The 144,179-nt window shown below is 36.8% G+C and overlaps 1 protein-coding gene and 1 pseudogene across 7 annotated transcripts; one reads left to right on the top strand and one right to left on the bottom strand.

Moving 5' to 3' along the window:
* The first annotated feature begins 21,677 nt into the window (after positions 1–21,677).
* Positions 21,678–24,296, top strand: LOC100440093 (large ribosomal subunit protein uL24-like; annotated as a pseudogene).
* An 18,712-nt stretch (positions 24,297–43,008) lies between these two features.
* On the bottom strand, positions 43,009–139,801 carry ETV1 (ETS variant transcription factor 1). Of its 7 annotated transcripts, none has more exons than XM_054558987.2 (14): positions 138,532–139,093; positions 138,237–138,433; positions 137,974–138,105; positions 137,053–137,140; positions 135,608–135,655; positions 126,355–126,408; positions 88,031–88,160; positions 84,629–84,817; positions 80,358–80,605; positions 60,868–60,934; positions 59,267–59,337; positions 56,109–56,278; positions 50,417–50,518; positions 43,009–45,831 (listed from the first exon to the last, which is right to left on the bottom strand). In XM_054558987.2, exons 3-14 carry the CDS (start codon positions 138,016–138,018, stop codon positions 45,610–45,612), a joined length of 1,434 nt encoding a protein of 477 aa, XP_054414962.1. In that variant the 5' UTR covers positions 138,019–138,105; positions 138,237–138,433; positions 138,532–139,093; the 3' UTR covers positions 43,009–45,609.
* Positions 139,802–144,179: the final 4,378 nt, after the last annotated feature.

Raw genomic sequence — 144,179 nt, 5'->3', positions numbered from 1 at the left:
TAGCCAGACACTGTGCTAGGTGTTAGGTATGAAAACATAGAAGAGACCTGGCCCTGGCTTTGAGGGGGCCCACATTCTACAGCCAAGCACAAAAATATAATTATTATAAATAATATAAAAGAAGTGCACTGTTATCACAAAGATGAACATTAGCAATGAGGGCTATGGGATAATAGCCTGGGAAGGCTTGACAGAGGAAGTGATTCTTAAGCTATACCTCAGAGGAAGAATAGAATTTGTCAAGTAGATAAGATCTGAATGAAAGAAAGCCAAGCAGCCACAGAGGCAAGAATAAATAAAAGAGTATGGATTTAGATGCAGGCCATTTGCACACCTGATAATTCACACACTTCTTGCATACACAACTCCAATTTCCATAGCTAGATAGTCCATTTTTGGATTAACTAGGGTTTAAAAAAAAAAAAAGGTTTTTTAAATACATTAACATTTGTATGAATCTCTGAAAGCATCTGCATATTAGAAGTGTCTATTATTCAGAACCATATGAAAACCAATAGTAATTGGTTTGAGCCCACTGCAGAATTGGGACACCCTAATGCTCTATTCCAATATTTAGAAATAGGGAGACCAGCTGAGATAAGAAAGGTAACAATCATAACTATTTCAATAGAGAACAATTTTAGCTATTTTTCCATCAGACAATTTATAGTTACAGATCTAAATTATTGCTGTAGTTTCACTTTTATTCTTTGGGATGCCATTTCTATGATGCCACGTGGGACTATTATTTTAAATTTGAGGTTTACATTAAATCCAAGCTTTATTTTGTTTTGGTCTTTAATTGTCTGTAATTTCCTCTCCCCAGTCACCACCACCAAACCCCTAAATATTAACCTTGTTCACAATGAGTTATAAGTATTTATTTACTTTGGTTTTATATCCCTGCTTTCATTTTTTATGAATATCCTATTAAAATCAGATGTCACCAGAAATCTAGCGAACTCATTTTACAACCAGATTACTTTGTTTGTTTACTTTTTTCTTTCTTTTCTTTGTTTTTGGGTCTCCTCTTCTTCTTTTTCTTACTCAGTGTATTAGCATTCTCTAGAGGGACAGAACAAATGGAATAGATATATACATAAAGGAGAGTTTATTAAATATTAACTCACGCGATCACAAGGTCCCACAATAGGCCGTCTGCAGGCTAAGGAGCAAGGAGAGCCAGTCTGAGTTCGAAAACTGAAGAAATTGGAATCCAATGTTGGAGGGCAGGAAACATCCAGCACACCGAAGAAAGATGTAGGCTAGGAGGGAAGGCCAGTCTCTCTTTCCACATTTTTTTTGCCTGCTTATATCCCAGCCTTGCTGGCAGCTGATTAGATTGGGCCCACTCAGATTAAGGGTGGGTCTGCCTTCCCCAGCCCACTGACTCAAATGTTAATCTCCTTTGGCAACACCCACACAGACACACCCAGGATCAATACTTTGTATGCTTCAATCCAATCAAATTGACACTCAGTATTAACCATCACACTCACAAAGTTGTTTTATGTTTGGAGTCTCTCATTCCTCTTAGGCTATATTACATTTTAGATTCTCTGTTTATAGCATATTATCTTTTTTCTTAGAGTTTCTCTATTTATATGGCTGTACTGTTTTTCTAGGGCTGATGCAGAAAAATGCCAGAAACTGGGTGGATTAAAACAACAGAAATTTATTTTCGCACAATTTTGGAGACTAGAAGTCCAAAATCAAGGTGTTGGCAGGACCATGCTCTTTCTGAAGGGAAGTCCTTCCTTGCCTGTTTTTACCTTCTGGTGGTTTGCTAACAATCTTTGTTATCCCTTGGCCTACAGCTACATAAATCCAATCTCTGCCTGGTTTGTCAAATGGCGTTCTCCCTTTGTGCCTCTCTGTCTTCACATGGCTGTCTTCTTATAGGGACACTAGTCATATTGGATTAAAGGTCCACCCTACTCCACTATTACCTCATCTTAACTAATTACATCTGCAAAGAACCTATTTCCAAATAAGGTCACATATCTGAGGTGCTGGGGATTAGGACTTCAACATGTCATGTTTTGTGAGACACAATTCAACCCGTAACAATTACTGATATTGAGAAACAGTACAGAACTGTGCTCAAGGGCATGGGCTTTGGAATGAAAAAGCCCTGGTTCAAAGCCTTGTTCCATCACGAACTGTGACCCCAGGCCATTTCTGTAATTTTCCTATTTATAAAGTAGAAATTATGACAATACCTCAGAATTTTTAGAGAATTAAATAAGATAATACATCAGTGTGATTAGCACAGTACCTGGCATATAGCAAATGTCCAGTAAATATTAGCAATTGGCATTATCTTAAGGATATAGGGGACTATTTCTAAATATATTCAGGAATCCCTATTTTGAACAGTATAAGAACTAAAACAGTAGGAAGTGGCAAAACTTTCACCACCTTTAGCCTATGCTGTGTCATCTTTCGAAATTCTGATATTTTTGGTACTGCCTGCCAAAATGATAAAGAGTAACTAGGAAGACTCTTTGCATGGAGAACTGAGAATGTGCCACATGAAAACTCATTCCGAGAGAAGAGGGAGCTATCAATGACCAACTTGATTCCATACTACATTTTATTTTCAGAAGGAAAGGGTGATTCTTAGGATAGCCTCCTGTCAGACTGTCCCTGGCCCCACACTATGAATTTCTACCTAGGTCTTAATGGCTGTAGATGACTCTGAGTTAATACCCAAAGAGCAATGTCACTGGAAAGGGGTACAATATACGTTCTTTGGGTGATGAGTACCATAAAAGCCCTGACTTCACCACTATGCAATTTATACATGTAACAAAATTACACTTGTATCCTTTAAATGTATGCAAATTGCAAGATGGCCGAATAGGAACAGCTCCGGTCTACAGCTCCCAGCGTGAGCGACGCAGAAGATGGGTGATTTCTGCATTTCCATCTGAGGTACCGTGTTCATCTCACTAGGGAGTGCCAGACAGTGGGCGCAGGTCAGTGGGTGAGCGCACCGTGCGCCAGCCGAAGCAGGGGCGAGGCATTGCCTCACTCGGGAAGCACAAGGGGTCAGGGAGTTCCCTTTCCAGGGGTGACAGACGGCACCTGGAAAATCGGGCCACTCCCACCCGAATACTGTGCTTTTCCGACGGGCTTAGGAAACGGTGCCCCAGGAGAGTATAGCCCGCACCTGGCTCAGAGGGTCCTATGCCGACGGAGTCTCGCTGATTGCTAGCACAGCAGTCTGAGATCAAACAGCAAGTCGGCAGCGAGGCTGGGGGAGGGGCGCCCGCCATTGCCCAGGCTCGCTTAGGTAAACAAAGCAGCCTGGAAGCTTGAACTGGGTGGAGCCCACCACAGCTCAAGGAGGCCTGCCTGCCTCTGTAGGCTCCACCTCTGGGGGCAGGGCACAGACAAACAAAAAGACAGCAGTAACCTCTGCAGACTTAAATGTCCCTGTCTGACAGCTTTGAGGAGAGCAGTGGTTCTCCCAGCACGCAGCTGGAGATCTGAGAACGGGCTGACTGCCTCCTCATGTGGGTCCCTGACCCCTGACCCCCGAGCAGCCTAACTGGGAGGCACCCCCCAGCAGGGGCAGACTGACACCTCACACGGCCGGCCAGGTACTCCAACAGACCTGCAGCTGAGGGTTCTGTCTGTTAGAAGGAAAACTAACAGAAAGGACATCCACACCAAAAACCCATCTGTACATCACCATCATCAAAGACCAAAAGTAGATAAAACCACAAAGATGGGGAAAACACAGAGCAGAAAAACTGGAAACTCTAAAAAGCAGAGTACCTCTCCTCCTCCAAAGGAACGCAGTTCCTGACCAGCAACGGAACAAAGCTGGACGGAGAATGACTTTGACGAGCTGCGAGAAGAAGGCTTCAGACGATCAAATTACTCCGAGCTACGGGAAGATATTAAAACCAAAGGCAAAGAAGTTGAAAACTTTGAAAAAAATTTAGAAGAATGTATAACTAGAATAACCAATACAGAGAAGTGCTTAAAGGAGCTGATGGAGCTGAAAACCAAGGCTCGAGAACTACGTGAAGAATGCAGAAGCCTCAGGAGCCGATGCGATCAAATGGAAGAAAGGGTATCAGCCCTGGAAGATGAAATGAATGAAATGAAGCGAGAAGGGAAGTTTAGAGAAAAAAGAATAAAAAGAAACGAGCAAAGCCTCCAAGAAATGTGGGACTATGTGAAAAGACCAAATCTACGTCTGATTGGTGTACCTGAAAGTGACGGGGAGAATGGAAACAAGTTGGAAAACACTCTGCACGATATTATCCAGGAGAACTTCCCCAATCTAGCAAGGCAGGCCAACATTCAGATTCAGGAAATACAGAGAACGCCACAAAGATACTCCTCGAGAAGAGCAACTCCAAGACACATAATTGTCAGATTCACCAAAGTTGAAATGAAGGAAAAAATGTTAAGGGCAGCCAGAGAGAAAGGCCGGGTTACCCTCAAAGGGAAGCCCATCAGACTAACAGCGGATCTCTCGGCAGAAACCCTACAAGCCAGAAGAGAGTGGGGGCCAATATTCAACATTCTTAAAGAAAAGAATTTTCAACCCAGAATTTCATATCCTGCCAAACTAAGCTTCATAAGTGAAGGAGAAATAAAATACTTTACAGACAAGCAAATGCTGAGAGATTTTGTCACCACCAGGCCTGCCCTAAAAGAGCTCCTGAAGGAAGCACTAAACATGGAAAGGCACAACTGGTACCAGCCACTGCAAAATCATACCGAAATGTAAAGACCATCGAGACTAGGAAGAGACTGCATCAACTAACGAGCAAAATAACCAGCTAACATCATAATGACAGGATCAGATTCACACATAACAATATTAACTTTAAATGTAAATGGACTAAATGCTCCAATTAAAAGACACAGATTGGCAAATTGGATAAAGACTCAAGACCCATCAGTGTGCTGTATTCAGGAAACCCATCTCACGTGCAGAGACACACATAGGCTCAGAATAAAAGGATGGAGGAAGATCTACCAAGCAAATGGAAAACAAAAAAAGGCAGGGGTTGCAATCCTAGTCTCTGATAAAACAGACTTTAAACCAACAAAGATCAAAAGAGACAAAGAAGGCCATTACATAATGCTAAAGGGATTAATTCAACAAGAAGAGCTAACTATCCTAAATATATATGCACCCAATACAGGAGCACCCAGATTCATAAAGCAAGTCCTGAGTGACCTACAAAGAGACTTAGACTCCCACACATTAATAATGGGAGACTTTAACACCCCACTGTCAACATTAGACAGATCAACAAAACAGAAAGTCAACAAGGATACCCAGGAATTGAACTCAGCTCTGCACCAAGTGGACCTAATAGACATCTACAGAACTCTCCACCCCAAATCAACAGAATATACATTTTTTTCAGCACCACACCACACCTATTCCAAAATTGACCATATACTTGGAAGTAAAGCTCTCCTCAATAAATGTAAAAGAACAGAAATTATAACAAACTATCTCTCAGATCACAGTGCAATCAAGCTAGAACTCAGGATTAAGAATCTCACTCAAAACCGCTCAACTACGTGGAAACTGAACAACCTGCTCCTGAATGACTACTGGGTACATAATGAAATGAAGGCAGAAATAAAGATGTTCTTTGAAACCAACGAGAACCAAGACACAACATACCAGAATCTCTGGGATGCATTCAAAGCAGTGTGTAGAGGGAAATTTATAGCACTAAATGCCCACAAGAGAAAGCAGGAAAGATCCAAAATTGACACCCTAACATCACAATTAAAAGAACTAGAAAAGCAAGAGCAAACACATTCAAAAGCTAGCAGAAGGCAAGAAATAACTAAAATCAGAGCAGAACTGAAGGAAATAGAGACACAAAAAACCCTTCAAAAAATAAACAAATCCAGGAGCTGGTTTTTTGAAAGGATCAACAAAATTGATAGACCACTAGCAAGATTAATAAAGAAAAAAAGAGAGAAGAATCAAATAGATGCAATAAAAAATGATAAAGGGGATATCACCACCGATCCCACAGAAATACAAACTACCATCAGAGAATATTACAAACACCTCTACGCAAATAAACTAGAAAATCTAGAAGAAATGGATAAATTCCTCAACACATACACCCACCCAAGACTAAACCAGGAAGAAGTTGAATCTCTGAATAGACCAATAACAGGAGCTGAAATTGTGGCAACAATCAGTAGCTTACCAACCAAAAAAAGTCCAGGACCAGATGGGTTCACAGCCGAATTCTACCAGAGGTACAAGGAGGAGCTGGTACCATTCCTTCTGAAACTATTCCAATCAATAGAAAAAGAGGGAATCCTCCCTAACTCATTTTATGAGGCCAGCATCATCCTAATACCAAAGCCTGGCAGAGACACAACAAAGAAAGAGAATTTTAGACCAATATCCTTGATGAACATTGATGCAAAAATCCTCAATAAAATACTGGCAAACATAATCCAGCAGCACATCAAAAAGCTTATCCACCATGATCAAGTGGGCTTCATCCCTGGGATGCAAGGCTGGTTCAATATACGCAAATCAATAAATGTAATCCAGCATATAAACAGAACGAAAGACAAAAACCACATGATTATCTCAATAGATGCAGAAAAGGCCTTTGACAAAATTCAACAACCCTTCATGCTAAAAACTCTCAATAAATTAGGTATTGATGGGACGTATCTCAAAATAATAAGAGCTATCTATGACAATCCCACAGCCAATATCATACTGAATGGGCAAAAACTGGAAGCATTCCCTTTGAAAACTGGCACAAGACAGGGATGCCCTCTCTCACCACTCCTATTCAACATAGTGTTGGAAGTTCTGGCCAGGGCAATTAGGCAAGAGAAGGAAATAAAGGGTATTCAATTAGGAAAAGAGGAAGTAAAATTGTCCCTATTTGCAGATGACATGATTGTATATCTAGAAAACCCCATTGTTTCAGCCCAAAATCTCCTTAAGCTGATAAGCAACTTCAGCAAAGTCTCAGGATACAAAATCAATGTACAAAAATCACAAGCATTCTTATACATCAATAACAGACAAACAGAGAGCCAAATCATGAGTGAACTCCCATTCACAATTGCTTCAAAGAGAATAAAATACTTAGGAATCCAACTTACAAGGGATGTGAAAGACCTCTTCAAGGAGAACTACAAACCACTGCTCAAGGAAATAAAAGAGGATACAAACAAATGGAAGAACATTCCATGCTCATGGGTAGGAAGAATCAATATCGTGAAAATGGCCATCCTTCCCAAGGTAATTTACAGATTCAATGCCATCCCCATCAAGTTACCAATGACTTTCTTCACAGAATTGGAAAAAATTACTTTAAAGTTCATATGGAACCAAAAAAGAGCCCGCATCGCCAAGTCAATTCTAAGCCAAAAGAACAAAGCTTGAGGCATCACACTACCTGACTTCAAACTATACTACAAGGCTACAGTAACCAAAACAGCATGGTACTGGTACCAAAACAGAGATATAGATCAGTGGAACAGAACAGAGCCATCAGAAATAATGCCACATATCTACAACTATCTGATCTTTGACAAACCTGAGAAAAACAAGAAATGGGGAAAGGATTCCCTATTTAATAAATGGTGCTGGGAAAACTGGCTAGCCATATGTAGAAAGCTGAAACTGGATCCCTTCCTTACACCTTATACAAAAATCAATTCAAGATGGATTAAAGACTTAAATGTTAGACCTAAAACCATAAAAACCCTAGAAGAAAACCTAGGCATTACCATTCAGGACATAGGCATGAGCAAGGACTTCATGTGTAAAACACCAAAAGCAATGGCAACAAAAGCCAAAATTGACAAATGGGATCTAATTAAACGAAAGAGCTTCTGCACAGCAAAAGAAACTACCATCAGAGTGAACAGGCAACCTACAAAATGGGAGAAAATTTTCGCAACCTACTCATCTGACAAAGGGCTAATATCCAGAATCTACAATGAACTCCAACAAATTTACAAGAAAAAAACAAACAACCCCATCAAAAAGTGGGCAAAGGACATGAACAGACACTTCTCAAAAGAAGACATTTATGCAGCCAAAAAACACATGAAAAAATGCTCACCATCACTGGCCATCAGAGAAATGCAAATCAAAACCACAATGAGATACCATCTCACACCAGTTAGAATGGCAATCATTAAAAAGTCAGGAAACAACAGGTGCTGGAGAGGATGTGGAGAAATAGGAACACTTTTACACTGTTGGTGGGACTGTAAACTAGTTCAACCCTTGTGGAAGTCAGTGTGGCGATTCCTCAGGGATCTAGAACTAGAAATTCCATTTGACCCAGCCATCCCATTACTGGGTATATACCCAAAGGACTATAAATCATGCTGCTATAAAGACACATGCACACTTATGTTTATTGCGGCATTATTCACAATAGCAAAGACTTGGAACCAACCCAAATGTCCAACAATGATAGACTGGATTAAGAAAATGTGGCACATATACACCATGGACTACTATGCAGCCATAAAAAATGATGAGTTCATGTCCTTTGTAGGGACATGGATGAAATTGGAAATCATCATTCTCAGTAAACTATTGCAAGAACAAAAAACCAAACACCGCATATTCTCACTCATAGGTGGGAATTGAACAATGAGAACACATGGACACAGGAAGGGGAACATCACACTTCAGGGACTGTTGTGGGGTGGGGGGAGGGGGGAGGGATAGCATTGGGAGATATACCTAATGCTAGATGACGAGTTGGTGGGTGCAGCGCACCAGCATGGCACATGTATACATATGTAACTTACCTGCACGTTGCGCACATGTACCATAGAGCCTAAAGTATAATAATAATAATAATAATAATAATAATAATAATAAAAAAAAAAAAAAATTTTAAAAAAGTATACAAATTAAAAATAAATAAATAGAAATGAAAATTCGGAGCACAACTTGTAGTGTTTTGGTATGCATCTAACAAATTCTAAAATAATATGATGGTATGAGGCATTCTATTCTAAACTAGTACAAATATCTGGGGAACTTTGGAACTTTGAGGATCCTTGTAATGCCTGGTGGTCACAAAAGTATCTGTGAAGTGTCACCTTGGTTGACGGAAACTGCAGTAGTCCCTGGAAGAAAAAACATGGAAACAAATCAGTGGCGTAAATAGACGTGGACGTCAGCACAGTGGTGCTTAGAATGCTTAGACTCTTTCATTGGTCCTAGCAAGAACTGTATTTGTGAAATACTTTTATTGTATCTGTTTTACACATGAGGAAAACTAAAAGTTGAAGAGTGGTCAATTTCAAGTCCAAGACCACAGAGCTAATAGGTAGAAGAAAAAAGTATTTTAACCCAAGCAGTTAAATTCCAGGAGCTGCAAATTTTCTAAAAGGAATGTTAGAAACCCTCTAGAGCAGTGGTCAGAAATCTTTTCCTGTAAAAGGCCAAATAGTAAATACTTTCAGCTTTTGGAGCTGTATGGCTTCTTTTGCAACTACTTAACCATTTTTGCCATGGTAGTACAAAAGCAGCTGTAGACATATGTATACAAATGGGCACGGCTGTGTTCCAATAAAAGTTTATTTCCAAAAACAGAAGTCAGCCAGATTTGGCCCACAGGCCCTAGTTTGCTAATTCCTGACTCCTTTTAACTGCTGTGGCAAATGATTTGTTCAGTCTTATTAAAGCATCACTTAAGAAAATAGCATTTAAGGCTGCATCACCACTTTCTCTTCTATTACTGTTAACCTCTCTTAAATTGGTAAGGTGTTAGTAATCTGCACTGATGTATTTCACTTAGTGCATCTAGTCTCCTCGGGTAACAGAGACAGAAACAGACCCTTGATGTGACTTTTCCATAATAGATCACTCATTTTTGCACCTCTTGCTGCACCTGTTCATCACCTGCATGCCGCTTGCTTACATTGACCTTCATCGTTTCCTACACCTGTACCTTTTCTTTGTTAGCTACCCTCTATCTATTTTTTTCTGAAAGGTTAGTTGGTTTCTGAATTTTTTACTTTAAAAAAAAATTATGTGACTTGTACTTCATTTGCTGTCTTTCCCTTCTTCTGCTCTAATTTTAACACATTTATGCATGCTTATAGCATCTGGGACTATGGCCACACATAAATTCTAAGAGCACTTCAAATGGTTAGGAATTTCAGATTTAGTGAGAAAACTCTTATGAGTTCAATTTTATTCAAAAGTTTAGTTGCACTAACACAGCATAGAAACACCGAGAGAGAAACAAGATGAAACAACGCACATCTAAAGTGGAAGTAAGCTTACTACATTCCTTAAGACTGTTTATTAGAACTGGAAGGAATGTAACTACCAATACATCCACCATTTTCTTTTATTTTTTTAAAAAAGAACACACACTGGGGCCTATTGGAAGGTGAAGAGAGGGAGGAGGGAGAGTATCAGGAACAATAACTAATGGGTAGAAGGCTTAATAATAACTGGACGATGAAATAATCTATACAACAAATCCCCATGACACAAGTTTACCTATGCAACAAACCTGCACATGTACTCCTGAACTTAAAAGTTTAAAAAGAAAAAGGAAAACTGGAATCAGGAAATTCAGGGTCATTTATTTAACTGGTTATAGAGTTCTTTGGAGAGCTGATTCTAAAATCCAGATCCGCTGATTCACCATCTAAGGGCTCTTTCTAACTTCATGAGACCTGAACATGTGGAACAAGACAGAAGCATTTTCAAAGCGTTTTTTTCTTCTGTTGATCTGACATATTGCATCATTATTCTTGGTTCTGATCCCTCAGGTAAAATGACTGGAACCTGTTTTCTCATCTGTTTTCCCACCCCCTCCAGTGGTTTACAAACATAAAGGCCAGAGTTGATAAGTTCTTTAAAGAAAGTTCAGTTTTAAAAATAATCTCCTCAAATCAAGGATCCTTCCCTTCTTTTTCAGTAACTTGCAGCTACAGAACAGTCTCAAGGTGAGCTAAGTCTGCCTTTGCCGGTCTTCCTACCTGTGATGTGTAACTTCACTAAAGCACAGTTCTGAAAATGCCACTCTGCTGCTTACTCATAAACATTCAGAGGCTCCTTACTGCCTCCTCAGACTACAAACATTTCTTTGTCTTCAAGTTTTCCTTGTTCTTTCCTTCACATAAAAACAAAACAAAACAAAACAAAGCTCTGTATCTCTCTCTCTACCATTATTCTTATCAAAACCCTTTCATTGGTTTGCTAGAGCTGCGGTAAGAGAGGACCACAAACTAGGTGGCTTCAAAACCAGAAATTTATTGCTTCACAGTTCTAGAGATCAGAAGTCTGAAATCAAGGTTAGCAAATTTCCAGAAGTCTATCTGAAAGAGTTGGTTCCTTCTGAGGGTTGTGAAGGAGAATCTGTTCATACCTTTGCCTTAGTTCCTGGTGGTTTGCTGGTGACGTTTGGCATTCACTGGCTTGTGGCAACATATATCCAAGCTTCACATGGTTTTCTCCCTGTGTCTCTCTGTCCAAATTTTCCCTTCTTATGAGAACACTAGTCAGATTAGATTAGAGCCCACCTTAATGACTTCTTAATTTGACTACATCTGCAAAGGCCTTTTCTCCAAATAAAATCAATTTCTGAGGCAAGAGGAGTTATCCTTTCAACATATGACACACATGTGACTTTGCTATGAATTTGTAGAGAGACACCATTCAGCCCATAATAGCCCTCTTTGTATTTCTAGGCCTTATACAGAAGCAATATCTTCCATGAAACATTTCCTACCTCTAGGCGGAGATGTTTTCCCCTGCTGAGCCTCTTAGTAACCATTCCTTCTTTCCACTTCATCACCAATTTCTTGAAATCAGGGATTGTGTATTTCTCAATTTGTTACTTTACCCTAAAGTCTATCATGTTGCCTGGTATTCAACAGACATCAAAAAATGTTTGCTGTAAGATGGGTACTGTGGCTCATACCTGTAATCCCAGCCTTTTGGGAAGCCAAGAAAGACGGATCACTGAGCTCAAGAGTCTGAAACCAGCCTAGCCAACATGGCAAAACCGCGTCTCTACAATAAAAGAAAAAAACAAATACAAAAAGTTATCCGGGCTTGGCAGCGCAAGCCTGTAGTCTCAGCTACTTGAGAGGCAGAGGTGACAGGATGATCTGAGCCCGGGAGGTCGAGGCTGCAACGAGCTGAGATAGCGCCACTGCACTCCAGCCTGGGCAACAGAGACCCTGTCTCACCCCAAAAAAAAAAAAAAAAAAAAAAAAAAGGCAGGGCGCGGTGGCTCACGCCTTAAGCCCAGCACTTTGGGAGGCCGAGGCGGGCGGATTATGAGGTCAGGAGATTGAGACCATTCTGGCTAACACGGTGAAACCCCGTCTCTACTAAAGATACAAAAAATTAGCCAGGCGTGGTGGCAGGCGCCTGTAGTCCCAGCTACTCGGGAGGCTGAGGCAGGAGAATGGCGTGAACCTGAGAGGCGGAGCTTGCAGTGAGCCGAGATCGCTCCACTGCGCTCCAGCCTGGGCGACAGTGAGATTCCATCTCAAAAAAAAAAAAAAAAAAAAAAAAAGGTCTGCTGGGTTGAAGAGAAGGTTTTGTCTTCTTTTGTCTTCTATACTCCAGTTCTATACTCTAGAGATGACAGAGATTTTCATGCAGGTTAAGATCCAAGCAAGGCCTCTACCCTTCTAGGTCATATTTTCACCATAGTGATGAGAAATAATACAGTATTGATTAAGAAAATGGACTTGAGTCCTAATTCTGATTTTGTCACATATGTCCATATTTATATAACCTGATAACATTAGCCTCTCACAAATTTCCCTCAAATTTTCTAATTTATAAAGCATGACGTGTAATCCCTACCCTAAAGGATTTGACTGAAAGTTGATTAAGACAATATATGCAACGTCTTAACCAGTGATAGCTAACAATACTGTTGTCTAGGACACCTAGATAACCTATTGCTATTTATAGTGCTGACAAGCTTTTTAAAGGCTTTCAAGAAGTTTTTAAAGACTTTAACATGTTTATAGATCACAGAGAAGCCTCCATACACACAGAGAAACTATTTGAGCTTGATTCATGAAGAGGAAAAAAAAAATAAGAGACACTTTATATAACCTTAAGGAAACAGTGGTCACTACTGGTCAAGGAGAACAGATAGCAATTGTGCAGAATTAAACTACAGATCCTATCTTTGACTATTTAGTCACGCCTCACAATTAGCCAGAAGAGCCATTTTCAAATATCAAGGGCAACACAAATAGAGTTGTTATCATCATTCATTCTTCAAAGCAATGACCTTTACTTTGGGCTAGTTTCTTTGGCAAGGAAGTTTGGCATGAAGCTGCTAAAGTAACATTAAACGGCAAAAATCTGTTCTTGTGACTATGCTACCTTAATGGCAATTTAACAAAACACCTAATTTCAGGCTCAGAGGTAAAAATGCTTAAGCAACCCACCTGAGACTCCCAAGTGGCATATTTATCAAAACAAGTTAAAGTCACCTTCTGAATAATTGTTGTGGAGGGGTTTTCACACAGCAGAGAGGCACATTTTCTGTGGATTGAACGATTGATCACTAAGTTCTAGTAACAGGTGCATCTTGCTTCTGGGGCCTTGAAACATGACAGGCTGTAGAAAGACTATTAAAATCGCTTTGCTAACAAAGAAAAATCAATTGTTCTCCACAAGGAGGTGCCCTCTGGCGCAATCAATATACAATAGTACAATGCTGGGCTGTAAAGCCTGTGAACAGATTTAAGCTTTTGAGTAGGTAAAAGGTGGAGAGGGGAGCTGTTTTTCATCTCCGATGGACTCAGAAAGATAAAGATATATTTTGCTGTAAGTTGCATTTGGTTTGTCTTCAGTAGATCAACTTGTTAAAAGCACAGCTGGGTTTTTTTGAGTATAGCGCTTTGTAAAGTAGCATCTTACCTATTTTCAGGTCAAGGTATGTGGTAGAGAGCTGGAGTTGGAAAGGGGCATACTTATGAGACTAGTCCAAGAATCAAAATGGAAGGACACATGGGAACAAGAACACTATCAGTTCCATTGTTACGAGTTGAAAAGTATATAATGTCTGTTATTTTTCTGCTACATATAAGAAATATACGAGTTTATATGGCAGTCAGGTACTGGAACTTTTTGTGCATTTTTCTACCAATAAATCAATAATCATCTGTCATTTACAGACATATGTTTCAAGAATAGAAAAATGGCATTTACAACCTCTGTATTTTCATAAAGCTTTGCCTGTGTGCCAACAATATTTGAAGCAGATACAAAACTCAAAATAAAACTCAATTCAGGCTATTCAGACAGGGGAAAAGCACACTCTCAGTAACAAAGAACTTTATGCTGAGAACATGAAGTGCTTTTTCACTCAAAGGAATGTTATAACTGAATAGTGTAGACAAAACCCATTGAACAATTGTCAGTAACTTTTTGTACTTAGAATGTGTATACATGAACATATTTGAAATTCCATCTTTAAAAATGTTAAATGGTCTAGATTTTATAAAATGAGCAACATAATTCAGTATTTTCACCAAAAATTAACTATATGCATTAATGGAGCATACAACAGAAGTAAAGATGTTTTATAATTTGCATGGTGTTGGGGAATTCACATTATTTAGAAGGTAATTTTTGTTCAATATAAATCATCTCAGAAGTATCATTCACTAAAACTTCCAATTTCTTGAGTTGAACCAGATTAATCTTGTCCTCTGAGTTTGTTTCAGCCATAGAGAAGTCAAGTAAATTGCCAGACATAAAGCCATGCAATTTTCAATCCAGGCATCCAAAATAAAGATCTGGGAGTCTGACAGGGAGGCCAACATTCAAAGATAGCAGTGTAGTAGAAAGTCAAGAGCCAGAAGAGATTCGGAAGAGGGTTTGGCTGTGTACTGTTGCCCACTCTTCAACTGGAACAGCTTAGACATAGCTATCGATGATCCCTCATCTGCATCTCCAGAAGAGGGCTGTATTCACTTCTGACCAGACACCCTCAGAGCCCATACATTTTCCTAGTGAAATACTAAAGAAAGTTCTTAGGCAGATGAAACTGATGAAAGAGGGAAGTGTAGAAATGAAGAAAGAATATGTAGAAGAGCAGCAGTAAGGGTAAAGCTGTAGGGAAACCTAAATGAAAGAAATCCAATGTTCAGGCATGTGTGCGTGTGTGTCTTTGTGCGCACACATGCATGTGTGCAGTTTGGAAGTCATTGCATTGTCCGAAAATAGTTAAGTCCTAATTTACATTAGACTTTCATTAGAGAGTATCATAATCTCTAGATGGATATTAATATGTTAAGGAATGTTATAATAGTAAAAATAGTAAAATAATGTGTCACTAATAAGCAAATGAGTATAGAATTTAATAATTAATCAAAAAATGCATAGAACAGATGACAAATAGAAAGCAAATTGGAAGATGCTAGATTTAAACACAGATCATATAAACACTTTCAATGTAAATGAACTAAAATTACAATTAAAAATGAAGATTAAAATAATCTAAAGAAACTAAACTCAATGCTGCTTTTAAGAGACATTTTCAATTTTAATGTTCAAAAACATTAAAAAAGATGATAAAAATTACTGAGCAACACTAAAAGAAGCTTGAAGCTACACTAATAACAGACACTGCAGACTCTAAGCCAAGGCACATTATTAAAGATTGTAGAGATATTTCAGGGCACTAGGAAAATATAATTCTAAATGTGTATACACCTAATAACATAGCCTCAAAAGATGTAATGCAGAATTTTACTGAACTACAAGAAGATATAGTCAGTTTCACAAATACATTGAGAGATTTTAAGACACCCCTCTAAGCAACTGATAGGACAAGCAGATACATCAGTAAGGTTATAGAAGAGTTGAAAAACTTGATTAACTATGTTGACATAATTGACAAATATAGTGTACCCAACCCAACAATTGCAGAACACAGGCTCAAAGTAAAAGGAGTTGATTTGGCTTCGTATAACAAGGAAGTCTGGACTTACATCTTCAGGTTTCAGATATCCTTGGACCCAGGGGTTTAAAAATATAATATGAAATTTAAAATTTTTTTTCCGTCTCATTTCTCCTTAATTTTGCATATTGAATCTTATTATCTCCTACACAAACAAGCTGTCTTTTTAAGACCTGAGAGTATGGTGTCAAGCAACTGTAAGTTGCTCCTCATTTTTGTAGGTTGATTTAGGAACCTGCAGCTTTAGTGAATTTGTATTAGTTCTAACAGTTTAACAATGCTGGACATTTAGGTTGCTCTTTTTATATTCATTTTGATCCTATACTTTCTGTGTGTCTCTGTATACCCTACTAGACTATTGTTCTTGTTGCCTTCTGCTGTTTCCTTCTCTCATTCTTTCTCTGTGTTGCTGCCATCAAATCTAAACACGTAACTGGTGTTTCCACTTTCTCCTGCTATGGCTACACCACTATGTTTATCCTCTTCTCATGCCCACAGTTATGCCTAGGTCTGGATGTACATTGGGATTCTATGATTGTCTGGATATGAGATATTATATTCACTCTAAGAAAAATTATTTTTCCTCCAGGAGTAGAAAGAAAACAATGTTCCCAGGCCTTTTCCAGTGTTTCTTCTAAGCCCAGAGTATATTTACATCTCCCTGTAGCTAGAAATAAGTCAATGACTCTAATATTCAATAAACCTCCCTGAACTCCCATAGTCACTTACTTTAACTAAAAAGATTTCATTGATTTGTTTTTGCATGGTTACCTTTTATTCAGAGATATGGCTTTGCTATTTTTCTCTAAAATGACCTTGACATGATTTGCCTCCTGGTTGATTGAACATCAGCAAAAGTTAAATAATGGCACAGCAGCTTATTCTCTGACCCAGAATATTCTCTTCTAAAAATTTAGCCAAAAAACTATCAGATAAAAATACAAACATAAATATATATTTTATAATGGTGCAAAATAAATGAAAACAACCCAGAAAAAACTAAATACCAAATATTAGAAAACTGGTTAAATAAATTGCAGGACATCTGCTGGGTGCAGTTGCTCAAGCCTGTAATCCCAGCACTTTGGGAGGCCAAGGTGGGTGGATCACAAGGTCGGGAGATTGAGACCATCTTAGCCAACGTGGTGAAACCCCGTCTCTACTAAAATACAAAAAAAAATCTACCTGGTCATGGTGGCGCACACCTGTAGTCTCAGCTACTCGGGAGGCTGAGGTGAGGCAGGGGAATTGCTTGAACCCGGGAGGCAGAGGTTGCAGTGAGCCGAGATCACGCCACCGCACTCCAGCCTGGCGACAGAGTGAGACTCTGTCTCTAAAAAAAAAAAAAAAAAAAAAAAAAAATTGTAGTATATCTATACAATTAGCTTTGATATAATCTTTAAAAGTTATACTGGCCAGGCATGGTGGCTCATGGCTGAATGCCTATAATCCCAATACTTTGGGAGGCCAAGGCAGGAGGATTGCTCTAGCCCCAGCCTAGGCAACATAGCCAGACCCCATCTCTACAGAAAAATAACAAATTAGCTGGGCATGGTGGTGCAAACCTGTAGTCCCAGCTACTTGGGAGGCTGAGGTGGGAGTATCACTTGAGCCTGAAGGTGGAGGCTGCAGTGAGCCATGATTGTGCCACTTCACTCCAGCCTGGGCGACAGAGTGAGACCCTTGTCTAAAAAATAAATAAATTAATTAATTAATAAATAAAATTTATACTGTACAACATTTAAGAACATATAAAACTGTTCAGGTCAATAACAGGTTGTCAGTTGGTTATTCCAGAATTACTTCTAGGTTAGATAGCAAAAGCTGGGACTAGATAGAATTTCTTCCTCCAAAGGCAAAGTGAAAGCAGAAACAAAAGCGAAAACTAGAAATGTTCTTGAGGGAAACTGCAGACGACATACATGGATTTGAAAATACTTTTCTGTTTTTCACCTTTTCAGGGCCAAAATAAGTTTGACACACTGCCTTGTGTATTAATAACTTTCAAATAATAATATACCTTTATAAGAAGAGCCTCCCCATGGCCACTTCCCAGGTTCAGAGCTTCACCATATTCAGCCTCCCTGCTTGTCACACTAAGGATTCGACCAAGGACCTTACCAAGCTCAGGGAGGCGCATCAGACTCTTTCAGCAGTGTATACAGTTTATATTCCTCTTCCGTAACCTATCACTGTTGGTCAACTTTCTTAAGTCATCTAGCTATCCATTCCAAGCAAAGTGATGAACCTCACACAAATCCTCCTTTTATTTCCTCCAGCCCATGGACAAAGTTGGGATATATCTTATGCCAGAGACAAAATGATTGAGTTGTCTCGAAGCTGCATGAAGAGGCTATATTACAGCCTATGCATAAGGGCCTTAATATACCTGTGAAAGGTAAATAAATGCAAGTCAGATCTGAAACACCCAGTCAACACAGCCTGGGATAATTTTGCAATTGGTTTTCATGTCTTTTATCTTCTGCATCTAGATGACAAAGATAGGGGACTCTAACAGACCCTATATTAGTCAGTGTTCTCTAAAAGGACAGAACTAATGGATTAGATGTATATATAAAGGGGAGTTCACTAAGGAATATTGACTCACACAATCACAAGGTGAAATCCTGCTATAGATGGTCTGCAAGCTGAGGAGCAGGGAAGCCGGTCCGAGTCCCAGAACCTCAAAAGTAGGGAAGCTGACAGTGCAGCCTTCAGTCTGTGGCAGAAGGCCAGAGACCCCCTGGAAAACCACTGGTGTAAGTCCAAAGTCCAAAAGCTGAAGAACTGGAGTCGGTGTTCGAGGGCAGGAAGCATCCAGCACGGGAGATAGGTGAAGGCCAGAAGACTCAGCAAGTCAAGTCCTTCCATGTTCTTCTGCCTGCTTTTATCCTAGCTGCACTGGCAGTGGATTAGGTGGTGTCCACCCAGACTGAGGGTGGGTCTGCCTCTTCCCATCCACTGACTCAAATGTTAATCTCCTTTGGCAACACCCTCACAGACACACCCAGGTAGAATATTTTGCATCCTTTGATCCAATCAAGTTGACACTCTTTTTTTTTTTGAAATGGAGTATCGCTTTGTCGCCCAGGCTGGAGTGCAGTCGTGTGATCTCAGCTCACTGCAACCTCCGCCTCCCGAGTTCAAGTGATTCTCCTGCCTCAGCCTCCTGAGTAGCTGGGATTACAGGCACATGCCACCATGGCCAGCTAATTTTTGTGTTTTTAGTAGAGATGGGTTTTCACTATGTTGGGCAGACTGGTCTTGAACTCCTGACCTCGTGATCTGCCCGCCTCCCCATTCCAAAGTGCTGGGATTACAGGTGTGAGCCACCACCTGGCTGACACTCATTATTAACCATCACAGACCCATTAGTACCTTTCCTGGGCCACATGCAAACAAAAAGATTTTCTCTAAACTGCCAATTGATTTACACCTTCTCCTCTTCACATCTATACACACAGAAAATTTAGAATTCCATTGTTCCACTGTCCTCTTGTGTGTTTATCAAACTCATACTGGAACACGATTCTTCAATTTGCTTGATATTTATTTATTTATTTTTATTTTATTTTATTTTTTTGAGATGGAGTCTTGCTCTGTCTCCCAGGCTGGAGTGCAGTGGTGCGATCTCAGCTCACTACAAGCTCTGCCTCCCGGGTTCAAGCCATTCTCCTGCCCCAGCCTCCCGAGTAGCTGGGACCACAGGTGCCCGCCACCACGCTCGGCTAATTTTTTTTGTATTTTTAGTAGAGTTGGGGTTTCACCATGTTAGCCCAGATGGTCTCGATCTCCTGACCTCGTGATCTGCCCATCTCGGCCTCCCAAAGTGCTGGGATTACAGGCGTCATATATTTATTTTATTAAATTATATCTTGTAAAAGGTGAAATTTAAACAACTTATTATTTCAATCAGTTATAAGACACCAATGCAGAATACAGATAAAAGAGGGAGATACAGTTGAGCGTGAATTTCAGAAGACTTTCCAGAGCTGTGTTACATGTTCATTTCTGCCACTGAAGATACCTCCGGATATTTGAAGGATCTCTATCAGATGACACTGGGTACTAAAGCTAACCTGCCTAAGCTGAAGGTCGCAAACAAGTTCAAGAAAAAAGTCACTGTAGGCTTACCTGTATTAACTCTTATGTTCATTTTACTTATATTCTCCAGTTGTGTTTTCAAAGGAGCTAATTTCTGTAAATCTCTTTATTTTCATTCTCAATTCAAATTTCTGGTTGAAAAACACTCCTGGAGTGCATGTTTTATATAATTCTGTGCAATTAAAATTTTATTCTCTAGCAAGAGGTTTTTAGTAGATGAACACAAAATGGTAACTGACAAATTATAATCAACAAATTCACCTTTTACCTCCCTTCTTTGTATCTGGTCATCATAAAGATTATTTAAAAATTTACCTTATATTGTCCATCTTTTCACATCCTATGATTGGGACTCCCGTGAAGCTTTATACAACTAAATAACACAGGCATCTATGATTTTCTCCAACTGGACAGATCAGTTTTAAGATCTATGGGCTTGGGGGTAAAGTAGGTTTGCCGCTCCCTGGTTACCAGCTTCTCTGAGTCCAGTGAATACCCCTCCAACACACACAACAGATTATATGAAAAGAGTTTATTTCTTACAGATAAGCAATAAAGAACAACAGAAACCTAGAATTCCTCATATTTCAGTCCCCCAATGCTCAGAAAAGCTGTCAAAAATGGATGGAGTCTCATCTGCACATACCCTGCCTGAACTGCAGCTGAGGAACTCCAGAAAGCAGCCCACCTCAGGTTTTATAACTCAGGGTGATGTGATGTGCTGGGCTGAAGTGTTGAAGACATCCTGATCTCCTAGGGGACTGAAACAGAGCCTAGGCTGTTCCAGCCAGTCCCTTGCTACCCCAAGATGTTTCATTCACAGCGCATTCTATGATTAATTTTGAGAACCATAAGCAAGAAAGTGGGGAGAGCTGGATCAGTCCAAGATCACTTAGAGAACTATCTTGCAATCACCACTTACAACTGAAGTTTATTTAATTTACTTCTTTGTGAAAGTAGAACCACTTTTTTCATCTTGTTAATTTTACTCTTGATGGTATTTATAAATCATATTACAGACTCCCATGATTCTGAATAACATTAACATTAGTAGTCTATCTGGCAAATTCTATTAGTCACTAAAATTGTGGACTTTCCTGACACTATTCCTATAGACACCACCAATACCTGAATTTTCATGATATTCCTTAGAATGTATTGGTTGTATTTTCCTCCTTTTAAAATTTTACATCTAAGTTAACCAACTTTGCCTAGTCAACCTCATTTACTTTCCTGAATTCTAGAACTTAGCAAATGAGTTCATTTGTATTTGCTTCACATGTCCCTGTTTTTGATCATGCTCTGTTTAACCACCAGTGAGTTTCTATTCATAACTCAGTCACTAGCTCATGTATTATCTTCCTCACTAACTGTCAAAGAAGAATTATTCACTCCATTTATAGTCTTGTACAGTTTTTTTATATGATAAGTTGATTGACGTGCTTCCCCTGTTACATTATAAACTCTGAGAGCAAGGACTTCATCTTATTCTCCTCTGTATTTTGAGCATCTATTACACTGGATGACACAGAGGTGAAGATACGTAACTGTTAGAAATGAATAGATGTGCCTTTTGCAGCCATCATCGAAGCGGGAGCAGCCAAAATGAAGTTCAATCCCTTTGTGACTTCCGACCGAAGCAAGAACCACAAAAGGCATTTCAAAGCACCTTCCCACATTCGCAGGAAGATTATGTCTTCCCCACTTTCCAAAGAGCTGAGACAGAAGTACAACGTGAGATCCATGGCATCCAAAAGAATGATGAAGTTTGGGTTGTACGAGGACACTACAAAGGTCAGCAAATTGGCAAAGCAGTCCTGGTTTACAGGAAGAAATATGTCATCTACATTGAATGGGTGCAGCGGGAAAAGGCTAATGGCTCAGCTGTCCATGGAGGCATTCACCCCAGCAAGGTGGTTATCACTAGGCTAAAACTGGACAAAGGCCGCAAAAAGATTCTTTTAAAAAAGAAAATTATTATACTTTAAGTTCTGGGATACATGTGCAGAACATGCAGGTTTGTTACATAGGCATACACATGCCATGGTGGTTTGCTGCACCCGTCAACCAATCATCTACATTAGGTATTTCTCCTAATGCTATCCCTCCTCTAGCCCCCCACCCACTCACCCACCTACAGGCCCCGGTGTGTGATGTTCCCCTCCCTGTGTCCCACAAAAAGATTCTTGAATGGAAAGCCAAATCTCACCAAGTAGGAAAGGAAACGGGCAAATACAAGGAAGAAACAATTAAGAAGATACAGGAACAAAGTAATCTTATATACAAGCTTTGATTAAAACTTGAAATGAAAAAAAAAAGAAAGAAATGAATAGATGCACTACCCTGAAGCCAGTTAAGAACCAGGTAATTACTGATCTGGAAGAACACCTGATTTGGAGACTTTATGTTACCACCCTACTGAGAGGTAGTGTGAAGGATCAGAACTAAGTTTCCCAGGATTTATTCTGAACTTGATGCATATGCATTTCAGCTTATGCTGATCTACTCTGTTAGACTCCTGTCCTAGTCCTACATTGCAGTGTTTCCTTTTCCCCATGGGAATCAAGGATATAGAGTTGTGGAAGAGAATGTACCAATCAAATACAGAGACTCTAAATTCCAGCCAGGATCTGACACAGAGTGTATTCTGAATAAATATTTGACAATTTAATTATATTCCCATAAGGTTATCAAGCTGTCTAATGGTCCTTGATATATGACAAACAGAAGAGCAAAATAACACAGAGAGACATTTGAATGCTATCTGAGCCATACTTTCTTCCAAACTTGTACTAAATAATCAATTTTTAAAATACCAGTTTTGTAAAAGAAGAACAAGAAAATACTTTTCTTCTGTGACTCAATAATATAAATAGCATTTGTGATTTTCAGTTCCAAACTGAGCTCAGATTCTATTGGCCACTAGTGAAACACTACTCGTAGGTAATAAATTCATTGGCTAAACTTGTAAACCAAGTTAAAGCTAAACAATTATTTGATTACCTTCTACTCATGTTTTACTAGTGGCCAATAGAGTCTGAATTCCATTTAGAATTTAAAAATCACAACTATTTATCCTAAAAGTGTTGCAACTCAAAACCAATACATGTGTCCAGTGCACCAGTCACCTGAAACAGAAGACATTTTAAAGCACATTTATAGCAAAAAAAAAAAAAAAAGAAAAAAAAAAAAACAAGCATGAGGAGAAGAAGAATCCAGAAGAGACATTGCCAAGAACAAAACTTCTTTGTTGTCATTTTGTTTTCTTTTGAAATGTTGCTTTCTTTTAAATTTTATTTTATTTTAAGTTCCAGGATACATGTTCAGGACATTCAGGTTTGTTACACAGGTAAACATGTGCTGTGGTGGTTTGCTGCATCTAACAACCCATCACCTAGGTATTAAGTCCTGCATGCATTAGCTGTTTATCCTGATGCTCTCTCTGCCCCTGCCCCCGACCCACAACATGCCCAAGTTTGTGTTGTTCCCCTTTCTGTGTCCATGTGTTCTCATTGTTCAGCTCCCACTTATAATTGAGAGCATGCAGTATTTGGTTTTCTTTTCCTGCGTAAGTTTGTTGAGGATAATGGCTTCCAGCTCCATCCATGTCCTTGCACAGGACATGATCTCATTCCTTTTTATGACTACATAATATTCCATTATTTATATATACCACATTTTCTTTATCCAGTCTATCATTGATGGGCATTTGGGTTGATTCCATATTTTTGCTATTGCGAATAGTGCTGCAATGAACGTACATGCATGTGTCTTTATAGTAGAATGATTTATATTCCTTTAGGTATATACCAAGTAATGGGGTTGCTGGGTCAAATGGTATTTTTGGGTCTAGGTGCAAAGAACAAAACTTTTAATGGGAGAAAAGATAGAAAGATGAAATTAGCATCTGGAGTTGATCTATTATTGTATATTGTATTAACCTACAAATGAATAAGCTTGTTTTTGATAAACTTGTTATATGTGACTTTTACTAATCCTTCCCCTGAAGCAACAAAACATGCTCTTTCTCTACCAGGTCCAATAAGCAGCTTTCTGAGTTCAGCAGCTGACCTCATTTTAGCATTCACTTAAAATTTATATTCTTCTTTCTTTATTTTGTTCTCCTTAAATTTTACAGACTTCACTGATATGAGCCAGCAGAGATTTCATTCACAGATTTCTTTGTGTGCCAGTGCAGAACGTGGAAGGAACTTGACACGCTAACCAGGAGGTGCGTTGTCCCCCTGGACTGAGTAAAGAAGATATGACACGAACTCAGCAAGCCCATGATTGTGAGACACTTCTACTGCTTCAGGAGGGAGCTCAGAATTCAATTAGAGATGCCAGAAATAGCATTCTGCTACAACTAAAGTACTGAGTGGGAAACTACATGTCTTGGCACACGAGTGATGGTTTTGCTATTCCTTTGTGTCATGGATAGAACAGAAAAAAAGAGAATATGAAGCAACGAAAAGATAAATGTGCAAAAATTTCCTCAAGGAACAATATTTAGTTTTCTATACTTGAAAATGAGTGTCAAAATATATATAAAGCAAAATTAAAAAGACATATAAGGTATTTTCTTAAGAAGAGTTAAGAAGAAAGAGGTTAACTAAACCAAGGAAAACATTGAGTGAGGACAAAAAGTGAAACAGATTTGCTGCTGTCACTGCTACCATATACCACAGACTCTCCAAAAAGAAAAAAAAGATATGGTTCAGTCTTTCATAATACAAACCACAATCCTGGCAAAAAAGCAAGACATAGCAGTGCTGGGAAAACTTCAGTAATTTGCACAACTAAATCAACAGCTATGAACACGTCCGCCAAATTCAGAGTACATAAAACTGTCTTATTTTTTTTTATTCTGAGAAAAGCATGTCTCCAGTAGATAGACCAACAAAATAACAACTCTCTGAATTTGATTAAAACAGTAGTAATAATAACATCAGCAGCTATCATGTGTTTACTTCTGGCTACCTGGGAGGTGCTATGCCAATCCCTTTGTGTATATTTTCTTATTAATCCTCAAATTCCTCTACACATCAGGCAGTGTTAAATATATTTTACAGATGGAAGAAACCAAGCCTCAAAAAAATTGAGTAATTTGGGTAAATTTATACAGAGTGTTAGAAGCAGGCTATGATCCCAGGTCTGCCTGACTTCAAGTTTGTGCTCTTTACCATTATGCTGTACTGCACAGGGAGACAAAGTGTTTAATGCTGTAAAAACAGAAGAAACATTTGAAAGAAAGTGGCAATACTATTCTAGAATTTCTTCTGGCCAAGGAACACAATTATGAGTATGCCCTACTGTATTAGTCTGTTTTGACACTGCTGAGTAAAGACATATCTGAGAGTGGGCGATTTACAAAAGAAAGAGAGGTTTAATTGACTTACAGTTCCACGTGGCTGGAGAGGCCTCACAATCATGGTAGAAGGCAAGGAGGAACAAGTCACATCTTATATGGATGGGAGCAGGCAAAGAGAGAGAGCTTGTGCAGGGAAACTCTCCCTTATAAATCCATCAGATCTCATGAGACTTATTCACTATCATGAGAACAGCATGGGAAAAACCTACCCCAATGATTTAATTACCTCCCACCAGGTATCACCCACAACATGTGGGAATTCAAGATAAGATTTGGGTGGGTACACAGCCAAACCATATCACTGACAATGTAGAAAGGCAAACTTGCTCTTCTTTGGAAGAGGAAGCTGGATGAAGATAGGCAAAACCACCCAATAATCGTGGTTTTAACTTAAAACAGGTATTATCCTATATTCATGTCCTAACTTAAAGGTACAATGCACTGTCTACAGTAGAAATAAACATAGGTTCTAACAGCACAGGCCCATCTCGAGTAAACAGTTATGTATCCACAATCTCAAATTTCATATAACATAATAGATATATATTGTGGGTACCTACGCAACATGCATAAGGCTTACCTCCATTTTTTCCCAAGGCTTTATTGACAATCAATTTGGTTAGAATTAACCATCCCCAGTTCCAAAAATTGGCTATAACTGGAATAAATAAATCAGATAAATTCCATTATCATTGCCTCAGTGATTCACCTATGGCAGAGGATGTGACCCAAGTTGGTCCAGTCAAGGTGTACTAGTCTATTCTCATGCTACTATAATGAAATACCTGAGACTGGGTAATTTGTAAAGAAAAGAGGTTTAACTGGCTCACAGTTTTGCAGGCTGTACAGGTAGCATGTCTGTGGAGGCCTCAGGAAACTTTCAATCATGGTGGAAGGCAAAGAGGAAGCAGTCATGTCTTGTGTTTCAGGAGCAGGAGGAAGAGAGAGAAGGGGGAGATGCTACACACTTTTAAACAACCAGATCTAGTAGGAATTCACTCATGGTCATGAGAACTGCAAAGGGGAAATCTGCCCTCATGATCCAGTCATCTCTCACCAGGCTCCTCCTCCAACACCGAGGATTACAATTCCACATGAGGTTTGGGTGGGGACACAAATTCAAACTATATCACAAGGTAAAGCCAAGGATTTGTGTTTGGAGATTTGAAGGAAGAGAAGAGTTCTTTCATCTTGACAGTCCAGTGAAGGGCGGTGAAATCTTGAACACTAACAGACATTTTGCTACCATGAGGGTTAATATTGTCAACTTGATTGGATTACAAAGTATTGTTCCTGGGTGTGTCTGTGAGGGTGTTGCCAAAGGAGATCAACATTTGAGTCAGTGGACTCAGAAACGCAGAGCCACCCTCAATCTGGGTGGGCACCGTCTAATCAGCTGCCAACATGGCTAGAATAAAACAGGCAGGAGAAGTTAGAAGATCCAGACTTGCTGAGTCTTCCGGCCTTCATCTTTTTCCCATGCTGGATGCTTCCTGCCCTCGAATATCGGATTCCAAGTTGCTCAGCTTTTGGACTCTTGGACTTACACCAGTGGTTTGCCAGGGGATCTGGGACCTTCAGCCACAGACTGAAGGCTGCACTGTTGGCTTTCTTCCTTTTGAGAGTTTTGAGACCCAGACTGGCTTCCTTGCTCCTCAGCTTGCAGACGACCTACTTAGGGACTTCACCTTGTAATCGTGGGATTCATTAGTCCTTAATAAACTCCCTTTCATGTAACATCTATCCTGTTAGTCCTGTCCCTCTAGAGAATCCTGACTAATACACAACCCAAGGACGAAGCTGACACAAAAAGTAGGACAGGAATGGAAGAACTACAGAAATAGTCATCTTGATCAAATCGTGCCTGAATCATGCATTTCCTTTTAACTCTTTTAATTCTCTATACCGGCCAACTGCCTTTGTTTAACTAGTTAAAATATTGTATTGTTTTTGTTAGTCCAGTCCAGTGTAACAATATAAAGTGTTAAGGACTCAAGCTTAGTACCATTTTACATGTTAAGAACTCAAGTTTATATTCCATGATGCTAACTCCTCTTCCTTAGTGTCGATATTCCCACTTTAACTGTTTCACAGGAAATAATAATCAAACGCTTCCCACCACACAAAATGGTGGTTGTATCTACCTATAAATATCGAATATTCTAGACAAGAATGAATTTTACCTCCAGTGGATGTCTGGTAGATATCTCAAACACGTCTGAAACTGAGTGCCTGATCCCTTCTCAACATTTCAGTTGTTGGCAATTACATCTTTCCAGCTGCTCATTTTCTGCTACTTTCCCCAACCCTCATTCTACTTCAGGCATGCAGGCCTCCTTGCTCTTCTTCTTATAGGGCAGATATTCACCATCTTAGCCTCTTTCAACTGGCTGCTTTCTTTCCCTGATATTTACCTGATTAAGTCATTTTCTTGCTTCAAATATTTTCTGAGATGTTACCTTCTCCATGAGGCTTACTCTGTCCACACTAATTACAATTGTATCTGCCTCTCACACACACACCCTTCTCTGTTCTGTTTTTTCTCATATGACCTAACACTGTCTAATATACTGTTTAATTAATCTATTCATTTCATTGCATATTTTCCATATCTTACCATTAGAATGTAAGACTCACGAACATGCATTTTTGTCTCTTGTCTTAACTGATGTATCCCAAATGCTAGAATATGCCTGACATGTGAATAAATCTTTGTTGACTGACTGAGTAAATCACTCTGCCCTCAGCAACCTGGCACAGTTATCCAGTCCTAAGGAGTGTAGGGCACACTAAGCTATGAATTAAAAATCTTTCCACAAAAAATGATTTGTGATGATTTCCTTTGGAAATTGGATCAAATATAAAAAGAATTGAACTTAGAGATTCCAAAATCTCGTAAGCAGACACAATGTGATTTGGATGACTGAATAACCCTCATAGGTTAACCTCTGATGGCATATTCACTCATAAGCCTCTTCCCTGAATCTAGTGTGCTCTTTCCCTTCAATTTGGGTTTGCTGTAGCAAATAATTTAGGGTTTACAACATGGATCTCAGATGTTGTGCTAGTACACAACATATACTGGGTATGCATGGGATCATCCTGGATGTCATTTGTCAGACTGATACGGTTTGGCTCTGTGTCCCCACCCAAATCTCATCTAACAGCTCCCATAATTCTCAAGTGTTGTGGTATGGGACCAGTGGGAGATGATTGAACTATGGGGGTACATCTTTCCCATGCTGTTCTTGTGATAACGAATGGCTCTCATGAGATCTGTTGATTTTAAAAATGGAAGTTGCCCTGCACAGGCTCTCTCTTTGCCTGCTGCCATCCATTTAAGAGGTGAATTGCTCCTTTTTGCCTTCTGCCATGATTGTGGGGCCTCCCCAGCCGTGTGGAAGTATAAGTCCATTAAACCTCTTTTTCTTCCCAGTCTCGGATATGTCTTTATCAACAGTGTGAAAACAGACTGATGCACAGACTACAAAGTGTTTCCAAGCCACGCCCATTGGCTGTGACATTAAATAAATAATCTATTCCTTAATTCACTCAATCTTTCATTTGTTAATTCAAGAATATTTTTTCTGTGCACTGAGAGTGCTAGATTATATGATTGATACAGTACTTAGCTTTATTTAGTATAACAATGTGTTTTAGATTTTGATAAAACTAGCTAATGCATAGTTTCTAAAGATTAGTTGATCTATCCTGGAGATAAGGTCTGAGAGGAAATCTAAGATGTAGTGAAAATGTCTTGTGGGGTGGGGGGAGGGGGGAGGGATAGCACTGGGAGATATACCTAATGCTAGATGACGAGTTGGTGGGTGCAGCGCACCAGCATGGCACATGTATACATATGTAACTTACCTGCACATTGCGCACATGTACCATAAAACCTAAAGTTTAATAATAATAAATAATAATAAAAGAAAAAAAAAAAAAAAAAAGAATGAAAAAAAAAAAAAAAAAAAAAAAAAAAAAAAGATGAGTATGATTTAGAGGATAAAGTATGAAGAATTGCAGACAGAAGGAAGACCATGAACAAAAGCATAGAAACATTAAGGAAACTAGGATGCATTCAGGAAGCCACAACCTGTTCTGTAATACTGGAGTGAAGGAGTGTGTGTGTGTGTGTGTATAAAATAAAGTGGATGCATCTAGAAAGATAGTATAGGTCCGATAATGAAGCCTTCAAATAATATCCTAAGGAATCTGATTTAACTTTTGAGAATTATAGCCAATGAAAAGTTAAAACAGTGGACCTACAGGATTATATGCTGATTTTAGAAAAAGTCTCTGAATGCATTTCTGAAGAACAGATGAGAGAAGAACAAAACTTCAGGCAAGGAGAATAGCTGGGAAGATGTTGTCAGAGAAACCAACAAGATGATATGACAAGAGATGATCTAAAATGCTCCCCAGATTTCTGTATCTGAGAAGGGCAGGTTGCCTATAAGAAGAGGAGGAAACATAGGGTGAGATAAGGGACCAACACAGTAGAACAAAGAGTGTGTTTAAAGATGATTGTTGGATTCTGTTTTGGACACACTAAATGTGAGAGACTTGTGGATATTGTGGAATATCTAGTTTGAGATTTCAAACTTACTAGAAGTTTGAATTAGAATTTGGAGGTATGTGGTAGGATTTAGGTTTTTACAACATGTCAGAATAAGTGGTGGAATGCATGAAATGAGACTAGGAGAAAGCTAAGGATGGGCACCAGAGAAAAAATGACTCACACAGGGACCTGAAGGCAGTGACTCAAAAGGCAAGACAAAGCAAAACCTGGAAGCCTCCTAAAGGTGGAGAAAGGAGCCAAGTGTTACAAAAAGGCTTTGTCCCTAGATCCCAAACAAGTCATCCTAGAATTGAAATTTCTGTAAGTGCTAGACGCATTTTTATCATAGCATGCCTTCTCCACACAGAGGAGAAATTGCCTCTTACTTTCTGAAGTATCTGGTGCATGGCAAGAAGGTTCCTTCCATTTTTCCTTGGTGTAACCTGCCTGCCTGTGTTGACACTGGCTGTAGTCAGTCTTTAGGCCCTGTTGTGATCCTTCCTGTTCCACTGGTTTCTATTCACCCACTGATGAGCCTTGGCCAGCTACACTTTTGCTTTGACTGTTCCACACTTTGTCCAGACTCTATTCACTCTTGTTTATCATGGAATGCCAACAGACGAGTCTATCACTTACATATTTCTATTGAATTGCTTCTGTGGTTCACTTTTTAGGTGCCAGATTGCTTATTTTATCCTAGATTTCTATTTTCACAGTTGTCACAAGTGATTTTTTGATCAAGCAGTTTTGGGAAATATTGGCCCAAATAAGTGATTCTTAAACTATGTTGTTCTTAAAAACTACCTGAGGGCTATTATTAATGTATCCCAACTCGAAGGAGTCTAATTAAGCGGATAGTCCTTGAGAAATAGGCTATAATCCCTGCTCTTTACCTTGCCGTCAAAAGACTTTTAAACTTTAGTCTCAGCTTTCATTAGTCTCCTCCCCTGGCATACTTCCCTTAATCACCCACTCACAATCAGTGAGGTCAATGAATCACCTACAGTAGAATTATGTGAGATAGATTCCTGAACTTCACCCAAGGGCTACATCTGAAACTCAGGAATTTCTATTTTAAAATAAAATCCCAAGTAATTTGAATGTTAAAGAGACCAGCCCAGAACTCCAGTTCAAAACATGGCGTGGTGGTGGCGTTCATACAGGTTAAAGATGAATTAAAGTCATCTTGTAAGTTTGATCAGAATGAGTTTACTTCCAGATTTCTGTTGTCTTTGGAGTTGGGGATTGGGGTACATAATTTAAGAAAGTTTTCCAGAAGAATCTGAAAATCCTAGATTTTCTCCGTTTCTCTCTCTTTCTTCTTTCTGCCTGTCCGGCCCCATTATCCACCTGAAATTGTCCATCAAATTTATATCTTCAGGTCATATATCAACTCATCTATAAAAATGTCTACATATTCACATTTAAGCAAGATTAACTGCTCTCATAACTGTACTCAAGTACTTATTAGACATTTATAATACAAAATTTCCTACATTGAATTATAATCGATGGCCTCTGTGTCTTTCTTCTCTACTTAACTGAATTCAAGAGAAGGTGCCATCTTCTTTACCTTTGTTATGTCCAGAGCATGCTCGATAAATTACATTAAAGTAATTAAGAATTGCATGTTTTATAAACACAATAAAACAATTCCCTCCGTAAAAGTAATAGACAAGTAAGGCAAGTTCCAGTTTTGCAATGTTGACACCCTTGTCCTCAGCAAACTGTGTGGCTAGATGCAAAGCAGTTCTATCCATGTGTTCTTAAATTTCTCACTATGAATATTGGTGTAGTCATCATCATCTCCTTTAAAGGTGTCATCTCCACTATGGGAAACTTTATGATGAATTCCAATTTTATTTTCCTTTAAACTCAAAGGGCATTATTAAAGGCTAATGACAGATTGTTTTCACATATTAAATGCCCATTCCTGCAAAAAGATTGTACATCCCCACTCACTTCAACTCAAACATAGCCAAGTGTCATTCTATGGCCAATCACTATGAATGAAAGTGCTGATCGTTAACTTCAGAGCAGAAGCTCCAACAGCCAGCAGATGATTACCAAGTTGCTTATTTTTTCCCCTATGCAGCAAATATCATCAATGTTCTGGGTTGATACTGTACCATCAGAGGGAAAACTAAAACAGGACTGCAGTTGAGTCATGTGGATATGTAAAGAAAGAACAAAATACACTATGCTTTTTCAAACCACTTAGCACAGTTTGGCATATGCTGCCTGAGGAAATGCTCTTGTGACATTGAACTCCTGAATAATCATAAGCATCTTAGAGTTTCCCAAGCAGATATGACAATTAGCCTGAACATGGAAACCTCAGCTACTGAGTTTGCTATGGTGTATTCAACAGTGTTTTGAGCTTTTTTGTGGGGAGAGAGTGAACACGGGGGGGACATTTAGAACTCTCTGGTGTGTGTATGTGTGTATGTGTGTAGGGGCTTGGCCGTTATAGTTACAGGGGACCTACTGTCATGTAGTACATGATATACAGATGCTGTATATCCTGCAATCCAAGAGAGAGCTCTGCTTAAGAATTGTCAAGCCCAAATGACCATTGCTTTGGTGGAGAGACACTGGACCACGCAAACCAGTGACAAATGTGCAGATTCATTAGTTATTTTCATAGTGGATTTATCAAGAGTGTACTAGAATTTAACCTTCATTTAAATAGATTACTGAATCTACTAGTTTTTCAAGAATATTCACATGTATTCTTCAAAATCCTTGTTCAGAAAGTCATTGCATTTCTAATTTTATGGTACATTCTTGAGCCAATTCATTAACCAAAGGGTGATGTATGAAGACTTTTTTCCTGGCATAACCTGTTCCCTCTCCCACCAAGATTTTTTAATTGTTACTAATGTAGGTATAAATGTATTTATTCCCAGTTTGACCAGTTGTATGTTTTCCTGCCCTTTAGAAAATATTATCTTTTGCTGCTATCCTTAACAGATGTTATATATCTGCAGACTGACTTTATAGCTCCTTTCCCCTTTGTTTAACAATACCATACATATTTTGATTTTTCATCATAGGCTGATCCTGCCACTTCATCATCATTCCTGTTGCTATGCTCTGATTTTCCTCTGTACCTTTTTGTTATTCTAGAAAGAAATGATTCTAAAGAGAATAAATTCTGCCTTCCAGAAGAAAATTTAATATTATATTCAGAAACTGATGAATCTTGTTCGTCTTCTTCTAATAGATCAAACATTGTGTTATATCTCTTGGGTGATACCTGACACTGTAAACTCATATGCAAGTTGCTGTTTCCTGTCAGCTCATTGCATCCTTAGCATTACTGCTGCATGTTTCTCTCCCTTCCAAGTTACTCTTGTGCATTGCATTTAATATATGTATTTCTTACTTGTGCCGGGGCATTGGTGTAATTTTACTGGCCTCACTGCTTCTAGTAGCACCTTGTGTCAGCTGTGAATTTGGTTAGAATACTTCTACTCCCTTCTCTTTATTTAATTAAGTATCATATTTAACTTTCACCTTGAGGGCAGTATCTTACATAAAGTATCCACAGACTCTGGTGGAATCCAAGTGTGCTGATCACTAAAAAGTCAAGAAACCAAGAGTGCTTCTGGTCATCTTTTCCATGGATCCTTAGTATTAGACTAGGAAGATTGGATGACTGAAAAAATTGGCTTGTCCTAAGACACAAGAAAAGACGAATAAAGGCATCCATGACCGAATTTTAGGGCATGAAGTGAATAAATGAGTTAGTAATATAAGTAACTTTCAAAAGCAGCAAAAATCTTTGAGGCAAAATCTATTTTCTTCTTTCTCTAAATCTGGATTGGTTGTATATATTGTCTGTAGTCATGGGGTGCATTCTAAGTCCTTTATTCCGTTTCTTTTTATCAAGCCCAAGAAAGCAGTGTGAATGTTAATAGGTACTGAATAAACCCTATGATCACTGTAGTACCTTATAATGATGTGTTCCCAAGCTGCCATATCACGGTTGATTATTACTTCTTTTTCTTTGCAATCCTTCATTTAATTTCCATTCCTTACCTTGCTGTTAATATTCCTGACTATTTGAATTCGTTTTAGAGTGCATGAGATGCTGTATCAAATGTTTTTGCTAAAATCCAAATGTATTGCATCTCTCACATTGCATTCATCCACTAATCTTGTAATTCAATAAAAAAAAAAGCAATCAGATTTGTTTGGCATGATTTGTTCTGTGTAAATCCATGCTGCTTATTGCTCAATGGTGCTTAAATGATAAGTAGTGCTCAACGCAAATTTCCTCATCTAACTTCTCATTTTAGCTCAGGAAAGTCTATACTGTTTTTGTTCATAGATTTCTTCCTGGCACATAGCTAGTTTCTAGGTCCTAAAAACCAGAGAACAGAAAGACTACACTAGCTTTATTACAGTACCTTTTTTTTTTTTTGCTTTTATATTATTCCTTTCCCAATTTATTATTCCTACATTTTCTCATTAGATTTTCATTAAATTTACAATGTAATTTCTTTATTCTTATTTTCATACAATATCTGTTTAAGAAAAGTGTTAGTGAAGGTACAAGAAGACTATGAGAATACCACTTATTTCAAGCATCTCCATTGAGAATAGTGGACGATGACTCGGTTATATTTATACAATTTCTTTCTCCATATTAGTCATATAATATAAGAAAGATAGATTAGCAATTCATCTCTTAATCTCAAATATACTCGTGGTAATCATTTTATTTTTATGGATCACTTTCATTTGGCCATAATTTAAGAACTTGTTATGGGTTGTATTGTGTCTCTCAAAGAAGACATGTTGGAATCCTAAACCCAGTACCTCAGAATGTGACCTTATTTGGAGATAGGGTCTTTATAGGTGTAAGTTGAAATGAGGTCATTTGGGTAGGTCTGAATTCCAGTATGATTGGTGTCCTTCAAAAAGGGGGAAACTTAGTCAGAAACAGAAATGCGTATGGAGAAGATGAGAGAGACAGAGAGGGGATGCCATCTACAAGTCAAGTAAAGAGACCTGAAACAGATCCAGCCCTCAGAAGGTACCGTCCCTGCTCACGCCTTGATTTTGGAATTCTAGCCTCTAGAATTACAAGGTAATAATTTTCTGTTGTTTAAACCACCGTCTGTGCTACTTTGCTACAGCAGCCCTGGCCATCCAATGTAGTACCTATCGTACATGTACATTATTTTGTTATCATCATTATTCTGTTTAGATTACACTCTTCTGCAATGTGACAAATATTTCTGGTTCTTACTAATTACTGCTTTTATGTGCATGTACCACCACAGCAAGCTTTAAGATACTTTAGGCATCAAAATATTCTTGAAAAGATGGAAGAAAAAAAGGATATTATATATCCAGCACTTTTCCACTTCTAAAGATGGATGATATTATTTTTAGTGACTTTGAGAAAGACTTGACACCCAGGAGTTAATTCTACTTCTTTTTAAGTTTTCAATTACCTCTTATCCATCGGGCAAGGGCTTAATGAGATGGTAAGATAAGACCCCATGTCTTTTTATAGGCACGGGGTAGGGACACAAATCAAGGGAAAATTTTTGGTTTCTCTCGTTTGGGTTCTGAATCTTGTGAGAAGTAATACAAGAATGGAAAGATAGTTGGTGATCATTGATTTCAGCAACAGTGACCTAAATAGACCTATGATTGTCTCCTGCTGGAAGAATCAATAGGAATAATCAATAAATAAGAGTTTTTAAAGCAAAGTTCTCTGTTATTCCAACAGTTTTGCCATCTATTCACATCCTTCCGCTATGCTGTTTGTCTACTTAAAGCAGGCATGGCCATGCTACATTAATTTTCATGAAGATGTATCTAAAATTTATAAACCTTAAAATCTACCCAGTTCAGCCTCACACAAACTCAGATGCATATGTCCTTAAATCCTATAAATTTCCACAATTGGTTGACTGATAAAATAGAAGATGAAAGCTATTATGGGTCACCATAGATAAATAAGGGGAAAAAAGGTTAATTTTACCAGATACAGAAAAGTTTTCCTGTTTGGGATATTTGTTCTGGAAGGACGTTGTGATAATTCAATCATAAAATTTCTCCTGCAAGGCAACCAATGAAGTGCATTTCAACCAGGTTGTCTGATCTAGGGTGAAAGTAAAGAGTCAATTTATTTTCTAAACTTTGAGAGTAAAAGTGGGCGCTGTTAGCAATACGCTGAGAAAATAGATGTAAACAGGAACTGTCCTGAGACAAACTGTTGTACATAGGCAGTACCAAGTTAGGAGCTTCCTTTTACAAAATAGTCACTGCAATGGACAGGTAGATCAAGGACTGGAATCCCTCAGTGTTGGAAAGATCCTGTGACTCACTTCTAGTGCCCTTTCTGAGCACCCATGGTGGTGGGGTCGGGGCAGGGGGCCAGTTGTTAGGTGTGTTCCACAGCATCCACAAAATGGGGCCTCTTGGCTTTGAAAACCTCCTAACCAGTTGGTAATTGTTGCTTGAAACCAGCAAACACTCACTAACACAATGAACCTTTTAGAACACAGTGAGGATTCCTAGTATGTACGTGTGCACAGCAAGTGGGCAGTTGATAAATGCTTTTAATCAAGATGGTCATGATCAAGGCAGTCCACAAGTTAATGAGTCAGTGATCTGCCCTGCCTTGATTTTAACTTAAATTTTCAACATCCTACTGCATTTTATGCCATGTAGACCTACTTTAGTGATTAATTACTTTATTTGATAGCAACAGATATGATTGAAATTAAACACTCATAAATCTGAATAAAAGTATCCAGGCTTTTCACTGCCATCAGCAATCTTAAAGCTAGTTACTTACTGTACTCCTTTTATATAGGGTCTAAACCACATCGTTGAGCACTAAATGAGATACGACATCATATATCATCCAAGTGTATATTAGATCTACGTGGGTTACTCTTAGTTTGAGGACAGGGATCACTTTTTATAACTCTATTATATCTTCCATAGACTCTACCTATGAATTTGGATCCAGAAAACACCCAGTCTACTTATGCTATAGCGGTGTTTAAAACTGATTAGGAAGATATTCATATTTGGGGATTCTGAGGGATTGAGTAAATGGATTTCCTAACATAGAACAAAGTGAAATGAATAATCCAGTGTGTGTTCTAATATGAGTGAATTAATACCCACTCAATGAATGAATCAGTGTACAGTTTTTCTCCTTTAGGATGTAAATTATCCAAATATTTATTTTCATATTTCTCCTTGTTTTGGTTTTAGAAATACTGCCTCAAGCTTTCTACAGAATCACAAATTCTTGTGAAAATAAGTGAACAGTAAATGCAGGGGAAGAGGTCTTTTTTCACTTGATTCTGTTTCATAATTTTCTTGATACTGGATTTCAGAGGTAAGCATGTGACATAATTTGAGTGGCAATTTTATGAGTTATATTTGTAATATTTGTTATTTATACCTGCAAAACAAGCTCTTTATAAAGCCAAGTCAGAAACAATGAACACACTTGGAATGCATCTCACTAAGGGTTGGTACCACAGGTGTCCCATGGTATATGCTAGAGATTGGTTCCAGGACCTCCATATGTACTCAAATCTGGGCACTCACATCTGAAAAGTCACAGAAAAATATTCAGTTTCTGTTTTAATGTAGGAAGTTCTTAATGTTTAAACCAATAATACGGTAAGAGGATAGTGGAGAGAGGGCCAACTTATCTCATTAGCCTAATTTTACTTTAATTAAATACTGTTGTTAGATCTAGCATGTTTGTTTTGGAATTTTTTCTCCTAAAAAATGTTATCTGAAATTATTACAGTCCTAAAAAGTTTAATAATAATCTATGCAATATGTTTGTGTCTTTATGATATGTTAATCAAATGTATTAATTCAAACTAAAGAAACATGAGTTCAAAAGATCAGTTTGTTGTTTGATGTGGTTTAAGGGGCTGTTTGTAAATATAAATATAAAATGCTGAGTGATTTCAAAATATTCAATAAGCTAGTTAAACTTTTTTTCTTGCAACGGCTATTGGAACTATGTAAAATAGTGTTTTACACAACACTGTTTATATACAATGTTCATTTTTTTCCTTAGTAAAGCTATTAGGCCAGGCACAGTGGCTGACACCTGTAATCCCAGCACTTTGGGAGGCCGAGGTGGGTGGATCATGAGGTCAGGAGTTCAAGACCAGCCTGGCCAAGATGGTGAAACGCTGTCTCTTCTAAAAATACAAAAATTAGTGGGGCATGGTGGGGGGGCGCCTGTAATCCCAGCTACTCAGGAGGCTGAGGCAGAGAGTTGCTTGAATCCAGGAGGCAGACGTTGCAGTGATCAGAGATCTCGCCATGGCACTCCAGCCTGGGTGACACAGCGAGACTCCATCTCAAAAAATAAATAAATAAATAATAAATAAAGCTATTAAACTACAGTATAAAATCAAGAACAACCTATTAGTAAGTAAACTACAATTAATTTAAATTATTAGAAAGCATAAATTTGCATGTTTAAATTACTAATTGTAATATATGAAAAAGCATTTCTTTGACCATTTTTATTTTTATTTATTTTTACTTAAAATTTTTTTCTTTTTTTCTTTTTTTTGAGATGGAGTTTCACTCTTGTTGCTCAGGCTGGAGTGCAGTGGTGCCATCTCGGCTCTCGGCAATCTCCATCTCTCAGGTTCAAGTGATTCTCCTGCCTCAGCCTCCTGAGTAGCTGAGATTACAGGTGCCTGCCACCATGCCCAGCTAATTTTTTGTATTTTTAGTAGAGTCGGGATTTCACCATGTTGGCCAGGCTGGTCTCTAACTCCTGACCTCAGGCGATCCACCCGCCCCAGCCTCCCAAAGTGCTGGGATTACAGGCATGAGCCACCATGCTCGGCCCTAGAAAACAATTTTTTAAAGACGGAGTCTTGCTGTCACTCAGGCTGGAGTACAGTGGTGCAATCTCAGCTAACTGCAACCTCCGCCTCCTGGGTTCATGTGATTCTCCTGCCTCAGCCTCCTGAGTAGCTAAGATTACAGGTGCATATTACCATGCCAGGCTGATTTTTGTATTTTTAGTAGAGACAGGGTTTTGCCGTTTTGGACAAGTTGATCTCTAATTCCTGACATCAGGCGATTCACCTGACTCAGCCTCCCAAATTGCTGGGATTAAAGCGTAGGCCACTGCACCTGGTCTCCTTGACCATTTTTGATAATACTTTATGAATAAAAATATCTAAACACTTTGGAAATAATGGTGATGGTTGCACAACACTGTGAATGTAATTAATGCCACTGAATTGTACACTTAAAACTGGTTAAAATGATGAGTAGTATTTCATACACATTTTACCACAGTTTTTTTAAGTATAAAAATATTTGTTTAAAGAATGTAATGTTTGCAAATATTTTTAAGAATAAAGAAAAATAGTTCTGTGGTCATTGAAAGTAGAATAGTATTTTGCAGTTTAAAAAGTAATGTCCAGGCATGGTGGCTCGCACCTGTAATCCCAGTGCTTTGGGAGGCCAAGTCAGGAGGATTAATTGAGTCCAGGAGTTCAAGACCAGCCTGGGCAACATAAGAACATGGGGATACCCCATCTCTACAAAAAAAAAAAAACAAAAAAAAATCAAAAAAATTGTGAGACCTCACCTCTATAAAAAAATAGAGACATTAGCTGGGAATAGTGGCGCACACCTGTGGTCCCAGCTACATGGGAGGCTGAGGTGGGAGGATCGCTTGAGCCTGGGAGGAGGTAAATGCTGCAGTGAGCCATGTTCGCATGAAACTGCAGCCTGGGACAGAGTCTCACCCTGTCGCCCAGGCTGGAGAGCAGTGGCACCATCTCGGCTCACTGCAAGCTCCACCTCCTGGGTTCACGCCATTCTCCTGCCTCAGCCTCCTGAGTAGCAGGACTACAGGTGCCCGCCACCACGTCCAGCTAATTTTTTGTATTTTTAGTAGAGACGGGGTTTCACCATGTTAGCCAAGATGGTCTCGATCACCTGACCTCGTGATATGCCTGCCTCGGCCTCCCAAAGTGCTGGGATTACAGGCTTGAGCCACAGCGCCCAGCCTCTAGTCTTACTTTCTATTTTAAAAACCATTTTTTGGCTTTTTCTGAATCATTTGACTTGAATCTTCCATGCTTTAAAAGTTTCCTGAAAATTCCATTACTTTCAGAAGTCCTGTCTAATAATGTAAATTATGGGGACAGTGTATATAACTTTCTGAAGAGTTTGATTAGTATTTCTGTTTCTTCGTTAAGCTGTACCCATCTCCAATAGAAAGAAACAAAGAGGTACTTCAATCAGTTTCATTTCTAAATGCTTAAAGACACTTAAAAAACAACTCAGTTTATTGTTGCTGTTGTTTAAATAGTGCTTGATTTCTTTTTAGATTTTTCTACAAGGAATATTCAAAAACGAAAAAAAATTAAATAACACCATGTTTCAGCAGAATGTGTTATTATTATAGATATTTTTGTCATTAGAAATTAAATCAGAAAAGTAGCTAGGTCCAAGTTCCACAAAAAGGTAGGGTTCATGATTTGCCTATGACCACGACATCTTGACACCAAGACATACTGGTTTTGCCGTTAGCGTCAGTTTCTCATCAGATAAAACCAAGCAATTTGGAGGCAGTAACATAATTCACATATCTGCGCTGTCTGGCATGTGGGAGTCACTGAAATAATTTAGTTAGTTCCCTTCCCCAAATTTCTCCATGATATATTTATTGAAGGATTTATGTGAAACAAGGTATTTACAGAGATTAGAACACAGAACTCAAAAAAGATTTATCAGGTGTCCTGGTATCTAAATTATCTTTAAAAAAAAGAATAATATATGGAAAAGTAGTGCAAAGACATTACTTGAGTGCCGTGGTCATAAACTATTAAAAATGACAAGATTATTAGGAGGCAGTCAAAAATTTAGATGACATTTATCAGTTTTAGATGTGCTACCTTTCAGAGTGATCACGACAGTCCAATATTTTCAGTTTCTGGGCTTTTATTTTAGATTTAAATTTTGAGCATATTTAATTTGCTATAATCACGATTTTCATAGCATGTTTTCTCAAACCATAATTTTAATACAACCAAGTGAATTAAAAATTTTCTTCCCCATAGAAGCATAAATATAATTTTAGAATGAAAGTAAATAATATTGGAGTCTATATGCAAAAAAGACCCTACCTTACATATGAATCCATAAACAATAGCTACGGTATATACACTTTTAATTGAAAATTCTGAAATCATTAATATTTCTATAAAGATATCCACTTAGTCTAATCAAATTCTCCTCTTAAACTATACTTTCCATAAACTGTTTTTTTTTTTAAGTATGTCAAAGTGAGTCTCACGTATATAAAAAAAGAAGTCCTAAAAGTACTAGTTGAGCTCTGAAAAAACTGGGTGAAATTTTCTACTATCATGTCCAACTATTACCATCTTTTTGAAACTTGGTTTTTGCAATTCTTAGTAGAATTGCTTAATATGTACATTTGCCTTCTTTATATTTTTTCCACCATCACTTTTACCCAATTTGTATTTTTTTTACAATTCTATTTCCTCTCTTCTCCATACTGAATTGCAACTGGAAAATAGCTTACTCACCTCTTATTTTTAAATTTTAGTTTTTGTTTTCTAGGATTCCAAGTAATAAACATCCAAATGACCTTCTCCTCTGTAATGTTTTCTCATTATAAGCTCTGAAAAGGCTGCATGATAGACAAAGTGGCTCATTTTAGAAACCCCTATCATCTGGCAAAATTCTGTAGCTTCTGGCAATATATTTATTTCCTGGTTATATAAAGATAAGTTGACTCATTTTTACAATTGTTCTTTTGAGTAATAGACATATTTTACACATTGTTCTTACCTAATAAGTAATAATCACTAGCAAATGATAAGATCACATAGTAACCCATATTAACACCAAAAGAAATGTATTAAAAAATAAAATCTGGATTAGACCACTGATTTAACTGTTATTACTATTATTATCATACCTTCTGTTTTTCTGTCTCATGACTTAGTGTTTTCCTGGGGGCTGGGGAAGGATTTGAATAATCTAAAGGCTTGATGTGATTACCAGACATTTTAGTGGAATAGATGAACTTTAATATAGCAAGTTTTCAAAATCATTTTATGCAGAATAAGGGGAAAATATCTCAGTGGTAAATAAAAACAAACTCTAGTACTTTCAAATCCTAGATCCCTCAGCAGAACTCCATTGTTCCTGAGTAAATCAATTAGAGTCTTTGCTACACAGTCTTCCTCCTCCGTGTGGTGTTTTGAATAACAGCCCTGCCCTCACCCCTTATATCCATGTCCTAATCCCTGGGACCTATGAATAATTATCTAGCCAAAAGGACTTGGCACACGTCCTTAAGTTAAGGATCTTGAGATGGAGAGATTGTCCTGGATTATCTGAGCATCCCCTAAATGTAATCACAAGCATCCTTATAAGAGGCAGGAAGGAAATTTGACTATAGTAGAAGAGTATGTGACCATGGAAGCAGAGATTGAAGTGATGTAGCCAGGAGTCAAGGAATGTCAGCAGACTCTAGAAGTGAAAGCTGGAAGAATCTCCCCTGGAGCCTCCAGAAGGAACCAGACCTAAGGACATCTTGGTTTTAGTCTCTGAAGGCTTCTTTTGAACTTCTGCCTCCAGAACTATAAGATAAATTTGTGTAAATTACTGAAGCTGTGGTAATTGGTTACAGCATCTATGGGAAACTAGACCTCCAAGATCCACCTATGATTTGAGAAAAATGTTCTGCACTGTCAGCCTTGTGGATTTTTATTTTGAAGCACTTTTCATGGACATAACAAGAAAAATTATTTTTACTTAGTTATTTGAGTATAAGTGTTTGTTGCAATTAATCTATTGGGTATTAACCTGTCATCATCAAGAGACAGCAAACAGCAGTGAAGATAAAAGCTGAGAGAAGACATTACATCATTAATGAATGATTTCTATGTTTGAGTAGCCAATTCAATGAGAAATTCAAAACACAAGAATCTTGCAGAAATCAGCTGCCAGATTTATTAATCTACCTGAAAATAAAAACGTAAAAACTCAACCAAAAAGTGGAATAAAAACAGAACTTAAAAAATTTTAGATACATTTTTCAAAAGAGTTTATAATGTAATATTTTCAACCCTTCTGTATTGGAAACACACTTAATGTTGGTCAATTATGTATTTAGTTCAGTGAGTCACTACGTTAAAACAGCAAAACATATAGTTTGTCCTTAAATATTATATAATTAATACCATTTCTGCCATTGTTCTCTTGTGATAACGTTAGCATGGCCCAATTCTTCCTCGCTGACTGACTAAAACGAGACTATTAAAAAGAAGAAAAAGGAGAAAAGAGAAAAAGAAAAAAAAGGAACAAAAATGAATCCTCAATACAGTTTTCATTCAGAATATATTTTAAAGACTCACTTAAATTTTCTCCTTCAGTTTCACCAAATCTCAATTATATATCTCAATTCTTTTTCCAATAAAACTTTCACTGAATATTTTAACATCTGTTTTTATTCTAAGTGCTGTAGATGGCCACATAAGCATAGTGGGGGAAAAATGTTCTGATTTTTAAGGCATAGTTTTCTTTTTTAGGCCCATAATGGGCCAAAATAATACATGATGTATATGAACAACAATCATTGAAATCACATGTTACATACATATTTTGAAATTGGAGTATTTTTTGTAGGATTAAATGTGAAGAGTAGCAATTTTGGTGTTTGGGTTTCTCGATAACTGCTCCACTTAGAGAAATGAGCTGTGATCTGTGTAGTTTTGGAAAATGGGTAGCTGGGTGGATCATCTTTAAACAATCTTTCTCATGCTCATCACAAAATGCTTTTACAATAGGTTTATTTTGACTTTGTGTTTAGAATTTTTTTTTTTTTTTTTTTTTTGCTTTTTGCTATAGACTCGTTAAAAAAGTTGTTCTTCTGGATATTATTGATAGATGGAACAAAATTCATGTCCCTTGCTTCAATCTTTTAGCAAGCTATTCAGAGATTCTATATCCCCATTTACTCATGTTTTTTTCAAGGTGAATGAAACAGCATACCCTGCTTTCAATATTTTCTCCAAATGCAAAACAAAAACTAAACAAAAAACTTTGAAACTTTAAATCTTCCTTCAAACAATCCAATCACATTTACAGAAGTGTCCAAAAAGAGATGATGGATATCAGTGCCAGCACTATGTCATACAGCAACTTCCTCATATTCTTTGACAGTTTGTAAATAATTTTCCATATCACCAAAAGTTACAAAAGGTTCCACAGTTTCCTTTAGCAAGCTGAAGCTTACTCTTCATTTGTCAATGTGCATAAAAGCTGCTTATAGCATAGCATGGCGTAAGCTATTTTTTAAGCAATAAATGGTTTGAGTCATCTATTTTGTCCTGAAATGCTATCTGTAGTTAACTGCACTGCTTATAAATGGTCATAGTAAATTCAGCATGAAAGAGAATATTACAGAAAAGACAGCAGCAGAAGCATTAGCATTATCTAATATTTATATATGTTATCAACATAACACAGCAGTAAAAGGTTTAAATGCATATCAATGGGTACCATGTCTAAAAATTACTATAGTACCTATTTAGTGTATTGGATATTTTTCTTAAAGAGTGTTTGCTGTAACTAGAACAGCATAATACATGATTTAGTACAGTTAATTCTTATTGATTAAATAATGTATTTATGTACTGAAGAAAGTGAAAAGGAGACAGATATTTTTTGCTTCATTTTGATCCCAGATTTAACGTTTAAATGAAGATTCCAAAGGACCATGACATGTCATTATTTAACTGAAATGGGCTTCAAAATATTTAAAAGACAGTATGATTTGTATCTAAACAGCAAGGTGGCACCAGATACACGTAATGCTACTGGCCTATGACTCAGTTTGGAGCCAGAGTCCAAAATTGTGCCCCTCATTTACAGTCATGGTGATTATTCAACTTCAGAGAGAATTACCCATTTTATGGTTATCCTCTGCAAGTCATATATAAAGCAAAACAAAACAACAAACAGCAAATGCAATCGCTAAATACCTTTTTACAAGAGGTGCAAAAACAGTCATTTCTAACAATTAAACTGCCATTTACAGTAGATTGGGGTTTTTTTGTACATCTGCAGAGACTCATAAATGACAGGGGAAAATGCCCAAGGCAAATAGTCTCCAAGTGGATATTTACACAACGTGAAATTAACTGTACCATAGATACCCAGATAAAATAAACATTATCTTATGTTGTTATGAAATCAAATAGACATGATATAGTTTCATCATACTCAAAACTTATAGGACCCCATCCCAAGCCTAAGTAAAAAGTAATCCCCAAATCCCTCTGCCCATTCACCCATTAGCTTCCTGTTACACAGAATAAATGTTTAGATTACTCCCACCCACCCTCAAATAAAGTGCACAGTCCATGGCAGACCATAGAATAATGCAACAGGAAAAGCCCCTTTTTGTGTATTATTATTTAAAAATAAAATACAAACAACAGAAATAAAACAAAGATTCAGCGATTCTCTGTATCTTGCAGAAAAAAGGAAAAGCGCAAAAACGCCCTGCTTGACTGTCACTTGTGTTAATACACGTAGCCTTCGTTGTAGGGGTGGGGGTTGCAGCAGCCCCCTTCCGGCATGTAGGCCATGCTCTCATCAAAGTGAGATAGAGGCACTGTGTCCTCCTCGTTGATGTGACGTTCCATGTCTGTCTTCAGCAGTGGGCGCTGATTATCTGGAAAGGCCATGGAGAAAAGCGCTTCTGGATCACACACAAATTTGTAGACATATCTCTCTCCAGCCACCTGATGATAACATGGAAGAGAAAAACCCATTCTCACCATCGCCAGATGGGGAAGGACAGGGAAGGAAAAAAACAAAAACGTGGTTTAATATACCGGAAAGGATGGGTAACTCTGGCCCAACAAAAAGCAAACAACTAATAGCAGATACACATTAAAAAAAAAAAGTCTTTACTTTGTGAAATAAACATAGTTCAGTCAAGGGAGATGCAAAATGTTGACCTTGAATAATAATTAATTAATTCCAGATATAGCTAGGAAGCACAGGAATTTGCTTGTTTTAATACAGAGGTAAACTTACATTGTTGTTTTGAAAAAAAAAGTCAATTATTTAATGCAGGCATTTCATATTGAAAGCTTTTTTCTGCATTTTGAAAGGTAGTATCTACAAATCTGTACTTTTAAGGTATACTGTCCCTCTTAATATTACACATCTGAAATGGTAGAAAAACTAAATTCAAAATTTAAAGGAAAAATGTGCTTTATTCCCAGTAAGACTAGACTAGTAATTCACTGATTCACAGAGTAAATGGATTCTGTACTTTTTTTCTTTTTTGGCACTGTGTGTTGATAGAAAGAAAGAAAGAAAAGAGAGAGAAAGAAAGAAAGAAAAGATAGAGAAAGAAAGAAAGAAGAGAGAAAGAAAGAAAAAAAGAAAGAAAGAAAGGATACATAGCCTCATTTAAATGAAAGATGGATCAAAAGGACAGTATCCTGGGTACATCACTTTTAAAAATGAAGGCAAGATGCATTAGACAGAGTTAAGGATGTGTGTAAAGTGTCAAATTGAAGTAAGAGGTGTAAAAAAGTGAAAGGAATTTAAAATACACAATGCATAGGGAGGAAATGAGAAAAAGAAATGTGACAACTGCCTGCAATAAAGAAGTAGCACAATTTATAGGGTATGACATACCCCAAACTTAAATTCTGAAGAGTAATGCTTCCCTAGAAAATTATAAACAACTGAGTGAGATGAATACGCCTCTTGTTAATAGACAATGCTGAGATGCTCTCAAAACCCAGGGCGGGGGTGGGTGGATGAATACAGTTCTTTCTATTAACTTTGATAGTCACTTTGTATGGGTGTGTAGAGGTATGAGATTTTAGAAAGCTGAAGGTGACACGACACACCTCCATGTTCCTGTATATCAACAAGGCATTTGCTAGTTGATTTTTGATGTGGGGCAACAGTGTGTTCCTGGGTTATAAAGTATCGCTATATCTTTGAGGGAAAAGGAACAATTGCCAATGAACACTGCTGCTCTGAATTCAAATTTAGAACTTTTTTTTGTTCTTTTGCCCTGAATTTAAGTAAGAGGAACCACTTTAGAGAATTCAAATAATCTGAATGTACCTAGGTTTGAAAGCATGAACATTTAGTAGTTTTTATGAATTTGGACCTGTTTCTTAGACTACCTCTCAGTGGCCTTTGCTGTGAAATGGAGACAGGAATGGTGCCTCAGAAAGCCCGTTGCGAGGTTGGGATGGAAGTCTCCAGCACAGAGCACTGTGCCATAAACAGAGGAGTCTGGCATATATTTATTTACTTTAGTCCTTCATACAAAGAAAATTAAGATCTTAAAGGTGAAATGATGAAATGACCATAAACATAAAAATAGGCACTATCAGGAACAAAGCTGAGATAGTAAATCCTAGTTTTCCTTTATTTTTTTCTTTGTTCGAAGTATTTGGAGAAAAAATAAAACAAAATAAATGGCCTGCATACCTCTGAGTGTTTTACAATGGGCTTTGTTTTGTTTGGGGCTGTGGAGGAAGAGACATTTGCTTTAAGTACTGGGCTTCCTTTGACGGGTTGCTATTGGCTATACTTAGAAATTATGTAATAAATGAATTAAAATGTGTAACATGCAATCAAGCTTATACAATCTCTTAAGGACTCTGCCTTTCCTCACTGCTTCCTTCTGTATTGCTTTTGGATAAACATTTTTAGGGCTACTACTTCATTTGCTGGACTATGTTAAATGCTACTGAGTTTAGAACAAGGGATGATAACCGAACAAGGGATGATAACCAACCAAGGGGAATGATGTCTTCCATTATGAGTAATAGAAGTACTAACGTGAAAAGTGCTGTATATTAAGTATAGCCAAAATGCAACATTGAGACAGACAGAAAAAACAGGAATTTTTCCAGGGAGATAAATCAAAAGTAAACAAGGAGATAGCTTTAGAGCTGTGCTTTCAATGGCTGGATATTTAAATTATGTTTTATCTCTTAAAATTTCAGAAGTAATATGGGGATACTGAAGGATAAATTAGAAATTATCAATTAAGTTAAAACAAAGGGTCTATAATTATATCATCCAGAATATAATCACCGTTAACATAGTGGTATATATTGTTCTAGGCATTTCCTAATTTTGAAATAGAAGTACACATAGGCATTGTCTGTAAGGAAAACATACACTGTTCCATTGTTTCTTACTTCTTCCATATTACTAAAATTAATTACCAGTTTTCAATTTTTTTAACAAGTTCAGATGTAAGTTATTTTTATTTTTCTCTAATCTTCTAATTTTCTATATTACATACACTACATATGCCCTCAAAGTTTTAAGTTAATGAACAAATATAGCCATATAAATATTTTCTCCTACATGTTAAGATATATAATTCAACATCATAGTTTTTGCTATTTAAAAAAGGACAGCATAGTTTTCCTCTGAATGACTATACTAGAATTTACTTGAACATCAGAATGGTACACATCTGAGAATGTGATTAGCTGGGTGCAGTGATGCAAACCTGTAGTTCCAGCTACTCAGGAGGCTGAGGCAGGAGGATTGTTACAATGTAAAGTATCTCAAGTACATTATTTCATTTAATAATCACAGCAACTTTAATGAGGTAAGAATATCACCATTTACTAGGAAAATAATCTGTTCAAGAATGTAATCTGGTGAGAGGCTAGCATTCAAACGTAATGCCTGACTGCCTTATCTGTTACTACTGTGCAATACCGCCCAGGGACACTGCTGAGCACCATCTGTGACAGCCCAGGTGATGTGGCCCTGCATTAGGAAGATGGTGGTGAAAAGAAAGGAATGGAATGTATTTGAAGGATCTGACTACAAAAAGGTAGTGAGAGAAAGGGAGGAATTAGAAATGACCCCAGGGTTGAGATGAAAAAGACAGGAGGAGCAGGTAGTAAACAGTTATACATCTTGAAGGCATGATTCAGAAAACAGGAAGCAACTGAAAATCGAACTTAGCCTTTTCTTTTAAGGATCATGGAAGTTCTAACGTCTGAGCCAGCAAATTCTAGAGCACTGAGATAATATGCCTCTTGTTAATAGACAATGTTCTAGGAAAGTCAACAGTGCTATTTTTCGCTGCTGTAATAAGCTTCATGTAGCAACTGGTCTAGTTTTTCTCGGTAAAACTATGGTGACATAAAAATGTGCCACAATCTATAACATGTAACTATGTTTACAAACCCTAAAATAAACAAATGATACAAAATAAAACCGTAACATTCACGATAGGTAAATCATAAACTTGGTTCACAGTCAAAGCAATTAGATTTCTGTACACTTGCAAAGCTAAAGGGTGTAATAAAAACAAATATCCACGTTTTATCTTCATTCATTTTATTCCTTTCTTCAAAAATTTTATATTTTATTTTAAGTGTAATTCACTTGTTTTATCTCTACTCTTTTTTAAAAAGCTACTTTTGGCCGGGTGCGTTGGCTCATGCTTGTAATCCTAGCCCCTTGGAGGCCAAGGCAGGCAGATCACCTGAGGTCAGGAGTTCAAGACCAGCCTGGCCAATATGGCGAAACGCCGTCTCTTCTAAAAACACAAAAATCAGCTGGGCGTGGTGGTGCGCACCTGTAGTCCCAGCAATTTAGGAGGCTGAGGCAGGAGAACTGCTTGAACCTGGGGCACGGAGGTTGCAGTGAACCAAGATCACTGCACTCTACCCTAGGCGACAGAGCTAGAATCTGTCTCAAAACAAACAAACAAACAAACCAACAGAAAGCTACTTTCAAATATTATGGGAAGCTCATTTGAAATAAAATATATTGAACTTCCACCAACCAAATGAGATCAAATGTTCATTTTTAATGAATGGTTTAGGATGTCAAACTATCAGATGATAAAACTAGGCAAGACTGGAGGCAAGGAAAAAAATGTTTTTACAAATGAGAAAAAGAAATGTCTGTTTTAAGAATCAAAACAAGAAAAAAGGACAAATTTATTGTAAAGATTCTTTATTGCTATAAACAAAAGCATTTCAAAATTATATAATTGTAGACAACATGCAATAAAAATTTCTGAAGATAGATGTGATATTAATACTGAAACAATCTTTTTTAACCATGTGCAGCAAAGTAGGACCTTCTAGAAAGCCTACTATTCTGTATACAATATCACTACACATTTGTCTACAATGTCTATGCATTTATACATAGAAAGGCTTGTAATACCAAAACCAAGAGCTAAGCATTTGTTAAAATGAGTGAAAACCTTGCTTCAGCAATGCAATGATATGTGGCGTTTAAAGTATGACGTTCAGATTAATGTGCAACATTTCAATGAATTTTAATGCTGTATTAGCTGCTCACCTTTTGCATAATTCCTTTCTCATAGTAATAGCGGAGTGAACGGCTAAGTTTGTCATAGTTCATAGCTGGCCTGTTTTTCTGAATGCCCCAACGTCGGGCCACCTGCCACAAAACAGAATTACATTGTAGTGTTAACTATTAACTTATCAGCATATTTCATTAAAATTATTTAATTAATTAATTACTTCCAAACCCACAAAAATGTCCAACTCAAGGATATAAGTAAAGTAGCAAGAGCTATCGTTATCTGGATTGCCTGTGTCCTGGTTTGCTTTTTTTTTTTTTTTTTTTTTTGAGACACAGTCTTGCTCTGTCACCCAGGCTGGGAGTGCAGTGGTACCATCTTGGCTCACTGCAACCTCTGCCTCCCGTGTTCAAGCAGTTCTCCTGCCTCAGCCTTCTGAGTAGCTGGGATTACAGGTGGGCCCCACCACGCCCAGCTAATTTTTGTATTTTTAGTAGAGGTGGGGTTTCACCATGTTGGCCAGGCTGGTCTCGAACTCCTGACCTCAGGTGGTCCACCCACTTTGGCCTCCCAAAGTGTTGGGATTACAGGCGTGAGCCACTGCGCCTGGCCTGGTTTGCATTTTAAACCAGGTGTGCAGTGATCCTTCTGAAACACCACAATAGAATTATTTGTCACTATTGTTTTGGATACAAAATTAAATGGAAATAAGGAAATGTTTTTACAACAGGAATAAACAGGCTACAGTTCACCAAAAAGAGGTATGTTTTTCATTCTGAGATATACTGTCTGTTTTATCCTTCTTGGTTTCTCAGACAAAAACTATGGATAAAGAGCAGCTTAGTGATCTCCTTGTAAAGGTGTTTTACTGAGGTTATGATAAGCCAAAGGAAAAAAGATACCCTGCTCAATACTATATGAAAGAGTGAACAAGTGACAACGTGTGTAGCAGAGGAAACAGTATACAAATTAATAAACTGAACTGCAAATACTTTTTATTGCCTAAAGCAGCAGCAGAATAAAACTGTGAGCAATACTAAACTGATGAATTAAGCATTCATTTAGAGAACAGTAATTGGATGCTAAAAATAAGAAGGAAGTGGAAAAGGTCACCATGTATGTGAGTCCACAAACAAAAATCTCTAAAGCAGAATGTCTACTCTGTTGTTTAATAAAAAAACTCAGAGCTTTTTATTATGTGGCTTTGGAGGAGCAATGTATCTAAGAGTTTTTCAATAGAGCTTTAAAAAAAATCCTCTCTCCTCAATGTATATATATCCCTACCTCATCACCACCCCAGGCTAGCCAAAGCAGTATACAGAATAGTGTAGCTTGCTTTTCCGACCCCAGCTAAAGTCACTCTCTCATTAATTTCCACTTTTTATTAGTCTGAGAAGAAACTGCAGCTGCCATGCAAACCTAGGCAACCCCAAGAGGACATTATCTAATAGGGCTAGGGAGTGCCTTCATTTCCATAAAATTCCAAGTTGTTGCTATGTCATATATACTAAAATAGAATGCTTTTCAAAGACATCATTCTGTCTCTCTTTGCTTTATTAGTAATAACCTTTCTCCAGGGTTTTTTTTTCTTTTAGAAATACCGATCCTAGCTCTTTTCTCTCTCAGTAATTTTTATTCTCTGAATGAAGACATAAAGTACTTGAATGACATGCATCAGTATGCTTTTTTAAGAGTAGAGAGATGTGATGTAACAGGGACAACATCACATATCCCAGCAGACAATCACAGTGGCAGGTACATCTTAATTTTCCAAAGATAAACTTCATTTTAATGTAAATCTTCTGAGCAATAGTGAATTGAAGCAGGGGTGGGGGGGCTAGGGAGGAGGCAATAAGAAATGAAAGCATTTTCTAAAGAATATTTCATTCAGAAACCTAACTATGGACATCAGTGAACCTTTAATAGGCATAGCAGCTGAACTACATGCAAACCTGGACGGGATGTGAAAATAAAGTATTAGTATCTCCTTAAACAATAATTTCTGAATCCTTATTCATTTATAAATGATTATTTTCTAGAAACTCACCAGGATGCACCTAGAAAATAAAATACTCACATACTCACAACAACTTTAAGACAATGTTGTGGAGGTCTCTGGAGAGAGAAATATGATTTTTAAAAATACCACAGAGTTTGATACTTATCTTGCCCGTTCATTCTCAGCATCATGGGTATTAGCGGACATTTAAAAACAATAAAATGTATTCTTAGAGTTGTTTTAGTGTGATATTCCTCATAAAGTTGAGGTAAATGGGAGAGAGCAATACGTTTAAGAGATGCAGACAAGACAAAAGTTTTAAATTAACAGCATAAATAATTCCAGGCCAGGTAGACCAACTAAGAAAGTTCATTCAGCCTTCACATACGACCGACCAATCGCCACCGTATCCAACACCACTCAAAGTCAAGGCATAGTTTCCAATATGGAGTGGGAAAAATGGTGGGAAAACTTCCAGTGACTTCCTTATAATACGCCTTCAAATGAAAACTTAAGTTGTTAGCGAAGAGAGTAAAAAGATGATAGCACTATGGCATTCACCTTTATTGTCAAATAAATTAAATAAGACAATGTAATAGTTCAAGCATTATTCAACTTACTTGAAAATATCATGCTTGAATATGTAACACTGAACCTGAAAACAACAATCAGGGCCTGGCTATCAGACTTCCTGGTAACTCTTCCAGCTCAACAAGCTTCAATTTCATCAAAAGACTTTTATACTGAGTCTTATAGACGAATTTCTATGTTAATAATTGTTTCCTGGCCGGGCACAGTGGCTCACACCTGTAATCTTAGCACTCTGGAAGGCTGAGGTGGGTAGATCACCTGAGGTCAGGAGTTCAAGACCACCCTGGCCAACACAGTGAAACCCCATCCCTACTAAAAATACAAAAATTAGCTGGGTGTGGGGGTGCACACCTGAAGTCCCAGCTACTGGGGAGGCTGAGGCAGGACAATCACTTGAACCCGGGAGGCAGAGGTTGCAGTGAGCCAAGATCACACCACTGCACTCCAGCCTGGGTGACAGAGTGAGATTCCATCTCAAAAAAAAAAAAAAAATTGTTTCCTGGAACAATTCCCTAGGAGTCATGACTAATTCAAAAATAATATTTCATTATCTCAAATATCTCAGAAAAAGAGATGTTAAAGATTATGTGTTTTCTAAAGTTACCCTAAACACACTGAGCAGATAATCTGTGCAGGTCTGGAGTCTCACTCAATATCATTTTAAACTACAAGATGAAATACAAAGAAATGGAACCCATCAGTAATTCCAATAAGATGGCTTCAGAGACATCTTTCACGGACTGTGCTGACACAGGCACCCAGTGAGCTGCTAGGCAGTAGAGGGAACAGGGTGACCACAGGTCACAAAGACAAGAAATTTCACAAACCCTTTCCAAAGAAGAAATTTAAACAAGACCCTACAGTCATTGCCTGATGGAAGTAATTGCAACAGTCAGCAATGCAGCAATCAGATATGGGATGTTTCATTTTGAACAAAAGCCTTAGGAGACATTCAGTGCTTATTGCACAATTCCCATTGAGTTAGTTATTATTTGGAAATGCTCTACTGACTCTGAATTATCCAGCCTCTTTTTAACTTTATGAGGCTGCTACAGAAGAGTTGTCTAAATGTCAGTCTGTTGTATGGAACAGATGTAATTCTACTTCTTCCCTCCATTTAAAAATCACAGTAACTCAGAATTTGATGAAACTTAATGGTCATCTGGTCAAATCTCCTACTTATTCAAATCTGAACATCATAAAAGTCAACAGTTGCTATATAAAAAGCTTAATCATTTGCAAAAGAATTTTTCTTCTGAGTGGATCAAGAAATACTGGCATAATTCAGTAATGTTTCCTATCTTGACAAATATATGGCAGGAACAACAACAACAAAAACCTCTGCTCAGTTTATTTTAATCACAGGTGAAGGGAAATAGCTGTTTAACTGATACAAATCCCTGTTGAATGTGCTCAGTTCCAGCATGAACCAACTCTTTCAAGTGATTATTAACATCTTCCATGAGGGGAAGAGCACACACTCCCATCATGCGAAAGGGCTTTCAAATTACTTTGTTAAATGCTTCTAGTCTCAATTTGTTAGTGCTTAACATTTTTGTGGTTCTTTCACTTACATCATTTACGAGTATCCATGAAAAAACTAATCTTCTTTGACAGCTAAGTTAATTTTAAACACACTACAGCATTCAAACACCCAAACATCATCCTAGATAATGAGAATTTTCAAATACTGACATTGAGTCTTTTGTGAGTGCGTGATTGATGTGTGGCAAGGGAGATACTGCAAAACTAACCCTCTAGTGTTACTGAAGTATTGATATAAACTAAAGACTTCACTGTTCTAACCAGTGCCTTTTATTTCATACTTTCAGTACATTCTTGAGTCAGATAATCTCTTAAATTTCAAGAAGTTATGTAAACTTATCTTCTGGACATCAAATTAGGGCATATTATCTGATTATAATTGAATACGTGGTTTATTAATAAAGACAGAAAATTCAAGATGATGGACCCAGTAGTCAAAGGTGTGGATGTTCAGTGTATATGAAAATCACTTTGGGTTCAAACATTTTTTAAACTTGCTGAATTTTTCAATATTACTGAGGTGTTTAGATTCAATACCTAATATAATCAGTTAGAGGTATGCTAGCTAAAAATCTTCCATTGCTTTTTTGGCTGATATAAACTAAAGTCAATTTTAATAGTAGCAGAGAAAGTATCTTTAGTAATGAAGATACAACAATTTGATATTAACTTCACCTTTCCATCAGCAGTCCAAAATGCTATTGATGAGTTATGCTACAGGAACAATAGTAGCCTTAAGCCTAAAGCTAGTTCTGGGAAGAATAAAAACTGAACTGAGAAATTCTTCATGGAAATACTCCATTTGTATGTGGGAAGTGGGAAGGAGGGGACAACTGAAGTTACTTGAAGGTGTCCTCCATTTCTCTGTACAGTATTATCTCTGTCCAGACTCTTCTTATTTTAGTAATATTTTATGTGCTATGGGAACATTTTAAACTTCATCCCAACCTTCCAATGGAGTATGCCAGTCCAGCTGACTTGGAACAAGTGTCACGGACAAAGGAAAATGTTTCTACCAGGACTGTGTCTTGTAAGAGACACTTAAGGGCTGAGAATTTTCCACTGTTGCCCTTGCATCCCTTTATCCGCCACAGCTGTTTTTCCCCAATCTTCTTTTGAACATAACTTTGGCCTCTAAATGCTCCCCTCCAACCCTCATGACAAAATCCAAGTTGTCCAAATAATGATTGCTAATTTGAAAGAATAATTCGCCCATCTCCCAATCAGTTGACTTTTGCAGATATCGTTCCTCTCCTAAGGACCACAAAACCTCCCTCCTGCCTCTTTTCTCTAATTCAGATGCTCCTTTAGAAACCCTGAAGCCAGACATTCTTAAATAAAGGTGCAAAGCATGCTCTGGTTAATTTTCTCCAACATCAATTTTGTAGGATTGTATACAACAGGAAGGAACATGCAATACATTGGTGATTTTAAAGGTAGACATGTTTTATCTTTGCATGCTTTTTAATTCAGAAAGTTTCCCTAAAGTCTTGAAATGATTAAGAATACATTTTTGGTATATTAATCAAATATGTCAGTTTCTTTATGTTACAACATGTCTGAGTGTCCTAATTAAAATCTATTAAACTAACCTCTTCAGGCTCAATCAGTTTAAATTCCATGCCTCGACCAGTCCAGGCAATAAAATGAGAATTTGAAGGGTCATCCAGAAGAGCTACCAAAAACTGCCAGAGCTGAAGTGATCCTCGCCGTTGGTATGTGGGTCCTTCCCGATACATTCCTGGCTCTTGTTTGATGTCTCCTAAATTAAAACATTTTTAAGTTTCTGTTATTAGTAATACTATGCTATCTTACATAAAATGTACATTAAATCAATCACTAACATGGTTAAACCACAATCAACCACTTTATGGGTGTTTATGAAATATATTATTACCATTAAAGAGGAATTTAGTTAAATGGTGGAATATAAACGAGCAAGCTGTACAAACTTACAGATAACTATATATAACACAGGTGCAGAATAAATCCTGTGTCAATATGAATGACACACATCATTTACTTACAAAAATATTGTGGAACTATCTTTTTTTAAAATTGATTTCTTTAAAAACCATCGTATCTAATCAGACTTCTTTGCTTTTATTGTTAATGCTATTACCCACTGCTCTAGGCAACACTGAAGAGGGAATAATCAATCTTAAGCTCTGGGCATTTGATTCATACAAATTAAATTCTGCAAACTATAATTTATAAATATCTTATTGACCCGCTCATGACAAACTATTGAAAATTTTAATGCAAATATTTCAAAGCAAATTTAATAATATCCTAAACTGAGTTAAATAATCTTCACTTTATATAAATAAGGAAAATCTTGTGGGTAATTCAGGGCATACTGCATTATCATAGTACTACCCTTCCTTCACCACATCATATACCTTCCTACTAAAGCTACTACTTTTTCAACTGGTAACAAAAATTCTCTCTCATTTTTCTTAATCTCTTGTTTGTACTTCACTCACTTGAATTTAACTTGCAATTGTTTTTTCTAAAAGCCCAATTTAAAAATGCATGCACGAGAGATTTCTGTAAGTATGTATTTTTAAGCACAAAAAGTAGGTGTTACATTTATTTGATATTCATATCTAGTGTAAAAATCTGTTAAATAGAGCACAGCAATAAAGGTGTTCATGTTGCAATGCTTCTGGTATAAATCTGGTCAGTTATATTAATTTTACAAAAAAAAATACAAAGTTTTATGACTTCTGATTATTTACTTCCATCTCCAGCCACATGTCTCAAAAATATGTGGAACTGCTCACATTGGGGATTGAGTGTCTAGGGCCCTACAGGTATATCATTGTTAATGCATAAATTGCTCTTCTCCACTAAAGAAACAATTCAGACAAAATGTATCTAAGCCTATGTAGTCATACTAAGTGTGAATTATAAAATAGACCAAATTGCACACTTTCTAAAACTTACCTATGGTCAGCAGAGAGACATATACCTCTTAAAATAATTATAGAAAGGGCAACATTTGAAAAACCTAAACCAAAATATAAAATGTGTGAGTCAATAGCTGCTAAAATCATTATGTTGTTTTGGTCTTAACATGATAATATAGAAGTGTATCTTCATATTGATTTCAATGACAATTTTATTTATCTCAGTTTTTCCTTCTGAGATTTACAATTTTTTTTTTATGGGAGTAACTGAGTAATTATGCAGATAGAGTGAAACACTTAAATTTTATAGTCTCTATATTGCTTCTGCCTATAAATGTGACTGATCACACTGACCATGTACAGCAAAAAAATAACCGCCTCATTTTTCTTTCTTCTTGTTCTACATTACTCGTAAAATACAAGACAAATACTATCTTCCAAAAAATGTTTTATTAGTGTAAAATTTAAGAGTATTTAAAAGTCGAAGGGAATAAATAATCACCTGTCAGATTATATTGTAATTCTGTCCATAATTTTGAGATACTTTTCTTTCTTATATGCCCTTACTAATTTTCAAGATCTCTGAAAATATGAAGCTCACCAAACACGAAAGAAGCTAATGAAGGTCATTCCAAGAATAAGAGGCTTTATATACTTTGTCTAAGAGAAAATGCTATATTTTAAGAATGCTGATGCTCTGCTAATGTTGCTAAATAGTACGGTTCACCCCTCTGAAATGCAAAGCTTAAAGCTAACAGCTATTGTAGAATAAAACCAAAAATGTGATTCCTATAGTTTTTTTTTTTTTTTTGACCTTGAATGAATTTAGAAATCTAAAGGAGGATAAAGAAGCAGATCTTCCCTAGACTTACCAGCCCTTCTGAGAAGGGTAAGGGTAGCAGAAAGCTCGGGAACACGGGATAGTCTTCAAGCAACTAATTAGAAATTGAAAAGCAATCTGAGCATGTACATTGCTGTTTAAATAATGACAATTTAAAACTTCAGAGCGCACCCAAGTCGTTATAGCCATGATCCCCAAAGTTTGTGCAATCAGTGAATCAGAGGGCCCCTGCTCGTTTCCTGTCAAACGATCAAAGCAGGAGATATGAAAACCACTCTGAAGAACCACTAAATCAACTAACTGTTTACTTTTTACCCAAGCTTCCTCAAGATGCCAACTTTTGTCACCTTTGTCAAAAAAAAAATTCAATTTAACTTGACACCCTTTTCTAACATCTGAGACCTTTGCATTGCAATAGCAAGTGATATTAAAAAGGTAATGCTTTCCTAACTCCCTTTTAAGCAATTACAAAGTCATGCTACATTAGTAACATACATCTTCCCCAGTAAAAAAAAAAAAGAGACTAACAATCACTAACTAAATGGGCAGTTATGTTGTTCCTGTATTCCATAATGCATCTTTTCATGAACAATGAAAGAAGAGAGGCCGCGTTAGTCATCGGTCCATCCACAGCAGCACGTTTTCTGCTCTGCTTTGTTAATTACAGGATCAGCTTTCAATACATCTCGAATAACAAGCTGCATGTGCTCAGCAGGGCAATGGAAAGCCCCCTCTTACGCTACACAAAGCTCAGCAAGAATGATGCTCTTTGGCTATTTCTCCAAAAATGAACTCCCCCCTAACACAAAAGAAAAGGTTTCTTACTGGGGCAAGGAAGAGATAAATTGTAATAGGTCAATGTTAGCTAAAATTAAGTGCATGATGAATTATGTGCATAAGAATCTTTAAGTAGGGATGTCCACTGTTTTCAGAAGAAGCAAAGGTAATCAGTCCATCTTTAAAAAAATCAAAACTTGAGGCAAAGTGTAAAACCTACCATCGAATTTTTCTGGGACAACACAGGTGTCATCATAAAACTGCCTGGGGCCCTTTTCAAACATACAGCCTGTGGATGAAAAAGGAATACATTTATTCATGATAGAAATGAAGCTCACAAACACTTAAAATATAACCATTTAACATAAAAATTGTGATAGAAAATGACTCTGCCACCACCTTTCAGTTCCTTGACCCCTGGACACATTATTTAACCTCTGTGCCTCAGTTTCCTCATCTATTAAATGGGATGACACTAACACCACTTATCATGTTATAGGGTTGCTGTAGTTTAGAGTGATGCCTAGTACACAGTGAAATATAAAAGTTAGTTATTTATATTGTTAACTCAAGCCAGAGCTCACCTAAACATTGGCAAGGATTTATAATGTATCGTCTCCTTTTTCAGATTCATCTAAATTTTATTGTTCAATGAAAAAGTGAGAAAGCAAAGTGAATTATTGGTATTCACATTATATTATTAGTCTGATGCTCTGAGACAGATTTATTTTATCCCCTTACTTTCTTGTAAAAATATTTAGGTGGGTTAACCTTCCTGTACTCAATTAGCAAGATAAGAGAAAAAAAAAAGTTTCCCTTTTTTTTCTTTTTGCTGTAAGGTAAGTCCACAGAAAAAAATGCAAAATAAATCAACAGCTTTTCATAATAATTTCCTCTCTCAAATATCCTTCACTGTGAACTTTCATTGTTGCTATCTGTAATTACCAGGAATAAATTTCATAGAGTTTACTTTTATTTCTCAAATGTATTGGTCTTTATGGTGGGTATATAATACTAACAACAGAAGCAACGATAATTACATTGCATTTGTGCAAAACTTTTAATTTCAAATATTTTACATTTACCATCTCATACTACCCTTTAAAATTCTACTAATATCATTTATACAAAATAACCAATATTAGACCTAGCCTAAAAGAATGCATCCAAGTCAATCCTATTAAAGAGATGTAGAGTGTTTAGGTTAGGAACCATGCACATATTTCAGAAATACTTTACTGAGGATTATATCCAGACAAAATCATTTTTACCATTACTTTTTAGGTATCAAAGTCCTTTAGAGGCAAAGCTTTCCTACCACGGTTACCACAAGCCTGTCTACGAGAAAACTCTTTCTCTAGGCCTCCTATGTGAAATCTCATTCATATAAATTATTTGTCCAAAAATATAAAATCCAGAACATTTAAAGGTGAAAGCCTTTAAATCGATGGTATTTTACTCCAAAACTATGACTGGGTCTGTAAAAGCAAAACCAAGTATTCCTCGAAGATACATTTCAGTAGTAGCAAAGTGGGCTAATCTATAAAGCATATGTTCTATTTTAAAAGGATGTGGTTGTTGGCAAAAAAAGAACACAGAAATCCACTTTTCAGTTGTTTCTATGCATATGACTCATGTTAACAACAAGATAGCACTACTTGAAACGTCTTCTTTTTACTCTGGAGATAGTCTTAAAACAATTGCTTAGGGAACATAAATGATTTTTCCCAAATAATATAATGATTAAATGATGTTATATTTGGGATGTCTGATTATTCTGAACAGTATTTACACGGAATTTCAATGGTGGACAACTTAACTTCTGTTCTGCTGGGATGAGCCAGGAAGCCTTCTTGCCTCATATAAATGGAGTGGCAGCTAGGCACTTCTGAAAGAGGAAACAATATTGGTCAAAAAGAGTCTGGAGCTGAAACGCTGCGGTTATCAATGGACAGGGTGCAGACAGAGAAGATACAGAAACGGACACAGGTTCCCATGTGGGGAACATGTCAACATATAATCAACATTTCAGGCAGGGCCCACACATGAAATGAAAGAATGAAGAGTATATATCTTGGTGAATGCTGATTCTCTTGAATAGGAAGGTGAATTCAAAGTTTTACCCAAATAAACCTTGCTAAAGTTCAGCTCAAACAGCAACCCACATGAATGTGATGGTGTCCTTGAAACAGGGTCACAAGTTTTAAATATGCACCAGGATATTTAGCAAATAAATTTGTATAATCCCATAGCATTCTATGACTATAGCAACATTTGAAATATTTAGAAGCTTTCAAGTTGAAAATACTGTAAAATGTATTATCAAAAGTTTTATTATGCTATTATACTATACCTTCTTCATATGAAGTATTACGAAGTATATAATTCTGACCACATAAAAGACAGAGTTAACACTGTTTCCTGATATCTGCATTTATAATACGGTTGTAGTATAGTTAATCTTTCGGGTTACCAAATAGTTAGCAATCCATTTTAGCCCAACTTCTTAACCAATCGTACTTCAAATTATTTTGTAATGCTATTTTGATTTATTCCCAGACATAAGGTCCCTTAAAGCAGCTGGGGCTGGAAGGGACAGTGTTAATAACTCTGCCATCAGCTCAGCAGCTGTTTTGAGGCAAGCATTTTGTTGAACTAATGTTGACACCCTGCCACAAAATACTTTTATTGACTGCTGCACACCTGGATTGCGGCTATAAAAACAGCTGGCTGACTCTGGAGGCAGCCAGAGGAAAACAGATAGGCTAAACTCTATTACATATAAGTGTGACTAAATGCAGTCTTTCCTTCCCAGAGTGGGAGAAAAGGAGGGAGAAAGGAAGTGCAAACATTTCTGAGAAATTCACTATTTAATGTCAAAGAACACCTTATAAAAGTGTTTTAACATATTACAAAATTACCATAATCCTGGAAAACTAGATATTTGACATCAAATTTGAGATCTGATGGATAATTTCACTAATACATACCATCTCTATTCAAATGGCTGATTTGTTTATTGCTATATTTACTTTATAACATTCTTAATAAATTCTAATGTATGATATTTAAGATATACTGATTTAAAATTCATAATAAATTAATAACATATAATAAGGCTAATGCCAGAATCTCCATTACACTTTCAAAGGCCCAACTTGTGAACTCAAAAAAGCAATGGATGGCAATTTAGAAATATATGGAATACGACTGTGTTTTTGCCAATTCCTGTTACTATTTATACTGTAGTGTAAATAAAATTAACATCTAGCTTTTAAAATGGATACACTTGGCTAGCATTGTTTAAATCTGGTCTATACTTAAAATTGGTGTCCTTTATACAGTCCAGAGAAGCCTGAAAAAATATGGCTAAGGGGAGATTATCCCCATAAAGTAAGTAAAGTCATGTTATCCTTAAGTGATATCAGTTAATTTATGACTATCAGAGTGGGTCAGACTCTAATCAAATTGTAGAAACATTTCCAAAGTGATTATTCAATCAAATGACTAACATGGTTAATTAGGAGCCATAAACATTGCTCTGAAGTTCATCAAAGTAATGACTTGCCCAGAAAAATTACTGCTAATTAAATTGCCTGCTGCTTTCATTTCTACCTTATCTAATAAAAAATCCAACCAACGAAGTTTGGCATTACATTTTAACTTTTGTTAAATGCTTGACTATGATCCAAACTAGCTAAGCGGCGACTTCAAAGGCAAATGTTTTGTGGCAGAGGAAGGAGGCATTGCATATGCATTCACTTCTGTTTCTTCACGAATAAAATGTACAAAGTTCAACAACCATAACAAGCTGTAGTTTAACTCATGCAAAAATATGAAGATGACAGCATATTCACTGTCCTATTATGCATCCACAGATTATAGTTTAAGGATCATTAGTACAAGTACAGCACAATGGTTATAAACAGGCACCTTGTCATCTGATAGAACTGATTTTGAATCTCAGTTCTGACACTGAATGGGAGCATGACATTTTGTTGTTATTTAACATCTCTAACTCCCAACTTCCTCATCTGTAAAATGAGAATAATAATAATAATGACATCTTTAAAAGGGTTGTTGGGAGGACCATATGGAGTAAGTTATGTGCAACATTTTGCACAGTATCTGCATACTGTAAGAATTCACTATATGGGACTTATTATTAATAACACTCTATTTTTAAGTGATCCTCACAAGTATTTAAACTGAGTACTTTAACCACAGTACTTAAAACTAGAAATAATTATATATCTAAATAAGTTACATTTGTTATCTTACTCTGCTGTTCTTAAATTATATGCGATGACTGATTTGTTGATTATTAGTGTACCTATTCTGGAATATTTTTCACAAATCTATCTATTAATCTATGATATCTAAAATACAATAAAATTCATTATAAACTTATAAGGTTTAAGCCAGACTCTCCAGTAGATGCTTTAACTATTTGGGGGTACCTCTTTTTTTTTTTTTGAGACAGAGTCTCGCTCTGTCGCCCAGGCTGGAGTGCAGTGGCGCGATCTCAGCTCACTGCAAGCTCCGCCTCCTGGCTCAGACCATTCTCCTGCCTCAACCTTCCTGAGTAGCTGGGACTACAGGCGCCCGCCAGCACGCCCAGCTAATTTTTTGTATTTTTAGTAGAGACAGGGTTTCACCATGTTGACCAGGCTGGTCTCGAACTCCTGACCTCAAGTGATCCACCTGCCTCGGCCTCCCAAAGTGCTGGGATTACAGGCATGAGTCACCATGCCCGGCCAGGGGTACCTCTTTTGAGCTTCTTTTTACAGTATTACCCCCTCATGTTAGCTCCTAAAGGGCTCTGGCTTTAAAAGTTTTAAATTAAATCTAAAAATTAAATTATGTAAATTTAATTTAGGACAAAGAATTGTATTTGTTTCAAAACTTGTGGATCAAAGAGCTCTATGACATATTAGTACTGGCCAAATCAGCTTACAGAAATTAAACTGCCTATAATTTGTTACAGATGAGTTCATGGTGATGAAAGCTGATCTAATATGCTGTAAAAATTCAAAGCAACAAAGCGCTGTTGTCATTTTAATGCACTAATCAATGTAGCGGAAGTTAAGAAGAATAATAAACTAACACCCCAAACTATCTAATTTGATTAGTCTTCACGTTTAGTAACATCAGTAAAGTTCTCTTCAAATAAAAATACGCAGACAAGAAACTAAAGAAAAAAAACAAAAAACAAAAAGTTACCTTCTTCTCTGTCTCTTGATTTGCATTTTCAAGCTATGCTGGGAAACATAATATTGATTTGGGAAGCTTTACCAAAGGTTTGACCACAAAGTGCAGTTTTGAATTTGCACATTTAAAATTGCTAGGCACTCTCTGATTTGCATATTTGCTGCCTCTGTGGCAGAATGGAGGCTCTCCTTTAGGGCAGAGTTTGCTTAAAATTTCAAGGAGCTACATCGAGCCACGGCAAAGAGAAAAGATTTGCCACAATTGTCTGAAATATCTGTACAGAGGTGGCTGAAATTGCTCTGCTATCAAATAGTGTGTAAATCTGGAATTATAACATATTATAACCTCTAAATAAGGGAGAAAAACAAGTCTTTTTCATTTGATGCTTTTGGTTAAATTCCTCTAGCAATAACAAGTGTATAACTTAATTAAGCATTTGAATCTCTTAGAGTAAATGAGAAATCTCAGTAAAATATAAATATGTTTGATGTTGTATTTTAATGTGGTTTTGCTTTCTTATAAGTATATAGTGCAAAGCTGGATTGATTATACACTTGACTAACTCCTTGTGGAGGTGATATGACAAAATCAAGTGCACATAAACTTGTCTATTGTATATTGATGATTTCTAAAACTTGGCACATACAATATCCAGAGCCAAAATGTGTATGTAAACACATATCTGAAATTATCATATACTCAGTAAAAAATGTGTGTATCAATGCATACCTAGGAGTTTCAACTAGTTTTTCAAAAACATTTGTCTATTATGTAAAAAATACTGAGTTGTATTAAGAATTAATATCACCAATCTCATTCAAGAAAGATGAGCATAGTGACAGATCTTGCCAATATTTTATCTCTTTTAAACTTGGTACTTCACTAGATTTTTTGTTTCCTTACTTCTTCTCATTTGCTGGTAAGCTCATAGTTTATGTTTAAAATCCAAAGGTTTACAAGGGTGCATAAATAACCTGAGTTTTATGCAGATGTGTTTAAATGCAAAGGCATCACATATATGTCATACTTTTAGCCTGCTTTTCCAATTGTCACATGTCAAATTGAGTGTAGTCAATTGAGAAAACTTATTTCATAAAGTTTCCTAGAATGAATGATAATGGAAATAAATCTTTTTACAACTTTTACCATATGACCACTCTATTGTAGAACAAGTCTAAAAGTAATTATCTTCCAAAATAAGGACATATATATCTGAATTCATGTGAGAATGATAGCAAAAAAGTCAAGTTTTATAAGACCTATTTGCTGTTCATTAGGAAGCTCAATGTGAATATAACATCTTAGTTACTAAACTTGATGTGAATGTAACATCTTAGTTACTGAACTGGATATGAATATAACATCTTAGTTACTGAACTTCACATGAATGTAACGTCTTAGTTACTGAACCTCATGTGAAGAAGGCAGTAAAGCTGGAGAAATCCTGACAAGGGAGTGACGAATTTAATATTACCTCACTCACACTTAGATGGGATCTTTCTCTTTAGAGTTTTAAGTAAACCGTGAATACAAATAATGTAAAATCTGCAGAGATACTTTCTTCACAATAGCTCAGATGTACTGAATCTACTATTGATTGAGTATAGGGGGAGAACCGTTAATTTCTAGACGGTTTTAATATGCTTGTAATAGCATTTGCAAAATCTTAAAAAAAAGAGAGAAAAGTAGGGGTCAGACGTGGTGGCTCACGTCTGTAATCCTAGCACTTTGGGAGGCCAAGGTGGGTGGATCGCCTGAGGTCAGGGGTTCGAGACCACCCTAGCCAACATGGTGAAAACCTGTCTCTACTAAAAATACAAAATTTAGCCGGGCATGGTGGCGTGTGCCTGTCATCCCAGCTACTCGGGAGGCTGAGGCAGGAGAATGGCTTGAACCCAGGAGCTGGAGGTTTCAGTAAGCCGAGATCGCGCCACTGCACTCCAGCCATGACAGAGTGAGACTCCATCTCAAAAAAAGAGTAGGCTGGGCACAGTAGCTCATGCCTGTAATCTTGGCACTTTGGGAGGCCGAGGTGGGAGGAATGATTAAGCCCAGGAGTTCAAGACCAGCCTGGGCAATATGGTGAAATCCCATCTCTACCAAAAATACTTAAAAAGTTAGATGGATGTGGTGGCACACACCTGTAGTCCCAGTTACTCAAGAGGCTAAGATGGGAGGATGGTTTGAGCGTAGGAGGCAGAGGTTGGAGTGAGCCCAGATCATACTACCGCACTCCAACCTAGGCAACAGAGCCAGACCTTGTCCAAAAAAAAAAAAAAAAGTAAAAGTAAAGTAAAGAAAGAAAAAGTAAAAGTAAAATAAGTAAATAATGCAGTTATTGCAGTTATCGGAATTTAGGTGCTTTTGAAAATTTAAGGCTACATGGCAAAAAATAACAGTATAGAATTTTATCTATACAATTATAAACTTCTCTCGTTAGCACCTGGGGTTTTCTTTTGGACAGTACCCCACACAAATAATGACCAGATCCAAACAACATTAGATTATATGATCTACTAGGCTCACACTATTACAAGTTTTACAAGCCTGTGATAGTCTTACTAAGCTGAAATTTTAAAATAAAGTTGAAGTGATAGAAAACATAGGCACAACTGTAACTTTGAGTATTTATTTATTTATTTATTTTGAGATGGAGTTTCGCTCTTGTTGCCCAGGATGGAGTGTAATGGTGCGATCTCAGCTCACTGCAACCTCTGCCTCCCAGGTTCAAGTGATTCTCCTGCCTCAGCCTCCCTAGTAGCTGGGATTACAGGCATGCACCACCATGCCCTGCTAATTTTGTACTTTTAGTAGAAACAGGGTTTCACTATCTTAAGTCAGGCTGGTTTTGAACTCCTGACTTCAGGTGATCTGCCGCCTTGGCCTCCCAAAGTACTGGGGTTACAGGTGTGAGCCACCGCGCCTGACCAACTTTGAGTATTTATTTCATACTACCATACTCTTGACAATTAACAGAGGTTTAAAAGAAAATATGAGGCCGGGCGCGGTGGCTCACGCCTGTAATCCCAGCACTTTGGGAGGCCGAGGCAGGCAGATCATGAGGTCAGGAGGTCGAGACCATCCTGGCTAACACAGTGAAACCCCGCCTCTACTGAAAACACAAAAAGTTAGCCAGGCGTGGTGGCGGGCGCCAGTAGTCCCAGCTACTCGGGAGGCTGAGGCAGGAGAATGGTGTGAACCCGGGAGGCGGAGCTTGCAGTGAGCCAAGATCGTGCCACTGCACTCCAGCCTGGGAGGCAGAGTGAGACTCCATCTCAAAAAAAAAAAAAAAAAAAAGAAAATGATACAGGATGCCATTAGCTGCCAAAATGGGCCACACAACATTCTGAAGAGATAGTGGTTTTAATGTGGAATTTCAATGCTAAATTTCTCTCTTGCTGGAATCTACATGATTTGAAAAAAAACATACCATGAACAGCTTTGTCCTCTTGTTTTCATCTCTCCTTGGATCACCACAACATTCAGATAACTTTTTCTATTTGCTTTGAATATGAATAATACTAGTAAGAAGTTCAGCAAGACTGTTTCTCTTGCTGGACTAGCACAATATGATTGTTTTAAGAGTATTGTCTCTCTTATTTTATCTTATCCTCTAGCCCCAAATATTGTACTTTTAATTATTAGAAATAATAATGGCGTCTTAATAAAGGACTAGCAGTCTTTGAAGAAGTATCTAGTCAAAATAAAATCATGTCAACGGAAATCCTTTATTATTGCCTGCACCTCTATTATGTGCTAGAAACTGTATCAGTAACTTTATAAACATAACCATATTTAACCGTTACAGAAACACTAAAAGATGAGTTATTTGCCCTTTATAAATGAGGAAACTGGAGGCATAAGGGGTTACAAAACATGCTCAATATGACACAAATCGTAAATGGATGTCAGGCCCAGGATTTAGTATAATATTTCCAGTGTCATACTAAGTGAGTGGTCTTATTTTTTAATACTAAGAAAAACAGATGGAGCAGTGAAATGTACAGACCCACATACTAGAAAAAAAAATTAACAGAACGGAGAGTTGAAAAATACTTTTAAAGAGAATAGTTAAATGAATCACAATAACACATGCTTGTTGTTCTTTTGGTTTTTTTTTTTTTGATACTTTTCATATTTATCTTTGAATTACTCTCCTGTAAAATTTTCCAGATTGTTAGAAACAACTAAATAGAAACCATACACACACACACACACACACACACACACACACAATAAGAACAATAACCATCCATTTAATCTGATAAAAATCCCTTGAAAATTTTTTCAAGTTGTTCATATCCTAGTTGAAAATGTTTTATGAAATAAAATGTCTCTTTTCCTCAAACCTATTAGTTAACTCATTTAAGTATAGAAATCATTTAAGTGTAAAAATTCTAAAACTATATTCGAAACCTAAAAACATAGTTAGGTAAGCACTTTAAAAAATGTTATATGTTCCCTTCTTTTGTTCACATTCATGAAACAGACAAAAACACACAAAGACACACACACACACACACACACAGAGAGAGAGAGAAGAGAGATCCAAACATGTATCTTTAAAATGTCTCATTTAATTTCAAACCTCAGTTCCACTAATAAAAACAGTTGTATGTTCACTTTACGGACTTCACATAAGCAGTTCTGGGCCTAAATATCCTGGTTGTTTTATGAAAAAAGAAACTAAAAGTCCCACATTATAAAAGCACACTCCACCCCCTTCTAATTGCCTTTTTCCAAGCTAGTACAACTCACAAGCAGATTATCCATCCCTTCCCCCTTTCCTGCCTGTAAAATCCAAGTTAGACAAACACTGTGGGGCTGAAATGACATATTTGAATGGAATTCAGACCCACCAGTTCCTGTTTATGTTTCTGATTTGAGAATGTTGTCTTCTCATTCACTATACATTAGGAACACTGCAAGGCCATAAATAGTGTCAGGTTACTTGCAAGCAGGACCAATGAGCATTAATCATTACTTCCAGTCAACTGGCAAAAGCAGCAGCTGATGGAACACTACACCCTTCAGCTCTGTATAAATGGACATTCCAGAGAGAGTGAGTGTGTGTGTGTGTGTGTGTGTGTGTGTGTGTGTCCTTTCAGTCTCCATTTTATGAATGAAACTCCAGGCTCTATAGCGTCCATTCATGTAAGAGAAATGCTTACAGGGCTCTGCCCCTAGGGATCAATCAGTCATGGGTAAAACTGGTATGATTGGTTTAAGACAGCCTTCAGCCTTCCATTACTGCCTTAAAATGCAGTCCCTGTCCATTTGGCCTGTGTTAATGCATAAAGAGTAAATCCAGACTGTAGTCTCAATTCTCAAATCAAATCACTAGAGCCAATGTCACTTACTGTAACTGTAGATTTAGAGCATATTTAAGTATTTCTTAGAAAAACTGATATAGTGGGCCAGAGTACTGCTTTGGGAGATTTGCAATTTTAACTCCAAAAGGAATGAGGAAAACTCATATGAGACATGCTAAGCAATAAAAGGCAAAGTCAAATTGTGAGGCCAGTCTATGACCTCTATTACAATATGAAAATCAATTAGGAAGACATCACTGTCACTTTTCACGATTGAAGCACCTAAAAATCAGAGATTAAGTGATCTACTAGTCCACAAATCACTGGCTGAGTAAAAGAAAATTATCTTTGGATATTGAGAAAGAGCTAAGATGTTAACATTTTCTGAAAGTTCAATAGCTCATTCTTTAAAGTTCCCAAGTGATCCTACACTTGAATGTCTTCAAGCAATAGTTTTAGAGTTAGGAGGGAAAAAATGAGCTGCCATGTTTCAGGAGAAAATGTAGCCATAAGCAAATGATGTTTTGTAATGGAATAAGGCCACGGTTTGGCCTTTGGAAGTGTTACATATCAAGCACAAAAGGCCAAAGTTCATGGAATCATAATCATTGCTGCACTGGAAATTACTAAAGATGGCAATATTTAAAAATATCCAGAGTTTTTAGGGAGAGGAAGCAATATATGAGCAATTATGGAAATACTTTTTGAAGAGTCAATCCTATCCTGAATAGTGTTAAATATGGAATGGGTTTTACCCACCATTTGTAATTTGGTCCTTGACTCCAAAGGGGAAAAAAACACTTTTTTCTTTCAGTGACCTGAAGCCATGTGAGAAAAAAGTTGCAGTAAACAGTCCCTGTGTATATCTCTAAACCACTGATCAACAGATCCTTACCATGCCTACAGAAAAGGAAGAGGATAAACAGAAAAATTGCCCAGTCTTTGGTTTTAAACCTGGGAAGGATTATTTATTATGGCATTATGACAAATATTTAACCTCCAATTTCTAATATCTGATTAATAAAGTCATACAGAATAAATAAATTTATGGCCATATGTTAGAGCTCAAAACTAAAATACTTAACATAGGCAGGTGGGAGATGAACCCACCATTCAGAAAAAATATGGGACAGAGGAAAATCACTAAAGAGTGAACGTATACCGAATTATTAATTTTTTGCTAACTTTTTTTCCAGGGCTTTAAAAATATTCAGTATTTTCTAAGGAATTACTCTTTAAGGTGGTTCAAAAATATGTAAATAAAAATGACAAACTGAAGATGAATATCTTCAAATGTAATATTTCATATTTAAAATAACTGTAATATGTTTTCTAACTTCCATTATTCAATGTATTTAAAGTCTGATCAATGTAATACATGAATTACAACTTTATAATTATTAGGGGCTGGATATAAAATTCATAATAGATTGATTTGAGAAGTATATGCATTATCTATATTGAAATAATTTGTTTAGGTGTTCAGAGTTTTAGATATTGTGGTTTTTATAATTCCAGGCCTTCTCCTATAGCTATATAAGAGGGAGGCGGGCCTTGAGATAGACTGTTGTAGTTGCTGAGAAGAGAAGAAGGCATACATTCGTAACAACTTGGTGACTATTCCATACTTTCAAAGGGAATATGAATAGAAAAATACTATCCTACTTCCTTTCCTCCTTAGCTGCCTAATTAGAATCCCAGCAATAACACAATTTTTTAAAAATAACTAAGATAAAATAATTTCTTCAATGTGAAAACACTGAATAGTAAGTGACATCAGACAGTGGTGGTATGCACCTGTAATCCCAACCACGGTGAGGCTGAGGAGGGAGAATTGCTTGAGGCCAAGAGTTAGCAACTTACCTGGGCAAGACAGCAAGACCCTATCTCTTTAAAACACATCAGCCAAAACAAAACAAGACACACACACGTAGCATGTTCAAGAGGGAGAAATTATTGATCATGGGCTTTCCATTTTGGAAATAATGAAGTCTGCTAGTTTATAGTAAGCCTTGAATATTCAAAATAAATATCAGTTACCTTTATTTCTACTCCCTGTGTTCCATCTGACTTTAATTAGTGTCTTTCAACAGCTTTCCTTTTTGTAATCACTGCATACTTTCTGTTTCCTGGATAATATTTTTGGTTGTTTATGTGTGCCCCAATTGTTCAGAAAGGATGAAAGAAAAGTGTATTGGGAAATATGTATGAGATTAGTTTCCCTAGAATACGTATCTTATCTTGTAAGTAAATAGTAATAAATTGTTTTTTAAGGTAAAATATCCTGATGACACAATTTCTGAGATATTGCTAGATGAGTAGTAGTAATAAATGCAATAGTAATAGTTTAGAAATAAATGACTGGGATATTTTAGCCCTCTGAATGTTGTTATTTTTTTCTTAAGTTTTGTGCAAGTTTAGTCAGTTGATTGAGGCCCTGACACGTCATCTCCAAACCTATAAAACACTACACATTTATATTTTTATATGGATGCAGAAAATAACCATGTTGTTCTTGCTCCATTAACCAATTATTTAATCCTACAACTTTCACTTTCAAACCATATTATAAACTCTGCAAGGGGAAGCCCAAGCAATGCTTACTACTACAGGAGGCATTAGGAATTACTTCACTACTTTTCCTACTATTTGATTAGGATGAGTATCCACCAACACAGCAAAACATAGAATAACATTTACAATATAAAAACATTCCTCTCTTGCCATTTCAGAAACCCAAGAGTATTTACATTTCTTGATTAAAGTGCCAGCTTGGGCCTATGTGAACAGCAGATAGATTTGTGAGCTCTGACAGATGAAAGTTAAACATATTCCAGTTTTAACATATTTAACATAAGGTAAATATTTTTTCAGTATTTATTTCATCATTTTTCTGCCTACACATAATTTTTCGATATGCTAAGGACAGATAACCGTTCTCTAAACTTAGAGGCTTTTCTACTGGCTTTCGTCAAAGCCCTGATAGGGTAATAAAGAAGTATATGAGGAGCTTGGGAGGGGTTGTTGGGGTGAATAATGGATGGATTTTAAATGAAGAGAATGGGCTGGGCACGGTGGCTCATGCCTGTTATCCCAGCATTTTGGGAGGCTGAGGCGGGCGGATCACCTAAGGTCAGAAGTTTGAGACCAGCATGACCAACATGGAGAAACCCCGTCTCTACTAAAAATACAAAATTAGCCGGGCATGGTGGTGGCGCACGCCTGTGATCCCAGCTACTCAGAAGGCTGAGGCAGGAGAATCATTTGAATCAGGGACGCGGAGGTTGTGGTGAGCTGAGATCGTGCCATTGTACTCCAGCCGGGGCAACAAGAGTGAAACTCCGTCTCAAAAAAAAAAATAAATAAATAAATAAATAAAATGAAGAATGGAAAAAGCACCCTATTCCTCAAAAACAGCTTTCTTTACATCTGTTTGAGATCCTGTAGTCCCTCATAAGCTTACATGTGAAACATGGATTCAGCTGACACTGAGCCACCATCAAGGGCATTAAGAAAGAAAGAGTGAGGTCCAATGAGAAGACTCAAACTCTAAGTTCATGCAATCAAGGATTTAGAGCTTGGAAGGGCCATTAATTAGCTACTTTTTCTTCTCATTGTTTTTCAGCCTTCTTCAAAAGAGCTATTACAAAAGATCACTTCTTTGATAATCTCAGTTCTTAAGAATGCTCGTGGTATATTTTTTAAAAGAAAGCAGAATACACCTTCATCATTTATATCGTTGAATTGCTCTATTTTTCTACCTCACTTCAGTGAACACCTAACATTTAGAGTAAAATGTGGGCACTATTTAAAGTGAAATGTGCTCCTCCCAAATTAGTGAAAGCACACCTCACATCTTCAAGCAGATGCCCTGGATCATGAAGAGCCTTCAAAAACCATACAAAAACACTCAGTATTTCCCTTTAATCTGAACAATTATGTAGAAAGACAAATCACGAACTCTCCACTAAACTAAGAATTAGAAAATCCTAATTTTAGTTTTGGCTGCTTCACAATATATCTGTAACTGATGGTAAGTTACTTCATTTGGATGAACCTCAGATATTTATCTGTAAAATTTGGGTGTGGAGAAGAAGTTTGAAGTAGGTGAACTTCAAGAGCTTTCATGATAAAAGGATTTAGAATTCTATGAAACATTTATTTGTGTCAACTTCCCAATTTAAAATCGCACGAACAACATTTGCCGCCAAAGAGTTAAGTGCCTCCAAATTGAAAAAAGGCCTCATCAGTAGCGGCAGGAGTGGCCTTAAGAAACACAATTTAAAAATGCAAAAACACTTTCTTTGGCAAACATATGATGTTGAGTTCTCACCCTTACCCTCTGCTTTTATTTCCTACTCTCTCTAAGCTCAAAGTACGCAGCATTGTCCTTTATTTTCTTATTTTAGCTATCTTCCTCTTGCCTTTGAAAGTTCTTCTTTCCCTCTCTTCATTCCCTACTCTGATTAAGTTGCTCCACCACATGGCCGAGAAGCATTGTTTAATTAGGATAACAGAATAGGTCTTAAGGGCTAAAAACACCTTATTAATGTACATTACTCCTCCAACCAACTACTAGGTTAAGATTTTTAACACACTACAATGTGCAAAGGAATAAAATCCTAACGGTAGAATTGCAAGCACTGTGCAAGGTGAACATGAATCCCACTAAGTAGGGCATTATTTTCCCTCCCTCCTCTAAGGCAGTCCTAGACACAAACCAATAGAAAGTCATTTACGCTTACAACATATAAGACTATAACATCCTTTACTTGTTTTCACTTATAGGACTGACGTGATGAGTTTGGACACTTCTCTTCTTCAACTACAAATTGATTTTTTTGAGAGGGAGTCTGGCTCTGTTGCCCAGGCTGGAGTGCAGTGGCGCAGTCTTGGCTCACTGCAAGCTTCACCTCCCAGGTTCACACCATTCTCCCGCCTCAGCCTCCCGAGTAGCTGGGACTACAGGCGCCCGCCACTGCGCCCGGCTAATTTTTTGTATTTTTTTAATAGAGACGGGGTTTCACCATGGTCTTGATCTCCTGACCTCGTGATCCGCCCACCCCGCCCTCCCAAAGTGCTGGGATTACAGGCGTGAGCCACCGCGCCTGGCCGGATTGATTTTTTTTTTTTAAATACTCATTCTGTTTGATTAGGAAAGCAGCACATAAGCATTGTTGAAATATAAAATATTAATACTTCACAGATACAAAATATCACCTATAATATCACCACCTATATATAGCCAAGGTATTTCTATACTGGCTCTTAATTTGCATGAGTTACGCTTTGCATACTTTCAAAAACTCAGTAGTCTCATTTCATTAAATATTTTTCAAAAATCTGACTTCTAATGGCTGCATAATATTTCTTTTACAGGTACCCATAACTTACTTTACCATTCACCTATTATATATTTTTAATATTTTGCTTTCTCTCTGTCTCTCTCAAACATTGACTATGCATCTTTCACTATTTCTTAGAATAAATTCCTGAGAGTGAAATTACCCCCATCAAAACATGTGAACATTGTGTGCTGATATTTTCTGAAGTCAAAGTTTAGTTTCACGTGCCCACTACCCCTCTAAAAAAATCTACTGTAAGATATCAAAAAGTAAAATCAAATGAAACAAAAAAAGCAAAATATCAACCAACCAACTAACAAATTCAGCTCTAATAAAATATATTGCTATAAACATCTAAAATATTTGCCTCACTGGACATTCTGAATTTGCAAAACCTCATATGTGGTCATGAAAACGGGCAAACAGTCTTGACTCTAAGAAAATAGGATACTTTGTATGGGAATCTCCATGAGGCACTCCAGATGAAGCACTCAATGTGTATTTAACACTTCTTATGTGGGCATTTGACCATAAGGGCATGAAAAAAAATATCATGTTGGATTTAGAAAAAAGCAACCAACCAACAACAACAAAAAATGTGTACTGCTTTATGCAGCATAATAGGCTAGAGAAGAGAAGGGACAATAATAGATGGATTGGATTGGATCTTTTAGAACCTAGTATCATGATACAATCATGATCATACTGTACTGGTTCATCAAATTGGCCCTAAATATCTTTTTCTTGTTTCCTCACTGTCTTCTGATCAAAGTTTTTTTCTTTTCTCCTGAATAAAAATGTATACTCTACTAACATAGTATTTTGCATTTTTTATCTTAAATATTAGGCAGTTGAAATTGCATTCCTGTAATTATAATTATAACTAATAGACCTTCCATTTCCCATGTCATAATTAATGTCAGGCTTTATTACAGCACAATCATAAGCTACCTTTTCCCCTTACGAGGCTTCTTTTATTTTCACAACATTTATAGTGTATAGAATTAAGCAATAAAGAGTTCTAAAGGTCCTCCGTAAGAATAGCCTTTGGATCATAGATGCTGAGTTAACTGACTTAGAAAATGCTTTTTACGGCAGGGCACAGTGGCTCATGCCTGTAATCCCAGCACTTTGGGAGGCTGAGGCTGGCGGATCACTTGAGGTCAGGTGTTTGAGACCAGCCTAGCCAACATGATGAACCCCTATCTCTAATTAAAAACACAGAAAAATCAGCTGGGCGTGGTGGCACACGCCTGTAGTCCCAGCTACTCGGGAGGCTGAGGCAGGAGAACTGCTTGAACGTGGGATGCGGAGGTTGCAGTGAGCTGAAATCACACCACTGTACTCCAGCCTGGGCGACAGAATGAAACTCCATCTCAAAATACAAATACAAATAAAGAAAATGCTTTTTACATTGTTTTTAAACCACATATAAATCTATGTGCTTCCTAATGTGCTATTTGTTCAACACCAATAGGTGAAAAAAGAAATCACTGATTCAGTGATAAATGCATTAGATTTCCTCAAAGGTTATTAAGCGTACTTTCAGCAAGGATGAAAAAATTAATGACAACCAAACAAAATATCTACGGATCATATTTGTTGATTGCAATGTATGACATATACATATGTGTCAACGTAACTGCAGCAATATCGTGGCGAATCAAATACATTTTGATACCCACAGATTAACTTTTCATAGGCCCTGGTTATGGGGTTACTATATTTATTTTAAATCCGGTCGGAAAGATATAATTTTACCATTTAACTATTCAAGCAAAACACAACTGTATCCTACTGGCAATATTGAAATTAGAGCTCAAAGGTGGTATACAACTTTGGTAATTTTAAATATAATTTAAAGAGGAGAATGCAATATAAAATTAATAGCTTTTTAGGTAAGAATTTTACAAGTAATCTGCAAGACATGGCATACTTACAAAAGAGATGCCATACATACCTTCGACAAACGATGCTGGACTATGTTTTGAAGATTATATATGACTCAGTCTGTGCTTTTGAGGGTCAAATAGTGACTGGCTCTGAAGTCCATATTATGTATGAATGTAATTCTTACAGCACAAGATGCTATATTTCACCCTTATTAGAATTTTAAAATCTCTTTTCCATTAGGTTCACATCTTCTTAAGAAAAGTTGTACATTCTCAATACCACACTACATATAACTGTATATACAATATAAATATGGGGAGAAGATATACATGGAGCAATCACAGAATCAAGAAAACAGTTTCAGGCTGGGCATAGTGGCCCACGCCTGTAATCCCAGCACTTTGGCAGGCCGAGGCGGGCAGATCAGTAGGTCAAGAGATTGAGACCAGCCTGACCAACATGGAGAAACCCTGTCTCTACTAAAAATACAAAATTAGCTGGGCATGGTGGTGCATGCCTGTAATCTCAGCTACTCCAGAGGCTGAGGCAAGAGAATCGCTTGAACCTGGGAGGCGGAGGTTGCGGTGAGCCGAGATCATGCCACTGCACTCCAGCCTGGCAACAGAGCGAGACTCCATCTCAAAAAAAAAAAAAAAAAAAGAAGAGTTTCAATGTTGCTCTTTTTGGTATCATACATATAAAAACATTTCTAGGCAGGTCATGGTGGCTCACACCAGTAATCCCAGCACTTTGGGAGGCCAAGGCGGCCAGATCACCTGAGGTCAGGAGTTTGAGACCAGCCTGGCCAACATGGTGAAACCCCGTCTCTACTAAAACCACAAAAATCAGCTGGGCGTGGTGGTGGGCGCCTGTAATCCCAGTTACTCGGGAGGCTGAGGCAGGAGAATTGCTTGGACCTGGGAGGCGGAGGTTGCAGTGAGCTGAGAACGTACCACTGCACTCAAGCCTGGGCGACAGAGCGGGACTCCGTCTCAAAAAAAATTCATTTCTAGAGCACAAAAAGAAATATTTTAAGTGCTATGCTATACATGTTCTTTGGAATGATTATTTGAGATAATTTATATGATTTCCACATAAAGTTTCTTGAAATCATGATGAATTTTAAAAACTACAACAAATTAAAATGTGTTTTGGGGGATAAGGATAATATCAATTAACAGGATTTGAAATTTACAGAGATAAATGTGTACTATTTATAATAAAGCCCACTGTATTGCAGCGTTCTTAATTAGAGACACCAGTGGACGATACAAAAGGTTCTAAACTGAAACCACAATGGGAATTTCAAGATACTCCCCAAATTACAGTCCCTGGGGCAAAAATTCAAATAAAGACTCTTATACAATCTGTTAAAATTTCTTAAATTATAAATCAGCCAAGCAAACTGATAAATAAGGTGTCTTCTCATCTTTGCAACTGTATACCATAACAACCTCACAGCCATGTCAAGTTTAGTAGTTGAGGAAATCTCTAAAATGAGCCTGGAAGAGTATGGTATGGAGAGAGCTAGTACCCAGTCTTCAGATCCTGACACACCCCACTTTTTATCTCTCTCCCTATCCTTGAGCTCAATATTGGGCCACACTGTGAGAGTTTCACACATCAAGATCCATCCTCATGCCTTCACGAACAACTGCCCTTTAGCCACCCTTGAACCTAGACTATATATAGGAGCAATGTGCTCTGCTTTCAGAAAACAGGGCCTGGGATGAACTTGCTCAGGCTCTGGAAGTAGACTCAAGGCCACTTGGGCAGAGAATTCACAGGTTTTGGAGAGCTTGCATGCTTTCTAGAAGTTGAGGCATGCCTCAAGGGGGCCAATTCCCTTCATCCTTTGAACTTATTGGCCAGTATAGAAGGATGACCAGAGGGAGACTTCTAAGTCACAGGGCTCTCTTTTGCAGAGCCTTAAGGGCAGTTCATTATCAAGCAGGTAATCTTATATGCAAACTGGTAACTCAAGACCTGGAGATAGTTTTCTTTACTCAAGTAGACTGATGATAGAAAAACTCAGCAGAGGAAGCAATACTCCCTTCATAAAGAATGCCCAAACTTTATATCCAGACAAAAGGAAACTGTTCTCAAATATTTCCACATCCACAACCATCTATTGACCACAGATACAATAATGTTAACAATATTTTACAGGTACATGGTAACCTTATAAACATTAGCTTTTATTTCATAGATTATTTTTCAAAATACCTGAGATGTGTTAAAAACAGATGTCCTGATTTGGCAGATTATAGAAGGAAAAACTCAGCAGAGTTAAGTAATTCTTTTAAAGCCTCAAGGTTCAAATATTGGCAAAGTTGGTGACACTATTTGGAAAAGAAATTTTTTTTTTTGAGACGGAGTCTTACTCTGTCACCCAGGCTGGAGTGCAGTGGCACAATCTCGGCTCACTGCAACCTCCACCTCCTGGGTTCAAGCAACTTTCCTGCCTCAGCCTACCAAGCAGCTGGGACTACAGGCACCTGCCACCGTGCCCAGTTAATTTTTTGTATTTTTAGTAGAGACAGGGTTTCACCGTGTTAGCCAGGATGGTCTCAATCTGCTGACCTCGTAATCCGCCCACCTCGGCCTCCCAAAGTGCTGGGATTACAGGCATGAACCACCAGACTGGAAAAGATTTTAAACCCTCCCTCCTTTCAGGAAACTCCTCTCCCCCACTTGACACGCTGCTTTGTACTACTTTCTAGCTCACAGAGACAAAGCTAAATTCTATGAATAATCTGTTATTCCCCTCTTAATATGTAAGAATTCTTACTTACGAACACTTAGAATCTTTGCCACCAATAATTTTTTTTTTTTTTTTTTTTAAGATTTTTGAGACGGAGTCTCTCTCTGTCACCCAGGCTGGAGTATAGTGGTGCGATCTCGGCTCACTGCAACCTCTGCCTCCCGGGTTCAAGCGATTCTCTTGCCTCAGCCTCCTGAGTAGCTGGGACTACAGGCACATGCCACCATGCCTGGCTAATTTTTTGTACTTTTAGTAGAGACGGGGTTTCTCCATGTTAGCCAGGGTGGCCTTAATCTCCTTACCTCGTGATCCACCGGTCTCAGCCTCCCAAAGTGCTGGGATTACAGGCGTGAGCCACCGCACCAGGACCCCAGTAATTTTTTTTTAAATGTTATAAGCAATATGTGACCTAGTTCAGAAGAATATTACTTTCTGTAAACATTTTTATTAAATAGCACTGTAGTAGCAAAATAAGAAGAAAAAAAGTGCAGAATTAAGAAAAAAAATTGCAATGTCCCTCTCGAGCTGAGACTGCATAATTCTGTAAAGCGTATTTTTCTTTAAACTGGTTTTGTTTCCAGACACTATTTCAACCATCACCTCATGTCAAAATGACCTGATAGTCCAAACCTTTACACGTAGATGAAGTTTCAATGAAGGGACAAAATCTGAAAGATCTTATTAAAAAATGGTCAGGAGCAACCTAGTCTGATACCAACACTAACCAATGTGACAAGGGAGGTGAAAAAGTGCCCTGAATGTAATTTGCGCAGAGCACAGGCCTACCTGAGTCATATGCAAAATCTCTGGGTTCCTGTTTAATCATCAGAGGAGGGGGAAAGCTTTGGCTGGCCGCACTGCCAACCATGGTGTTGTGTTCATACACTGGGTCGTGGTACTCCTGCTTAAAGCCTTGTGGTGGGAAGGGGATGTTTGGCTCAGACATCTGGCGTTGGTACATAGGACGTCCTTCCCTTGGCATTGTCGGCAAAGGAGGAAAGGAGTTACAGGGTTCAGAAAGCTGGCGGCGAAATCTAGGGAATAAGAGAGTGTGTTTCAGATGAAATGGTAACATGGAACATTCTTTAAAATACGGATACGGTTTTTCATTTCTTAGTGAATGAACATGATACCAGCTGACCTGAAGTGTAAATCTTTAACAAGCATTACATTTTTCTTTCCTGGATTAGTAGCTCTACGTTTTTTAATCATATGACTTATATTCCTTTTCTAATCAGTCTCTTGCAGCACTGTTGCAGTATATGAATTAAAGATGTACTTTGAGTAAGGATTGGAGAGCAATGAACAACTTTGAGGATTTTACACACACACACACACACACACACACACACACAATGATTAATGGCTAAAATGCCTAGTTCTAAATCAATTGGATCACTGATAATTTCCACACAGAAGAGTGTTAAATGATTATATACCAGAAAAAAAAGGGGGGGAGGGAAATAGAGTCTGATCTCAAACTGCATCCTCTATCTTTTAATTCTGTTACCAAACTGATCAATAAACAAAAAACCAACCAAGCAAAAACCTACTTATTGGTTTTCCTTCCATTACCATCCATTGCTGAGGAAGCAAGAGAGGAATGACTCTTTTCTCAAATCAGCAGGACTTTCAATTCCTAAACAACGTCCTAATTAACATTGCATTCTAGTAAGAAACAAAACTGGGTATTATAAGGACTCAAACCCAAGCTAGTTTTAAAAAGACTACCTCTTTACTGTCAAACAGCAATGCAGACCATATTGGCTTCCAATAGATTCAAATACAGTATCAAGTTGATAAAAATAAGCATAAATGCACAGCTGATCTCCAAAGGTGAAAATAACATATAATGTTGTATAGGTTTGGGGCAAGTCCCGCTGTTAGGACATGAGGAAGTTCTGAGGCCTCAGCAGAAGGCTAGAAATGAGTCCTCCGCGTCTTTGTTCTTGGTTATACTTTATAACGATTGGCTAATCACATAATCGTTCTGTTCTGTGTTTCTCATCCATAATATCATTGACCCACCACAAAGATGTGGATTAATTAAAGATTTAAAAGTGCTCTAAAAATGCCCCAGGAGTGCTTAAAAATAACCTATAAAACATTTCTATGAGCAAATATAAGCCTATTAACCCCCCCCCCCCCCCCACTAAAAGCATTCCTGAGACTTTAATTTGGAAAGTTAGCATTTAATTTTGGTAATGTTAAATGAAAATAAGGTAAAAGCTAAAGAATGGCAAAGCGATTGCTTTAGCATTTCTAAGAACACTCCATCCTGTGATTTAACTCTAGGCTCACTGGTGGTCATGGAAAGCACTGAAATTCCACCTACACCTGCAGAAAATAAACTTAGAAACTCGGATATTGCAGAGCAGTTAGGCTGACTGGCACTGCATTCATTTCCCTTCTCTTGCTTATTTCATTAGCCAAAAAAAGAAACAGAAATTATCATTAAGAACTGTCAAGGAGTGAATCAGAAAATTGTAACTTGAAGTTAAAATAAGAAACTGGCTCACTTGTGAAGCCTTAAAAGGAAGTTAATAATACTTGTAACTGAAAGCTTTGTAAGGAATCAAGCCATTTGTTTTTACGAGTCGACCTGATTCCAGTTGGAAGTTGCTGGGGAACATGTATATATCAAACACGCATGCTTCTCAGGAAGTTGCAAGGTTTTGGTGCAATTCTTAGGAGCCATTGACCAATGGTAAAGAGAAAGTGATTCAAGAAGCTTCTGGTAAGGAGTTAACAGATAAGGAGAACATGCTGATGAACTCCCAGATAAAGAAAAACAGGGTGTAAGTGGTGGAAACACTGAGAAAGAGAGACAGGGCTCCTGCACAGTGGGTTCAGGAAAAAGTGCCAAAGGGCTCGCCCGAGGAGCAGAGTGAGGCTGAGGAAAGGAAGCAGGGTGCAGGCCAGTTGGCCGTAAAGCGTTCCCAGAGTGAAGTGGGGTGCCTGGCTGGAGGGGGTGTTTTGGGGAAAGGATCTGTTCCCAGAGCAAATTTGCCATTTATAACTGAGGGACTGTCATTTGTTGGCCAGAGCCCTCTAAGAAATCCTCCTCAGAAACATACGGCTTTAGAGATTTTCCTGGGACTGGCCAGCTGGTACTGTCCTCAAAACTCAGTCAGGGGTCAGTGGGAAAAGACCCTGAGCTTCCCTCTTGGAGTTCCGGGCCGGCTGTTCTCAGTCTCAAATATTTGACTTCAAGTAGAGAAACTAAAATGGATTTGGCTAAAACATTTCAAGTTAGGTCACCTAAAACCAGGCACACTGCTTATTCAGCAGTCACCTTCCCTAAGAAATAACTAGTTTGCACAAAAAGCAAATTATAAAATCTATAATTCTGGCACTGATCAGAAGAGTGAGATTCAGTTATCAAGAACTCCGAGAAGTCACCAGTAGTGGAGAAAATAAAACTTTGTTTGTTCATACTTTTTTGTTCCCTTTTAGCTCTGCACAATGTGCATCTGTTTAATGGCCCACCCTGCAATAAGAATTCTTTCATCTGTATTTACAAAACTGTTTACACAGATGCACATACCATTGCACTCTGACAAAGTCTCAAGGCTACGGGGTGAGAAGAAAAAGATAATAGGAAGCATTTAATAACTACCCCACAAGAGGACTTAGTGATGGAAACAAGGGTGGAAAAAGACAAGGCTTTGTATCACATTGTAAAGAACGCTTTCATCTTATGCCCTTTACAGCAAAATGAGTTTCTGAATTTGAGATTGAGTCCCATGAAAAAACCTATAAAAAGCAGATTTGAGTGCTCCCTTATTTTCAGAAATTTGCCAGTGGCACGTCATCTGCTTTCCTCTGCTGATCTAGAAGATTCCTTTTGCTGAGTTAACTTTTACAATGGTGTCTCAGAGCCAGTTTGCACTGACTTATTGTCAAACTTGCAGGAATTTTTTGAGCCAGTTCTTAAACACAGCCACTATTAAGAGTTAAATTATATAACTTCACAATCAAAAAATATGTTAAAAACAAAAGATAAAAATGCAAAACTCACCACTTTCTAAGTATAATCTACCAATTATACACCTGAGGTTACTTATGTCTCCCGTATCCGTATGCTAGAAATACTACGTTACGCTGTGCTATTGCATCTTTGCAACTCGGCATTCAGGGTTGTCACAGTGATGGCTCATAGTGGGCCATGAAAGCAATATGTACATCACAGACCCAGCAAAAGCTACTGATGAGGGCGTTTCGTTTTTCTCTCATGCAGGCTGTTGCTAAACATTTACCAGCACACCACTGCATATAGAAGCACAAGGCAGAAGAGATAAAGAAGGAGAGATGCTGTATATAAGCAACCTGGATTTTAAGCTGTATATTAAAGTAGTACATCTCAGAACCTCTACAGGTTTTATTTAATGTTTTATTTAAATATGAATTTCTTAATCTCAAGGAGTCAAGAATTACCTAACGCAGTATTCTCCTTAGATCTACGCTATGTTTCTTGCCTTGCTCCTTTCTAAGTAATACTAATTGAGTCTCTATCTCTTTAATTGTATATTCTCAGTGTCCAGAGTCATGCGTCTACTGATATGAAATATTCATCACCTGGAAAAGATGGTCAACAGTTTTAATCAAATAAGTTATATTCTGCAAAACTATGTACAGCTGAACCATTCAATATAAGGTAAAAAACCTAATTCCATAAGCTACCTACTAAAATTAGTCTCCTAACTTTACAGAACAAGTACACACATATGCTCATAAAAATGGGATGATCTGATTTAAAGTTTAAGTGAAGCAATTTAATTCAAGCAAAGCGAAAGGGAAATGCTCAAATGTCAGTAGATAGATTAATTTTCCATTTTAGCAACCAATTTAAATGTTTATAAAAGGAATGTTTATAAATGACTTTCTCCACAAATTATAAGTATAGACAGAGTGAGCTCTTTCTAAAAATATTTTGCACAGATGTGCAAAAATAATAGGCTCACCTTAAATCTACTCTAGGCCTTCAGAATTGTTAATAGAAATTTTTTCCAAGAATGCAAAAAACAGTTTCTAGAAAACTGGTATCTGCAGGTTACCTGTGGTCCATGGGGTAGCTGCTATCTGGTATGGACTGCGATGGAGGGAGGTGAGCTGGGAAGGCCCGGTCAGGTTTCGGTGTATGAGTTGAGTTTGGAGATGCATGATGCAGTGGGGACACTGGCGTGCTGGATGGTGTGGGGGGGTTGGAGGGCCTCATTCCCACTTGTGGCTTCTGATCATAGGCACTACCCAGGGGACAAAAGAAAAGAGAACATTTCTTTCTTTGGAGCAATTTTTTTAAAAAGTTTCTAATCCAAAGGAAGAAAAGATATTTTAGACTTAAGTCAAATGGAAATGAAAACTTTGTTGTTGCTGTTGTTGTTGAAATCCAGAACAGATAAACTTCAAAATCACAACACCCTTAAACAGAAAATAGGATAATTAATGCAAAACATTGTAACAGAACAAATATTAAATGTGTATTTTTAATGCATATACAAACAACTTAGTATAGGGAAATTACGTCCAAAAAAGCAGTGGTATTTTTTCCATCTATTCTTGATATATCTATTTGAGAAAGTTTGATAGATCTTTCCTAAATCATTAAATACTTCTGATATTATATTCTTCTTTTATATTATGTAAGATTTTAAAACAAGAACTAACATCAGCTTAATAAGGTAGAGACTATACCTGGCTTGCTTTTGTTTGTGGTGGGATTTTAAGAAGGCAATGCTTTTACTTTATTTTCCTTTTATTATATTAAATAAATGATGCTTGGCATTAACTTCCTCACATGGGATAATGAAGATTAATGAGGTAAATTAAAATGTCAGATATATTTAAACTTTCTTAGAGAATAAGTACAAAATAATGTTATTAGGAATAAAATCCTATTATAGTCTAACTTCTAAACACTCACAGTTACAAAAGAATAAAATGGGTAAGTTTGATTTTATATTATGATTTTAAATTGCTTTCCTATGTGTAACTTTCAGGAATGTGATTTAACTAATTTTTGTCATCTATAAAATATTTTACTAAAACTAAATTTTCTTAAATTTTTTTTAACAACAGGACATTTCTAAGTTAGAATGCTGTATTTCATTTTGCTGGGCGCAGTGGCTCATGCCGGTGATCCTAGCACTTTGGGAGGCTGAGGTGGGAGGATCGCTTAAGCACAGGAGTTTAAGACCAGCCTGAGCAACATGGTGAAACCCTGTCTCTACTAAAAATACAAAAAATTAGCTAGGCATGGTGATGCATGTCTGTAGGCTCAGATATTCATGAGACTGAGGTGAGAGGATCGCTTGAACTCGGGAGGCAGAGGATGCAGTGAGCCCAGATTGCGCCACTGCACTCCAGCCTGGCTGACCGAGTGAGACCCTGTCTCAAAAAAAGTAAGTAAAATAAAATAAAAAGCAATCATCAGTACACTTTTTTTCTTTAGAAAGAAATAATTCTTTTTGAATTAAATTATGTAATGACTTATTCTGTTGCTCCAGCAATGCAACGGAATTATATCCAGCTGCAAAAATCTTTTACAAGCAGTAAAGGAATATATGCTGCACAAGGCTGCTCTTGCTTTAAAGCAAAGTCAACAGCGTTCATATAATGAATTGCATGTTTGGTTCCACCTATGTTCTTTACCAGTATTTCTGAAGAAAAACCCACTTCTTTTGTGAAATGGTTCACCTAACTCATTCTCATGAATGAAGAAAAAAATGATACTATTCCCCCATGAAATGCTGTACTCAATAATATTTTCTGTATAGAGATGGAAGTACCAGAATTTATCGCATATACCATATATCGCTGTGGGGATTTTTCATCCCCCAAAAGAAACACAAAATATTCAGGCAATTCCTTTATTATTGATTTGTGGATGTCAGATATGGCATATAAAACAGTGATGATTTCACAGTCACAATTCTGATTAATGCTGAAAGGCAATGACAATTCTATATCTAACTGGCATTGACTAGAAATTCCTCAATATGTTAAATAATTATGCTGTGGATACACAGTACTTGTAAGGAGAAAATGCAAAAACAAAACTAAACTATAAAATAAAACTCAGATCGATCAATACTGCCTTATCTGAACTCAGTATGCTTTAATAGTTAGCTTCTACAAGAGACCTTTTTTATAAAACTTTGCAGTTTCAACTGAGCTAGCTCATAATTTCAGGCTCTGGTGAACCTCTTAGAAAAGCAAATATAAAAGACAAGTTTGCAAGAACAAATGGTAATAAAATATCTGAGCATTGGTCAGCTGCCATAATGACACAAGTCTATGTTTCTCTTTTATTTTTGAGACAGAATCTTGCTCTTGTTGCCCAGGCTGGAGTGCAATGGTGTGATCTCGGCTCACAGCAACCTCCACCTCCCAGGTTCAAGCGATTCTCCTGTCTCAGCCTCCAGAGTAGCTGGGATTACAGGCATGCACCACCATGCCCGGCTAATTTTGTATTTTTAGTTTCTCCATATTGGTCAGGCTGGTCTTGAACTCCCGACCTCAGGTGATCCGACCCGCTCTGCCTCCCAAAGTGCTGGGATTAAAGGCATGAGCCACCGCATCTGGCCTATGTTTCTAGAATCTTACATATCTTGGACATAAACAGTGTATGCAATAAATATCTGAGGAAATATTTAATAGAAGACCCCTTTGGGTCATAATGTACGATGAATCTGAATTGATATAAATTATAAAACAGTACGAATATTTGGAATAATTTGTGTAAGTTTCCAAACTAACTTCTTTTAAGAACTAAGTTTCTACTGTAATTGAGAGTGATAATACTCGGTAGAGACAGCCAACTTTTTCTTTATGCAATTAAAGGCCAATATGAAAAGTAGCATCATGCAATTTACTTTGAAGGGTTTTTAATGAACATATATGTGATCAAATTTTCTAATAAATGAACAATGTACTTTTACTGCACCACCCTTTATTATCATCAGAAGAACAACCAGCTTTTTAATAGATAATAGCCTCTGCTAAGCCTTATGAAATTCCAGTTTTATTGCAATTGTCCATGAACTCATCTTATAGATCATCTGCAAAGCCTGACATATAACTAATGTACTGCTTAGACCTGCCAAATGTTTCTTTTTTTTTCTACAAACTCTCTATCTAAAGTGTATAATGCATTCATTCTAATGGGAACTTTCAAAAGCTGCTTGTGCCAAGTAAAACCCCTTTTTCAAACCCAAGATGCATCACTACAGTAGAAAAGCAACTAATGATCTCGATAAAAATTACTGCTTTAAAATGAATCCAAAGTGTCTGATTGGATGGTAAATGGTTCTTTAGAGTTCTGCTAAATGCATTACCTAATTAGCTTGTTACATAATAAAGTTGTAACTCATAAAATATGACTTGAGATTTCATATTGTTCTGGACCTTTTGATTTGATAAGAACCACTATACTGCATACATACAACTGGTGGCTTTACCTGACATTGTACAGGCACTTTTCTCCATAGCTGAATTTAAAGGGCTGTTCTTGACTGCAGGCAGAGCCGATTTCTGAACATGGACTATGGGGTTCTTTCTTGATTTTCAGTGGTAGGCCATGAAAAGCCACTAGAAAAAAGAACAAAAATATCCACAAAAATTAAATGCTGTTAGGAATTATGGAGATTAATGTGTTCTACTTCTCTTGTTAAAAATGTCATTCATATTTCATATTAACTTATATATGTAAGAAAAATCACGTTTGATGAATTTCAGTAGCAGAAGATTTCAGAGAATCTTCATATACTCCTTTTCTGCCTTTATTGTGTAACAAAATGCATGCTTGAATTTTCTCTCATTACTTAAGTGAATCACTTGTAATTTGCTTAACTGATATTAACAATGCTAGAAGCTCAGTTTCAAGAAAGTACATTTTGAAAACGTATCAGAAAGGTTTCCAATGACTAAAGCAGAAAAATTACAACTGATTAGCCAAGAATTAACTAAAGACCAAAATATAGTTTTAAGCATTATTGAAAAGAAAATATATCAACTGCATCAATAATAATAGTTTAATGAAATGACAACTGGACTGGGACAAAGAAAATCCAGGCGCAGGTCCAGAGTGACTGATATTACTTTGGGCAAAAACTCAACATCTTTGAGGCCAGTTCTCATCTACAAAATACAGATTAAGTATCTGCCTATCTAATTACCAGAACTGTGAAGATGAAATCTGAGAAATATGTAAATGTTGTTTGTCACGTGTAATCTACCATGAAACAATTATTCTATTTGAAATGATGTTTTTGCCTTTTTACTGTGACTTAATGCATAGTAATGCTTATATGTATTTATGTTTAATAACGTACAAGGCTACATCACAAAATATGAAAACTAGAAAAATACGTATATGGGGAGGGAATCATAGCTGTAAATCCAATAATTAAAAAGCATGCTATAGGCTGGGCCCTGTGGCTCACGCCGGTAATCCCAACACTTTGGGAGGCCGAGGCAAGTGAGTCATCTGAGGTCAGGAGTTCAAGACCAGCCTGAGCAACATGGTGAAACCCTGTCTCTATAAAAATACAAAAATTAGCCAGGTATGATGGCAGGTGTTTGTAATCCCAGCTACTAGGGAGGCTGAGGCGGGAGAATTGCTTGAACCCAGAAGGTAGAGGTTGCAGTGAGCCGAGATCATGCCATTGCACTCCAGCCTGGGCAACACAGCGAGACTCTGCCTCAAAAAAAAAAAAAAAAGAAAAAAAAGCTATATATTTTTTATTCTTCGATATGAAACTGAAGAAATGCCTATTAGAAATCTTATCAGAATAATTAAATTTTTGGTATAAATGAGAAATTGGTTTAAAAAAGGAAAAAATAGTCATAAGAATAGATTTTATAATTTTCATTTAATATCTACAGGTATGAATATTCAAGGGATAAACACATAACAGAGACACACGTTCTGGAGATTTATTCTAACTCTTATACAAACTGAAATTAAAACACAGTATGTTAAGTCCGCTTTCCAAAAAGGAAGATTATGACAAGAGGAATTTTGTGGTTTATGATGTTGTCATTGCATCTTAATTATGCCATTACAGAATTATAAACTTGCATTAGCTTGAATGTTATATATAATTTTTAATATAAAAATTTGATATCACAAACTACCAAGCTTCAGGAAAACAAATATTATTTGTTTTATATACATATAATTTTGATACAAGTGTTCAATGGCAATCAAGAGTCATCTGAAATATTCCAGAAAACAAATTTGCCAAATAGGCACATTTTACTTAAGTGATCTAAGAGAAACTTAACACATAATAATAAAATAATTACCTTGGGTATACTATTTCAAAGCATTTTTTAATGTAGTGTGTGTGTGTACATACATGTTTAGTACGCCTATTCAAAGTAAAGAGAAAAGAAAAAAAGAGAAATTTTGTCCATCTCCATATATCAAGAATACTCATGTGCATTAACTTTACCAAGTCAGAAAGCTCTAATTCTTCTGATAGAAAAGGCTTAAGAGCCTCAAGAATCAATTATGAGGACTTGAATTCTGATTTGAACAAACCAACTATAAAAAGACAACTCTGCAATAAATAAGACATTTTAGTATAGACTAGTTATTAGATAATTTAATAAATCATTGTTAATTTTGTTGGATGTGACAATAGTTGTATTTAAAAAGTTTTAATGTTAGAGGTTCATAAAATATTTACAGATAAAACATCCAGAATTTTCTTTAAAATACTCTAGAAAAAATAATTGTGTATGAGGAAACTGATGAATAAGACTAGAAAAATGTTGATAAATGGTAAAAGCCAATTGAAGGGCAGGAGGGAGTTAACATTGTTCTCTTAACATTTCTCTATTTGTCCTAAATTTCCTGGGTAAACATTTTTTAAATGTGAAAAGAAAACCCATGAAGAATTTAAAGTAGTGCTTTAGGCCCAGTACGGTGGCTCACACCTGTAATCCCAGCTCTTTGGGAGGTCAATGTGGGGAGATCACTGGAATCCAAGAGTTGGAGACCAGCCTGGTCAACATGGTGAAACCCCATCTCCACTAAAAATACAAAAATCAGCCAGGCATGGTGATGTCCACCTATAATTCCAGCTACTCGGGAGGCTGGGGCAGGAGAATCACTTGAACCCGTGAGGCAGAGTTTGCCGAGATCGCGCCAGTGCACTCCAGCCTAGGTGACAGAGTAAGATTCTGCCTCGAATAAAGAAAGAAAGAAAGAAAGAAAATTTGTCTCCCAGTGTATATCTGCGTGTTGTGTGTGTGTACGTGAGATCTTAGAATAACAAATACTAAATGACACAGCTTTGTAATACATTAACCATGCATTTCTTTTTTTTTTTTTTTTTTTTTTTTGAGACTGAGTTTCACTCTGTCGCCCAGGCCGGACTGCAGTGGCGCCATCTCGGCTCACTGCAAGCTCCGCCTCCCGGGTTCACGCCATTCTCCTGCCTCAGCCTCCCGAGTAGCTGGGACTACAGGCGCCTGGCACCACGTCCAGCTAATTTTTTGTATTTTTAGTAGAGACAGGGTTTCACCGTGTTAGCCAGGATGGTCTCCATCTCCTGACCTCGTGATCCGCCTGCCTCGGCCTCCCAAAATGCTGGGATTACAGGCGTGAGCCACCGTGCCTGGCCTCTTTTTTTTTCTCTTTAAACAAGTGGTTTTCAATTATTTATTACGTCTTTGAACATATTTAGCAAAATGTGTATTTCCAAGTTTTGTTTTGTTTTTTAACTTTCATTTTAGGTTCAGGGGTACATGTGCAGATTTATTATATAGGTAAGGTCGTGTCATGGGGGTTTGTTGTACAGATTATTTCATCACCCAGATACTAAGCCTAGTACCCAGTAGTTATTTTCTCTGATCCTCTTCGTCTTTCCACCCTCCATCCTCAAGTAGCCCCCAGTATCTGTTCTTCCCCTTTGTGTCCTTGTGTTCTCATCATCCAGCTCCTACTTATATTATAAGTGAGAACATGCATATATCCAAGTTTTAGCACTTCAGATTAAGTATTGGGTTTTACATTTTCATAAGAAAAAGCAGTAGCAACATATAAGGAATTCAAGTAACAAATCATATTATATCTGAGAGATTAGATCAGGTTTACATGACTAAAAATTGATGACCTCTATAGCTAATAAATATGCATGCAGTATGATGTAAAGTTTATCATATTTATGAAAATGTCAGCCATATTGGAGACTATAATGTTTAATATTACTATATTTTAAGTCTTGAGTACCAGGAAGTAGGAAAATATTTATAAACAGGACACAAAAAGCACTAACCATAAAAGAAAAAATATCAGCAAATTAGGCTTCAATGAAATTAAGAACACTTTTTCAAAAGACACTATTAAAAAAAGGAAAGTAAGTCACAAGCTATAAGATGTTTTAAGTAGAAAGATCTGACTAAGAACTCATATATTTAACAAAATAAGAATTGCAACATATCAGTAAGACAAGACAAATTCCCCATTTAAAAAATGGGCAAAAAGTCTTGAAACAGGCAGGTAGTTCACAAAAGAGGATATCCAGATGGCAAAACAAATCGGAACGACAACAAAATATATGCAAAGGTATTTAAAATCTTTATTCTTCAGAAAACTGCAAAATAATCCACATAACATTATCACTATATAGCTGTATCAGATAGATATAGATATCACTAGAATGACTAACCTGCAAAAGATAGACATTACGAAGTTTTGGTGAAGACATGAAGCAATGGGAACTTTTATACAAGCTGCTGAGAGTATGGATTAGTATAATAAGCACTTTGGAAAACTTTCTGGCAATATCTACTAGGGCAACAGAAATCTACTCTATGATCCATTATACACCCTTAGGATATATCCAAGAAAAAGGAGTGCATATGTTCACCAAAAGACATGTGTAAGAATGTTCAAAGAAGCTTTATTCATGATAGCAAAAACTGGAAAAACTCAAATATTCATCAATGGGCAAATGGATAAATAAATCACGGCATATGCATACAATGGAATGAATACTACACAGGAATAAAAAGGGACAAATTACATGCAAAAACACAGATGATCTCACAGGTACAAAGTTATGGAAATATATCTTGCTGGAAACATTTTATATCTTGCTCTGGGTGGTGGTTATACGGATATATACACATGTAAAATTCATCAAACTATACACTTCAGATTTTTGCATTATAATGAATGTGTATCAATGTAAAGTTTAAAAAACTCTGAGGGACATTAATCAAAGCTACACTAATTGAGTTACTTGAAAATGTCTGGCCTTCTGACCCCACTGAGACATCTGAAAATGTGCTTCAACTTCACAGGAGAAATTATTCCAGATGGGTAGGGAATGGAGGGTTGAGAGGAATGGCATGTTTGGGGCACCATAAGGAATGGCTGCTAGCATAACAACAGCCTTCTATCAAAATGTCCATTAGCATGGACCTAGAAGCAAAAGGCATGATCCATGCTAGTGGAAATGCTATTTGGTGCTCTACTGCTTTCAGATTGGCCCAGTGAGTTTCCTGAAGTAACCTTAGAAGAAAGGGCATGTCTTAGTCTGTTTAGGCTGCTGTAACAAAAATACCATAGACTGTATGGTTTATAAACAACAGGTATTTATTGCTCACAGTTCTGGAAGCTGGGAAATCCAGCATCAAGTCACCAGCAGATTAAGTGTTTGGTAAAAGCTCACTTCCTGGTTCACAGATAGCATCTTCTTGTTGCAACTTCACATAGCAGAAATCACAAGTGAGCTCCCTGGGATCTCTTTAGTAAGGGAATAGGGGCACTAATCCCATTGGCTCCATCTTCATGACCTAATCACTTCCCAAAGTCCTCACCTCCAAATACCATCACACTGGGGAGTAAGTTGCAATATCCGAATTTGCTGGGGCAGGGGCAGTGAGACGGGGACACAAACATTCAGTCTACTGCAGGGCATAAGGATTCTCAAAGGGTTATCAGAGGCAAGCTGATCCCTGAACACAGGATACCCAAATCTGGCACATCATCAAATTATCTAGGGAGCTGCTAGAGAAACACAGATTCTCAGACCTCGTTTGTTATTGGTTGGATTGTGTCCCATCAAAATTTACATGTTGAAATTTCAACACCAGAATCTCTTATTTGGAAGATTAAATTAATATAAGGTCATTAAGGTGAGCACTAATCCAATATGACTAGTATCCTTATAAAAGGGGGAATCTGGATAAAGAGACATGCACACAGGGAGACTGCTACGTGAAAATAAGGGCATAGGTAAGAGTGAGGCCTCTACCAGCCAAGGAATGCCAAAGGTTCCCAGGAAACTACCAGAAGCTAGGGAAGAGGCAGGGAATAGATTCTCTCTCACAGCCCTCCGATCCCTGCTGACATCCTTCATCTTGGATTTCCAGCCTCCAGAAATGTGAAACAACAAATTTCACAAAGCAACCCAGTTTGTGATACTTTGTTACAGCAGCTCGAGAAAACTAATACACCACTCCCAGAAATTCCATTCATTAGAGCTGGGTTGTATCAGGATTCTGAATCTTATAAAACTTTCTAGGTGACGCTCATAATTGGGCAAATTTGAATCCACTGTGATCTGATGTATGCCACATTCAAATAGGTCCAGTAGCTGAAAAGAGTTTTTTTAAAAAATCCAGCAACATCTTCCTTTTCCTTAGATGCCAACACTCAAGGATTCTTACAAGTTCTCCCGCTCCAGTAGTTTTGGGATCCCCAACTCTCTCCATAACAGGTTCAACCTATGTGGGCCTCAGTCACTATAGGCCCTTGAAACTGATTTTTTTTTTCTAATCATAAGCCAAGTAAGTAATCCAATGAATCTGAGTTGGCAAAAAAAAATTTTTTTTTTGAATTGCTGCATGTGAGGAAAAAAGAGAAAGCCAACCTAAAAATCTTCGACTTATAGCACAAAAGCCGTAGGCTACATTATTTTCCTCATTTTAACTTTCCTGCTTCCTGGAGATTCTATGTCACAAAAATGACTTCTCTTACTTATTCTTAAATAAGAGTAGTGTAGACACTCCCATCAGAGAGGGCTGAGTTGAAAACGTGTTGGGTATTTCATCACAGGGCTGAGAATCTGAGTCTGCTAACAGGCGGTTTTCCAGTTCATTGGCACAGGCACAAGCGAAAGCAGCACATTCATTTTGTGCAATTTGCTCTACCTTCCCACATGGAGTTGATGCATGTAAAAGGCTGTTAAGTACTAAATTATTCCTTATCAAATCACCATCATCTGCAGTCATGATCAACACTAATTAAATTACTTTCGTTGAACACGGCTCCAGCCTGCTGCCGAGGCTGCTAGGTACTTTTCATTTCTCTTACAGTACCGTCCTTGCTGGGTCTGGAACAGACTTACAGACATCTGCATTGTTTGTAGTTTTAATTAAAGTGAATCTTTCCTTCTTCAAGTGTACCAAATCAAGTGAGTTAACTCCTTCATTTCATTTGCAAAGTGGTGGTTCAAAATGATATTATATATTTTTTATCCCTGACTTCAGACAGGTCAGATAATTTATCTAGAAAATCTGCAGTCTTCCTCTGGCATTCTTCAAACACATTTTCCATGGAAACTTTTATGATCCACAACTCCTCCGGACAATCAAATTTTTGGGAGGAAAGGCAGAAAGAACACTCAAGAGATGTGTCTTGCATTTTTTCTTTGATGGAAGCTTGACCTTTAAAACCACATCTTAAGGCTGACTAATGATCACTTGAGTTTTTCTAATGGTTAAATTTAAGAGCTCCAAAATACCAAGACTTTAAAAAATGCACTTCCAAAATAAACTTAACCACTTCTTAATTCAGAAGTTTACTTGGGGTTATGGTATTCCTCATGGAGTGTTTGCTTAACTAGTAACTGTTTTCATTTTAGAACTATGAACTATGACACATAATTGCTTTCAATTTTTTCTACCTATATTTTAGAAAGAGGGCACAATCTTGTCATTATTATTCTACCAGAGGATAGAAATGCCCTTAGCTTTCTAAAAGTAACAATGCTGGTATACAACTACAACTTTGGTTGAAGGTAGATACATAATGTAAAATCACATTTGAACACTTGAAATATAAGTGGAGAATATGAATTTATTTATTTACTTATTTTATTTATTTATTCATTCATTTATTTATTTTGAGACAGAGTCTCACTCTGTCTCCCAGGCTGGAGTGCAGTGGCACGATCTCAGCTCACCGCAACCTCTGCCTTGCGGGTTCAAGCGATTCTCCTGCCTCAGCCTCCCAAGTAGCTGGCATTACAGGTGTGTGCCACCATGCTCAGATAATTTTTTTGTATTTTTAGTAAAGACAGGGTTTCACCATGTTGGCCAGGCTGGCCTCAAACTCCTGACCGCCTCGGCCTCCCAAAGTACTGGGATTATAGGCGTGAGCCACCACACCTGGCTGAGAATATGAATTTAAAATCTGTTCATAGGAGAATAATTTCCCAAACAATCATAACATTGGGGCATTATTTGTATCCTTACATTGAAAACAGATAATGTTTCTTACAACTGACTGGTTAATGAAAATCCAGAGAATGAACAATGAAATCTATGAATCATGTATGTTTTTGTTTATATTTTTACAGTGAAGATGATGATGTCTTGTAAATTTAACAAAGATAATATGTTTAAGTGTTGACAACAAACTCTGGTTGAGTTTGGAATCCTAATAGAAAACACTAATTGTAATCCTAATAGAAAACACTAACTATACAAAAAAAAAAAAAAAACTCATACATAATATTTAACCATTTTCAAAGAATTGTCCCATACTCTATTTGATTTTCATCAGTTAAGACAAGAACATATATAATCATTCCCATTTAACAGATCTTTTAAAAAGGCACAAAGAAGCTAAACACCATGTCTGACTAAAGATCTAACACTAAATCATAACACATTAAGAATTAGAGCCCTGGGCTCAATCTTAAGATTGTAACTGTTGAACTCTTGAGTATATAATTCAAATTGATTTATACACACACACTTGTTATTTCCTTCATGCATGAGCACCACTATCACATTATACGAGATTTTTATTCATTCATTTCTTCAGCAATTAATTCATTAATTCATTTATTAATTCATCTACCATGCCCCAGACACTATGGCAGGTCCTGAGAGGATGAAGGAATATGGAGCTATGCAATGAAGATAAATAGTAAGACACAGTCCTTATTATCAAGAGCTCATAGAAGTCCAATTAGAGCTTTATTTGGTGTTTTAAAAATTCCCTAATAAAGACATTAGGCAGTATTCTTTAAGTTTGACTAATTCACGTGTGTCTAATACATGTATCTGTATGTATGACCTCAGTACTATATTCTTGGCACGTTTATCTAAATAAAAACACTTCTCAGAGTATTCATGTTTGCTTTTAGGCAATCTGCCTTCTTTCAATTTATTACTGTGACCAAAGGCATTTAAAAGTTCACACCACTCATATTCCACTGAAGGAAGAATGTTGCTATTCAACATTTGAAGCTTCCCCTATACTATGATAACCAAAATGTCACAATGATGGAAAGGTCTCCTTCTATATGTGGACAGCGAAAGTAAATACAGTGATAAGTTGTCTTGGCTCTGACCTTTCACTCTGCTTTCCTCCCAACTCTTGTCATAAGAGTGAAATAGGGTATCAGTTTCTGTGAGTAGCAAACAATTACCCTTGGAAGAGAAACACATCACATTTTTAATTCTTCTCTAAACAGAAATAAAATCTATAGTTTTGGAGGAAGAGCCTTGAAGACAGTCTCTTTATTTTGAGGTTGCGTTTTCTGGTCTGTTCAAAAATTATGTTTTAGAATAGTTTTCTGTATGCTGTTCTAGAACAGAGGTTGGCAAATTACAGCCCATGGGCCAAATCCGGCCTTCCACCTGTTTTGGTAAATGAAGCGTTAGTAGAACACTCTCCCACCCATTCATTTCGGTCTAGTCTAGGGCTACTTTGAGCTACAATGGCCAAATGGAGTAGTTGTAACAGAAACCATATGACCCACAAAGCCTGAAATATTTACTATCTGACTCTTTACAGAGAAAAGTTTGCTGATTCCTGTTCCAGAATATAGTCTATAATAAAAAAAGGAAAAGGAAAACACGAAAGTGGCTGGATGGAAAGTGACACCTGCTAGTGGCAGAGACAGCTCAACTAGTCAACAAAGGACGTTTAATTTTAATCTCCTAACTCTTGGTTTACTCTGACTCTCAAAACCAAAAATGTGCAGCTTTGTGTAGCCAATATTACAGCGATATACACAAACTAGCTGATTAAAAAAATGACACAAAATTGAGACTAAAACTCTGCAAATTTATGTGCTTTGAGAAATTTCAAGGCATTTACTTAGATCAGGGTGATGATGTATAACATGGAGAATTTTTTGCACCTGTCTAAAAAATATAACTGAAAAAGTCAAAACAAATCATAGTGTGGATACTAAAGTGCTTGTAAAAAAAATTTTCACTTGGCTATAGCAGTGATTTAAAAAAAAAATCTCTGTAAAAGGGAGGGGGGAAGTAAATGGTATGCATAAATTAGATTATTTAAGACCAGATACAAGCATGGCATGTAAAATGCACACAGCCTTTTATACAAATATATGTAGTTAGGAATACACTCAGGAGATGAAAAGCATTCACTTTAAGTTAATATCACTTCAATTTCAGGTAATAAATGGATCGCAATGACCTCAATTAGTGCTCAGTTAAATTCTAGAAGCAAAGGGGAAGGCTTGAGTATAAATAAAGACAATGGTGTCACATGCTTTGTGAATCCATCTTCCAAGACACACAGAAGCAGAAGGCACTTTCAGCTGCATCTGAGGCTCTCAAAGATTCTTTCTAGTACATTTACCTCTTCCAAGCCCTCCCCACCCCCACTGTGTACATACACCACTCACACATACACACACCAATATCCATTACTAAAGGGCCTAATCTCAGCCATCAGCAGAGTGCCTTTATGGGGCCATTAAACCATTTCTCTTGTTTACAGTGCCTGAAGAAAGATGTGAATTATGTCTGTGACAAAACAAGCGATAACATTTCTAAACTGCTATCAAAATGCAAACTGAAACACATTTAAGAACAGGGACCCTGATTCGAGTTTTCATGATTTTCTGTTATTTGCAGCATCTGGAAATACATTCACCTATAATATTTCCGAGACAGGAATTTAGACCATAGCACAGCAAGGTGATATGTATTTTTTTCCTAAATAATATTCTTTAAGGAGAGCAGCCATTAAAAAAAAAATGCCACCAAGTTTTAAAGGAGTATTGTCAGTCTGCAGAGATCAGATACCCAGTTTGCCCCTGGTAGTTATTTTGGCAACACAGGGGAAAAGTAATGTGAACTTTCATCCCTTTTTAGGAAAATCAGGGTTTTTAAATTGAAGCAGACATTAGATATGATTAAGTTTTCAGGATTGAGCCAGTGTTTGTTTTAGCTTCGGAGACCTTTGTACTAAAGGAATCACAATTGGGAGCCCAATGTGCAAAACAGGTAAGAGTGGAGCTACCTTTATGAGGGAAGGCAAGCAGTCATCAATATGCCCCCACCTTGCTTCCTGAAGTAGATCCTTAGCACATGCAAGGATCTTCCTGGGCCGTTCAAAAATCAGTGCCGAGTCTCAGAACTCATTTCACAGAACGGAGCATCAAACTTTTGTGAGTGTGTGTATGTGTGTGTGTGTGTGTGTGTGTGAGAGAGAGAGAGAGATCCCAAACTCCTACCAGTAAAAGTAACTTCACACTCTCTTGCAGGGATCCCTGAGTAGTCTTGACAGGGTATACCTAAATGAAGGAGATACAGTTTGAAAAAGCCCCGGAAGTGATCAGGTGTCTACAGACTTGGAAACTAGTGCTGAGGACAGACTGGCGGCCTTCGGATGAATGCTGCAGACTCATAAGGCAGCTGTTTCTCAAAAGCAGACTTAAAAATTCAACTATCTCTACACTGGGGAATACCATAACATCTTAATAGAAGAGAATGGGTAAGTATTCCGGATTGGGGTCCATCTTTCATCTTTTCAAAAAGTAGTGGGGATACCAAGATGTGGCCAACTCTCACTTTCAGAAGGTCACTTTCCCCAGCCCTGACGATCTAAATCAGTGGTTGCCAACATTTCTTTGTTTTAGAGTGGTTGCAAATAACTTCAATTAACTGTGATCATTTAAAAATCAGCTTCAAAATCTTATGGTTTAAAAATCCAAACTGCTGGCTTCTCTAGGAACACACATACACACACACACACACACGCAATATTGAGCAATACTGGGTCCAATTTCCTGCTTTAAAAACAGGTCAGGAGTTGGCTGAACCACTCTCAGCTGCCCCTTTGGCCAGGACCTATGCTTTCCTATATGCCACAGTCCCCACAGTCCCCACAGTCCCCACCACTCCATTCCCCATACTACTTGGGCTAAGTTCACTTCACTCACTTATCAGCCTGCCTACCCCCTATTTAACACATAGATAGGAAATCATCATGTTTACAAGTAAATGTGCATGTGCATGTTATCTCTCTCACACACACATACACATCATCTCTAATTAGCAAAAATAAATATTATAAAACTTATGTTACACTCATGAGTTAAATATTCAAGTACCTACTCACGGGCAATAAGACATAGAGGCAAAGCTAGCAGGCACTTAAATCTGCCTAGTTCCAAATCTTGCCACTGCCACTTATTAACTATAAGACTGGGCAATCCACTTAACCTCTCTGTACTTCAGTTTTCTCATCTATAAAATGGGATAATAACAGCACCTGCCTCATAGAGTTTCTGATAGGACTAAGGGAGCCACTACGTATAAAGTGTATATTGAGTCCTTAATGATGTTAGTTGTTGGTGTTATTATTCAAACCCAGAATTATCAAGTGTTACAGCCAAAAGAGAACATGTAGATGACCCAGCCACATAAAAGCTGACTGGTTACGAACATGGAGACTAAATCTTGGCTTTGCTACTTACTTACTAACTGAAGGACTTCTGGTGAGCTAGGTAACCTTTGTGTTACTCAGTTTCCCCTTTTGTAATATCAAATATTGTAATACCAAAATCATTATAATTTCAAATATTGTAATGTCACAAATCCCACAGAACTTCCTCATGGGATCTGTGTAAGAATTTAATGAGGTAACACATATGAGAACTTAATAGTACCTGACATGTGGCAAGTACACAGTAAATGTTTGTTACTACTAGTATTAGTCCAACCACTTCCTTATACAGAAGACAAACAGACTCAAGGATGTATACTGACTTGTAGAAACAGAGCTTCAAGCCATCAGATGTTACTTTACTACTTTTTCTATTTAATCTTGTTTCCAATTTCTCTATCAGTCAACTACACACTAAGAGCAAAATAAATAAATAAATAAATAAATAAATAAACATGGAAAAAGTCAATTAGGACAAGGTATCCTGACAGAAGGAAAAAGCAAAAGGTGTGGCCTGGTAGAAAGAACACTGGATTAGGAGTCGAGTAATCTCTACCCAGTTCCTACCCCAGCTAGCTGCATAATCATGGACTAACTGTGCAACCTCCCTGGGCTTCTATTCCTAATCTGCAAACTGAAGCCATTAGGCCAAGTCATTTTTTTATAGCTCTAAAATGTAATGCGTGTGTGTAAGTGCCTGCTTACTTACTGATGTACGAGAGAAGAGGAAAATGGCAAAGGTCTGATACAAGAATTCCAAGGGCATAACATTCTAAAGCCATTTACTAATAAGGGCACAGAGCTCTACAAGCCTCAATAATAATTGAGGGCATTTGCTGCATTTTAGCAAAGGGTGGCAACCAACGTTCATAATGGCAACCCTTAATCACCACAAAAAAGCAAAATTGGGTATAAGTACTATATTTAAGAAGGGAGGGAGGGTACATAATGCACGTTAGAAAGAGGTACATGCAATACGGTTATTTTAAAACACTTGATGATTTAAAATTTGACTACAGGGACCTCCCACTTTTCAGTAGGAAATGTGGGAAAGTAAGATGTTATTATATTAATAAAGAAAAGGCAGAATTCGAAGACAAAGTTAGATTCCTAATTTTAAAAGGATCACAAGCATCATTAATTGCAAAATAAAGAGACCAAATGCAGAATATGTTGATTCATTCCTCCAAATTTTAAAGCCCAAACTTAATATAATGGTACTTCAGCAGTAGTGGTACTAAATGATCCTCATCTTCACAGTCTAATTGCCAGGAGAAAGTGCCCTGGGAGGAAACTGGTTCTTCCATCTGGAAAAAGGATAAGAACAGGGAAAGGAAGGCCTAATGTATGAACAATCCAAATCTAATCAGTTTTGCATTTTGCATTGGCTTCAAATCAGATCTTCCTACCCCTACTGGTCCAGTAGATGGAAAGCAGCACGACACTATTTTTTTGGAAACAAATTCTGTACAGGGAGCCCAAACATACAGTACTTCATATCCAACTGGCAGGAATAAAACCTGAACAAGCTGCAGCTATTTGAGAAACAGATCTAATAAATTGAAATGAAGTGCCTGAATCAAGATACCCATCCAAATCCACACCTCTCAAAATTTGCTATACTTAATAAATTACCTAATTATGACCTTTATGAATATTGAAAACACCTCTCCTACAGAAATTGTCCCACTTTGCTGTAATAGGGACACTCTTTAAGCCCTGCAAAGTTCCAAAAATAAAAATCTCTTCTCTGCCTAGTAATTCTGTAATTTTTTTCAAATAATGGACAATACCTATTTAGAAGAGACTGGGAAGTATTTGTTATTATTTGTAGCTGAGTAGGGGCTGGAAGATCCCAGCACTTCCGGGTGTTTCTCAGGCCAGGATGAAGTACTGAGGAATGCTACGGCAGATGGGCCTGCAGGATGTGCAGACACCAGAGGTGCTTTGTCCTGGCTACTGAGTGACTATGAAGACAGGTTCTTCCCATAAGAACATGTAAAAAAAAAAAAAAAAGATAAAAAAAAAGGTGGGCTTCCTTCTACCGTGCATCCCCCACACCTCCACCAGGATGCCAGAACAAATTCCACAGTGCTATCCTCTGTAGGCAATCTGTATAGATGTCTAACAATAGTTTAGAACAAAGTGGTAAATATATTCCTTGAAATCCAGTGCTACAAAAAAGAAAGCAGATCATAAACAACAGACGATAGTGGATGAAGATGTAGCATCTAAAGATAACCTATTCAGAAGTAAATGATAAATATGATCTTTAATTTTCCTTTTTTATTAAATCACAAACACAGGAGCTCCACCTTAAGATTTTACGTTAGTTTTTTTATCAATGCACCATAGTAACATACAAAACAAAATTAATATTGCATTGCCATAGAAGACTACCAAATACTAATATGCCTGTCATCACTTTGAAATAATAATTACTAAAAAGGCATTTCTAAGATTTGTAAGTGTTACTCACTAAGAACAAGTAGTCAAATAAATATGTTAACACGAAATAAAAAAAAATCATTTTCTCCAGCAGTATTTTAAAGGCAATAAAATAAGTAATCAGTGATGCAGATACTTGCTTAAATGAATTTATTACTGTGGTCTTCAGAACCAGAGCAGTATAATTCTAAATTTAGAATTCATCTCACATGGATTAGCATGATCTAAACAATTCTTCAAATAAGCCCAGAGGTAAGAGCAATGGTACATGGCTTACAAAGTGGAGAAGGCCAACAACAAGACAACTAAAACTCCACATCTATACACCACACTCATGAATCTAGGGAAATACTATTATTGTTCCATTCTTCAAATGTGCATTACCTGTTTAATATTTAGCTCCTGGAAAGGATTTTCAATCTCAGTTTGGTGATCCTATATTGCTTGAAAAATTTTATTCTCTTTTGAGTTATCGAATCCTCACTTTTGATATATCATTTCACATACTTTTCTTCCAGTCTGTATGTAAAAAGGGTCTGTAGTTTGAATGGTCTTAAATTGACTATTTTAGCACCAAAATGACATGCTGGATAAGTAGGAAACAACCCTCAATGGTTGAAGTACACCTGCAGCATTCTTATGTCACCCTACTGAAGACATGATTGAGATCAATTCAGACATCACTAGTCACTTGGCTCCTTGTTCAAAACAACCCCATTGGTAGACAATCAAAGCTGAAAATATGTTCTGAATACCAGAGCTAGGAAAGTTTGCCCAAAAAAAGAAAGCCAGCTGGCTAGGGCCAAAAAAAGTACCTTTCAGTAAATGCCAATAAAACTTTACAGGCTGCCAAAATAACAAAGATAGAGTAATTACAAAGGAAACTTCACAATTTTCCTGACAATAAACACCTTCTTAAAATGAAATTTTCTGTCACCTGGTCTCAATTGTTACAGCTGTTAATACTGGCTGGGGTAAATCTTGCAAAAACATTTTATTTGAACCAACTACTAATTTGGCACAACATTTTTATAATTTTTACCCCAAAATAAATTTGAAAAATGTTCTTTAAAAATCTCTTCTGATATTTAATTCAATGTATATTGAAGGAGTTTCCATGAGGAACTGCCACTCTTACAGAAAAGCTTCTACCCAAAGTATTTCACCCAACTTGAAAATTTTTCATTTAACTGTATAAGATTAAGAATTCCCCCTCAAAAAAAAGGGAGATGTATGACATACAAAAGTAAAGACTGTGATTGGGCAGGACCACTTTTTTTTAAAGCAGTCAAGTCCTTTTTTAATTTCTTAACAATAAAATAAATATTAACTTAAAAACATTTACAGCACAAGAGCTACATGAGAATAATGAACTCTAAGAGTCTCTGCTGACGCAAACCCAGCCATTGCCAATAAAACAAGAAGCAAACAAGCCAAACGCTGACAAGGAAAGCCAAGCAAGAAAGCCTTGGATAGACTTAACCGTGGCCATGAAATACACAGAGAGGAGACACTGTGTAAGACACCTATGTAAGAAACTAATTTGAATACCTCTTTAAATACTTTGCAAGTATTGTAGGAACTAAATGTATTGGATCAGTGAATGCACAGATCACATTTCCATACCTAGAGGATATACTCCCAAGAAAATTATTATTGGAATGAAGAATTTTTGAATTATATTAGCATATTCTGAGTAATTTCTGTGATTTCTTAACACACTCATTTTTTTCTACAAGAACACATCTCTAATTTTTCATCAGGATCCATTTGGGAGTTCTGAATCACAAATGAACCAAGCCAAATTACAGTATTTCATAAGGAGTTTAAGAGATTACTCTTGTCCACCTGCACAGTCTTTAAAATGAACAGTTACTGAGAAGTGCTGTAATCATAGATATGCAGCTTGTTAAATCTGATTTCAATACCAATACCCCGCATGTAGTTTATATTAAGTCATATTTATACAAAGTTACAATTACATTTGACTTAGTTGATATGATCTACTGATAAAGAAATATTACAATAGCTGAAAATATAAAATCAAGTATTATACAACTATTCATTAATTACATACACTTGTAACCTAAGAAATGTTCTTAATTTTCACCCTATTTATAATAATCCAGAAGGGCTTCTTAAATGTTCGTTAAATTCTTGTTACACTTTATAGAGTTGTTGATATAACCTCCCAGCTGCTAGTTCAAAGGATTTTTGTTTCTTTTTTATCGGCTCTAGAGTCTCCCTATTACACTATTCCAGGAGTGTACCCTTAAGGCTATATTACAGGAGAGAACTCCATATAATAAGATCATTTCCATCCTTCAGGAACCAAGCCTTGTCTGATGGGAACCAAGATAGTTCACCTGTTACTAAATTTGCCTCCATAGCAATAGTGTCATGGCAACATTCCAATGTATATTTTTTACTTTGACTTGCTAACTGCAAATAAGGGGAAATTAGATTACTACATTAAGCATAAAATGTAGCGCATAACTAGGTAGCGGTGGTGTACAGGTGTTATTGGAAATAGAAAATCTCAGCATGGAAGCAATAATACTTGAACATTACAAATCTTTTTACTTCTATCTTGGGCAGAGCATTTTGTAGTAACATCAAAATACATATCAAATCATACTAATCCTTGCACAATGCAAGTCTTTATGTTATACGTAATATACAGTATACAGAGGCACTACATAGGAAATAAACTCTGCATTTGATTTTATTGTCACATAAATTTCATTTAAGTAAATATCAGTTACTAATTTCTGTGGATTAATAAAATTTTTAAAAGACTCCAAGGAAAATTGCAAAATGTCAAAAAAATTAAGATGTGATTATTAAGGTGGATCTCTATTATTAAATGAGGAGGTATATCCAAATACTCAAGTGTTCTAATGTTTAACTGCGTTTTTTAAAAACATCAAACTATATTTACTGCTACGTAAACTTAACGCACCTATTTATTTATTTATTTTATTTTTATTTTTATTTTTTTTGAGACGGAGTCTCGCTCTGTCGCCCAGGCTGGAGTGCAGTGGCGCGATCTCTGCTCACTGCAAGCTCCGCCTCCCAGGTTCACGCCATTCTCCTGCCTCAGCTTCCCCAGTAGCTGGGACTACAGGCGGCCGCCACCATGCCCGGCTAATTTTTTGTATTTTTTAGTAGAGACGGGGTTTCACCGTATTAGCCAGGATGGTCTCAATCTCCTGACCTCATGATTTGCCCACCTCGGCCTCCCAAAGTGCTGGGATTACAGGCTTGAGCCACTGCGCCCGGCCTAAGGCACCTATTTAAATGTAACCTTCTGAGATGCTTAGATGGTGGCATCAAGCCCATTTGAATGAACAGGTATTACAATGTTTGCTCTAGATCACAGATCAACTATAGGGATAATCATTTTTCTACAACTTGGTGATCAAAGAGGACGGTAAACAATGACAACAAACAGCATTTGTTGTCTACCAACACAATACAATGGTGGAAACTTGCATATGGAATGAATTTTTTAATATTTCTGTCTTATTTTATTTTCTGCATTATAATCTGGTTCTTTAGAACAATGAGCTCTGCCAAAGCGTCTGCTGTAACTCCAGGTGTTAAAGTGCATCAAATACTGTAGCCAGCTGATATATTCAGCAGCTTATATTAGCACTTAAACACACAAAGAAGATTTATACAGCACTCCTTTGTAATTGATAGTTCCAAAAAACTAGAAAAGTATGAAGATGAAAGAGCGCTCTGCTCTCCTTCCAAGTGTGCAAATAGAAAAGATGAACTTTGGAGAAACACATGGATACCACCTGCAAAACAATCCTGTGATCACAACCATGATAGGCCTGGTTTGCATTCTCTTCCTCACCCCTTTGAAGTAAATAGAAGCTTTGTAAATTGAGGGTGTGCATAGGGATAAAAGTTAAGTCAGATAAAGCCTGATTCTCCTCTTACCATACAAGGCATACATAAATTCTTAGCCAGTGACTATTTCTTTGAATTACTACGTTTGATTTCACTGACATAAAATTTCTGGTATATATGCATTATTTAGCATGTATTTGTTTTAAATATGGTTAACTAGAAGTGTGCCTATATGCTAAAATCCATTTACAAAAATACATTATACCCTTTGCTTTTTTCTTTCCACTTTCTCCTCCCAATAACACAACATTTTCATCCTCAGAAATTTCCAGGTTGGCCCATTTGTTGTTGTTCAGATAAACCTTGAATACATCTGACTTTTGCTAACCCACAAAATGACCTATCAAACTTCATTCCCATTACTATCCAGTGTGTATGTCTATATTCAAACACTGCTACCATTCTCTCTGATAGACACAGCAATTAATACCTGGTCTTGTCCCAACTTAATAGGCCCTGCCCTCATCACTGGGTAAATCATACAAATCTTGAGAAGCCCAGTTGATATGTGGTAAGCACAGATATATTAAAAATTAGGTGCCAAGGAAGATCATTTCATTTCTGTCACTACTTGGGTACTGTTTGTTACTTTGGGCAAACTGTTTTGCTCCCGACAATCTTAGTTTTGGCACACAGCTCTCTCTACGAGACAGTGCAGCATCATGGTTAAGACTATAAACTTTGGAGCCAGATCTACAACTTGGCTGCTGTGTGACACAGGACAATCCACCTAACTACTCTGTGCCTCGATTTTCTCACCAAAAGAAGGAGATAATAATAGTTTCTACTAAATATGGATGTTACGAAGATTGGCTGCATTAAGATATTTATAAAGTGTTTAGAAGAGGAACTAGCACATAGTGAGCATTACACAAGTATTAGCTATTATTATCAAACAAATACAGAGATATTGGGTGAATAATCTCTAGGTTCCTGTCATTTCTAGTATTTCATTGAGTAGATTTCTCATTCTATTGTAGGTCAGGCTTCATTTTCTTCATGAGGTCTTTCTCAAGTACTCCAATCTGTGTTGATCTTACTTAAAAAAAAAAAACAACAAAAAAAAAACTATAGAATTTAGTGTCTGTAAGGACTACTCATTTAATTTGTAGTCAGGTAGTATTTTTTAATTGTTAATACAATAATAGTAATAATATTAATAATTATGAATGCTCTATTTTATCCTCCTTACACATCTATAGTATCCTCACTCTTCAAAGCCCCTTTGAAAGATGAGGAAATGGAAGTACTAAGAGATTAATTGACATACCAAGGTTACCTGGCTATCAATAGGAACTGGTAGATGGGGCACTGAGCCTAACTAGTAGGACTCCAAAGCCTGCACTCTTAGGTGCTATTTTAACTTCCCACTCTACTGTACCTTAACTAGTCCCAGCATATGCTTCCCCTTCTTCCACACTTCACAGTATGCTTTTAGAAGGCAGGAATCATGTTTTTTTAAATATTTTTATGCATAAGAATTATATCCCATATAAATAGATACTTAAGTACCTATCTATCTTTATCCTGGCATTATAACTATGCAAGTAATTCATATAATGTCTAAAATGGAATGAGTCTCAAAATGATTGCTTAAAAATGGTTTGTTCTGGCCAGGCACAGTGGCTCACACCTGTAATCCCAGCACTTTGCAAGGCCGAGGCAGGTGGATCATTTGAGGTCAGGAGTTCAAGACCAGCCTGGCCTACATGGTGAAACCCCGTCTCTACTAAAAATACAGAAAGTAGCCAGAGTGGTGGCACATGCCTGTAATCCCACCTACTCGGGAGGCTGAGGCAGGAGAATGGCTGGAACCTGGGAGGCAGAGGTTGCAGTGAGCCAAGATAACACCACTGCCCTCCAGCCTGGGCAACAGAGTGAGACTCTGTCTCAAAAAAAAAAAAAAAGATTTATTCTCTGGAAACTTTTTTTTTTTTTAATTGCGAGCCATACATAGATTATTTATCTTTCTTAAGTTAAATACTTAGAGTACTGCACATAGACAACCTACCACATAAAATAAAGAGGAGGCTCTTTCACAGATCTGTAATGTATTTGCTGCTACATCTAAAGTATTTCTTCTTTTTGAGTTGTTAGTGGAGGACAATGGAAAGGAAGATGGTGTTCACCTCTTAGAGAAAAATCTATAATGAATAATTACATCTGTCTAGGGGAGATATGCTACCAGTATGTGGCAGCAGTAATGACATCACAAACCAACTCTTTCATGGCTAAATTAATCAAATGCAATCATCTTAAATTCTTTTAACTAGATTATCAACATTGCTATTCTGAATCTTCATTACTGTTACTGTAGCTTATAAAGTCCTCTGCCCTCAAAACAGTACATAAATTAAGTACATATTGATACTGCCTGACTTCTACAGAGTTACTGAGTTATTCAATACTCATCTATGTGCCAAATTCTTCAGACAAGATACCTCATTTAATCATTACATTCACCCATTTATTTTCCCCTTTTACTTACAAAGCTTAAAGAAGTTAATTAGTTCAAAATCACAAAAATGGCAAATTATAAAACTTAGATTTAAACCTAGATTTAAACCTACTCCAATCTATAAATCTATAAAATTTATAAATCTATAAATTTATAAATCTATAAAATTTATAAATTTATAAAATCTATAAAATTTATAAATTCATAAAATTTATAAATCTATAAAACTTAGATTTAAACCTACTCCAAAGCTCACATGTTGCCATGTGAGCTTATAGCTACTTTAAGATTTTACCACAGTGCCAAATTCTCTGATGCTAGTAATTCTTTTTGGAGAGAGAAAAACTAGAACCTATTTTTCTTATATTTAGCATGCAGAATCCAATTGATGAAACTCAAATTCTAATTTGTTTTGTTGTTGTTATTGATTTTCCTTGGGAGCTGAAAATATAAGAATCTGTTATCATATGCTGGGAGTGGTGGCTAATGCCTACAATGCCAACACTTTGTGAGGAAGGATCACTTGGTTCCACAAGTTCAAGACCGCTGGGCAACACAGCAATACCTCCTTTCTACAAATAATAATAATAATTAAAAAATAGCTGGGCATGGTAGCGCACACTGGTAGTCCCAGCTACTCAAGAGGCTGAGTTGGGAGGATCGCTTGAGTGTGGGTGGTTGAGGCTGCAGTGAGCCATGATTGCCCTACTGCACTCCAGCCTGGAAAACAGAGCAAGACCTCATCTCAAAAAAAAAAAAAAAAAGAAAAAGAAAAAGGATCTGTTACTATATAAGAATGATTGCACTAATATTTGTGAAATACTTTGGGTCAAACACATCTGGTCCTGTAGAAGCCCAGCCATAGCCTAATAATTGATTGATTGGAAAAGTAGCTATTTTATAAGGTGATCTTTGGTCATTTACAATTTAAGCAGCCCATTAATTTTAAATGGGCTTCAAGAGGACCATTTTAAAGCTGAATATCACTTCATTGCAAATAGTGTTACAGCAAGGGTCCTGTGGATTCATTTTTATTATTTAAATAGCAATGATCATAAAATTAGCACCCTTCTAATGTAGTTCTCATCTTGATTATTGCTATTTAACTAGTGAAATTTTTTCTTCAGGCTGAGTGAACACTATAATTATTACTGCTTTACATTGTAAAGGTTGCATCTTAATTGAAAAATCAACACTTTTTTTTCCTTTTCAATGAGTACATCAACTTTGAAAAAAAAAAAAAACATTGAGGATAGAAGCAATTTTGTTAGACCCACAAATTAGGGTGTCCTTGATTGACTAGAATTCATAACCCATAATCTTACACATAAGATGCTAACTGATCCTATAGTAGGGTCTGTATTACAAGTATCAGAATGTTTCCAGTGCAACACTTTTTGTTTTTGAATTCCTATGGTCAAAGTAGATTTGAACAAACAACACTTCTGAGTTTCTTCTGACAATATCATTACAGATATGCACTGAACTACTTAGTGTGATCAACAGCAAAAGGTCAAGTTGTTACAACTATTTACAGTATGTGTAGATATAGTAGATAAAGTCCACATGTTGGTAGGTGTAGACATTATTTATGAGTATGCAGAAAAACACTAAAAGGTAAGTTGATCAGAAATGAATGCACGTGTGATATATTATGAATGTTATGTTTTGTGTATTTCATATATCTATAGATTTTTGTATATACAGAATAAAAGCTTATATAGTATGTTCCATGTGCCAAATATATTACTTAGATATTTCACATAAACATATACAATGTTACACACATGTGTGTGTGCGTGTGTGTGTGTTTGTGTGTGTATATATATATGTATATATATATATACTCATTTAGTCACCCTAGGGAAGATAATATTTATCTCATTTTTATGCAAGAGGGAACTGAGGCACAATAATCTTAAGTTGCTTGTACAAGGTCACACACCTAGTAAATAGAGATTTGAACTCAAGAGTCCTAGGTCCAATGTCCTACTCTTATACAGTACAATGTACTCAGTCCCATAGATAAATCTCATCACGTTTATATAATATGGCTTTAGTGTCTTCAACATCAACACTATCAGTAGCATGAAATAATATAAAAAAGTAGTATCAGACAAAATGCAGAATGTGATATTCAATTAATTTCAGCACATTAGCAAATGTTCCTGGCCTAATTATGTGTTGCCAAACAGAGTCCAAATCAAAATTTTAAAATTGTCTTTTGAGAGCATCATTATTTTGTTAAGCAAACATTCAGGATTCCTGAAGCTGAAGACCTATGTATACATAGAACTTAACCACATTTCTACAATCCAAAGCACAAGCATAAAGATTTTCATAGACAAACAGGGAACTTCAGGGATTGTCTACTCCACCCTTGCTTTCCATATATGTATTAGTTTGTGCATTATGTTATAAATTAGAATAATTCCATGAAGAATAAAAATCATTTTTGATAAATTTTCCATTTTTCTTTTATTGTATTACACAAGCATACAAATATATGTATGTATACACGGATGTGGCAAAAACACTTATTTTACGTCTTTAATTCACTTGTATAGTCATGGCAAATCAATGAATAACAACTTTGTACATTTTACTGGAATGCATACACGGGAAAATGTTACAAGGTGAGTTTTGGTTCTGCCATTCAACACCTATGAATGTAGTTCCTTATATAGGAACCACATTAAACCTGTATGAGCTTTGTCTACTCTGTCTATATCCCAAGGACATTGTGAGAATCAAATGAGATACAGGATGTGAAAATGGCCTATGAAATCTAAAATGCTGAACAAACATAAATGATTAGTATTATTGCTAGTATTGTATTCATCTTTCAGTTCACAGCACCTAGCACAAGCCTGGCACTATGAATATTTGTGAACATAACTTATTTTTCATTATGAAAAAAGCTATGGTAAGAATTTAACCAACCGGACAAGCTGCGTGTTACCAAAATAAAGATGCCAAATCTAAAGAGTCTAAAACTGCTATTCCCTTAACTATTATAAATAATATGAAAATAAGAGCATATTTTCCAATTTTGTAATCACAAAATTCATGTGTGTTTTACTATATTCACAACTATTGAAATTTTGCATTAAGGTTTTTGAAAACATTTTAATACCAATCTTGGCAAAAAAAAAAAAATGGAATGCACACACACACCTATACGTATATATAGAGAGAGAAGTTTACTGATGACTTCTCATTTTCTTAGAATTTAACAAAAATTCTAAGAAAAGAATGTTATATTTTACATAAAATTCAGATGTTTGTATATATTAGCCTGCTTATATGCACATCACGCACACATAAATTCATATGACCATCTCTACATAAGACCTATAAATAAAAGGATAGGTCTATATATTCCATAAGCACATTATCCGAACTTCAGAAATTGCTGTGTAAAAGCCAAAAGCCTAAATTTCCACTTTGATCAATGGGACAGCTTTATCACAGAATGGGATGACTGACGTTTATTGATTAGCTGATAACTTTCTAATGCGAAAGCTTTTAATCTGCAATAAAACTATGAATGAAAATAGAGCTTTCACAAAGGAAAACAGGGACTGATTTTCCTGAAAGAATACAAGAACATGGAGATTTCAGATGGCAAAAACATCCAGAGAAACATAGCAATGACATCCAGCTATTTGGCTTTCCCTGCAGACCCGTGAGTTGAGACAACTGCATCACCTGACATTCTGGCCCCAGTGCCAAGGACTAGGGAATCAAATCAAATCAACATAATAAGGCTGTTGTGTTCATGAGGATGGAGAAAAACAACCCCAAACAGCAGTAAAAGTTCACTTCACAGCAGGACCACCATTTCAAAGGAAAAGCTAACACTACTGAGAGGTTTGCTTCAATACTACCCATACATCTTGATAGGGATGAGCCATTTTTAACCACGTTGGGTGGCCTTAATAGTATTTGACAGAACTTTTGCTGGTAACTCTGCAGGTGGAAATAATTCTAAGAAAAACATCTTACGGTTTAGGACTAAATTCAGTGTTGAAAAGTTCTGGGGGATAAATGGAGAAAGGGGGGCATATATTTCTAATCAAAATTTATCCAGAATTTTGTATTGGTTTATAGATCATGATCATACTTAATGTGAAAAATCGACATAATATGAAGCTAAGAATTATGCATAGATACATTAACATTGATAAAGGAGACAAAACCTGGCATAAAAATATTGAATTGAATTCATTCCTTCATCCAACAAATATACATTTGTGCTAGTGATGTAGCAGAATTTAAAAATACCCTTTTGAATAACAAAATGGGTGAGAAAAGTATCTTATTCCAGTGTCACAAATAGTGAATCTGATAAAGAAAAAAATCACTAATGAGTGAAAGTATCCAGGTTCATATTTTTTCTTATTTGCTATTTTCCCAAGACACAGCTAAGGGTGTACAATCTTTCTTTTAAAATCATAAAGAGCCTGATAATCCTTTTGGATTTCAGTTTTTCATCTTTAAATTAAAGGTGTTGATACCATTAATCTTTATCGTCTCAAGCTGCAGCTTTGAAATTTCTATGAATATTTACTACTATAATGGGAATTCCATGAACACTAGTGATACTCCTATGACTACTACTAAAACCACCGCCACTGCTGCTGCTACTACCACTGCCTCCATTCCCATCGGCTGTTCTCCTCCAGTGAGAAAAACACGCCATGTCTGAAACATTCTGGGGCCAAAACCTGTGCATAAACAACACATAAATACAGTGTTATCATAAACATCCCTCGATTTCTGGTAAATAAGAGAAAATCTTTGAGACAGAGAAGCGCACACACTGCAGCCTAGACAAGGACTGGAATAGTTCCCGAACACCATGTCCTCCCATCTATTTTTCTCACAGCTATTCGCTCAGATGAGTTCACAGAACACCTTTCTTGAGACAAACCTCTATTGGAAGATGCTCTTGGTCTCTCTTCATCTATCATACCTTGATGAGAATAATTTTCAAAAACTATTAGTGAAACACATTCTTTGTTAGCCATGCAGATTTTTTTTTTTTCAGAATAGAAACAGTTTTGAAGCTTGTACGTGTAGTCTGAGTATTGGCTGTCAGGGAGGGAAGATCTGCACAGACTAACCAACCATGAGTTGGGATTCTCAGCTGTGTAATTTCAGTCATCACATGCCTTAGTTATTTGATTATTTTATGCCCTGGGTTTCTCTTCATGTAAAACAGGAACAATATCAAGTTATTTCAGAGTATTTGTCCTAATAGAGATTATTGAGAAATGTGTGGTGAGATAGGAGTATTTAATAATATTTAGTAGAGTGCCCTAATCTGATAACTGAGATTTAGCTCTAATGTTACATAAATGCAAACAGCTTTCCATTAGCCCTCAAAGAAAAATAAAACAGAGGGAAATAAAAGCAGATATTGGCATTCGTTTTCAAACAATTCAAGCCACCTGTGCATGAATACGTTTTTTAAAAAATAAGATTCTAAATACCCAAGAAACTATTCATTCAATTCAGTATTCAATGAATAACTCAAACATGTGAATCATACACATAAACAGGGCATGAACCATCCCCTACAAGCCAATGAAAATAGGATTAAAATTAGGATCTATGTAAAGTGTGTATTGGCACATAGAATTTGTTAATTCTAAGATAATCAAGGGAAAAATAACATCTGATCTGAATCTTAAAGGGCAAATATGATCTCAATGAATAGGACAATACTCTGTAAGTAGTAATAACTAACAGTAGAGTACACCATTTTTTAAAAGTCCAAAGATATTCTTGTTAGTCCCCTATAACATGAATTTTAGCATAGGTCAACAAGGTGTTAACACAGACACTGAGAGCCATCATCCACTAGGGAATCCAGTGGCCTTGCCTTTGGACAGAGTACATTTTGTTAAAATAAGTGTAAAATTAAGTCTGGGTGTGGTGGCTCACACCTGTAATCCCAGCACAGTAGGGGGCCAAGGCGGGAGGATTGCTTGGTCTTAGGAGTTCAAGATCAGCATGGGCAACATGGCAAAACCCCATCTCTACAAAAAAATACAAAAATTAGCTGGGGATGGTGGTGCATGCCTAGGGTCTCAGGCTGAGATGGGAGAGTCATTTGAGCCCAGGAAATCGAGGTCACTTGAGCCCAGGAGATTGAGGCTGCAGTGAGCTGAGATCATGCCTCTGCACTCCAGACTGGGCGACAGAGTGAGACCCTGTCTCAAAAACAGAAACAAAAACAAACAAACAAAAAAACCTAAAATTACATGAAACCTAAGCACATTTTCTTCAATATGTAATAGATCAGAGTCTGAATACACAGTGATTATGCATAGATTTCACATCACTCATATAATTTCACATTACTCAATATGTGATAAATACAACTTCATTTATCAATTATATGCAGTAAGAACATAAGCTCCATGATAGCAGATATTTTTCTGACTTTTTTCACCACTGTATCGCCAGTGACTGGGACAAAGCCTGGCATATAATAGGGACTCAAAACACATTTGTTGAATGAGTAAACATCTAGAGTCTTATCAAAATATGTAACACCTGTACAGACTACAACTGTGTAGCATATGTACCCAATAAATAAATTAATTAAACTAAAATATCACAGGTAAAATAAGAATTGTTGCACTGTTAAGATTTATTATTCATATTTAAAAATCATAAAAATAACGGTAATGGATACGGATCTCATTTGCAAAATATAATCATTCCAATTTTGCAAACATATATGTCAATACAAGATTCTGCTACAATAAAAGATAATTAAAGGGTCCATCACAATTCAAACCTCTACAACAGGACCTAAAAACTAGTCAAAACAGGACAATATAGGCAATAACTTGGAGTAACTATGAAACAAATCTCTGAATAGTTTAATAATGTCACACCTACAGCAAAACAAACCAAAAAAACTTCTTTGCTAAACTCTAGATTTACAAAAGATTCAAAAGGTTACATACAAAACCATTGCACAAAGGTACTTTTCTGATCTTAAAGCTTAATCAGACATTGTATAAACAGTATTTTCAATCTAGCCATTCCTGATATATTGCCAATAATGGAGTTCTAGAGTTAATATTACCCTTAGCTACTGTCAAATGCAAATAGTGCTTTAGATTTAAAAAAAAATAGCATCTAACCAAAATTTTTACCTAGTAAGACACAGCACCAACTCTCATTAGGAAAAAGTTCAATAACAGACAGAAGCAAATATGCATTGTGCATCTTAAATAGACGTTTATCATGATTTAAAAAAAAGAGGAAAAATGATACCAATAAAAACCCATAACAAACACTAAACATACAATTACGATATGAAGGTCCACATGTACTAGTTTAGCTCAGGTTATTTCTTCTTTATATCTTATTTCATGAAACTTACATATTCTATGAGGTGGTAGCCCCCAAATATATTTATTTTCATGACTGCTTTTATTTTAGTTTCAAATACTAATAATTGTTGTGTTTACTTTTTTACATATCAGAATATATAGATGTATGTGTATTTATTAAAAATATGGGGACAAAAAGTATAATATTTGGTTCTGCAAATAATTTTCCACTGACATCCTTTACCTAGATTTTTTCAATAAATATTGTTTGGCTTATATTCCTATCAAGTCCATTCATTGTATAACAAAATAATTATTTAATATGAGGTCAAGTTCAACCAAAGAAGGTATAGATCACTTTCTTCAAAATAACTTGTGACTAATTATAGGAAGGGTAAGTAAAAAATATTTGCTGACATAACTTCCTTTGAGCACATTTCAAAAGTCAATTTCTACAATATATTGTTATATTAAGGACAAAATTAAAGAAGAAAAATAGGAAAGAAAAAGCTAAAGACTTGGGTTAATATGTATATTTTTAGCTTTCAGCTTTGGAAGAGCAATCACCAGTTTTGTGGAGTTTTGAATTTTAGTTTTTGGTTTTCATCTGGGCAGTAAGTCTGCCCTATCTACCTTAACAAGAATAAACTGGTAAAACCAAAAATAGTGAAAAGTATCTACTAGAGCATACTTTACTAAAATCAAGACTAATGTAATTTTCTCACTGTAAGTATACAGAATGTAAGTATTGGCTGCACCTGTCCATTACTTATATTCCGTATACTTACAGTGAGAAAATTATAAGTATAGCAATAAAGGAAAGTACACCTACTTCCTATAAAGGAAAGTGGTCCTTCATAGCAAATTCTACATACATTATTCCACCATGAATTACGTTTTTTTCTAAAACCCACTTTTCAATTCAAGCATGCATTCACCATATTTAGATAGTATCCTTTCTCTTTTCCTTCTGGCACAAAATCATAAAAATCATAATGTGGCTCTGGGCCTGAAAGATTTGTTTCCCTGTCAACTTACAGATAAGTAAATAAAGGTTAAGAGACATACCCAAGGTCTATGATTTAGATTTTATTTCTTTTACTGGACTTGATGGATTCCTGGGAGGGTATCTAAAATAAAAATTCTTGCAAGAGAGCCTACTTGCAAGATGGAGAGTACTTTTCATTGGATTTTCATTTTGATTTAAAAAATGTATTCCTTGTAAAACAATCAAGCACCAAACTAAAATTTTTGCTTTACTGGAAAGGGGGCTGCTGGGCTTTAATTGTGACAGACATAGAACGCATCTGCACCAATGGAAGAGTAGAACATCTAATGACAAGAATTCCTACTAGACACACCTAGAACAGGGTGGGTCATCAATGCCTTGGCTCTCTCTAATCAGCATTGGGAAGTTCCTTCTAAACTAGAATTGGTTCCAGTATAACAGAAATCTACAATCAGCAATGACTTTCTCACAGCTAAAATAGAGAATAATCTTTGGAAGTGGAAAATATATATAATTCTAGCAAAGATGACAAATAAGAATATATTTAAAATATTATTTTTATATAGCCTTCATTTTTTGATTCCCTAGTATATTTTAAAAATAAGATGACAATATATTACTTAAATAATATTTTCCAGAAACTGATTGCCTCTATCACATAACAAATTGTATATGGGTATGAATGGCAAGGTTCATCTTACAACTTAATTGCAAAAGACTGATACTGCTGTCTTTATTTTACAATTAAGTACATGAGAAAATATCTAACCTTGTATTCCACGAAAGGCCTGCATCAGAATCACCTAACAGCTCCTTAGAGATACAGAAGCCTAGTTCTAGGCCTCTAATGTCAAGCTCTCACGGGACAGGAAACAGGAAGCTGCATTTGCACAAGCTTCCCAAATGATTTTTATTCATGCCCAGGTCTGAATAAGATCAATGGACTGAAGTAGAATCAGACAGCTGATTACTGGCATTAAAGTAATTAAAACCTATCCAAAATGTTTTTCTATCTTTGTAGGACAACAGGTAAAATCTAAAACTGATAAAACAAGAAGTTGCAGTACAAGCATATTATTTAGTATGTAGGACAACTAAAAGGCAGTTGCTTCTAGAGAGGACAGTGAGTTGTGGGTTGCAGGAATAGGGAATAATTTTATTTGCACTTTTTCCTACTCTGTAAATACACTGCTTTGACAAAATATTTAAACTGGGCCAGGCGCAGTGGCTCACGCCTGTAATCCCAGCACTTTGGGAGGCCGAGGCAGGAGAATCACGAGGTCAGGAGATGGAGACCATCCTGGCTAATACAGTGAAACCCCGTCTCTACTAAAAATACAAAAAAAAATTAGCCAGGCATGGTGGCGGGCGCCTGTGGTCCCAGCTAGTCGGGAGGCTGAGGCAGAAGAATGGCGTGAATCTGGGAGGCAGATCTTGCAGTGAGCCGAGGTCACGCCACTCCATTCCAGCCTGGGCGACAGAGCGAGACTCCGTCTCAAAACAAACAAACAAACAAACAAAAAAACACAAAGCAACAACTACAAAATGCATACCCAAAAGAAACTCAGAACCATCAAGAGGTAGCTATCGTATAGCTCTCAGGAATACTAACTTGGGCGAGAAGGTATGCAACTAGTCATGCTTGAAATGGATAGTTTGAGTCTATTTGGTAACATGTTTAAATATGCCTCAAAAAAAGTTTTAAATTTTTTTGAAACTGAAAACAAACCAAAAAACTCATGTTCTTAAATCCAAAAAATGCCATTTCTCTTTCAGTGTGTGCTCTCATTTTGGTAAAAGCAGTCAGAAAAACGAAAGAAGACTAAGGTTTTCCTGACCAATCATATCAAAAAAACTTAATCAGGCAAGAAAGTTTTCAAAATTAGTAATGAAAAAATCAACTTTATAAAGTACTCACTGTATGTGATGTAGTAAGGTAACTTAGTAAAGGTAACTTAGTAAAAAGGCAGGAAATTATGAAAACAAACCATAAATGGAATTTTTCTGATCCTGGACAAGTACGTGTTAACATAAACTATTCAGTCAGGCTCTACATAGACCTGACTGACTTCAGTTTTCTAAGGAGCAGATTTGTAACAGTAATCTAAGTACTTCTTTTTTCCACTTCATTGCAAAAAAAAAAAAAAAAAGTCAAATGCTATTCTTTATTTTCTTTATTTTATTTAATTTATTTATTTTTTGAGACAGAATCTTACTGTCACCCAGGCCAGAGCGCAATGGCATGATCTCGATCTCGGCTCACTGCAACCTCTACCTCCCAGGTTCAAGCAATTCTCCTGCCTCAGCCTCCTGAGTAGCTGGGACTACAGGCATGTGACACCATGCCCAGCTAATTTTGTAGTTTTAGTAGAGACGGGGTTTCGCCATGTTAGCCAGGCTAGTCTTGAACTCCTGACCTTAGGTGATCCGCCTGCCTCGGCCTCCCAAAGTGCTGGGACTACAGGCGTGAGCCACTGTGCCCGACCCAGATGCTATTCTTAAAACCAGAAATTCTTAAAGAAACAAAGTGTAGTTATGATTTTCATTTACTTAAAGTGTCATCCATGTAATAATAATAGTGGTTTTAAACAGCTGAGTCCCCACACAAGGGTTTGTCTGGATGATTTTTGTATGGTCCACTAGTATTGTATTACAGATATCTGATAAAGTATAGAAGTTTGCAAAAGATTTACTTTTGTAAATAGTGAAGAGTCAGGGTTATTATTATTTCTTTAATAACATTTTTTCCAACTGACTTGCATTCCAGTGTATTTTACTGAGTGTAAGATAAAGCAGTAGAGTTACAAGGATCTATCCTGTTGGGAATTTTGCATAACCCTGGGACTTATGCACACTCCTGGAAATGCTCTGGAAGAAAATAAAATGTAAATGTGAAAGTCATTATCATGTGAATCACTACAGAGAAAAGATTGAAATGAACTAATGTAACCAAATGGAAACAAACTAGTTATAAAAATAACACATAACTTTGTTACGAAGAACAAAATGAAAGGTGGTAGATTTTTAAAGATGAATGATATAACGGCCAGGCACGGTGGCTCACGCCTGTAATCCCAGCACTTTGGGAAGCTAAGGCGGGTGGATCACTTGAAGTCAGGAGTTTGAGACTAGCCTGGACAACAACAGTGAAACTCCGTCTCTACTAAAAATACAAAAATTATCCGGGCATGGTAGCGCATGCCTGTAATCCCAGCTACCTGGGAGGCTGAGGCAAGAGACACTTGAACCCGGGAGGCAGGAGTTGCAGTGAGCCAAGATCGTGCCACTGCACTCCAGCCTAGATGATACAGCGAGACTCTGTCTCAAAAAGAAAAAAAAAAAAAAAGATATAACTAAATTTAAAATATATGATTTGAGGCTGGGTATGATGGCTCATGCCTGCAATCCTAGCACTTCAGGAGGCCAACTTGAGCAGATCACTTAAGCCCAGGAGTTCAAGTCCAGCCTGGGCAAAATCCCATGTCTCTATAAAATACAAAAATTGGCCGGGCATGGTGGTGCGTGCCTGTAGTCCCAGCTACTTGGGAGGCTGAAGTAGGGTAGACTGCTGAACTAAGGAGGCAGAGTTTGCAGTGAGCCAAAATCATGCCACTGCACTCTAGCCAGGGCAACCAAGTGAGACCCTGTCTCAGAATAAAATAAGATTGAAAACATAACATTATTGAAGTAATTAAATTTAAAGTAAACAATTTAGGAAAATTCTGTTTAAATACAAATGTATATCCACTTCAGAAACATAAGGTTCACCTATGTTTGAAATACTCCTTAATTTGTCCTTTTTGAGAAGATACACTTCTATTTCTTCTGGATTAAAGCACATCCTAACATAATTCTATTTTTTCCAACAGAGTGTCTGAGTTATGAAAAGATTTATTGCTAAGGAATAAACAATTTGTTAAAAGCATGTTATTGTTTCTCTCAGCCTTAATCGATTTCCTGGCATGCACTTGTAGGAACTTGTTTTCACTTGGTTTTTATTTTTATTTTCTGATAGATATAGGGTCTCATTATGTTGCCCAGGCTGGTCTCCAACTCCCAAGCTCAAGCAATTCTCCACTTCAACCTTCCAAAGTGCCGGGATTATAGGCATGAGCCACAATGCCCAGGCTCTGTTTTCACTTATTTTTAATGCCTATACTTGCTTCAAAGTTAGCATCCTTCAAAGGTTAGCAATCTACAGTATACCATCACTGGATTCCACATTTCCAATTAAAACATTTTGTAAACAGCAACAAACAATGCTTAGGGAAATTTTTAGAAAGTTCTCAAGTGTTACGATTTAATTTCATTTTCACAATTTTTGGATGCTCTGATCTCTATTATTCTACATGCATTTAAACATGTTACAGTCAAATGCATATTCTATAATCCAGTATTGAGCAAAATTTTGTTCTTCATTCTCTTAACCTTAATTTACCAAAGGACTAAAGCAGTAAAAGCTAAGGCAGAAGCACCTTATTTTATTGAGGCATGCAAGGAAACCTGATTACTCACATTTTAAAAAATATCCCCATAGAATTTACAGACAGGCCATACAGAGGGGATGGAGTTTCTTTCTCTTTCTAGAGATAGGATCCCTCTGTCCCCACTAAGCATACCCAGACGGACGAGAATCAAACATCTGTTTAAAGGCATTTTGGAGACCATCTAACCTCTCAATTCCAATATTTGATAAACTTCTGCATCCAGAAATCCTCTTTAGTATCTAATACAAATGCCCTATTCTTCTTTTTAAATCATTTCCCTCTTGTCCTTTCTTCGGTGAAGAATAAAATTAGCTGGTTATTATAATCTGAACAATAGTCCTTCATGTCTGTGAAAACCTGAAATAACATATTCCTCCACTTTTTTTCTAAATTAGGCTATTTCAGACTTATTTTTGCCTCTGTTTATAGGTTTTTTAAAATTATTATGTGTCTTATTTACATGTCCCAAAGCCATATTTGTTAAACTGTAAATATTCTCTAATTGAAGTAAAATAAACCTTCACAATTCTGAAAACATTTGGTTAAACTTTCATAGTTTCGGCAAGTTTTCCCAGAATGAGACTATACGTGCAGTTTTAAGGCATATCATATGTTTCTACCTTAAGAAAGGAATTAAGACTCTGAAGATGCTTAGGAGGAAATAAGCACTAAGAAGGTGATCATGAATACAATGATAATTTTACTTATTGTTCTTCTATAACATGTAAGCCATGCTGAATGTGACGTGCTTCTTGTACCCTCAAGAAGTTCACAATCTTATCAAAGACACAAATGTATCTAAAATACTATAATACAATAAATATAATATACAAGATGCTGTGGAGTCCAGCTAACTCTGTGGGGTCAGAGTGGCAAGAAAAGGCTGAGAAAGACTTCAGTAAGGTGAAATCTAAGCTGAGTCTGAAATAGGAGGTTCACCAGATTGTAAAGCAAAAATGAAAAGTTTTAAAGCAAAATGAACATATGCAAGGGCAAAGAGATTTACAACAACTCAATCTGCCCAGAGAACTGAAAAATTAGACGGGCTAAAGTACAGAGGAAAGGAAAAGACAGGGTACTGGAGTAGCAAGAGTTTAAACCAAAAGGATAGTCAAGGCCTGGGTTATAGAAGAATTTTCCGTACAGCTAAAGAAATAGGACTTTGTCCTGCAGACAGTTTAAGAAGAAAAGTAACAAGGCCAAATAGCTGTGTGTTAATGCTACTGCACAGAGTGGCTTGCAAAGAGGGAAAATCAAAAGACAAGAAAACCAACCAAAAGGCTGACTCAGAAGTTCAGTCAAGGCAGAATGTAGGTGTGTGAACTAAAGCAATGAAATAGGGATGAAGGAGAGGCCATGGGCCATGAAATTAAGATATTTTTGAAAGCTAAGATCAACAAGTTGGTTAGCAATTTGAGGTTTATTGTAAAGAACTGAGGTCTCTAAGGATGAATATCAGGATTTCAGTTTGGATGGTGATGCCACTAACTTAGAAAGGCAACAGAAGTAAAAGAGCAACGTCGGTCAGGAGAAATCATGATTTCACTGTTGGACTTGCTGAGTCTAAATTGTCTGTGGAGTGTTGCGTTAAAGATTGGAGTTGGCATGTAGATGGTGTTTTGTGCAATGCACAGCCAAGGGCTAAGGGAGTGAGTCCAGAGATGTTGCCTTTTTCTAATCTGCACAGGGACACTAGCAGGGATCAGGTGAGGATGTCCAATAGACAGCTTCGGAGGGAAGAACCAGGCTGGAGACAACAATGTGGAAGACATCGCTGTTCAAAGCTGTGCTGACCAATACAATAGTCAGTAGCCAGACATGTCTAAATTTAAAATAATCAAAATTAAATAAAGTTAAAAATTCATTTCCTCAGTCTCACTAACCACATTTCGTGTGCTCAACGGCCAAGGTGGTTAGTGGACACTGTATCAGGTGGCACAGGTGTAGTCATTTCCACCACAGAAAGTTCTATGGGACAGTGCTGGCATGGTGCATGTAAAATAAGAGGAAAGGGGGCTCACACCTGTGACCCCAGCACTTTGGGAGGCCAAGGCGGGTGGATCATGAGGTCAGGAGATCGAGACCATCCTGGCCAACACAGTGAAACCCCATCTCTACTAAAAATACAAAAAATTAGCTGGGCGTGGTGGCCGATGCCTGTAGTCCCAGCTACTCGGGAGGCTGAGGCAGGAGAATGGCGTGAACCCGGGAGGTGGAGCTTGCAGTGAGCCAAGATTGTGCCACTGCACTCTAGCCTGGGCAATAGGGCGAGACTCCGTCTCAAAAAAAAAAAAAGAAAAGAAAAGAAAAGAAAAAGGAAAGGTTTGGGGACAGAACCCTAGGGAAAGAAGAGGTCCACAAAGAGGAGGGAAGGAAGATGAGTTGAGTAAGAAGGAGTGGTCAAGGGATTAAAAAACAAAAAAAAAAGGAAGAAAATCACGCCAGTGTGACCTTCAGAAAAGAGTTCAAAGAGACTAAATATTCAAGAATAAGAAAAGCTGAAAAGAGGTCAAATAAGAAAAGGGGTAAAAAATTACCTATAGGTGGCTCATTTTACCCTGACAATTGGTATAGTATTGGAATTGTTACCAATTACTTTGGATGTAAAATATCAACGAGATTAATTCTTTTACTCAGACGATGTGTTTAGCTTTTAGAAAGAAGAATTCAATTGCCCACAGGAAGGGAAATGTTGGAAATATGACCATTCTCTTTCCATACTTTAATCAAGAAGGGGAGGACTTGTATGAGCCATCATCCTTCTGGGAGTGTTTCTAAGGGTGTATAATTAAGGTCTATATAGTTGCTGAGTAAGTTTCTTGAAAGCCTATGTCAAATACCTGTGTTTAGACATCAAACAGCATTATACAGTTTTCTTCTCGGATCAGAAATAAAGCTAATACAACAGTGGTTACCAGGGACTGAGGGCAGAGAAATGGGAGTTATTGTTTTACAGGTACGGAACTTCAGCTTGGGATACAAAAAAGTTCTGAAGTTGAATAGTGGTGAAGGTTGTACAACAATGTGAATGTACTTAATGCCATTGAACTACAAACTTAAAAATAGTTGAAATGGTAAATTTTGTGGTATGTATATTTTACCACAGTAATTTCTTTATAATCAAGCTGAGTTGAAACATGTAACATGTTAGAGAATCTGGACAAAACCTTGCACAACCCTCTACGCCTGAGAAATTTAACATACCAAACATAAATGCTGAAAACATTGCCCACAACATCTGTTACTTGAAGTAATGCAGGTATTTGTATTAGAAAAAATAAAACAAATTTAGATGTCACCAACAGAACAAAAATGCATTAGGCCAGTTTCATAATTAAGAAGGCATTTATACCCTTTGCCTTACTATTTGCTCCTTTGGTCAGTAGCGGCAGTTAGCTGGTAGAATGGCAGATTATAAATATCAGCAGTAAACCCCAAGGCAACCACGTTTGTACAGGCAAAACGCTCACTCTGCAATTAAGAGACCGTGAGTACTCCATGCATCACTCCTCGTGCATTCTCTGACAGACCCGGGAGCAAGGCTCGGGGAAAGGAACGCGGAAGACGGAACCCTGAGAGAAGCCAATGGCTACTTCCATTTGTGTTACTGCAACCAGGACGCAGAAAATTTCAGGCTAAAAATTAAATAAAAGCAGGTGACAATTCATAAATGTACAATACTACAATAAGCCAATGAATGTTTGGTCCAGAATCTTTTATAAATTGTACAATAACTAATCTCAAGTAGTTTTTAACTCTATCTCCCATCAGCATCCGGGCATTTCTCTGTAAGCATATTGGCAAACTGGAAGTAAACATGCGCATGTTCATGGATCACACCCTATTTCCTCCCAAAGATATTTACCAATATGAAGAACAAGACCATCTTTCAATCAACTCAGTCTTCCTTGCCTACTATTTGGAGTTCTCTTCCGATATACAGAATTCAAGAATTCTGCTCAAAATAGAGTTTCTGCTGATGTCACAACCTAACAAATCAAATCATCTTATGGCTGTAAGTTAAAAAGGCGCTGGTACAATGTAAGACGAGACACTGGACGTGAAAACCAACCAAAGAGAAAGAAGGAAAGAAGGAAACCAGAAAGACAGAAAAATACAAGAGATGAGTCATACTATACTTACAACTTTCAGCCTGATAGTCTGGTACAAACTGCTCATCATTGTCAGGTACCTGAGCTGAAGAAGAAAAAGAAAATTAAAAAAAAATTAAGGGAGAAACTGCCAAAAGCATAAGGAATGTCAAGTAAAATCTGTCAAGTAAGATCTTCTTGGGCTGAGATCAAACCTATGATTATTTGCCAATGAGCTCCTATTTAAAATGGTATTGACAACACTACTTAGGAGGAGAAATGGAAGGGGATCATTGATGTCAACTAGGAACCATATATATGTCAGAAATAGGATGATGGCGGGGGTATTCCCTCTGAATTTCACCTGCCAGATGGAAATAAAAGAGATGCAAAATAAAGAAAGCTATAGAGTTTCCATTTCCCGCAGTTTTTTTTTTCAAGAATACAGCAAAAGCTATTTCAATTCACCCACTGCCAGTGTGTAAGCAGCCTATTTAAATTAACCACACAATTATTTTAAGTGATGTGCAGTTATCACACACGTCCTTCTGCTTTTTTAGAAATGTCTGCTGGTATGTTCTCTGTCCTGCAAAATACACCATATTTTAAGATGCTTGCACTGAATTTTGCCAAAGTATGCTACAAAGGTTTTTAAATGGAAGAATGGTCCGTGATTTGGCTCATATATAATAAAGTATTATATTTCAAAGATTATATTCACATTAATAAAATAACAAACAAAAACACAAATGTCATCTTTTCATTCAAAATATTTTCCTGGCAACTACTAGGCATTAACAAAAAGAATATCACTAGTTCGTCAGTCCTAATGTCAAAAGATTTTCCTATTTTTAGTAAAGGAAAAATACTGAATAGCAAGGACTTACTGCATTTGGCAGCAATCAAAACACACGTGCATTTTTCACTTCTAAAATGTTTTCATCACAGTTGATTTAGACATCGAAGTAACCTATTCCAAACTGAATATTAATAATAAGCTTTCACAAACACACATAAATACATGCAAACACACACACACACACATGCCCAAAAAATAGAAGTTAGGTTACTTTTGATTTGATAAAAATATAATGAATTATCACCCTAATTAACTTTAGCTGTCATTTGACTAGCTAGTATTACTTTATTAGTGTTACGTAATACTGAAACTTTTTTATCCAGCCAAGTCACATTTAAATAGATGTTAATTAACTTTCTTAAATGAACCTATTCTGTATGAGGAATGCTTATTAAAATAAACAGTCTCTTTTGAAAATGCTTCAGGTTGGTAACTGAATGGCTTAAGAAAAAAATCTACATAAAAAGGAATTCTACATTTTAAAAAAATTTTGTATAAAAAAGAATACAATATACAGAATTAAAGTTTCTTTTTATCAGTTTAATATTATTCTTTAAAAACAGACATTTGGCTGAATAAAATTTGTGTTATATTATGAAGAGCATAACAATCTGATAATTGTGCCTGTTATAAAAATGTATGCAGTTTGACATTCAACTGTTTTCTAACAACTCTCTTCTTTCTGTACACCAATAATTAACCTTATTACGAATGCACTGTATCCCCACTACCAAACAAAATCAAACAAATTAAGAATTTTTTCAAGTTTTAACTGATGCCTATTTGATCAGCCTATATTGCAAGGAGAATTTTTTTCTCTTCATATTGCTCTAATATCTGATACTGTGGGTAACAACTTTAAAGTTAGCGAACTACAAATCTTAATTCTGTGACATGCTAGTTGTGCAACTTTGGTTAAGTGACTGAACCTCTTCGAACTGAATTTTACTTATCAGTTTACTAATGAAAATACAGGTTTTTTGGTGAGGATTAAATGAAACAGTCTAAACACAATGCCAGCTACTCAAGAAATGTTCCTTATTTTCTTCTTTCCAGTCCTCTACCCACCAACCCTTGTCTTTCAAGTCATCCACAAAAAAGTACTTGTCATTACAATGCTCAGTTTAATATCTTTACTTCTAATGAAGTCTACTAGAGAGGCAAAGAAACAGCTAAAATCTGTATATTAGCATTCTCTCAGCTAATTAACACAACATATTTTTTGACACTGCAGAAAAAAATGTTCTAAAAGATTCATAAATTACAAGGCGAATGGTGTGCTTTCAAATAAGTCTTCATAAAAAATTACAAGTGTTTTAAATATATATTTAATAAATAACAGCAAGTACACAGATTCAAATCCTGCACATTTTTCCCATTATATCCTTGTTTTGGTTTTCTCTCAGAATTAACAGCTGAACAGATATAACTATTGAGATGCAAATATATCAACCACAACAATTACTGGGCTTTTAGAAAGCCAACATTTACAAGAATCTAATAAAAATATAATATCCCTTTACAGGAAAAGTTATAAATAGCTGGTGAGTAACAAAAGTATATTTGTAACTGAACATGATGGTACGAATGTCTTAAAGGTCTTTTGTTTGTTTTTGTAGTATTGTAAGCAGATTTGCAACTTCATAATATATGTCATGGCAAGAGCAGCACAGAATCATTGATGGGGGTGTGATGTGTGCTGGAATATGTGTGAGGAAAAAAGGGCCAAATTTTAGGAGTAGAATAATCTAGAAGTTATACCTCGCAAATATACAGAAAATAGCTGCACAATAACAACCTGTAAAGAGTAAGAATAAGAATTCCTATTTCTGTTCTAACTCCTTAACATACTGAATAAATACTTCACACTTACTCCTGAACATATTACAGAATTTTAACAAAAAACATATGACTCACGTTTTCACAGAAGCTAATCTTAAGAAACTGAATAGACCAAATGAAGCAGCATGCTACTTAAATAGACAAAGGCTTAAGTATACCTCTAATTTCAAGTTAGAGTAAACGGAAAGCAGTTAACTAAAAACACAAGTTGGATCTAGGCAAGGAAAATATGACAAAGTATTGCCACACTTGTATCATACATTTCCTTTTTTCTTCAATTCAGGGGAATACCGTGAAGGAGCAAACTGTAGCTGCCTGAAAATTTGCAGCAAGCCATACCAACTCCAAAGTTGAAAATTAACAATAGAGGTCAACCTAAAAAAAGCAATGTTTTTTCCACTACTATCTATTATAAACTGTGCTTGATATAATCACCTTTGGGGAATGAAAATGTTTCCCCACACTATGTAATTAAAGATGAAGGGGAAGAGGAGGAAAGGAGAAGGGGAGAAAGTATATACCAAAAGACCAATAAAATGCTTTCAAGGAGATTAAGCATGTGGATTTTATTGGTAATAGCTGGAGCAGCTCTATCAGTTCATTGCACATTAATAGACAAGTTGCCATCAAGTCTCAGGATCTCGGCTTTAAAAGGGTAGTATCTGCACTCTCAGCTATTTGTTTTACCTAGATTCTTATCCAAAGTTGTTTTACTGTTTTCTCTCTTTTTGCTACGTATCAATACATATTATCAGAAAGCAATTCATGAAAATATTAAATCATGACCTATATGTCACAAACTCACCAATTCTCCTTTTTAATTTCAATACTTTTCTTAACTAATATTGCCTTAGGGATGGATAATTTTAAATATAGCTTGCCTTTATGTTATGCTTATTTTTAACTTTCAAATGAAATAATAATCATTACTTAAGAAAAAGTAAGTGATGAAAAAGTTTCCAAGGTTGGCTGCAGGGAAGTGAAAACCCTCCTATTCTTACAAACTATGTACCTATTGGGTTTTCTTTTAAAGCTAAGGAAAAAGTGGAAGAATTACAAATAAAACAAACGTCAAGTATAAAAGGGGTTAATATTTAATTAAAACCAGTTCTATCCACTGTAACAATGACCTGGAGCCAAACAAGGCGGAAGATGTATGAGTCATTCTTTCTGCCCGTGAATGAGACAGCTGATCTCCTCAGCAATTCCTCAAGACAAGCAGGCAGAACTGGAGTTCTGCCTCCATTCACAAAAACACAGTCCAGCATATGAGCCATGTGGCCCAACCACAATCTTTTCATGTCACACCCTTCCAGGGAGCTAAAGCAAGTAAACTTGGACTTGCAATATAAACACACCAATTTTATTGCTCTGTCTCAGAGCTCAGATCCATTAAAGGAACACATTTAAATAAATGACAAGTTTACAAAGTTACATATATACATACATACATATATATATATATATATACACACACAAATACATAAATACACATATCCCATCCTGCTTTACAGAGTAACTTGTTACAGAAACTTGCATGTATAAAACTAAGGAAGAAAAAAGGAAAAGACAGAAAGATGCAAAGAAGGTTTCAAGAAAGGGAAAAGAAAAACCATTACAGAAATGCCTTATTTTTCTTGCCTATTATCCAACTATTTTTATCATAAGAATACTGTAGATTGTTTGCTGAACTTTGTAGCATTTCTCTTTGAATCAAAGAGTTAGAAACAAATTTCTTGTCAGAAATTTAAATTTTATTTCAAATAAGAAGTAAAAAAAGAAAAACCCACCTTCCTACAGTGGTATGCTGTTTAATCCTAAATTGAAGCTACAGGCCATGGAACAAAATAATCATGAGTCCACTAAGCTTGGTTTTCTACCACATCCACTTTTAACATTAAAATGATTGTACAAATGTAAAAGCATTAATTATGCAGAAGTATAAACATATTTAAACATACAAAAAAAGGAGGCAACTTTCCAATGACAAAAACACCTTTAATACTTGATTAAGGCATTATTTCCATATTTCTATATTCTTACTATAACAGTAAAGTTTTAGTTGTTGTGAGTGTCAAATCAGCTTAAATTCCTAACTAAAATTGACCTGCAGTAACTTGAAAACTTAAGGGAACCTCAGAGTCAACTAGCTGTTGTTTCTAGCCAAATATTTTCTCTAATGCTACAGAGGTCTGACTCTATTATTATTATTTTTTATTATAACATTACACACAAGTCAAAGGGAATAAAGTTATACTACAAAATGTAACAAACTGCACATTTCCTCTAACTGAAATAGAAAAGCTTAGCAATATTTTATTTATTAGGATCCTCTGGAAAAACTACACTATACTATATCAAATCCTATTTTTCCATTTTTAAAAAAACTTTTCTATTTTGTAAATAAAACATGGATGAAAAAACATTTATGCAATTCCAATGAATGTTTAGAAATAAAATATACTTACTTTATCTGCTGTCTTTAAGTCAAACTCAAATGAGAAGTCTTTCTCTCATATTTTAGATTATTTTCTAGTACAACAAAAAGAGGGGTGATAGCCCATCCTCTCCCTGCCCACACACACAAGAAATTATTGTTGTTCAATTATAAGAAATTATATGGACTTCTCTAATTCAATGCTTAATTCTAAATTCATGTTTTATGTAAACCACATAAAATAATGTAGTTTTTAAAGGCTTTAATCCTTATTGCACCAAGTGGGGGAAAATAATTCATGAGCACATAACCAATTTTATGTTCCATTAAAAAAAAGTAGGATTTCTGAAAAATAAAAATGAGTGTATTATGACTACTGTATATTGTGGATGACATTACACATAGGGAGTAACAATAGCACATATTACTTAAGAAACATCACATAATGATTTTGAATATAAATTTAGCATCAGCCATTAAAGCGAACTGAGGGGAAAGTAATGACATCTCTGCTTTTAAGTCAACCTGACTGTTGTTTGAAGGTCACATAAAACCAAAAGGAAAAAACCCTTATTTGTATGATGTAATAACCTTTGCTGTAGAAAGGTTGTTCCTGGAGATAAAACTCCTACTCGAAGTGTGGCGGCAGCACTAAACTTCACTCAATACAAAACCACTGAAAAACATTTTACCCTGAAGACAGAGAATATTGTTGATGAAAGTGAACCTGAAAGAACATCTAGACCGGAAACAAAATAACAGTCAAGAGAGCAGCTATACATTTACATCAGATATATACTGAAAATTATTATTTCCCTTTAAGTTGTGTTAGTAGGTGAGCTTTAAGAAGCAAGTTTGGAAGAATGCAATCCTTTCTTAATTTTTTACATCTTTCTATTTCTGTTCTGGATACACAAGAGGTTCCATTTTAACTGTGACTTTCAGGTTGTTAAGAATAAGACATCACCATGACGTTGATAGAATTGATATTTAAACTCACTATTTCATGGGATCAAATAATTGCAATTGCCTTTCTGTCAGTAGCAGTCTAATTCAAAAGTCAAAGAATCAATAAAGAATTGCACATAGTAAAATTATAACATAAAGCGACTATGGCAATATTTTAAAATAGGCATATTCCCTGACTTTTTTTTTTTTTTAACTACTGTGGTCACTGAAAACATTAACTTTTCAGTTTTCTTCAGAATAAGGTAATTGTTTTAAATTGTGTTTAGATGTTAAAAAAAAAACCCTTTAAATTGCAGTGTTATTTATTGGGAAATGATATTAATGTAAAGTTATATTCTCTACCAACATGTTTAAATCTCTGAATGGGAATTAACTTTCTTGGTAGAATGCAAGTGTATTTTTATAGAGGACTTTACTGAACTGAAAATACCGGTCCCATCCCCACCCTCAAACAATCCTGCCTTATCTATTCCAACTTCCCCTTAGAAATAAAACAAATTTTATAATCCATAATAATTTACCCATGACTAATCCATATGTTGCATTTGGGGTAAAATTTACGAATAGTCTTACAGAAAAAAACAAACTAAACATGCTAAGATATCATTTCACAAATATTTGAGGACTTTTATAATTTTTCAAAAACACAATTATCATATGACATATGACAACTAACTTGACTCTTATGTCTAATAAGGTTTTTAGACCTGTTTAACTTCCCAGTGGAATTCTAACTCATGGGAGAAACTTGGTTAACTGCCAATGATCTTTTTTAAAAGGGTCAAGATGTCTTAAAATTCCATGGTCACTTTCTTGGCTATGGAGCATTATGAAAAGAAATATGTAAACGGTTCATAGTCTGCCAATTTGGCAGTGTTTTAATTTCTGGATGTCCAGAAAGACATAAATGGACACATCTCACTACAAATAAACTAGGGTAATCTGGGGATCTCTTCTTAGCTAATACCGTTCAAGACGTGGGATAAGTCAAGTTAAAATATCAGTGCAAAATAATATATTTAATTTCTCAAAACAAAAAAAAAAGTGGAGTCTAGAAACAAGAAGTTAAAAAGATCTCTTTTCTCACTATTAGATTTTAAACATCACATTAACAACTTTTTGCTTACATCATGTTTAGATAAATTAACGTAAACTATTTTGAAAATGCTTAAATTATTCTAAAATGAAATCTTATCCATAGTTTGTAAATAGTAGTCCACCTGGGAATTCATATAAAACACTCATGATTAATTCCTGAACTTAATTGAAATTATAATTCTTTTCTAAGTAAAGGTCCATGTTCTTCCAAATACACTGATCATTTTCTAGGTTTATTTTTTGTAGTGCTAAATCTTCAGGTTTGATTTACAGGTATGTTAATAATCCCTGAGAAAGACTATTCTCCGCAGAGTTTTAAAAGATAAATTTGGATAAATTATTGCAATCACTTATCTGAGCTACAAGCCACAAAACAAGTCAAAAGTTAAAAAAAAAAAAAAAAGTACTGAAACTGATTATAAAATGGTAAGAGTCTGTCACAGATTCCACATTTTAAAATTCCAGGAACAGAATTGCTATGCACATTCAAAATCTGCCAGCAAGTGCACTGACTTGGAATCAATGAGATTTAAACATCTAAGAACCAACAAACCTTCCAGAACAATTAAAATAGATATTTTAAGTTATTTTGGAGAAGCAAATCAATTCTCTCATAAAGGTAATGTTCTCACAACCTTTGACTTTGCAAAACTAATAGGCGTAAGTTAATACAAGAATCTCCATGCAAATTTTCCTTGAAAAACTTATATCTGAATATGACTTATGTTGCAATAAAAAGTAATCTATTGCAGTAAGTTTCATTTACACAGACTAGCAAAATGATCCTTAAATACAGCCAAAACTTTCAGTAAGTCTTACCTTCATTAACATATAAATACAATCATCCTTTCAAAGGACTATTAGGAAAGCTATTTAACTTTAAAGATTGATAAAGATTGAAAAAGCTCTTTGGAGAACTAGACTATCAGCAAAACAAAGAAACTTATTTTACATGCTAACAGCAACTTGATCAACTGCATTCAAGACCACCGATAAAACACATCAGTCTGCCTCAAAGTAGCTACAGCAACACCTGGGTTCCATTTAAAGAGACCCACTCTCTCCTTTTTAACCATCTTAAAATCTGTTCCAAAATGTGCATGTTTCCCATATAATGTGAACACACAAATAATACTGTTATACACTCAATGCTTAAATATCTATAATTTTTCTTTGTATTTCCCACAAAACACACCATAAAATTAATATTTCACATTTTTATGCCAAATCCAAAAGAAAAATTTCAAATTATGAATGCCAACAAAAGTCCCTCAATATTAGGCATTTTTGAAGTTGTATAAAGCTTTACGAAGCAGTCTCATTTTCCTATAAAGTTGCATGCAATAAAAGATATAACAGATTGCACCACAAAATTTTAACAAAAAATAATTCAAAATAAACGTAATGCCTTTACATGTATCCTTGCTCTATTAAATAAATCCTAGTAAAACTGACAAAATAGCAAAGGTCAATTTCAACAAACATCACATGAATAGTAACACATGGAAAACATTTTTAAAATCCTCATATCTCCCATTTATTTTAAACCCATAGATTTCCTAAGTATTAGATACACACCTAACGTTCTGTGTTGTGAACAAGGTGGAAAGAAGACACTTGCACTTAAATCTTGAAGCATCCCGTCCTGATGAACCCAGAGAAACTAATTTCTGCCATCAGAAAAGTCCTCCACCAGAACACCAAATAATGATATGCGCTGCTCTAAAGGAAACAGCAAGCCAGCCGAGTTCTGGCTCTAGGAGGTCTCTGGAGGTACAATAATATAAACCTGATCAATTGCAATTAAAATCTGAACAGAGGCTTAGAACTTGAAGTCTTGGTGCATTAGTTCTTGCCAAAAGCAGATGTGATTGTGAGCTGGAAGCAATTTCTCCTGGTAATTTGTGATGACACTGGGTAGTACAGCCCCAGAGTCCCCAAAGACAAACTCATCAGAGGCTCTAATGCATGCATGACACATGAGGTGGCTCTTTTAGAGCTCAATTAATTGGGCTGGATATTAAGACAGCAAGTTCAGGACTTCTTTTTTTTTCTCCTTCTAGAGTTGCTTTTCCCCTTTTAAAGCAAATTTTGCCTTACCTTCTGCAAGCCATGTTTCTTGTAATTGACTTAGATCTTGAAAGAGTTCTAAAAAACAAGTCAAAGACATGAACATAAGATTTGCAAATCTTTAGTCTTCATTAAATGGAAATGTTTGTCATGAAATTGGTATTAAATATAAATTTAATTTCAAGAGACGCAGTCAACATAAAAATAAAAAAAGAGGCATAACTTAAATATCTCAATAATAATGCCTACTTTTCATGCCTATTAAGCAACTCTTTAAGAAATTATTTTAGTCAACTAAAGAATAAAGTCAATCATCTTTTCTTCTTTTTAACAAACGGCTTAATAAATAAGCTCAGGGATACCAGAATTCACAAAAAGGCTGAGGTGAATGTGTGTCTATTCACTGAAATCTTTCTTAAATATATTTAACTCTTGTTAAAATAGTAGTAGGGGGAAGATTAGAAAGACTGAAAAGCATTTTATTTATATCTTCTGAATCTTACATAAAATATATAATGGTACATGGTACAACTGTCAAAGTATTATGTTTTCAACTTTAATACCTCAAAACTAAAAGAAACCACTTCAAATACAAGTTTTTAGAGGAAAATTTCTACATTAATAGGTTTATAAAAGTCAGAAAGATAATTCTTTGGCACCAGGTTATCATCAAGTTCAAAACTATATGGTCATGTTAGGGAGGGAGGGAGGGAGGTATTTAAATAGTACGAAGATTTGAGGAAGTTGCAGAATTCAGTATATCTAATTAAAATTGCCAACTAAACTTTGATAATTAAATCGAAGTATATTAAGTTTATTATGAATGTCCTCATATGGCTAAAACAATTTGTAACATACTGACATCCTAGCAACAGTTCATAAAAAGAATCTGCAAACTAATTTCCCAAATAGTATTATAATTATTAAGGAGGCCTTAAGTATGATTCAGTGAACACATTATGGTCGATAAACAAGGTATTATGACCTCACAATTTAGTCATCAAAATCACCCTTGAAAATTCTGTTAATAGTAGATGGTTTTAGTGTAAAGGAGGTGGGAAACCAAACAATCACTAATACTGTTTAACTTGTAATAAAGAAGAAAGAAGAAAGTAAGCAGTGTACATAGCTGCTGAATTTGTCCCACTGTATTGGATATTTTTAAATTGTTATCTTAGTGAATGGGGTGAGTTATATGCCATATGGACAAAGGTATTTAAACACAAAACTGATTAAAAGAAGGTTGTCATTGAGAAGTTTTTATTTCCTTCTTTCATTAGTTTGTGATAGGACCATAAAATAGTCTCCCATGCAAACTGCCACATTATGTAAATCGTTCCAAGTTAAAGTCTTAATTAAATTCAGTAATTTCAAAGTTTATTATTTTTAAGATAAGACTGAAGTGCTCCTTTTCTTTTAGCAGGGTGGAGAGTGTAGGTAAAAAAATGGGGGTTCAGCCCAAAATCAAACCTCACCTTCTGAATCATGAGCCAGATCTCTGTTAATGAATTTTCTTTTCCTGACATTTGTTGGTTTCTCGTTACAATTTCTCCCACGCTGACTCTACAAAGGGAAAGATAAAATCCTTTAAAAGAATGTAAACCTCAGATCACACACACGCACACGCGCGCGCACACACACACACACAGACATGCATACATAAGTCTAATGGATCTTCTCTCTGAATAGAAAAATAGAAGTCCATAGTATCAACTCTAATATTCATTTTCTCACTTATTTGACAGTGAAAGCTTATGTTAAGCAGGCAGGGAGAGTTGCTTCCCAGTGCCGATCTTAGCACATTACTACTTATCAGTCATATATTCATGGTATCTCAGCATCAAAACAACTTTAGCATTTACAGTTAAAGTTGTTTTTAGGCTGGTTCAATGCTAGATTAAAACAGTGGATTTTATTCTCTCTTGGACAGCCCCTCCTCCCCACCCCACCCCCACAAAAAAAAAGCAAAAAGAGTAGAGAAATAAAAAAAAAAAAAAGAGAAAATGAGAAAAAGAAAAAGAAACAAAAACACCCCATATAAACAAAAAGTGTCAGCATTTGTCTCAACTTCATTCTTTTCAATGTGGCAGACAAACCCAGCCAAAAACTTTGAGTGCAGCAGCTGCTGCTGCCCTCCATCTCCTCTTCCACTCATCTTGGGCACTTTAATCAGAAAAAGGGGTCTTAAAAACAAAACTATGCCTTATCCAAATCACTGAAAGGTAAGCTCATTTTGAAGACTGGGCTTCTAGAAGCAGAGTCGCCCTACAGTGGCAACAAAGCAGATAAGTATCTGCAATCCCAACCCCCGTGCCCCCTCCCTTCTCATTTTCTCCCTCTCCCCACCCCCGACGGAGTCAAGTTTATAAACAGCAACTTTCAAACTGATCACTCACATTGGTGACCATGTAAGGCACTTGCTGGTCATAAAATCCATCCATGCTGCTGCTCTTCGCAAATCTCAGCTCAGTATTTTATATTTTGAGCATTTAGCTGGAGATTTCCTCAGGATCTGGACTTCTATCAACCTAGAGGGGAACAAGATGGCTTTTAGGCTTAAAAAAAAAAAATCATGAATGAAGCTCTTGAATTTGCATAGCTAATTACCCTCCGACAGTCCCATTCACAAAAATAACCCTCCCTACACCGCCTCCTTCACCTGGATCCAAAGAGAGCCAAGAGAGTTCACAATTTACATATTTTCGGTAGTAGCAAAAATCCGAACAAGAGGCGATGTATTTATTTACACTCTCGATGTTTCCCTGTGCGGTCGGTGTACCCCGGGCAGCTCTGATTCGCAAACGTGTGCAAAACTAGCAATGGCGATCAACGAGACTTGCTTTGCACCTAACGGGACTAAAGAGACGGAGACACCTCTTTCATCAGGATAGTTTTTGCGACCCACAACCATGCAATTATCTGGAGAGACATAAAAAGTTGTTGGAAAGACCCACCTGAAGGCCACGCTAGGCGAAAGGCTGCAAAAACTTCCCTCCAAATTTAATAAAAACATTAATTATAGCCCAGCACTTCCCCCTTGGAAGCCGAAAGCGCCTCTGACAGAGCTCAATTCGGTGGTTTTTCCTCTACTTCTCCTCCAGGGGCCTCCAATCCAAACTGATGGATCGCTGCCTCCCATTGGCTCCGCGTCTCTTTCACAAGATCAGATTTCGGGCTGTCAATCAGGCGGCTTGCTGCCCCTTCCCGCGGGTCTCCCTCGCCCCTCTGCTCTAGGGGGTGCTCGGCCGGTAGGCGCTGGGTCCTCAGCCTGGAAGCGCCACGGAGAGACTCGATTTCCTCTGTAACCTGCTGCTTATTGTTAAGGCGCCTGGGGATACTGAAACCGTGTGTTTCGAGTCGCCAGTTCCCATTATTGGGGTGTTAGGTCCACTATTGGGCTGGTTTCCTTAAAGCACTGTTGTGCGGTTCTGGTATACACTTAGAGGCACGATCCACAAAGCCCGTACCGCCTTTTTCAGCCGCCCTCCCCTCAGGATCTCCAACCCCTCTACTCTTGCCCTGACTAGGAGCTCACCTCGCTCTCTATCCTCATTCCCACTAAGCTCTTGGCCCAATTTATTTTCCCGTTTTTCAAAACTCACCATCACCATTATGGTTTATCAAAACATTTTTTTAAACAGTCATCCTCAACTAAAATTAGATCCTATCGTTCGTGGGACAGAAACATAAAGAATCTATAAGGAAGGCACCTAGGAGATGCAGAACTGCTGATTAGCAGAGGTCGTGATGGGAGGACAACAGAGCAAGCTAGGTGAAAAAGTATAAGTCAAAATTGTCCCTACGTGTGCACTGGGAAAAGGTACTTCCAGTCCACTGTGGCTGTGGGGAGTAGGAGAGAGGGATTGGGGTTGCTCGTACATCCTAGGACCCGCACGTTTCCTGAGCTTTTGTTATGTATACACGGAGGCGGAGGGTGTCACTTACTGTACTTGACGCTTTCACTTCCTCTCCAGCTTTTAAACAGCCAGACCCCAGGGTTGGGGGCGAGCGGTGAGATGGCTCGGGTTTCAAGGACAATAACTAGGACGTTAAGAAGTGAGGGCTGCATCTCTGAAGCCACTTGCCCTGGTCCTCCTATGGGACTCAGAACAGTAAAGCGTCACTTTAAGGAGCCAGTGTCCAACAGCGGACGGGAGGCCGCGGGGATAGGACCAGGGACTCGATGCTGTTGAAATTCATTTGTGACCAGAACCAGTGACCAAAAGACGTTTCCGGCAGCTGTTCCGCCCGTTAGGAAACGTGCTGCAGTTCTCAATTTCTATTTGAAAGTTTCCTTCCTTAAATAGAACGTTATGGAGAGACATTAAAATGGAGTGTAAGAGCGCACAGCACTCAATCCCAGACCTGGGCAGGAGAAAGATCTATTTAAAAAACAAGCAAACAAACAAACAAAATCAACACTTATTACTGGGAAAACAACCAATAACTATGGACAGCAAAGACAGACCCCGCGCATTCCCTGAAACTACTAAATCGGAGTTCACAACGCGCGCACCTATAAGCATTTTGAGCGGGAACTGCATTTTAACCCCGGCCAAGTAGAGATTCCAGGAAGCGCCTGGGCCCCGAGGCTGGAACAATGAAGCTCATGGGTACTATCTGAGGGTGCAACCAAGCCAGGGGTCAATAACAAGGGTGCTCCACCACCCTGCACTCCTAGAATAACCCAGAGCCTGTAATCTGAGCAACAGTTTCCGAAGACCTTCTCTGCAGCCCGAGCCTGACGGGTATCCAGGGTAACCGCGAGGGGGCGGAGCTTCGGGTTAGGTCCCGGCGAGGTTCTTCCCGCAGCCAATAACGAGCCGTAAATCCCCAGCCCATTGTTGTTTATTGCTGACCCCTCAGCGCTCCGCTAGGAGATTGGCCGCTTTAGGGAAGGGGGCGGAGTCCCGCCCGCCCCAACAGCCACCTTTCGTCTCCATTCACAAAATTCCGGCCCTTCTTGGTCACGTGGTTGGGGGCGTGGAGGGGTAGAGGAAATGACACAACAAAGGCCCAAGTATCCCAAACCACAAAACTTTTTTCAGCTCGCTGCCTCCTCTTTGTCCTGTCCCTGAAACAGATACTAGATGAGGAAATAGAGGTTGGGGCCTGGGAGTACTAACAAGAGAGAAAAAAATTAAGACCGAAATTAAAGGAAGGCTCACGTGGGGATAATTCCGGCGTGCAGTGCTTAGACAGTTTTGCACTAGAGGAAAGAAAGAATTGAGAGTGGGGAGAAAGTCTTAAGGACTGGGAACTTTTGCTTGCTGCTTCAAGTCATTGCTTTTAAAGGTGCAAACTGTTCGACTGTAGATGGATTTCAGTTTTTTCACTTAACATTCTGTAATTTTCTACCTTTTTTTGTATCCCACAGTGTCTTGTTAGTTTTTTAAAGCTTTTATGTATTATCAGTATTATATATTTTTAGGAATATTGATGGTTTTCGCTGGCTGATAGTTTTAGTTTCCATTTCCAAAGACTTCTCACTCCTTCCCAGGCCCCCATAAGCTCTGCGCCCCTTCTCCCTCCCTTTAGTGGACTGGCACTCTCAGGCGCTGCGCTGTCAGCCTCAGATTTTACTACGTATTGCGGTGGCTTCATATTTTCCCTTTTGAGTTCTTTAAACGAACTCATATCTTTTAACTCTTTGATCTTCATAGTAACTGAAAATGATGTTCTCGTGTGAATAAGCAGCTAGTCTCGCTACAGCTCGGTTTTGTTGAAACAGCCTAAAATTTTGAGATAAATGTGTCTCTCTTGCCTGTGAACGATTGAACCACGCTCTTTTCTTTCTCCCACTTTCTCTTCTGTCCTTTCTCTGCATTGATACTTAATGAAACACTATCTCTTCTGTCCTTTCTGTGCCTTGATACTCAGTGAGACACTAGCTTCTAGTTTGGCAGTTGTTTATCTTCTGTGCTTGGCACTGGGAAAAACCAATAGACCCAGTTGCTGAAGACAGTGGAAGGGCTGAAAATTTGTTTTTCAGAAAATGTAAGATCTTGGAAAATATCTGCAAAGGCAGCTGTTCTGTCTACAAGACAGGAACATAAAAAGCTGGACAAAAGTTTCCACTACTTTTTGAGAATGTCTTTAAAACATCAGTTTAGTAAATGCCAGTCCTTTTGAACGGAAAATTTCATTTTGGCAGGATTTCAGGCATAGAATGGCAGAGCAGAGGCCAAGAGGCTTTGACATTTATTTACTTGTATTTTGAAATCCCATTTGGATTTTGAAATAAGAATTCTTGAGAGAAAGCTACCCCCCTCCAAAAAAAAGTCCATTTTTGAGTTTGGAAAGTTTTTAGGTTGCATGTAAAACTATTTGAATTTTTATATTTCCCTTGCTGTTATTTAATAAAGTAAAATAATATTCATTAGTGACTTCTCTACAGTTAAGTTACTATGGCATTATGCTGAAAATGCATGTTGTTAAAGAAAGTGAATTTCTAAAAGCAGTTACAGAAAGCAAACAAGCTAAAATGGCGCTGCTTGTTTTAAATGGTTGCTATAATTAAAATCAAATGAAGTTTGCTCAGAATTGAGTAGAGTATTAAGTAAAACAGTAACTTTTAAAATTTGTTGTATTAAAACAGTACATAAGGCAATTGTTAAAGATCTAGTTTGCACAGTTACATCAAATAGATAAGAAAAAGATATAAAATTAAAAAGCAAAATTGACCAAGAAAATGAACAAGTGAAAATAATTCCAAAGGAAAACATAGAGTCCTCACAGGAGGGTGAAAGATAATCAGTGGCTTTATGAACACTGTATGTGAGGAGTAGCACAAATTTGAGAGGAGGGTGGAGTCTGGGAAGAAGGTAAGAGTATCAAGGAAACTGATACTATGTAGATGTACCCTCTCTCACTCTCAATACTGCCATTTTCAGCTGGTGAGTATATGTAAACTCCCTCAGGTAGAGGAATTGCAAACAACTTACAAATGTGGAAAAAAAAAACAAAACTTTTAACTGCCGCCCAAATCAGTACATTACACTGTACACTTAAAAAATAAAGAATTTTTTTTATTATTTATTTATTTATTTATTTATTTTGAGAGAGAGTCTCGCTCTGTCACCCAGGCTGAAGTGCAGGGGCACAATCTCAGCTCACTGCAACCTCTACCTCCTGGGTTCAAGTGATTCTCCTGCCTCAGCCTCCCAAGTAGCTGGGACTACAGGTGTCTGCCACCATGCCCAGCTAATTTTTGTATTTTTAGTAGAGATGGGGTTTCACCATATTGGCCAGGCTGGTCTCGAACTCCTGACCTTGTGATCTGCCCACCTCAGCCTCCCAAAGTGCTGCGATTACAGGCGTGAGCCACCGCTCCCTGCCTTAAAGAATGTTTTAACTCATTAATTTGGAAGGAAGTTTCTAATATACTTAGAGTTGGATCCTAGGATAAGGGCACTCATGTATATTGCTGATTGGAATGTGACTTTTTGAAACCTTTTTAAAGTAAGCTTACAATGTCTACTAGACTTTAAAATGAACATCTATTAGACCCTAAAATTATATCCAATAATCCTCATTTGGGAAATCTATACTACAAAAATAAAAGCAATGGTGCATAAAGACATTTATTGAAATATTAGGTACCACGGAAAAAATCTGGCAGCAACTTCAGTATCCACCAATAAGGAAATGGATTTGACAAAGTATGATACTCTTATAGTTCGGAATTCAATTATCGTTATATACCTGTTAAAAAGTATGCTATATGGTTGGTTCTCAAATTTGAGATTATATAAGACACTCCTTGTTAAAAAGTGACATCCCTGGGTGGATTCATAGAGTTTCTGATTCCGTAGGCTTGAGCAAATCACATGGGAATTCTGTTGCAGGAGGTTGTGTTGCAGTTAGTCTGTCAATATTTCTTTGAAAAACCGTGAGTTGAACTTTTCCTAACAAGTCCAAAAGGAAGCCAGCATTGTGTGCTAGTCCAGACCCGTTTTGCTTGACCCACATAATGTTGACCCTCATGGGAAAGTTATTGCCAACATTCAAAATTCATATTATACATAAAAATTTAGACTTCCATTGCTTGAAAAATTAAAGAATATGATAACACCGGGCCTAAATTCCCACGTAGCAACCGTCAGCTGGAGCTGATGTAAAGGAGCTGATGTTCCTCATAAAGAAGCATGGGCTTACAGTTTTGCCATGGTCTACATTTTTCCCCAAACCCTGTTTGTCTTGTTGATGTTACCTACCTTACCTCTGAAATGATTTGCATGCAACTATGATTTACATGTGACATAGCATATTGAATGATAATAAAAGCAAGAGAATATACAGTACCATATATTCTGTTTTTGTTAAAAAGAAAAAAATAGTATACATAAAGGTGTGTGTATATACACTTACACCACTTACACATATATATGTAGTCACAACCTTTTTTTTGTTATTGCCCCAAGGAGCTTTTTTAGACATTTTTATGCCTTATCACCTCCTTCTCATTATATTTTAATACCACAGTTTTACTGTGTATCTGTTTGTGTCCTGTAGTCCTTTAGAGTGTCACAAACCATTATAACACCTAAGATACATCCCTTCAAGAACCAGTTTTCAACACTTAGGGGTAATATCACCCCCA

Source organism: Pongo abelii, chromosome 6, assembly GCF_028885655.2.
Source record: "Pongo abelii isolate AG06213 chromosome 6, NHGRI_mPonAbe1-v2.0_pri, whole genome shotgun sequence".
In the NCBI taxonomy this organism is placed as follows: Eukaryota; Metazoa; Chordata; class Mammalia; order Primates; family Hominidae; genus Pongo; species Pongo abelii.
The sequence above is the reverse complement of the archived record's forward strand: the minus strand, read 5'-3'. Positions and strand labels throughout refer to the sequence as shown.

What these genes read in the sequence shown, in the direction of transcription:
- ETV1 (XM_063725545.1), bottom strand. Translation starts at nt 137,732, where the DNA reads ATGAGTGGAAGAGGAGATGGAGGGCAGCAGCAGCTGCTGCACTCAAAG. An exon ending in TCTGGCTCATGATTCAGAAG is followed by an intron (nt 135,656 to 137,052) that starts GTGAGGTTTGAT and finishes CTTGTTTTTTAG; the next exon opens with AACTCTTTCAAGATCTAAGT. An exon ending in AAGTGCCTGTACAATGTCAG is followed by an intron (nt 84,818 to 88,030) that starts GTAAAGCCACCA and finishes TCCCCTGGGTAG; the next exon opens with TGCCTATGATCAGAAGCCAC.